Raw genomic sequence first — 141,800 nt, forward strand, 5'->3', positions numbered from 1 at the left:
TGCACCTTTCCATGGTTTCATCTTGTTTTTGTCCTTCATCTCTTTATCCTTTCTTCTATCCTTACTTCCATATTTCTTAGCTAATTTTACTCCTTTTTCTTTTGTGCCACTGCTAGAGAGTTCTATTCTTTCCCCTAGGGAAGAACAGAGCCCCCACCAAGAACTTCATGCCCCTGTGTGCCGGTGAGGTGGGTGCCGCCACCGGCCTTCCACGCCCTACACGCAGGTCATGCCGCCAGCAGACATCCCTGCCATCCTTGCTGGAGGAGGACGGCCTCCGCCACACGTTGTGGTTGCAGATGGAGGGGAAGCTCACAGGAGAGAAGAAAGGGAGGAGGGAGAGCAGAGAGAGGAAAAATTGTTTAGACCACATATGGGCCCCATGTGTCAGGAAGGTGGAAAGGGGGAACGGAAAAGAGGATCTGCTGCAGCAGATATGTCTCGAAAAATCTATAATTGTGAAAGAGTATTCCCGTATAAGCATATAAAGAGAAAAGAGGAAGATCAATATGCTCTAAGTTACCATGTTTACTGACCAACTTTTTGATGCTACTGAGAGCTTTAACAACCCATGCTTCAATGAGACCATTTAGATAGATTAAGAAAAAATAAATAAAACTAAAGGTTAATCTAGTTTCCACGTACGAGCATTCATCGCAGAATAAGATCATTTGGACAAACTCTTAAATTTGGAAACAAAGAAAGAGTTGGAACCAATTGTGATATTATTTGCTTGCAGGAACAAAAAGGGCTGATTTTACCCCCAATCCATCAAACTTTTCTATCCTCCGTATCTCAACCAGTTTGTTTTTCTCCCTTCTAATAGTGCCTCTGGTTGGTTCCATTATCATCTAGAATGGTTCAAACATTGATGGGGAATTATTCTCCCAAAATGATTATGCTCAGTATGTTCAATTCACTTCATTACTTTCCGGTGATTCTTGGATTCTTACTAGTATTTATGCTCCTTGTACACTACAAGAAACTATTTAATCTATAGTGGATTTTTGATGACGTTTACAGAAAACATCATAAATAGAGCAACGTCTATGATAATTTATGGATTTTTGTCACAGATTTGCAAATAGCCCGTATAGGCTCATATTTGAGCCCAGTTTCTGTGACGAACCTCTCGTAACCGTCATAGAGTGAAAGTAGAGTTCGGCACGAATTTGATATCGTGCTCAAACCACAATGATTAAAATCAAATCTGCTATATTATATTTTGTTTTCACAATCTAGATTTTTATTGCATGGGAAAAGCTCCACTTATATATATTCTCAAAAAAAAATCATTGTTGGTCAGCTTCAACATTCTCCTGGGCTTAGCCCACCTCCTCCCGCAGCGTGCGCCAGCGATTAAAAAAAAAAGGAAGTGGCCGTAGCCTCCCGCCGTACGTGTGCCTATGATTAAAAAAAATGATCCAGAAAAAAACAGCAGCGCGGGGTTAAAAAATGGGTTTCGAACAGGAGACCTTCCATTGAAGGGATACGAGCCTAACAACTGTGTTATACAACTTCATTTGTCTTAGAGTATAGCATTACGTTTTTTATACGTGCTGAGCTAAAATGAGAAAAAATGGACCACAAAATTCGGCCGCCGCCAGCCGCCCGCGCCACATCACCAGCTGCCCGCACCACGTCAGCAACCGCCGCCAACGCCACATCACCGGCTTGCCCACTGAAATTTGACCCAAAAAATATGTCACGGAGAGAGTTCGAACTTGGGACCTAGCAGTATAGCCTAGCGAGACTTACCACTGCACCACCTCTGCACTTGTGTTGATTGTTTGCCAGCAGCCATCTCATTAGCCATGTTAGCAGCCACATCATCATCATTATCCATATCACTAGCCATGTCAATCACCACGTCAACGTCCATGTCACTTATGGGTAAATATGTGGCAACCATCTGTGACGTTTATTTTCGTCATTAACATTGGGTTTGGGCTGGGCTACCCGGGTCTAAAGGTATTTTATGACGGTTAACAAATGTCATACATTGTGCTGATGTGTGATGATTACAAAGAAACGTCGATCGATTTAATCTGTGATGCTCAATACATGACGTTATCTGAAATTGTCATAGACAGTGCATTATGACGGTTTTTCAGCAACCTATGATAAATTTGTTCTGTCACAAATTAAATAGTTTCTTATAGTGGTACTGACAATGGGAGAATTCTATTTTGTGATTGGCTTAAGAACATTGACATGCCAGATGACATTGATTGGTTGCTTGTTGGTGATTTCAACATAATTCGGAAATTGGAGGATAGGAATAAGCCAGGAGCAAATATTCATAATATCTTGATCTTCAATCTTGGAACTTATTGAAATTCCTCTCAAAGGAAGATAGTACACTTGGTCAAATAAACAAGAATCCGCCCTTCTAGAAAGGTTGGACTAGTTCTTTTCATCTGTCTCTTGGTCTCTAAATTATCCAAATACTTTGGCTCATTCTCTTACAATGGAAACATCTGACCATGTCCCCTGTGCTATTATTGTCCAAATTTTAAAACTTTTAGATGGAACACCCCTAGTTCCTTTATGTTGTCCAAAATAGGTGGAATGTACCCACTAATCAAAATGATGCAGCCAAAGTTATTACTACCAAATTCCAAAACTTGAGGAGAGTCCTCAAGGTATGGAGATCAACAGTGTCTAATTTATCAACAGCCATCTCTAACATCAAGCGTATTAATGAATTCCTTGATATTCTAGAGGAGCTCAGAGATCTAGCCATCCATGAGTGGAATTTTCGAGAGCTGCTGAACCAACAACTAATCTCCCTACTACATCAACAGAAAATCTATAGGCAGTAGAGAGGTAAGATTAAAAGAGTAAAATTTGGAGATGGCAATACAAAGTTCTTTATTGCTAATGCAACCATCAAGTTCAATAAAAACTCCATCACCTCTATGGAGGATTCAGAAGGTATACAACATTTCTCACATGATAGTAAAGCTCAGTTACTCTAGAATTCTTACAAAGATAGATTAGGGACATTTGAGTTCAACAACATCATGTTTGATCTAAGTGACTTTATTGACGCATGAAGATCTTAGTAGCCTAGAGCTACCACTTACAAAAGAAGAAATTGACAATGTCATAAAATCTATGCCATCTGACAGATCTCCTGGTCCTGATGGCTTCAACACTGATTTCCTCAAGAGATGCTGACCCATAATCTATCATGATTTCTATAAGCTTATCTGGGATTTTTATGAGAATAGCATATGTACAAGAAGCATTAATGGTTGATATGTAACACTTATCCAAAAAAGTGTTCTCCAACTAATGTCTCTGATTTCAGGCCTATTTCTCTCCTTAATTGTTCAGTGAAAATTATCACTAAGCTCTTAGCAAACAGACTGCAACACAAGATCACAGAACTTGTACACCTCAATCAATATGGTTTTATCAAAACAAGGACCATTCAAGATTGTCTGGCTTGGTAATTCGAATACCTCAACCTATGCCACAAATCAAAGAAGGAATTCGTCATCCTGAAGCTTGACTTTGAAAAAGCTTTTGATAAGGTAGAACATGAGTTCATGATGCAGGTTATGAAACATAAAGGGTTTGGTGAAAGATGGCTATCCTGGATGAATGCAATCTTTAACTCTAGCTCATCATCAATACTCCTTAATGGTGTCCCTGGCAAGGTTTTTCATTGTAAAAGAGGAGTTAGACAAGGTGATCCCCTTTCCCCACTCCTCTTTATCCTAGTTGCTGATTTCTTACAAACCAAGGACTGCTCGATCTTCCTCTGCCCAACAATGCAAGCTCAGATTTCCCCATAGTTCAATATGCTGATGATACATTAATAGTCATGGAAGCTTGCCCATCTCAACTAAACATCCTCAAGATCTGTTGGAGGCTTTTGCAACCTCATCTGATCTTAAGGTGAATTTTGCTAAGTCTGTTATGGTGCCCATAAATGTTTTTGAAGCTAAAATAACTGAATTATCCGCAGTCTTGGGATGTGCCATTGGTTCTCTCCCCCTTCACATATCTTGGGCTACCTCTGGGTCTAACAAAGCCTTCTGTGCAAGAGTTTATACCTCTTGTCAAAAAGTGTGAAAATAGGCTTCTCATAACATCAAACTTGCCCTGTTAAGGAGGCAAACTCACCTTAGTAAACTCAATCTTCTCTACACTACCAACCTTCATGATGTGCACCATGAAATCGCATGCTATAGTTATTAAGCAATTGGATAAATATAGGAAACATTGACTTTGGAGAATCTCTGACATCAATAACAGAAAACCTGCAAAAGAAACATGGCATTTTGTATGTCTGCCAAAAGAAGGAGGTTTGGGAGTCATAGACCTGTCAGCCCACAATGATGCTTTTCTCATGAAAAATCTTCATAAATTCTATAACCATACCAACCTGCCATGGGTCCATTTAGTGTGGGATATTCAAATGGGAAATTGCCTGGGATAGTTAAAAAAAGGTTCTTTTTGGTGGAGAGATATTCTCAAATTACTTAACCAGTTCAAGGGGATAGCAGCCGTCCAACCAGGCAATGGTAAGACTACACTTCTTTGGAATGATCTTTGGGGACCTGCAGTTCTAAATCTCCAATACCCTGAGCTTTATTCTTATGCAAAGAACAAAAACATCACTCTGTTCATGGCTGCCACAACTGGTCAACCTCACAATCTTTTTCATCTGCCCCTATCAGTTCAAGCTCACCAACAGTATCAAATGCTTCTTCCAAATCTGCAACAAATCAGTTCAAATATATCCGCAGACAATTGGTCTTATATTTGGAGATATATCTGCAGACCTCTTGTTCCCTAAAAAAAATGAGGTGACGGTAATATGTAACCATAGAGGAATGGCAAAGAGGATTCGAGGATCAAAGAGAAATAGGAAGAAAGAAATAGTCCATGCAAAAACAAAAGAAAACGTGAAGGAGAAACTCAAATCAATTTGTTTATAAGTAATTGGCGATAGGCGTATTGACCCCGGCCTATTTCTAGTGGTTTGCAGCGACAGGCTTTTCCATCCAACGGCTCACGATGATGAATCCACAGCTCTAATTTATTCAGTGCACAAGTCGTCGCGTCCAACCTCGACATGATCGATCATCATCACCATCTCCTAAATAAGCAACGCCCGTCGTCACACGCACAAATCAACAAACCACTTCTTCCTCCTGATCCAAACCACGACAAGAACATCTAGCCGGTCGGTCGAGCTGCAAGCTGAGCAGCTCGCAGTATAGCAGCATCAGGCCATGGCGACCCCAAGGAAACTCATCACCGCGTCCCTCGCTGCAAAACAGGCTCTCGAATTTGACCCCGGCGAAGGCACGCTCCCGTGGGACGTCGTCGGGGAGAAGCTCGCCGAGCTCCTGCGCTTCCTTGCCTCCGCAGCCCAGGCGCTCGTGGCCGAGCTCCGGGAGCGCGCCGCGTCGCTCCTCGTCGCGCTGGCCTCGCTGGCGCGGGCCGCGCTCACCGTCGCGTTCCCTGCCGCGGCTGTCGTGGCGGTGGTGCTCGTCGGCTTGTGCGGGTGCTGCGCGGCGGCGGGGTGGCGGCGGCAGCGGAGAGGGCCAGACGGGGAGGAGGTCGAGGGCCCCGGCGGCGGCGACGGGCCGGTGGTGAGCTACCGCCGCGGCCGGTACAAGGGAGGGATCTTCAGCATGCACCCCAACAAGCCCATCGTGTGCTAGCAGAGGCAGAGCGCAGCATTTGTGAATGAATAGGGAAAATCATCGCCGTTTCTGACGCATACATAAGTGCTGTTGCATATACAGTTTGTCATATAATAAACCTCGAGGAAAACAGTGAATTTAGTCGTGTTTGTACAGGAGTTACGCGCTTTGGTTAGGGAAAAACATACGGCGTCTTTGAAAGAATGAATTCGCCTACGAGATTTGGCTGTTATGGACTTACTATGATTGGATATGATTCCGGACGCATCATCCAAACATGCAGTATAAGGTTAGTCTCATCGTGAAGTTTCATGACATTAAATTTAATGCCACATCAACAAAAATTAGTGATTTGGCTAGGTAATTAATAGAGGGAGTTTCATCAGATATTCACATGAGAGGGGAGTTTCATTCCCATGACAATCATTTGGCACAATTATCTAATTCTCAATTTAGGTAACTGTATAATAAAACTGTACACTGAGACTGACGAAAGTGAAGTGAAAATAAAAGGATCAAAAATAGAAATCAAAGAAACATTCCTAGCAAAAAAAAATCAAAGAAACATTCCGTGCAACCAAAAAAATCAAAGAAACAAAGTTGACACCGAACCAAGTACAATGGTTGTTGTCCTCTACTGACAATCTCATATATTTACACACAAAATTTTAAATTTTCCGCTGTACCTGCAATTATATACCGCTATAGCTATTTGAGGTAGATAGCGTTATTTGTGCTCATGTATAATTTAGCCGCTATAACTCACTATAGCCTCATTAACCTCTGTTATTAGTTGTTTTAGAATCCTATACTGCTAATCCCCTTATCCCGTTATTTAAAACATTGCTTACACATAATATTAAGACAACTTAATAAATAACCTATACAATAGTTGTCTTTTAAGTTGCCCTGTAATAACTTTATAATTACTTAATTTGTGTATAAAAAATTATAAGTTGCACAATCACAACTTGAAAATTATGTGATCTCCAAGGATGAAATCACGTTCATTGTGCCTGGTGCACTGGCACAGGTTTTCAAACATTTTTTTGCACTATCCTCGGTACTGAAATTCACCTCTTGTGCACTACCTAGAGGGGGCTCGTATCTAGCTTGTGGAAGCTAGTTAATTCGCACAACTTCAAAACCCATTAGACCCAAATTAAAATACGAATTCAACATTTTAATATACCAAATTCAACATTAGTTTAAAATCAGATCAATTAACATCTAAAAATTAAGTATTGTCAGTCAACATTTGTAAAAGACATATCACATTCAACATTTTTCAAAAAAGATTTTAACATTCTTGAAAGAACATATTCAATAGTTGTATAAATCTAAATCAATATTTTTTTATTCGCTCATGTGCTTCTTCCCTTGTGATGGTGGCGGCGCACAGCGAGTGTGCCATGCGCGGCAGTGGACGTGGCGGACATGGCGAGGCTGACAGGGGGCGCGGGGTCGACAGGAGCAGCATGGTTCTCTGGACTCAAGTTTCTCTTCCGATCTCGTAGTTTTAAAATTTAGCATATGAAGCCATTATTTCGTGAAACAACAATTTCCCTTTTCTCTCCTCCACGTAAAAAAAAACTATGTTATGTTAGACAGCCTATAAAACTGTTGACGTATACTGTTAGGCTTTGTTTAGTGGGTGGGGGTTCATTGGACAATTTCTAAGACTACTGATATGTAAACTAATTTTATTGATAAATGAAATCATACCTCTAGAGTTTCATATTATAGTTTTCATAGTCAAGCTAAACCATTAATTACGATGCACCGAATTGGACAAAAGTCAATTGAAAAAACTTTAATTTGTAGCTATCAACGAAAGATTCAATAAGTTTCATAGTTTGAAGTAAAAATCAATGTATACACAATTTTATCACGATGAAACCCATCTTTTAAATATTCTGTTATATCATTATACTTGTAATGTGTCTTAGTGATAATGAAACTCTTTGCTAGTACTAATTTGCGTCCACGACGCACGATGACGAATTCGCAGCACTAATTTTACTCGGTGCAAAAGTCATCGCGCCGAAACTCGGCATGATAATCTCCAAATAAATAATTAAACAAAACGCGTCGTGGCGCGCACAAACCAACCTCTTCTCTCTCCTTCAGAGGACCAAGAAGAACATTGCGCCGATCGAGCTACAAGTTGAGCAGCTAGCAGTAGAGCATCAGGCCACCATGGCAGCGCCAAGGAAGCTCATCGCCGCTTCGTCCCTCGTGGCGAAGCGGGCTCTCGGATTCGGCACCGGCGCAGGCGACGGCGAGCTGCCGTGGGACGTCATCGGGGAGAAGCTCGCCGAGCTCCTACGCTTCCTGGCCTCCGCGGCCCAGACGCTCGCGGCACAGCTCCGGGAGCATGCGGCGTCGCTCTTCGCCGCGCTTTCCTCGCTGGCGCGGGGCGCGCTCGCCGTCGCCCTCCCTGCCGCGGCGGTTGTGGTGGTGCTCCTCGTTGTGTGCTGGTGCTGCGTGGCGGCGGGCCGGCGGCGGCAGAGCGGGCCAGACGGGGAGGAGGTCGAAGGCCTCGGCAGCGGCGATGACGAGGACGACGACGGACCGGTGGTGATCTACCGCGGCGGGTGCAAGGGAGCGGGAGGGATCCTCCGCATGCACCCCAACAAGCCCTTCGTGTGCTAGCATTTGCGCATATGGTAGGGGAAATCGATCGCCAGTTTCTGATCTGACGCATATTATGGGTGCAATTGATACTGTATACAGTGTGTCTTGTAAGTTGCAATAAGGCTGGAGAGAAGCCGTGAATTATTCGTGCGCATAAAGATGGCAGTTTGTGCTGGGTTACGCGTTTAGTTTAACAGCGTCTTTTCTTTGGTTCGGGGGGAAAATACATGCATCCTGCCTTCCGGCATCTTGGAAGGAATGAATCCACGACTCTATCACCATATCTTCCTATGTAGAACTGGCAATTGGACATGGTAAGTCATATAGGATTTCGCACATAAACAGTCAGCAGACCAACATATCCGGTAATAACCAACGGGGAAAGCTATATTACACTCGATCATTTTTACTTCTCTCCACACTCGAATTTAGCTGCACAATCATTACATGCCACAACAGCTTCTTCTTGACCACAACACCACCTTCTTCAGCTCCGGCCAAATTAGAGTCCGGGGTTGCGTTCAGTGGGAGTTACCTGTGACCTGCGGGCCTAGAGAAATCCAGGGTGGCTCGCTGGTCGGCGGTGGAGGCGGAAGATATGATGGGGGAGCGGAAGCGGCGAGGGTGCCGCCGGAGCCGGAGCCGGGTGGTGGGAGACCCCCGGTGGGTGGTGGCGGCGGCGAGGGTACAGGATCCCAACGAGTTAGCGTCGGCCATGGTCGTGGGCGGCAGCAGAGGCGGCATTGCGCTGCCGAAGCCGGGAGGGGAGCCGACAGCTGCGGGGGAGCTCAGTCGGAATTGATGAAGATGATGCCGGGGAAGAAACCACGCAATGGAAGGAGGCGGCTTCTGCCCGCCGCCGGAGCCGGGTGGGGAGCCGATGGCGGCGGCGGCGAGCGGCGCATCGAGGGTGTCGGGCTGCCGTCGGGGCCTCGAGGTTCCGAGCGGTGAATGGATAAGGCAGTAGCTGTGACGAGGAGATAAGGAGATAGGGTAATCAATCGCTAACGTTGGTTTTTAATCAACGGATCCGAAATTTGAGTGTGACAGACTACACAAATACTCGCGCACGCGGTACACATCCCCTAACCAATAAGAGCAACTCCAAGAGTTTCCCAAAAAGTTTTTCCCCAAAACTATGTATTGGGGGCTCTTCCAAAAAGTTTTCCCCCAAAAATATATCAACCCATATCAAATCGCTAATAACTACCCCCAATATTTCAAAACAGGCCACATCATCGTAATTGGGTCCAGCCCGACGCCTCCCTGCTACTGCTGCCGCCGCTCGCCCCGCCGCCGCCGCAGAGCTTCCTGCCACGCGCGCATGCCAAATCTCGCGGGAAGTTTCTCTCGCGCACGGGAAGGGAGCGATTGGGGGAGGAAGGACGTCGCGCAAATATACGCGGTGACAGGCTCTGTTTTGGTGTCACGAATAGCTTGGGAAGTTTTGGAAGAACTGTTGGAGTTCTTTTTTTCCCTAAACAAGGTATTACGGGTAGGATACAGATTCTCTTGGAGTTGCTCAAACAAAACAAGTCCAAGTTCTCCCCAATTTCCATCCACTGCACGAATCTCTGGATAATCATAACCGCACAAAAGTGAAATAAAACAGAAATAATAATCACTCAGGAGATATTTAGCAATCCCATACTACAAATTCATTCAAACTTCTTGTACGAAATATTCTTGTTCCCATCCCCAAACGATCTGATCCTAAAGCACCTCGTGCACAGAATCGTGCTCCTCGAGTCTGTACCGTCGAGATTTGTGATTCACCATGCGGACCTCACCGCCGGCCTCGCCGCAACGCTCCACCTCGATACCGGTGAACACCATGAACCCTGTAACAGTAGCTCGCGCGCCTGAGCTCAAAGCGTCGAACGTCCTGGCGCGGCAGAACCTGGAACGGCCGAGGTGCACGAGGTAGGACGCCGACCTGCTCCACTCCGGCGGCACCGCGTCCGTCCAGACGCTGCGCTGCGCCGGCGGCGTCAGCATGAGGTCCGACACGCACAGGTAGTCGCGGCTGCTGTCGCCGTGGCATTAGTCGTCATAATCGCCGCAGCAGTCGTCGTCGCAGCAGGCGAAGCTGAACCAGAGGCCGTGGTCCGGGACATAGTGCGCGCCGCCGCTGAACGGCATCGCCCAGTCGCCGGCCTTGTGCCACTCGCCGCGCGCGACGTCGAAGGAGTGGTGTCCAGGCCGTTCACGGACGACGAGATCCAGATGTTGAGGCCGCCGCTGCGGTCGCCGACAACCGCGTACGAGTGGACGTGGGGTAGAGATCGGAGCATCATCTTGTAGCCTCTGTCGTGGACGTAGGGAGGTGCCGGCAGGGGGCGGCGGTACCACGTGACGTCGTGGGCGGGACGGGGGGGGGGGGGGGGGGGGGGGGGGGGGGGGGGGGGGGGAGGGACGTAGAGGTTGCCAGCCAACGGTGACGGCGACGGGGTGGCCGCCGAGGCTGCACAGAGTGCGGACACTACTGGAAAGCAAGTCGTTACGCTTTGGTACCGTTTGCGTAACCGGGATTGCTAATTCGGTACCAGATGGTCTTAGTATCGGTCGAAATAACCGGTTAGGAAGATCAATCGGTACTAAATTGGTCACCATGTCGCGCGTTGCCGAGGCCAATTTAGTACCGATTGATCTCCCCAACCGGTACTAATTTATTTTTTTTCTATTTTTTTTATTGTTTTCTTTATTCTATATTAGTATTTTGTATTTGTTTCCTTTACGTATACTAGTTCTAATATGCTAATATATATAAATTTGTATTTATATGTAATATTACATTTGAGATAATATTATATATATATAAAGACATACTGTGCATACACATATATGAAGAATATTACATTGCATCAGCTTTTCAAGTTCAACATTTCGAATCAACTATTCTGAACCCGAGTCTTGACAATGATGCAGATTTGATCCATCATTATGGAACTCCCCTGTTGGAGTTACTACCTCATTCAGAAGAAATCCACTGAGTTGTTCTTGAATTGACCTGAATTTTTTCGTATCGAAGAGTGCTTCCTTCATATCTCTCATCTGTGTCATTGGCAAAAGTTATTATATAGTAGATTAGTGAGTCTGCACAATTAGAACTAATTTATTGTTAAGAATTTTATCTACGTTCTCTAATTTTGTGGTCGGTCACACGCTTCGGACCTACAAACTTATGGATGAACTCACATATGTAGTATCCGCATAAATTATTCTCTGGATCCTGTCTCAAACACTATATATATTTGTTGTGTTTAAGGAGGTGTCACGAGATGTGGAAATTCAACACATATCGGGAATTCAGGCTTGAAATCAAGTTCCTCCTTGAATTCACCTGCGTGATGCCGACGGAAGCAAGCACATGCTTTGTTTAGAATGTCTATGAGGTTTTTTATTGATTTCTTTGTTTCCTCAAAGAGTCCATAACATAGACCGCGCTTTGATCAACCATGACAACAAGGAGTATTTAGTGGAGGTTGTACATATATGTATAGCCAAAGCTAGTTAGTCTTATATTTAACTGCTAGTTCGGAAAAAAAAAAGAGATGGAAAACACGCTCACTTGAAGTTGTATGGTAGAAGTATGTACTTCTTGTAATGTTGGTTGTCTAGGAACTTATATATGTTTTTCAACATCCGATTTGGTCTATCTTTTAGAGTTGACTCGTTTATAATATTCGGGTCCATAAAGCCTATGTCATAGTATCCTTTCTTTCGGCATATTTGAATCTCCATCCTACGTGATACAAAATCGAATAGAAGTTAAGATATCGCACAATGACTAGAGTGGGACTTTCGAAGTTAGAGCAAATTAAAAACTTATAGAACTCAGGAACTGATGAGTGACTTGTCAAGTGTGTCTTGATTGTAAAGTTTCCTCCAACAAGATATTTATAATGTCTTCCCCGTGAAATAATGTTGATCTCCAATCTAAACTTCGAGTATGAGTAAACCGTTGGCTGAAGCCTCCATGTACCATTAGTGCAATTTGTACATCTTTATTGGAAGACGGTTCACCAACTGCGGCCACATAAGCAGTTTCCCTAACTTATATATCCATTTAACAATCCCGGGGTGCTTTGGGATGTGATCCTACCCTTGAAGTTGAGCTAGGGTGAGATTTGTATCTTTGGCGAATTGAAGCAGATTCTGATCAAACTCCGAAAGCACCTGGAGCGGGGCAATCGATTAGTTGTATTGGGTTCCGAGCTGTGGGATACTTGACCCACTGTTCTTCTTCTTCTGAAAAGATTTTGTTATTTGTCAGTCGTAGTCAGATAGCGGTAGTTTCTCTGCCTTTTTCTCCATGCTTTTAATAATCTTATCAATTGGTTGATCTTTCTTCACGGGAGGCTTTGGTGCAAAGTGAGTTTTAACCTCAGCATCCACTACTGCGCGGAGTTCCGCATCAGTCATATCATAAGGTTTCATGGGCACCTCCTTGAATCCAATCAGGAATATTGTCATCTTGTTTTTCATCATCATCTTCCATCATAACTCCTCTTTTCCCATGTTTGGTCCAAATAAAATAGTTAGGTATGAATCCAGAACTGTATATGTCTTTCTGGATGAGTAATGCTTCTCATTGTTGCAATTTCTGTATGGACAACAAAGGAAACCGGACGGCGGTTTGTTAGATTCTGCCAGATCAAGAAAACCACGCAAGCCATTAATGTACTCCATAGAGTATTTATTTGCGTTGTATATCAATTGCCGATTCATCTACAAAGTATTACAAAACCAAAAATATTTTGATCGTCCATATAATTATACATGAAACATAACAAACATGATACAAATACCATTAAACTCAAATGTTGCTGAAAGTTTAGATAGAAATATACAAATTTAAATTCCAGATCCAAATAACATGATACACTATGACAAACTCAAATGTTGCTGAAAGTTTAAATAAAATACACAAATTTAAATTTCAGACCCAAATAACATGATACACTACAACAAACCATCCACTGAGTCCTATCTAGGAGGACTTTAAGCATCCTTGGACGACGAAGTTGAAGGTTTCGTTAACCCAGCCTCATCCTATGGTTTATTTGCGCCTCCTGCAACAGTAGTACTAAGTGGACCTAAAACATCCGGGACTAGTGGTGGAGCATAACGACCACCACAAAGAGATTCCTGACCCGCCATAACAGCATCTTCATGACATCTTTGTAAATAACGAAGCATTACTTTCTCCACGTGCTCATTTTCTTCTGCTTATCATGAGGGCACGGTTTTCCCCTTGCCGTGACAGGAACGACGATCGCCCCTACCATCACCACTACCTCCAGCAGCAGTAGCTATCTCTATGTACCACAAATTATTTAGCTCATATTTGCAAATGACTAAACTATGAATAAATTATATATTTTCCCCACAATTTACTTAGCTCAAACATAACATATAAATGAAAATTTTCTCAATTTTAGCTTATTTTAAAAATGACTAATTGCGTACCTCTATTTCATCTTATTATCTCTATGTACCACAATTTATCTCACTCATATTTACTATAATTTATTTAACTAATATTTGAAAAGTACTAAACTATGAAATTATTATTCTAACCTTATATCAATTTTTTTGACTAATACGAAACATAGCATCCAAAAAATTGTAGCTTATTCTAAAAATCACAAATATGAGTTCTAAATAACACATGCATATAAATGAAGAATTTCTCCATTGTACCTTATTCTAAAAATCACAAATTAGTCTAACTCTAAAGCATAAAACTTAGTATACTAACCATGTACCAATGGAGGATGAAGTTTCTAACTTTTAGAACACTAGAATGAGTGAAATCCTCACGAAATGGTCTTCAATCCGGCAGCACCTCTCCTATGACGCCATGGATAAGATGAAGCCCGAGCTGTGGTGAATGGCTCGGGCAGGAGGAAGAAAAGGGAGAATTTATAGGAAGGCTTCACCCGGTACTAAAGGTTGCACATTAGTACTGGGTGGAGGCCTGATGGCACATTAGTACCGGGTGGAGAGGCTCCACCTGGTACTAAAGGCCCGATGGTACATTAGTACCGGGTGGAGAGGCTCCACCCGATACTAATGGGCAGCCTTTAATACCGGTTGAAGTCCCCAACCAGTACTAAAGGGGTCAGGGGGCATATGAGGAACTAGCCGTTAAACTCGGTACTAATGCTCATATTAACTCGGTACTAATGCTCATATTAGTACAATGCTCATATTAGTACAAGATAAAAAACGAACTGGTACTAAGGGTTAGGACTAATGCTCGATTTTCCAGTAGTGAGATGTAAGGGTTGTAAAGAAGCGTGTGGCCTATCATGTCGGTGACGACCACCTTGTTCCGCGTGCCGCGGAGGAGCATGAAGTCCAGCTCGAACGACGGCGGGCTTGAACCTCGTCGCCGGCGGCAGGAGGTGGGCTTGCTCCAGCTCATCTAGGGCCGACGGATTGTGCACCCGTTGGTGCCCGCCTTTCTTGGCGAAGAAGAGGCGCGACGTGTCCCTGCGGCGCAGCAGGTAGTTGCGGCGCTTGGTGTCCTCCGTCACCGGGTACACGAACCGCCGGAGGCTCATGGCGATCCGCCGCCGTGACACTCTCCTGGGAGCTTGGGATCTGTGTGCTGCCGCCCCAGATGGGGAGCAGGCGAGCAGCCGGTTTCAGGATTGAGCCAGCGGGCCAAGTAAACTAAAATTCGGCCCGTCTTATGGCTGTGATGGCTCTTTTTGGGCTAGCTTGGGCCGCCTCGAATTCGGCCCGTCTTATGGCTTCGATGGCCCGTTTTGGGCTGGATTGGGCCGCCTCGAATTCGGCCGTCTTATGGCTGTGACGATGGCCCGTTTTTAGGCTGGCTTGGGCCGCCTCGAATTTTGTGACATGTTAAATGGCTAGAACAATTGACTGACAATGGATTGTTACCTCTAAAACTCCAAATCTGGGCAACCAATACCCCAACATGGATAATGCTACCCTATATCGTCCTTAATTACTCTTATAAATGTTTAGCCTGCGTGCAGGTGAGTGCACGTGTGTGTCCCAATGCCACCTCTCGGCCCGCCCATGACCACTTCAAATTTCTTCTTAATGTTTTCATATTACCACTTTTAGTCATAGAAGAAATATATTCGCTAAAGAAAATAAATCGGCCTTTGGTAGGAGCTTGTAGATTGGCATGTGCTTGAAACATCACAGGGTTCTCATGAGTTGCAACACAAATGCAAAGCTAGCCACGAGTAAATGCAAACGCTCGTCACAACCTGGACTTGAAAAACCATTGGCAAATTAAACCACAGCCCATAGGATGCGCGAATTTGCTAAATAATAGTCATCTAATTAAAGTTTCCTACTCCTCCGTCCCAAATTACTATTCATTTTGACTTTTCTAGATACATAACTTTAACTATGCATCTAGATATAGTACGTACGTACGTACCTATGCAGAGATATAGTACGTACGTACCTATTCCAGTGCAGGGAAAAACTACGATCACTATGACTCGGAATTCAAGCGACTTAAAATTTCAGATTACGAAAATTGAGTAACTATTCACTGCACTATTCAAAATTAGGTCACTATTCAAAATAGGAATATGAGCAGCGCTCGGGCACTCACCGCAAGTGGATGGAGCACCTCAGGATGAGCAAAAATGACGGCACTATTCGCTCACTATTCTGCACTATTGAGCAACTATTCGGGGTCGCTTTCAGCGACTATTCAGCAAATATGGTATGTGCGGGTGCGTGATTAGGTGTATGGCTTAATTATATAGATTCTCAGGATCTTTGCGGGTTGGTGAGACCAAAAATTCAGCCGATCGTGCTGCTATGCTTATATATATATATATGTGTGTGTGGGCGCGTGCGCATACCAAAAGCTATGTATAAAAAAGCCAAACTCCCTCAACATTTGCTCTGTGCAATACACTGCATCATGAGCCGGTTCCTTGCTCGGAGCAGGGTGTTTGTTTAGATTCCTATATTGGGCTTTTTTTATCTCCTTCGTAGGCTTCATTTGAGCCCATTTATGCTTTATGCTGCAAACTGGTAACTGAAACAAAAGTACTTCCTCCATCCCAAACTACTATTCGTTTTGCTTTTTCTAAATACATAATCTTTGGGATGGAGGGAGTACCTAGTTGGTTAGCTAGCTAGTTACTGACGCATTTAGAAAAAACATAAAACAAGAAAAAAGGTGATGGAAATGGACATGGGACTAGAGGTGTGTGTTTGGGCAGAAAATTAGTACAAGAGTTTGACTTTTAGTCTCAATCATTTGTTTGGCATGCGTTGGGATTAAGGGTAAAGTTCAGCAACGAATTCTTATTCAGCTGTTTTGTTGATAGGTTCGCCAGTGGAAAATTGTAATTTAAATCATGATGAACCAGTATTTGGTTGATAGGTTTTTAGCTGTGGGAAATTGCATTCTAACTTAAATTTCTCAACTCCATCCCACTAAAATTCCTATAACTATGAACAAATCAATAGAATTTAAATCTTCCACCTCTAAATTCCCTTTCCCTGCTACTAATAATTCACACCAACACACTTATTGGATTCTTTTCCAGTCTACGAACCTCTTCAACAAGAATGATTCAATGCCTTATTTTCCATGCCTAAGTGTGATTCAATGCCTTATTTTCCATGCCTAAGTGTGTCTATCAGTGATAAGTGGCCATTTAAGCATACAGTACCTGTTAACGACCATACATTGATCTAGTAGTAGCACTAGTACTAGTTTAGGACACTGGTACTTGAGTGCTGAAGCTAATAATAGAGGCCCAAATCATGAAGATCTCATAGACTTTTCTCGAATTCAAAGAACCGAACTGCTGAAAGGACCTAGCCGCACAAGCTAAACAATTAATTTTAAGCCATACGCGAGTACATTGTACTGAATAAAATTGGGCTTTTGATTCAGAAGGACAAAAGTTGACCTTATCTCTAAACCATACCAAGAAGTTGGAGGCCACATCATTTGGTTAGCTGAATGTTTTGTGTTAACCAAGCAGCCAAAAGAGTTTTAGCCCTTTTACATGATATAAAATTATCCTGCTAACCACACTTAGATCAACGTACACACACAAATGCACAGTACTGACGTAGTCACCATCTACTGAATATATATATATATATATATATATATATATATATATATATATATATATATACACACACCCTATATATATATCAAAGAAAAGAAGTACATTTCATTTTATCAAAATATGTGCAATCACGTTATTTCTGCTATAATATTTTAAGAAACAGAGGACAAAAACAAGGCTTCCACTGAAGAATCACAAAGAAAACCATAAGCTCTTGTAAAAAGAACACCTTACAGCATTACATGTAGTAGGACAGGTACAACTTGCTGCCTTAATTTCCCTGGTCAAAGCTTTGAACCAATGCAGAGCAAGGTTTCAGTTTCTCCAAACCTTTGGTAACTTCATGTCTTGATACCGAAGTTTGAGCACTTGATTGAGCCTCTTGTGATGTCAATCTCGATCAGGCTGTCCTCCTCGCTGATCTCCGACAAGATGTCGATGAAGTCTCTCTTGTCAAGCACTAAATCAGGAAAGGACTCGGCGAGGAGCTCCTTCTTGTATGCACATTGCTCAGCCTGCCCTGCTCCCACATAGTGCCCATCAACAAGGGAGATCTCAATGAGGCTCTCATCGTCATCGTCGATGTCGTCAGAGATTGAGCCCTCCTCACTGCACTCTTCATCGTTTGTCATGGACTCTGAAGAATCTGATAGGCTTCCCATCAAATCCTCTGGTGCATCCTCCGGCACCTCATCTTGTGGCACAATGCTCTTCTCCTGATGCACAGCCTCCTCCATTGAAGGGGGAGCCTTACCTTTGTGGGTGGTGGTTGCTTTGAGCAGGTGTCTGAGGTTGGAGAAGAGCAAGGAGATGCAGGTGGAGATGACAAGCACCAGCAATGCGAGCGAGGAAGATGCTGAGAAGGAAGAAGATGAAGAAGAAGAATACATACTGTAAAGGCTACATGAAATGAGTATGAGTGTGAGTTGTATGGCCATTCGGGAGCTGGGAGGCATCAAGAAATGCTTCACAAGGGCAGGAGCTTTAGTGGCACAAATGATGCAAATGCTAAAGGAGGACGAAGCCATGATGAGGCAGGCATGAAAGAGAAAGCAACCAAAGGTTGTGTGTTTCTCTATCAAATGGATTTTTTTGAATTGGCACAAAGAGGAGAAGCAGAGGAGGGGAGTAGGGGCTCACCAGTAGAATGCGTCTGCAGTGCCATTTTATCTGAAACTGATGGATGGGTGCAAAGGTAACTGCAGCAGTGAATGCATAGAAAAACTGAAACTTTTTGGTGAACTGTTACCAGTGCCCACCACCCCTGTCCTTTGCAGAACTATGTTATGAAGGTAACTGCTGTCTTTGCATCATGGTCAGAGTTGTTTAGTCCTGCATGACAGCAATATTTAAGGCGTGGTCCCTTGCAGTTTGCCTATGGGATGACAACATGCAAGGCAGAGTTTTGGGGCTCTGGTAAGCTTAGGAGTAAGAGGGTCCCATGTGCACTGGGTTAATTACAAGTTTACCACATGGGCCTCACATACTTATCTCTTTCACTCACTGTTCCTGTCACCCTTATCAAAAGCAGGGTTTTACTTTGTTCATGAAAGGTGAAGCTGTAATGAAATTTCTCCCCTTTCCCTGCAGTCTTTCCCCTTGCAATGGGAGGTGCTCCATGTTCATTCATGATTTGCTCCATCCTTCTTTTTCTGTGCAAAATATTTTTCCCAAAAATGATGAGCACTATAATTTGCTAATTTCTTACACTTTCATATTTTCATGCTGAGTGATTAACACAAAAGATTTTTGCCGACGGAGTTATATTTCCTGATTTCATGGTATGCTCATGTATAGACAAGAACATGTACATGCGTAGTATCATGCTATTCTCTAACAGTATTGGTCTTTGGGGTAACCAATCGGTGTATAGGATCAAATCTTCACAGAGCCCAATTGTAAACTTCGAATCCTATGATGACAAAAAAAAAAGAACTCTGCCCCTTCTCGAATTTCATGAGCCATTAATACTGGATGAGGCAATGGAACAAGTTTAGTAAATGCATCGATGTACCTGAGTCAAATAGATCTACTTTGGAATGCTCCTTCTCAATCACCTCAATGAAATCTTTAAAATATGAAGTCCCAGAAGTATTATATCTACAGTGTCAGAGCAGGGTAGCAAAGCAGCATATCAGACAAGTATGCAAGTTAAAATAGCCACCAATGGTACAAGCTTTGGATTAAGCATCCGGTAGTTTCCCCATGCCCAGGCTACTCTAAAAGCCTATTTGTTTTCTGATTAGATCTCTAAAAGATGGTGTGTTACCGGGATAGGCGTACAGGTAGGTATAGTATAATAAGGCAAATGACAAATGCCAATCTGTTATTATGCGATTATACATAAAAAGGTAAAATGTAGCCTTTACACACTTTGAACAACATATGCTACTAACTAGTATTTTGTAATGCCTCCAGAATTTTGGTTCTTTTCTGTTCTGCACTACAGAACAGTAGATCTGCTACTAAATATTAATTTCAAAATTTCCTTTATTACATTTGATTTGAGTAGCAGAGGACTAGTAAAATTGAAATGTCAAACAACCTAGAGAAAGTACTGCGTATGACTACAAGTCCACTTATTCGTCTACCAATCAGCTCTTGGCTTCTTGCTCATAAACAGAATGGTGTGACTGACGTATAGAATTGTGGACTGATGTTTGTATTGTTTAATGCTATATCTGCCCAGAAACTAATTGTTCTGCTAACTGTAATGATACATGAGAAGTTTTTTTAGTTCTTTTATGTACCACTGAAAAACTGACAGACGAATATATCTTCTGAATCTCTTATGCACACACATAATATAGACACGGAATTGCAATTAACTGTACATAGTCAGTTAAAACCAACTGTGGCAGTAGTGCTGTGTTATCACAAATAGCTTTCTATCAACTTGCACCAACTGATTTATTTTCAGCGTTGGTGACAATGGTTAGCTGGGAGCATGATGCATCAAAAGCCAACAACCATGAAAGTAAGGTCACACAAGCTCTCATGATGACTGAACCTTCTGCAGAAAACAAAAAGGCATTCTTCCTCCTCCTCTCACTAATGCTTGGCCTTCTGTACAAATAGAAAGGGACATCTCGAAGAGGCACCTATCATTTCGCGGTCCAAGAGCTCGAGCAAAAGGCGCTGAGCCACAAATCTCGATGAATAAGTCAATCATTCCCACAGTGCACAAGCACACTAGGCAAAATCTCACTGTCTAGCTGCTGATCCTATCTTGTTGTTTCCATATCTGTGGGTCCTTCTTTTAGCAATGTGTGGGTCCTGAAATGAATATGCTTTTCAGGCACATTCTTGAAGTGACATCTTAATGTGCTTCTAGACTTGACTCATCTTTGTTTATTAGTGACTTGTTTCATCCTACTAGCTCCATTTATGCGGTATAGTTTTGATTCATCCCTCCTATCTTAGGGACAACCTTTTCTGCACTCAAATCAGATTGTTCATATTCTCACTCAAGCATCATGAGGGTTACTTGACTGATAGTAGAAATGAATGCAAAAGCACTTGTACATCAACTAAACATATCCCTCCAGAGCGACTCTAGATCTGTGGAGGGATGTTATAATGATTAGATTTTAGGCCTCCCTTTTTTGAACAATTGGAAAAAATTCCCTGATTTCTCGCTGTATTTGAAGAAGTCCCTTAGATTAGAAATGGTGGTTTACATTTTAAAGTTTTGAAAATTTGGAATAAACAAAGCTTGAGGAACATCTGGAGGGTGGCAAACTGGGATACCTAAGTATTTTGAACATAGAAGGAGAAAAGCCACTCCGTAGAAATCACAAGAGTTTTAGTTTTTCTAACAGGAGAAAGCACAACTTTGTGACCTTTTAGGCCACTGCCACTCAGTAGAAACAGTGTGCTATGAATTTCAGTATTTTGCGGATGGCCTTTTAGAGTTTTAGGCCGACCTGAACAACTTTGTTTCTAAAACTTTTTTCAGTTGAACTCAGCTTGCTTAGCTTAACTTTTTCAGCTGCTCTGAAAATTATTGACCTGATGTCGTTTTGATGCGGAAACAGATTTGGGGTCACATTCCAAAGCTATAGTAGATTAGTACTGCATGCTTTTGCAAAAGAAGTGCACGAGTTCTGATAATTTATTTCATTAGCTTTTTTTCCTTTGAAAGCTAGTCAGTGTGGTTGCTGGAAGAATAATTAATTCAAGGCAGCTTGTCTTACTTTCATCTTTCCTTTAAAGATGAGACTTTAGCTATAATCAACATCACATGACATAAAAGTGAGCACTTCAATACAAACTATATATTCATATTTTCATCTAAGAATGAGGGATCATGGTCTAGCTACTTCTAAATTACCTATTATCCAAGAGTAGACACCACAATATTTTGAAAGATCTTATTTATTTTCAGGACTCAGATGTTCAGTAACAAAATATATTTTTGGAAAACGGTAGTGCTCCACTCCAGAATTATTAGTGTATTTAAAGTAACATTATTCTAAAACTAATACCTGTGCAATAAAATTATAGAAATTTTATTTAATGAGCAATGGATTCTTTTTAACTTGGGCTAGTTTCTCACTTTTTTTATATACAGCACCACATTGGGCCATGCTAGGGAGCGAGTTTGAATTATAGGGAATAATTGAGAAGCTACACTAACCACTGGCTAGGTAATGATAATCTTCCCTTTCCAAGGACATGAATGATCATGTTTAGTACACAAGTGCCAATTACAAGATGAATATTTTAATGCTTTAAAAGTACACTATATCACGTGCAAATCCCTCACTCTGCAAATTTTCTTCGTCTCATGCATTTGTATACGTGCAATTTATACAGCCTAGAACTAGGTGTAAGAAACAAAAAAAAACCTCAACTCACTTCTAGGTGTACTAACATGTTGGTACGTATTCATATTACTGATGCGACAATCCCATTCCTTCTACTTAAGCTCCAATTGTGTAGGGGACTACATGTACCTGGGTCTTGTTCTTCGTGAGCTTGCTATTCAAGGTAGCCAGCAACCAAAGCTTAGGTCTCTTATCTTTCTTCTCATAGGCATATACTATATATATGTTCTCAAGAAAGATACATACTGCAAGTGCAAGGGACCAGGCAAGGGCATGGTACTATGAACCTTAAAGAATCTTACCTTTCTGTCATTTGACTGTCGAAATTATGTTCCCAAAGTGAGTCATGTAGTGTTGTGCTTCTATGTCCCCATCCTAAGAGGCAGTGCCTTCTTTTTGTTGAGTTCTTGATGCAATTGCCTAGGTGATTTCTAGCTCTAGTTTACTGAACCAAGTGTTGGTACGGAAACCTATCTAACCACACTTGTTAATAACAAAAAAAGAGAGTGGATTCGCAAGGGTCTATTGCAGTTACTAACATAGGTCTATGGAGAAGCAATTGGTGGCAGCTAATCATGTCCTTGTGGAATTCATGTAACAAATATTACTATAAGCATTCTCATTATTGAAAAAATATTATAAAACATGTTTTTATGTGAAAGAATATTACCATTTGCCGTTTCGTCTCCTAATATGCAACAGTAGTGTATGTTCAATCGATCAAACAAGAGCAGAGTAGTATGGAGAACCAATAACGTTAGGCGTATCATTTTGTTTGAACCAAAAAACTGCGGGGTCAAATTAAAAAGCTGTGGATATATATTACAGAATGTATGCATTTACAAGCAAATGTAAAAGAATAAAGAAAGAGCAGAAGGATGAGGATACAAATATACAATTAGGTGTACGATTTGACAACTACTCCCTCCGTTCCAAATTGCAGGTCGTTTTGACTTTTCTAGGTTCATACACATTATTATGAACCTAGACATACAGATGCATAATAATATCTATAAATCTAAAAATACTAAAATGACTTATAATTTGGAACGGAGGGAGTAGGATTTATTTCTCACCTTTTGTTTGCACAAATCAAACCGATTCCGCAGAACTTCAATTCTAGTTAACCAAAGTATTGCCCTATTGGGCAATTAAAAACGTATCCAATTTTTGCCACCAGACCTATCATGTGTGACGACATTACTAACGCTGCTCTTGCGATTGGCTCGCTGCTCTTGCGATTGGCTAGAGAGAGAATCCTAGTCAGATGTTTACCGAGCTCATCCGTGATCCATCGAACAGAGGTTTGCACATATATGAGCACCAATATTGGCAATCGTCTTGGTGATCCTTGATGGGCCTGTGTTTGTTTCCCGCCCGGCCAGCAGCAAAACACAGGCCCATTTTAACTTCACGGGAGGAGCCGAAAGCGACTCCGTGGCAGCTTCAGTTTGCCAGCTGGGTGGCTGTGTTTACTGTTGCTCATTGCGATGCTGGCACAAACTGCAAACTGGCGGCTGCAAATCGCTGCTGTGGAACCTAGATCAATGATCGATCAGGTTGCGCGGTAGGCATGTCGGCAGGCTTGCAAAGGTGTGTCGGCAGGCTTGCAAAGGTGACATGACAAGGAGCCAACAGCAGAGAGGCTCGTGTATGTCTAAAACTAAAACCATAGAGGATCGGAGGTGAACGGAAACAGAAGTGGATGATTATTACGGTGAAGAATTCATTGTCCTGCCTTGTGAGATCCACTTCTTCCTCTGGGCGTGGCCTTGGCAGTATACCAATTGTGTGCCCCTTTTTCCCTTTCTTTGCATCCATTCGACGGTTTAGAAATAATTTGTTGGAATTACCAAAGCCGGATTTTGTTGAGGAGTCGAAATTTCTGTAATTTGGTGATTTAAAAGTTAAAAGGAGAAATAGAAAGTTTGAAATAAAAAACAAGGGGAGTAAAAGCTATAAGCACCAAGATTTTGTTGAGAGGGTGAACAGAAGAAATAATCCTCTTTTTTCAGGAAAGAAAAACAAGAGCCAGCTTTTCAAAAAAGAAAAACAAGATTCCCGCCGTGCTGGGCGCAATGCGGCCCGAACTCGGACCCGGCCCATATACGTCTCGCCTCCTCCCCTCCCTCCTCTTCTCTCTCTCCACGACAGCGCGCGGTCGGCTCGGCCATCCCCCTCTCTCGACAGACTCGACAGCTCGAGATCCCCGCGCCCTGCCTGCCATGACGGTCGGCCTCGCGCTCCTCCTCGACCTCACCTCCCGCCTGCCCCGCGCCGGGGCATCCGCCGCCTCCCACTCCCACGCGGGGCTCTCCGCCGCCGCCGTCGCCGCGACCGCCGCCGCCGCCTTCTCCTCCACCGGGGTGCCCCTCTCCGCGCGCCACCTCTTCGGGTTCGTCTCACCCTCTCGCCCTCTCGCCCCCTCCTCGGTCTACTCGGTCTACCCGTGCTAGCGCTTCTCGCGCTGCAAGCCTCGGCTTCCCCCGGCGCTTGCTTGGCTTGCCCGCGCCCGGCCACCCGGTGCCGCGGTCGAGGTGTTCGACGCGTTGCGTAGCAGGCTGTGGCTAGGGATTTGGTTCGCGTCTTTGAGGTGTAGGCAGCGAGCTAGGTTCCGGTGGTGCGGGGTTTGGTCGCCGCTCGTTAATTGGCCTCTCGGTCTGATCGTGGAAGCATCAGGAAATCAAAAGGATTAGATTTTTCTTAGATAATTAGATCATAATGGGCAGGATGATTAGCAAGGCTGAATTTTGATTACATGCGACACTTATCCTCAGTGGGAAAATAGTCTATGTAGTCTGATGATGTCTAGACGTTTAATTGTGCTTACTTGCGCTTAAATTTATTGTCCTGACACTAGTTAATTTGCATTCTTGCTTCAGTTTTCCTGGGATTACTGTTGCTCATTGCGATGCTGGCACAACTGCTGGATGGAACGAAGCTCCTGAACTTATTAACGATCTGAATAACAAGATTCGCGACTCCATCCAACGTGCAAGAACAGACTACTTCCAATACCCAACGAAGGAATACCCCTCGGAGCTGAAACCGCTCTTCTCTGCGTTTGGGTTGAAGAATTTCACCATCACAACCCTGAGGTCCTTCCTATTGTATTATTTGCCACTCGTGCCTAAACCTCACACTGATTCTGATGATGAGGACGACGATCTGCTTGAAGAAGCTCCCAGAGAGCCTGTGGATCTGGTTACTCCCTTCTACAATTCAGTGAAGCAAATCATGCGTGAGGCAAGTTCTTTTACTTTTCGTATTAACTCATAGACACATTCTATGAAGTGACACCAGCTCTCTGTGCATATCAGTCTTTAACAAACAGGCTACTTTGCATCTCGAATAGCAAGCACTATTACATCTTAAATAGTGAGTTTCTGCAAAGATTCTATAGTCAAACTGGGTGATCAGACACTCTCATGGTCGAGTGATTGATTAGTTAGTACGTTCTTCATTACCTTGATATAACTGAGCTTTGGTTGTTTTAATTCTTTTTTCTTGCTACACTTTGTAAGAACATTATTGTGACGTTAACTTCATCTTGACTGCCTTCAAAATAAGTAATAATCCCATCCTCTGTATATGTCAACTATAACTTTGTTCCTATAGTAACAAGGCCAAGCAAGTTGGGCTTCCTGGGATTATCATGAAAAACTTAGGTTTGCTTTGTACTAGAAGCCCAAACAATCTACCACGAGGAGGGAGGTTTATGCACATATAACCTGACGCCTGAGTTGTATTGAAGAAGCTTAAGATTGGCCAAAGGGCCTTTTCGGTTTTTTTCATATTTAAAGTATGAAGTTATTTATATACTCTTGTTCTTTTACATTTCAGACTTCTATTGTAACTACCAGACGAGTATTGGAAAGGATTGTAGTTCGTCATGTTTCACAAAGAACAGCATGGAAACTTCTCAAAGGTAATATGCTTCTTTAATTTTCTCAGCTCTTCCAACTTGTCATCTGATGATGTCTCTTGATATTTCTAAGTACTATACTATGCATCGGGGTATTGTGGGTGCTCTGTTTGACGACACATGCATTGTATTATATTACCATGTGGCAAGCTTTTAACATGTGTTACTCAAGAAATCTGTGACTATGAATCTGTCGAACAACTATATTTATCCCAACAGGTTGGATCAGATGCACACTTTGTAGTACTTTTTTTCCAGTTTTTAAGTTCCTTAACCATCTGTCACTCCGAATTGGTTTTCAACTGGCATGGTTTCTGGTGATGATGTGCTATAGAGGCATTTCATGTCTTAATTGTGTAACTTAATGAACTTAGCTCAATGTGCGAACTTTTCAGCTGAATTGGTTCTTACAAGCTGTGTGATGCTGATATTTATAATTTAAATGTCAGAAGACTGCTCCCCAATTTCACATTGTTTGTCTGTAATCATCATGTCCACAGACCAAGGACCTTCAGATTAAAAGAAAATATATCTTTTAATAACCATACATGCCTCTATAAATTTAGGAACCAGATTTTAACCACATTTATATATATCATTGATTGAAGTAGGTGTAGCAAGTGGTTTTTAGGTTTAGATATTTTGACTGGACAGATATTGTGAAACTGGAATTATTGTTACAAATTCGAAAATTCCTTCAGTTCTCAGCTAATGTATATTGGTAGAATCTGATGGCTTAGCCAAGTACAAGAAGAAATATCATAATCAAGATTAAAATGAGATACATATGTACGCTCCACTAGAAGACGAAATGCAACCCGAGCAACCAAGCTTAGTGAAATTGTCAAACAAACCTACTGTACTATATTTCTGTTAGACTTGCCCGAGCTTGTATTTTTGCAAGCTTACGTGTATCTCCAGATGTACAATATATATGCTAGCTACAATTTGTTTTAATGATCACATGACAAGCTTTCAGACATCATATGATGATGCTAAAATGTATGTCGCAATTTCTCAATACATTAATCTTGCACTTCATTTGTTTATTTTTATGTATTGTTATCACTTTATTATCAACTACTCTTTCTTGATGCATTTTCATGCAATTGCCTTTCAATAGATGCTTCTAAATCAGCAAAGAGGAAAGCTGCAAGGGGTATGTCGACTCCAGAGTACACATTCTGTGTTGCCAGAACAACTTTCCGAGGTCAGTTAGCTTTTCTCTTCTGTAGGGTCCGATTTGCTTGCTGTGGTGTTTTCCTTTGTATAGGGATCGCTCACAATTTTCTTGTTTGAACAGCACATGCACTGGGAGTATCTGCTGCTTGGGTCGTGCAATCCTTAATTGAGGTGTACAGATGTTTCATCCGTAAGCCTAGTGAGGATGACGAACTGCCTAGTAACGGTGATGAACAGTTTGATGATACGGATAAATTCAGATTGTTTGGGAGGAAGATTTATGGCATTACCATCAAAAGTTGTTTCTCTTTGGTTTTGGCTTCAATTGGAGCAGGGATTGGTGCCCTCTTGCATCCAGTACATGGACAATGGTTTGGTGAGTTATTTCCTAGCTCTCTTGAGTGCAAGTACTAAGATGCTTGAAGCACTCATTTCCTCACAGAAATATATATCTTTAATGTCCACGTAGAACATCAGCTAACTGTATCCTTGTATGTCTTGCAGGTTGTGCCTTGGGAGACGTGGCAGGTCCTGTTATTGCTATAATTGTTTTCGAGAGGATGCAGCTACCTCTGTAAGAAACTGGATTTTCGACAGTTTTCGCACCCTGTGCAAGTCTTCGCCAGTCTGCTCTGTTTCGAGATGTCTGATCTAACTTGAAAGCTCACAGTTGATGAATAATAGCTATCACCTATGTGCTCATAGTTTAGTAACTTTTCTCAATACGCCTTTGGGCTTTGTGAGATCTGAACATGTACTTGCTAAATTTTGTACTCAGATTTTGGAAGAGATGAAACTTGGATGAGCATTTTTTGTTAATTGATTTTGGCAACAAGTCAATCGCTGTTTTTGCCATGTAACGTGTTCTGGTTTTTGCTGGTACATTCAAATTGTTACATACCACATTTCTCAAATTTAATACTAAGGCCTAAGGATGTACAAAGTTGTCAATCCCTTGACCAAAACCTTGAGAAAAAGTAGCCAAATTTTGAAGAGGGTTAGTTTAAACCTCAAACCAAACAAAGTAAACACATCTAGAATTACCGAAACCTGTTCCAACAAGTAGAATGAAGGATACATTGGCTGACAGATCGATTATATATGTGAAAAAAGTACATCAGCTGAGCAAGTTCCAAACAAGCGAGTCAACATGTATCTGCTGAACCTGGGGAACACCTACCAACTAGTTGAGTTCCCATGGCGATAAACAATGGCCAGACAGCGTGGTTCACAGTTGGATAACTCAACCAGGGTCAACCATCTTACGTGAAAGGGTAGAAGTTGGAGAACAGTAGACTACCTAGAAGAATGTACGCAATGAAATAAACACAGATCAAGTAGCCCCATCTTTTGGAGGAGCAGTTTGGGGAAGCCAAAATGTGAGCAGCAGCCCAGTAAATAGGGGGACTAGCAGACAGAAACCGTGTTGACACCTTCATCAAAGGAACAGAAGTTGTTATTTAAGCAAGGGAATCATAAGTACCTCCAGACAAGCTTGCTTTAATGAGGAAAAGCACGTACTGACCTGGACGTGCATAACAAAGAACGCGGTGGATGTCATGAAGGCCAGATGCAGAACGAATGGAAGAAGTAATATGGAGCCCTCATCCTGAATCTCTTTATTAGCTAACATAGTGTCATGGAACATTGCAGAAGCTGTCCCGGTGGCAACTGATTTTCTCTGTTTAACCTTAGAGTTTCCTGGCAACAAAATATTATACAGTTAGCTATGAAGGCTTATGCCTATTTATTGTTCCATAAAATTCTATCTGTAGGTCACTCTATCCTCAATACAAAATTATTTTTAAATGTCATTTCAAGAAAAAAATATTTGTTAGGTCAGTTCAAAAAGGCTTGACATCAAGATAATTCAAAAAAATTGTTGATGAGCAATAATTTCTCAAAATAAAGCAAACCGAAAATTGTTGAGATTGTAATAGTACCATGTGCTTTGTTAGTGAATCCAGTAGAATGTTCACTCCTCAACACTGCCGTATCATCTGATCCTTTACATGACTCAACTGACCTTTCCTCAAGAGCAGTGATAATCTGCCTGTGAATGCTAGTTGTTCGGAAAAGTTGGTGAAGCATTTTTGTGTAATGGATAATTGAGTAAACTGCAAGCGACAGTACTGGTGAGGCCAAAAGAAAGTTTGGCAGCTGCTTCACTTGGAAGTATCTCAAGAAACCAACACCCCTAAAATGAAACCGAAAGTAACTTATAAGGAGCAGTTAAGCATGCTAAGAGAGAGGAACAGAATATGTTGACTTAAGAAAACTCACACAATATCTACATCCTTGAAAAATGGTGAATAGAGTATTTCAATAAAATTCTAAGTAACACAAATGCGGAAAGATTTTCCCTAGTCGTCTAGTACCCATGTTCATTTCAGAATGTGTTCTACCACATGATTCAGCAGAAGCAAGGGGCTATGACAAAAGTACACTGGTGTACATCACATCTACAATAACAATTGGTGCAACAGAACATAGGGTGAACAGTGAAGGAACAAGCAAGTCAAATCCATGAAAGATGGACATGTATTGTGTTTGTACAAAAGAAATCTTCAATCAAAATATGCATGGAGCCCTGTATAGGCATATAATCATACAGTGATGCAAGACTACCCTAGACAAATTACAGAGGTAAGCAAGAATGACGAAGAGGATGCTAGCTTTGACAATCATTATGCTAATACCAATTCACTACTTTAAGATAGAAACAATTACCAGTAATGGCTTTGAATGAAGCCATACAAAAGTGGAACTTTCGCTTTGCACCATGGCCTCAATTCCTCATAGCTCCCGTGTACACATATGTTCAGATATCCATATGCTTGAAAAGCAAAGAATGGTAGCAATATGAAAATGGAGCGCAAAGCTGCAGCCACAAGGGCCCATACAGCCAACTGGCCAAAATGAAAAAAATGAAAATTGATTAGATGAGCATGTCTTTGCTGATTGCATCTTATGGAAGCAAAAGATAAGTAAATGCAATATCATATGTCATTTAATCTTTCCATGCTAAGTATTTCTATTACAATAACAACAGAAGTGGAACGTACCAAGGGCCTTTTCTTTTGAACAGCAGCATCATATGCTTGTAGCAAGGCCTGAAAACAGAAATAACCAGCATTAAGTGCTCCATTTGACCTAGCTGAACCAGAGAGAGCGAGCATTATCACTGCAACAGTATTAGCACCCGAAAATAAGTAGAACAGTCCTCCAAGAGAAAACAGCGCATAAAGACTTTCTGAATACCTGCCAAAACAACAATTTATGTTGCTGTTACGATATGCCCAGCAATGAATTTCTTTGCTAGTAGTGTTGCAAGGGGAAAGAATATTACAATGACGAGTAAAACACAGAAGCAGGGTTGAAACAAAACAGAACGGATGCTCGGTAAGCTGCTTTCCGGTCCTTCAAGATCAACATAGACAATCTGCACCAACAAGAATAGGTAGTCGCCTTAGTAATGCAGCAATATGCTCAAAAAGTGTTGATTTAACTTCCAGACCTTTTATGACCATATCATCAGACAGGATCGAATAGAGCAAAACTGTGAACTCTAGCAACTAGAGATAGATTGTCCTATACTTGAAATGACTGCACTATATAAAAAAAATTTGTGCACGGAGTTTGCATTACAATTACCAAAATTACATTGTAAAACAAGTAAGCATCAAAGATTAGCAGACTATCTCATGAAGCAATCAAAGAACCTGTTCGCTCAGAAACTCTTAATCGGCATGATTGCAACAATGTACAGGAAACACAGCTATTGCGTTCCTATGTGCAATGCTATCAATCATAGTCATATCAAGAACCTAGCAGAACCTTATATATCACTTGAGATGTCCCAATTTAGGCGTGCAGGTGACGAGACAGTACATGAAGCGCGTAGAAACACCCAAAATCTATGAGCACATGAACAGAGAAGCAGTAAAGTTCACCAAACGTCAATCACCTGTAGAAGTAGGCCGCGGCGGCGACGAACGCGACGTTGTTGAGGACATAGCCGGATAGCACGAGCACGGCCCTGTACCCCAGCACGGGCACCAGCGGCGCGAACACTGCACGGGAGAAGGACCAATCACCAAACCCAGATCAGATCAAGCGCGCACATGGACATCCGAACGAAGACGAGGCAAGGAAGTGCGGCGAGGAGAGGCTTACGGGATCGGGCGAGGAGCGCGATGGAGGCGGGGAGGAGCGGGAGGAAGGCGAAGGATTGCTCGTACTCGTACCCGCACTCGGCGGGGAGGGCGAAGTGGACGCCGTCCCAGACGGCCAGCGACGAGATGGCGGCGGAGAGATTCGTCGACGGGGAGGAGGAGGGGGCGGAGGGGGAAGAGGAGAGGCAGGGCGGGTGGAGCGTGGCGGAGGTGTCGTAGGGGCGGAAGAGGAGGCGGGCGAGGAGGGAGAGGGAGAGGACCAGCACGCGGGAGGCCGCGGCGAGCCGCACGACGCCGTCGACCGGCGTCGCCATGGGATGGGCGGCGGAGCGATCTGTGGGCTGCGTCGAAAAGGCGGTCTGCGTTCAGGAGTGGGGCAGCAGAGTGGTGGAACGGGTTTTGACATTTCCTTCCTGGCCCGGCCCAGCCCACGCTACGCGCACCACACACAGCCAGGCCGGAAATGTCAAAACCCAGTGCAGTGTGGTAGTGTGGGCTCGTGCTTCATCCCACCAAATCCCCCGTGTCTTGGGTCTGATTCCCCATCGAACTCAGGCATTGAAACTGGCATTCTAAATATTGGTGGCCAATCCGCGAATTCCAAATCAACTGTGAGAGGTGAAAACGGCTTCGGCTGAAAGCAAAGTCTGTGCATGTTCTCACGCTGCCACTAAATGTACGTTCCGTCAACGCGTCGTACACAGAATCACCGGAAAAGTACTCTTCACTGTCATCTTGTCCCTCTACATCTTGAGCTTGGTGTTCCTCATTCTGTGCCTGCATAGAATCTATGCCTTCAACAAACTCACCTACTGCTGTAACTGTGCCGTTCTTTGCCGTACGGTATCCTGCATTTTCTCTCTTTGCAGTTGTTCCAGCACTTTCCTCTTCTTTATTACTTAGTTCAACATAGTCTGGTATTTGAGCTTTTCGTTCTGAGGATTATCTTGCTACGGTGCTTTCGCCTTCGCTACGGCTGTCTCGGCCTGTGCTCTTGTCTGGACGTTGGATGTGGATTGTGCCTCTCTAAACATCTTTAGCAGTCTAGCTTCGATTCGCATAAGAGCCGCCAAGTCTTTAGCTTCGATTCGCATAAGAGCCGCCAAGTCTTTATCTTCCATTCTAGCATCAGTCAGGTCGACTTGAAACTGCCCGTCAGCGATGTCTTCGGCCTCAACTTCATCTTCACTTTGTCTTCGTCCCTGCCTGGAAGTTGGCACGATGTCTAGGGGGTTTGCTGCTGCCGATGGTCATCAGCAACATTCTGTGGGTTGGTAGATTTTGCTTTCTTGTTCGGTGCCATTGCGGTTATAGGAACGAAGCACGGTGGGCACCAAAACTATTGGGTAGGAAACCGTCCCCGAAGAGGGGCCAACAAGTTTACAAAATGTAGAGAATAAGAAAGACAAGTAATTAAGAATGATTTCGGGGGAGCTTAAGAAATCTCCCCCTCCGTCTGAATTTGTCCGTTTGCATTTCCCTCGGTCCCATTTTATAGGACCGTAATCTTTACACTTTACAACACATCTCCCCCTTTTAACTTTGTGCGAAGCATATTCGAGGGTATTACGGTAACATTACACCACTTTAGTCACACTCTTTTATAACTCTTCACTTTACACCTAAGCTCGAGTGGGCCATCTAACCGAAGGTACATTCGTCACTTCGCTCTTCGTTGGAATCGCAAACGGTCTCTTGATACACTGCCGCCGACCGACGACTTCACTTCCTACGGGTCGTCCCCGTTCACACGTCCTTCTCATACGCGAAGTCTCTTTGGCGCCTCGCCGAGATGCTGTCCTAGCATGTGCGGTCCCACTTCACGACCTCGTCATTCGGAAAGCGAAGTCACCTTATCGCGCCAACTCTCCATTCCTGCAAGGTGAGATCACAACACTTCACTACATTACGTTAGCCGCTCATAGAATCCTAAAATGAGGGAGGGATACCAAACGGAATCCTTTTCCCAACAACGAGCTCCCCCGGCCTCATCATCCAAAAATCGCCGCCAGGCTGTCCCGATTACCCATCCTCAACAGAGCACCGTCAGGTTGCATAAATTGCACCGGCGGGCCTTGATCATCCGCACCAACACCAAAGGGGCAAGCATCGTCGAGCTGCCAGCGCGCAAAGAGCTCCCACAAGTCACCGGCTGCTACGACAATCAACATTCGCCAACGACCAATCAAGAGGAGAAAAGGTCCGAAAGCTGCTGCGCTCTCCATTAACGTCGGCTAAAAGAAGCACCGTCAGGCTATGGCTGTCGAGCTATACTCACCAGAAGAAATCACTGCTCTTGAAGGTGAGAAATTTCACCGATCTCTCCGTGCCATCGGTTTGGTCGTCGCGATACGAACTAAAAGTGCAATCTCGCTCCATCCCATATCCAATCTACTTTCTTCCCCTTATGTTATGCATGAGCTCTACGATTTGATCTAGTTAGTGGATACAAGTCATAAATGTTGGCTTGGTCCCTATTATGGATACAAATTGAGGCCGTGCGCGTTTATTTTATCATCTAGGCTCAGTTCTCTCCATGACAAATTGAGTCTAGGAAAATTGTGTCATACTCATCGCATTTGCATAAGTGATTTAGCATGAGCTCTATGGTTTGGTGTAGTTAGCGGATACAAGTCATAAATGATGGTTCGGTCCCTACGATGATACGAACTGAGGCCGTGCATATTTCCATCATCATTCATGTCAGATGCAAATAGAGGCCGTGCATACCGTAACGCTGCCCGGATCATGTACTGGCCGTGATTGTGCACCAATGCCGTCTCATACCCGCATAGCACTGGATGCAAAATTCCATCAACTCCATTTTCGCCTGATAATTTCATGCGCATGTCATGCCTATAGCTGTTCGGCGAAATAAATATATAAAGTGACATGCATCGGTTATGCTCCGAGTATGCCGCCACAAAAAAAGGGTGTTGAGTATACAAATAGATGCCCTCTCCAAAACGCATTACGTGCACATATGTAAAAGAAATGAGTTAAAAGATATAGCCTTGTTTGATATCATACAACGCGCGTCAACTAAAACATGTATCACACCGGGTCACAAAAATATTTATGCTGGTGGCTAAAAAGTTCTATGTTGGCGGGCAGAGCACGCACCCGCCAACAACTTTGAGCCATCACAAATGGCGGTATGTGCTGGCGGGTGCTCGCCCGCCAGCATAGAGGCTTTCTATGCTGGCGGATGGTTATGCCACCTGTTAAGAAATATTTATCTTCCCACTCTATATATTATTTCTCGTAATTTATTTATAATTTCTATTTTCCGCCAGTTTTTAGCTGCCAAATTTAAATATGTATCTCCAACCACATAACAACGAACTTAAATAATAGATAATTCATATTATTAAAAATTGCATAATTCACATTATTCAACAAACTTGAATAATAAATAATTCACATAATTCAACAATTGGAATAGAGCTATTCATCCATCTACGAAAACGTGTGCATTCATCCGCCGCCAACACGCCATTTTGATCAAAGAATTCTCCATCCTTATGACAAATCTCCCGTTGGATGAACATCGCCATGTCCCTACAAATGTTGACGACACCTATGTCTTCGAGCGCCGCATCGCGAGTGTCGATCCTAAGCATCTGCAGGTATATAGTAAATGAAGATTAGGATGTATTATCATTAGGAAGTTAGCACATGGCAGTATATAAGAGACTTATATCTTCGGGGTTCGTCCGGTACCTCCCATTGTTTCTGAGGAACTCGCACACGTAATATCCATATAGCACAGAGGGAGGTTGCTTGTGGCACTGCAATCAAATAGAAAAATGATGAGTTATTATAAATGTCAAGTCTACATTATATGAAAAAAAATCAAGTTTTTATGTTATTATCCATCTATGTGTTATTATTTTCATCACTTTCTTCCTGTTTTCAAGGCATTCCCCACCTTTCAGTACATAAAGCCTGTGCGCACTTTGAGGATATAAAGATAAGAGTTAGTAATGCACCTTAGGTGCATTGAATCTCAACATGCATTTAAGTACCGCCAAGGGATGTCTTACTTTTGTACAATGCATAGGAATTCCTTGTAACTATCTTTGGTAAATCTGGCTGAGTCGAGGATCATTGCAAATCCAAGCTTAGGGTAAATACAGATGCAAATCCTCTAACCCACATACATACGGTCCTTTGCTACCTTCTTGAGCGTCTCGAAATTCTCTAACCCTTTAGCACTTCCTACCAACACTTCCGATTCAATGTGACGCAACATGTCCTCTATATCAACATCACGTTTCACGTCCACCTATGGTTCCACACGCACATCTGTTTGATCACCATTTTGATCTCCACGGTCGTAATCATCATCCATCATAACATGATCATTGTCGTTTGCATCATCGCCACCCACTTCATCACAGCTAGTATTGATGTCTGTGTTGTTGGAAGTTCCTCTTGCCTCTCCATGGTGGGATCAAATTGTGTACCCATCCACAAAATCTCGCTTTATCAAATATCTCTTGATGACATTAGTATCATCCCATACAATTCTGTTGCTCCAGTCAAAACACGGACAATATATTTGCTTCATCTTGCAAATGCGAGCATGCTTCTTCGCAGTCTCCATAAACTTCGCTACCTCTGACATGAAAGTAGGCGAATGTCTCAGTATGCCATACGTCCATGCTTTTTGATCCATCTTTAACAACCTATGAATTATTCCATAAACTAAATCAATGAGCTATTCCATAACTTAAATTGAATTATGGATGTATTAACTAATAAGTAGCAAGAAATTTAATAAAAAATAATTCTATATTATCCTAAATGAAACTCAATTAAACAATTCTATATTACCCTAAAGCTAATGAAGTTAGAAATGATGGATAGAAGTTGAAAAAGAAGGTTAGAATGGCATAAACTCACCTTATGTAGCCACCTCCTCTAGAGAAATCAAAAGCAAAACCTTTCCCCTTAGATTTGGTGTTTTTGGAGCTTTTCCCGAGCAGTTAAACCTAGGATGTAACAATTCATAAGAAGAATGAAAAAAAATCAAACTCAATTATATATTAATTCAATCAACTTCATTAATTGAAACTATAGATGTAATAATTAATAAGTAGGGAAAATATAATAAAAATCAATTCTATATTACCCTAAATGAGAATCAATTGAACCATGTATGTAATAATTAATAAGAAGAAGGGAAAAATCAAACTCAATTATATATTAAGATAATCAACTTCATTAATTCAAACTATGGATTTAATAATTAATAAGAAGGAAAAATCTAATCAAACTCAATTCTATATTACATTAAAATGACAAACATAGCAGTGTAATGGTTATAATATGACTATAGAATTTTATTCAAAAAATAATCCATTTCTAGTTTTTTTCTCTCTTCCCTCCTCTCTCTATCCTAGTTCTAGATCTAGATCTAGATGACAAGCTAATGAAGCTAGATACGATGGATAGAAGTTCAAAAAGAAGGTTGGAATGGCACAAACTCACCTTATATAGCCACCTCCTCCAAGGAAATCAAGAGCAAAACCTTCTCCCTTAGATTTGGTGTTTTTGAAGCTTTTCCCGAGCTCCTCTCAGGCAAGCTCCAAATGGAAGGTTGTCTGGCATTTATGGTGGGCTCAGTGTTGGCGGGCAACATAAGCCAACTGCTAGCACAGATCACCCCATCTGTACTCGCGGTGGGCTTAGATCGACCACCAGCACAGTGGCCTCTGTGCTGGTGGCCCACTAGCACAGATGGGGCGATCTGTGCTGGCAGGTGTTTGCATCGCCCACCAGTGGTGGCCATTGTGCTGGCGGGTGGTCCCCCACCGGCCCGAGGAAGCTTTGTGCTGGCGGGTGCCAATCACGCCCACCAGCATGCTAATTTGCCTGTGCCAGCACAAAATCGTTCCTGGTGTAGTGTCGTATGAATATTGACACATCCATATATGCACAAACTGTTGTAGGCTAAAACACTAAAGAAAGGTGCGCCAAGCACCTAAACAATCTGAAAAATGTCATGGCTCAAATAGACTCCTTGCCTCACGTGAGAAAATTCCTTTTAGTACTGCCTCCGTTCCAAATTCTAGATCGTTTTGACTTTTCTAAATTCATAGATATTATTATGCATCTAGATATACACAATATCTAGGTGCATAGCAAAACTATGCATCTAAAAAAGTCAAAATGACCTACAATTCGGAATGGAGGGAGTAGCCTATAGGCTGCATATGTGTGACCACTAAATTGGTACATAATCGCAGTAGCCTACCCCAAATCTACACTATGCATACATACATGATAATTGTGCCAATGTGAAAGCAGATGCTAAAATAAACATAATTTGGTCGAGTCGTATGCAATCCTCGCCCTAAACACATGCCGTATTAACAACTCATCAGGCACATGCATAGGCGTAAGTTATGTCATCATATCTAAGATACATGCACAAAGTCATCGACCGGCAAGGCATCTGCATCGACGACGAGATCGAAGACTTCTCTTATTTTTGTTTAGATCTTTGTAATAGATAGCCACGTGCTGTAATTTTCCTTTTTTATTAATGTTGGAATTCTTAATTAGGGGTTTTCTCTACGGAGATGTAATTAACATAATTTTTATGCGTATGTAAGAATTATGGAAGTATGGACTCGCAATACTTATTTATTTTATTTATCCCATTTAAATTAAGTAAAATTATACTTGTCTTTGCTGACGCAAAGGCGGGCCGTTCCGGTCACCCATTTCCCCACCTTCAGTGGCTTTCGCATTTTTAATCCCAAGGGTCATGGAGGTGTAGCAATAGGCGTTGTATGGCGTGATGAATAAAGTCTTCTCTTGGTTAACCACCGTGAAGGCGATCTGGTGGTAGTTTGTGTAGCAGTTTAGGAATTAGAGGACGGTGCACTCACCTGTGGAGTGCACAAACTGATCAATGTGAGGGGGCTAGAAGGGGTCCTTAGAGCGGTACTTGTTGAGATTCGTGTAATCGATACACATTCCTAGTGACCTTTCTAATAAAACCAGCAGCTAACAACCTCTAGTAAATTCTATCCTAATGGCCTCCTTGCGATCCTGAGTGAAGCGGTGAAGCATTTGCTTGACCGGTCTTGTGTTAGGATTCAGTTCCAAGGAATGCTCAGCCTCCTTCCTTGGGACATTGGGCATATCGGATGGTTTACATGCGAATATGTCAAAGTTTGTGTGGGGACCACCCCTCGGGCGTCCCCACAGCAATACAGTGACGTTTCCTGGATCAGAATTTGGCACCAGCGTTAATCGGAATGATTATCAAAGTAAGAAGGGAGAAAATAGAAAGGATTATGACAGCGTCATCATCACCTTTAAGGAGTAGTCGAGCAGCAAACAGTGTGCAGCGGAAAGACGAATGCTGGCTCCCTAGAAGACTTGGCAAAACAAGCAAGATTGAGTACTCCTGCTAAAAGTACTCATCAAGTATCTTAACGTAAAAAAGTTAGTGACATGTAAGAGAGATCAAGGATGGCTAGAATTGTATGCAGAAAATTATTTGTATGCAAAGTGTAACACCATTTTGAGCTTCAAAAGGGAAAGTTGTTAATATAATTATGTTGTTGTGGCCCTGGAGGGGAAAACAAGCCTCCCCTACAAGTTCCCGTCTTCTAAGGCAGCGATCGTCAAGATCCTGCTTATCTCAAAGGTACGAGCATTGCCCTTTATACCCTACTCTTATGAAGAAAGGTGTGACTAATCAAAGAGAGCTTTAACCATGTGAGTTCATGACCGAGAACCTCAGCTATTCAAATAGATTAATTAACTATGCAAAGCTCGTACACTTTACCCATGCGATCGGGTAGCCCATACCAAGACCTTTGATGGTACTACCCTACGAGACCCATACCCATCGGCGTCCATCTCTAGACGACATCCTCTACCTTTATCCATGGACAACATTGGGGCCTAAGCAGGGGCCATTCAACGTCCACTCAGGGACAAACCCGGGAAAGATGCATCATATCATGATATAAAAACAGGTCCTCCGGACCTCAACCAATGACCCGTGTCGGCCAGACCTGGGACTATGTGAAGGTCCTGCTCCAGTACATCCGTTGCCCATTGTGGCCCCTTGGGATGGTTTACTAGATTCTGTAGTGGGGTGTGAATCAAGTCCTCACATAAATAGGCACTCCCGAAGGTTGTACCTTTTTAGCTCGTATGGTTGTACTTATACACTGGAAAGGCTTTCTCAATGAACCAGTCCTTAAATAACCGAGGTAACGTGGGATAGGGGCCCCTTGCAAGGTTACCCGACTTGATGAGGACATCACCATCCACGATACATCCACGCCGACACAAGTACTAGTTTTTGGTCCTATTACTCGCGCCCGTGCTCGTCAACTTAATCATCAAGTAAGTTCACTCTTGAGTTCCTATCCATCATATGTAAACCATGGAGACACATGCACTCTTGTTTTGGTTAGGAACCAGGGAGAAGACCGAAAGGGAAAAGGATTCGTGCAGGCTAGATCCGGACTGCAAAACAGCACCAACTTATGATGGTCACCACGGTCGCATATGGACTCGGATTGGGGTGTTCAAGTACTTCATGGAATCCTTCTGAAGTATATTTTCATATGGATTTAGACTCAAGTCTATATCTGTTCTAAGTCAGCCACAATGACCAAATTACTACCGAGAGGTTTTCTATCCAAAGGTGCTGCATCGCCTTATTTTGGCCCAATGGGCCGTGTATCAAGTCGGGTCCATTAGGGATGCGTCCTAGGGTTGGAGCACGACCCCAACACCCTGGTGGTCATCCTTCCACCTTCATATACCCCTTAGCCGCCACCAAGAACAGTTGGGTTTTGTTTAGATTAAGTTTAGCTTTTGCTATTTGTTTGTAAGCGCGTGTGCTGGATCAGCCGCCCGTCTTCTTGTCTTCAGAATCCCACCATTATTGAGATTGAGTTTGAAACCTTCATCTACATCTAGTAAATTCAGTACTTGTTATACTTGTTCTTGCTAGTTCTTCAATTGCTTGTAGGACGAGTGCCCTAGTGGTCGGGTGACGCGCTCCACAACATCACGACAACCATTGGAGGTGGTGTATCGGTTGCTAAGGTGCAGCATCCTTGGAAGGCTGTAGTCGGGCCGTGAATGTCGTCTCCATCCACCAATCGAGTTATCCCACACCCTCTCATCGAAAGATCGAGAATCAACCCTAGCGGGTTCATATCACGACTTACCTCACGTCCTCCTCAGTTGGTTGCTAATCAAGTTTTTATAGCTATTTCCTTTATCACAACTCACACATGAAGTTTTATATTTAAAACAAGAAATACATACATACATACATATATATATATATATATGAGATCTATTAGGCCTTGGATACAAGGCTATTCCTAGGGTTTTAAACAAGGAGGGGGAGTGAGAGCTTCCTTTTTGGGAACATGCCTAACCTTATGTTTTAAAAAACTTATGAAACATGCAATACCATATTTTAATTCTTGGTTAATTTTAGTATTATAAATTATGGAATTAAAGCATGATCAAGGGGTTGGTGTTAAGACTTGCCTTGCTTGTCGAGCGGCGAAACTGAATCCTTAACGGATGCCTATTTCCGAGGTAGAACACGGGCTTCTCGGAGGGAGAGCTTAAGTTACTATTAAACAAGGAGAAAAACATGCAATCAATCATCAAAAAATAGTAATCCAAAGCTCAACAGAAGGAGCTTATGAAGAATGGTGAAGGGGGTTGAATTATGGGTTAGGATTCGAGCGGCTTTTCCCTAAGTTTCTAGTGACTTCCTATATTTCATGTGACGTTCCTTATATTTTATGCAAATTTCTAAGTGTAGGCTCAAGGGTTGAGGGATAGTTTAGTGGTGGATCCTTGGCTATGAGGTTTGGTCATGTGCTAAGTGTTTTTAGGGATTATTTGGGATTTTAGTATAATTTATATTATAAAGAGAAAGGAATTTATATGGGTTTGTCAAGCAGTTCCTAAGTTTTGGGGGTTTAGGATATGAGTTTGGGAAGGTGAGCTCATGAATGTGTCTATAATATATTCTAGTATTTTTAGGAATTTATTGGATATTTTTGGGGTGAAGAAATGCAAAAGGGGAAATTTGGGGTACACTTATAGGGTTTTTCTATTGGCTGAAAATAGTTTTATTTAGTTTAATACCTTAATGAGGTGCAAAAGGATATTTGATGGCTATAATAGGTTTACGGGTTTGTCTAGTATTTTTGAGAATTTTTTGTAGAATTTTTGGATAAAATAAATGGGTGGAAGAACATTTGATGTGCATTTAGCCAGGTGTACCTAGCATTTTTAGTGTGGGTGTGATTCTGGTGGGCTGGTCAATGAGGTCAGTGGGTGGCGTCAGCGGGGTGTGCGCGCGTAGTACTGTGTTGTGGTCCGGCGCATGGACTCGTGGGCCAGAGTTGGGACGTGAGGGTGGTCCATTGGACCAGGTGTTTAGGGTGCGGGGTAGTTGGTGGGGTGGTGATGTGCCGGAGGGGTTTGCCGGGCTGTGCGGCTGCTGTGTGGGACCTGTGCTGATGTGGCGGTCATGTAGGTGCCACGCGGGCACCACGTGCATGCGCCGCTTGGGTTGAACGCCGCGCATGGTGGCCAAGCAGGGGAGCCCCTACGCCAGCGAGTGTGGGCTGGGGTTATGTAACACCCCATCCTCCAAAGCCGCATCACCCAGCCCTTTTAAGGGGCGGGCACGCGTACACATAGCACCCTGCTTACACTTTCGTCCTCGCTTTGTGTAAAAGGGTTAACCCGAAGGTGCTATGGCTGGTGTTGACAAAGGCTTATAAGTTGGCTCCACCCTTGCTCAACTAGCAAGGTGGTACTAAACATACCTATGCTCATGGGCCACACTGAGCTAACCAAATTAGGCCGGATGTCATAAGTTAGGGGCAAGAGCTAGGGTTTTGAGCTCAGGAGACCATAGCGAAGTGGATGGGGTAGGTCTTGGGGGTGGGAAAGGGATTGTGGTGGCCGGCGGAGTTCGCCATAGTGGCGGCGGCGGGTCGGGTGTTTTAGGCATCTTGTGCAAAGGCCTTGGCATAGGGTTTTGAGGCTCGGGATGGATCTAGGGGTGTCGTGCGAGTGCGTGTGTGTGTGTCCTGCAGGGTCAGTTGGCTGCTGACGGCGAGTGGCGGTGCCTCGGGTCGGCATGGTGCCTGTGGTTTCGGGGAAGGAGAAGGACTGGAGAGGTGTCGAGAGGGTCATGGAGGCGGCGTGGAAGCTCACCAGAGGCTCGGCTTGGACGGTGAACCTTCACCGGCAGCGGGCAGGCAAGGGGGTGAGCGGCGGCGGTGGGCGTGCGCGGAGCAGCCGTTTGAGCGGTGTTGCGGCGCTGAGAGAGTGGCTATGAGCTGGTTTTATGCCTCGACTTCGACCCGACCTGGTCTTTTTGGACACAGTGGCAGTTGGGAGGTGGCAAGCTCGATCCTAAGCCAACGGTGGAGTGGAGAGGTGGTGGTGCGGGCTTAGGAGGTGCCCGGGAGGGGCTATTTATACCTCGAGGGGGTCCTAGCAGGGGAGCTCGAGCTCTTGGATAAGCTCGGGGGCGAACGGATGAGCTCACCGGCCACTAATGGCGGCGGTGCTCTGCGCACAGGCATGGCGCCCTGACATGTGTGCAGAGGGGTAAGGGGAGAGGTTCCGGGTGAGGGTGAGGCCGCGTGGCGGTGTTGTGGAGTGAGGTGGCTACAGTGCACGGCCCAAGGTGGCAGGATGTGGTCAGGGGAAAGGGATCAAGGCGACGGCGGTCGCAGCGCTGGCACAGCATTATGCGTGCGAGTGCAAGCAGGCTAGGGCCGAGAGGGAGAGGGGAAGGATCTTGATAGGGGAAGTGGGGAGGGATAAGGTGCGACAGTGCAGCGCGCGTGGGTTGGGACAGAGAGACGACTGGGGGAGGTCGATCCGACCGGTGGCTGGCACGGCATGCAAGAGGGGATGGACGACCGCGGCATGGAAAAGAAAGGGGGGGAGTAGGAAGGCAACGACGTCGGGCGAGTGGGTTGGGCCGGCTAGGCCGAGTGGCCTGCTAGGCCTGCGTGTGCGAAGGGAGAGGGGGCAGACGGGCCGAGCTGGCTGGGCCAAAGGGGAGGAGGGTGAAGTGGCGGCCCATTGATAAATAATAGGGTTTTATCTTTTGTTTGAAGAGGATTTTGATATGGTTTGAATTCAAGTTCAAATTTGAGAAAGGTTTATGAGCTTTGGATCTTTCCTAATATGTAGAGCACTTATATGCACAATCATGTGATGTTCATACATAGTTGGGTATATTCTAAGAAATTTTAAATATGAAGGGGAAAAAGAGGATTAATGTTAAGTTTATTTTAGAAAATTTTAAAAGGTCCTTATTTTTAAAGGTTTTAAATGTTTTAAATTTTTGGATGTTACAGTTTGCATAAAGGAAGGAGGTGAATGCATCTTCCTATTTGGAGGTTAGCCCTACTCCCATAAAGGTCGTCTTGGATGGATCATTTAGTCCGAGGCTGACCATCTTACTTCCTGGTCGGGTTTCAGGGTTGGCGTACTCAGCTTCTGCTTGGGGATCTTCAATTCTTTTGCCGGCACATTCTTAGCATCTGCGAGGATGAGTGCCATGTTGGCCAACTGCTAGAGGGTGGCAGCTAGCTAGATCTCTTCATTGTCGCGGTTAGATGATGTCTTCACATCGCTCCGCGTGAAGAGGACGCCTTTGGGGAGTGACATCTTCAGGTAGGTGTGGTTCATGATCGTCATGAACTTAGCGAGCGCTGCCTGCCAAAGATGGCATGATAGGATGTCTCTGTCTTGACATGCCTGATTTGCAAACCAAGGCAATCTTTTCCCAAAAAATCCTTCATTTCAAATTCATTCTTCAAAACAATCCATCATTTTAGTGATTCTTAGAGGCGTATAAATTAAGTTTAGATCAGCAACATATACGGCTATTGTCACAAGGTCAGATCTGAATCTTCTTGTGAATATGCACAAACAAATAGAACCATTCTTGTACCCTTCTTTCATCAAATACTCACTGAGACGATTGCACATATTTGTCCATTTTTTTTAATCCATAGTGATTTATTCAATTTGATTAAATATTATTCTTGAGAACCTGCTTCTAGCAGTTTAAAACCTTCTAGGAGTTTCACACTGAAATAATTCTCGCTTATAAATTTCACGAATTGATAAAACTTTAGAGAGTACTTTAAGAGAAAAACTACAACTAATCTATGTTTGATGTCCATAGGTAGCATCAACAAATTGAACACCATAATTTCCTCTACCACAACCATATCCACATTCACGACCATGACTGCAACCATGACCATGCCTATGTCCACAACCACTATATTGAGGTATTTACTTCAGGGATGTATTTCAACTACTTGGACGTGTCTCATGATTTTTCATCAAAAGCTCGATATTTTGTACCGCTAGACACAAACAAGAAATGAGTTTACAACATTTCTTGAATCATTTCTTCCACTAGCACATTTGAATCATGGAATGTTGTGAATGTTTGTTTTGTGTAGCATTTCTTCAGCTATTACTTTTTCTCCACGTAGTAATATAATGAAGTAATCGGAAAAAGTCTACATAACCCCCAACGTATCAAAGATCGAATATATCACTTCCTCAACTACAAAACCAGATTTTAAACCCCTTCACCTTTACAAAACCATTTGAAACATTCCTAAGGTGGTTTTCAATGGTGTTTTTGCCACGCTAGCATGATGAGCTGAACCGAGACGATGACGTGGAGCGGCTGACATATGGGCCCACTTGTAGTTTCCATCATTTGGTGATAGATTGTTGTTGCTGGATTTGGAAAACAGACTTTTGCTCCTCGCCTCGCATGCTTCGATTCAATGACTCGATGTATCGGTGGGTGCCGCCGGTGAAGCAGTGAGACAGCCACCGGAGGGAGAGGGAAGAGCAGGAGGAAGGAGCGGGCACGGGCTGCGCGAGGGAGAGCCGGAGTGAGCAACCGGCCGGACGTGGAAGCGAGCGCGGGGCAGAGGCCACACCTTCATCGCGCTCCCTGAGCCGAGCTCGCGCGGCGTCCACCGCTGCTGGGGCGAGGCGAGCCAGCCCTGCAGCGTCGATGCTCCGCCTCGCAGCCGTGGGCGCCGTTCTCTGCGCATCCTGCTCCGTCCGTGGCAAAACCAAACCACCTGATCTGGGATGAGCGGCGTTCAGATGGGCCTCAGCACCAAGCCGTTGACGCAGATGGTTTTCTCCACCGGCTGCTCCTTGGTGGCCAGGTAGTCCAGCAGCGTCTTGTTTCCTTTTTCTAACATTCATAGGACTACAGAGTTTTGAGAAAATTTGTGGAATCTCAAATATTCGTATTATAGAAAAGTTTGCACAAGGTAAAGGAATCATCTTTCATCTTTTTGAAAAGTGGTGGGGACCAAACTTTTGATTTTAGAAAAGTTTGAAGGGTTATCCTTTAAGACTGAATGCAGAGCCTCTCCATTTGGCTTTGAAGTAAATCTGAAATAAGAAAAGGAAAACTCAGAACTCATTTATTTCCACCCCCACCTCCCTTATCTCCCGCGCTCTCGTTCCCACCATCGCCTCCCCCATGGCTGCCGTTGGCATCACCTCCCCGCCGGCGCCGTCCGCCTTCGCGCCCGCCACATCTTCCTGCTCCCACTCCTCGCACTCCATCCCCCGCCTCCGCATCCGCTGCCTCCCCACCCGATTCGCGGCTCCGGCGTCGTTCCGCGCGCGGTGCGCCGCCGCTGCAGATGGCGGGGTCGCGGCCTCAGAGGGCGCCGCCGCGGTGGCGGAGGTGGCGGAGGACCCCAACGCGGGAACCGACGTCGCCGGGGGCGCCGCAACCTCCACGCGGCCGCCCTACTCGCTCATCTCCTCGGACAATGTGCAGAAGGCGATGCGTGGCCTCGGTGCGCTTCTTCTTTCTTGGTCCCCATGGCACATTCCTTCTCTTAGGTCGTTGGTTCCTGCTCAACAGTGTCTTCTGAAATATGAAGTGGGTGAAACGGAAGCAGCTTATAAACTTGCCAATTTCAGGGTACTTTTGAGTTTTTATGCATTGGCTAGCACAGTTACAATGTTTTGCTGCAATGAAAATTGTCACTGAAATCTCAATGAGGAGAGGGGGGAAAAAGGGAAAGTTCAATGTGACGTTTACTTGTAATTGCATTACATTGGCTAAAAGGTACGGTTGATGTATGAATGTTGCTACTTGTTGTATATAACAATGTAATTTAACTCCCTTTCTCAATATTTGTATGTGTAGCTTCAATACCTTGCTTCTAATCAGGAGCTGTTTGTCCTGATAAATGATGATAAACTGCCCAATATAAGCTGCCGAAGTATCCATGACCAGGATGCTGGAACTGGTTTTCATGGATGTTGCTTGATAATATACATTGTCGGTTGCAAAGCTGTATTTATTGAAACATATTTTTCCAATACTTGCAGCAATTACAGATGCTGATCACTATGGGAGGCTTGGAATCACAAGACTCGCTTCTACTGATGAGGTAAACTGAAACTTCCCACAATAGCATGGATCCTTTTAAAGTTCCCATGACTCTAGCAACCTCTTGAGATGGACCCTTGAGTTGACTTAACCCAGGTAAACAAGGAGGTTAAACAACCTCCATATTGCCGTCTCCTTGGCTTATCCCCAAGATAGCATATATCTACATCGACATTAGCAAAGTACGCAGTACATGCAAAGATTGTGGAAAACTTCGCCATTCACCAAGTATACACAGTACTGAACAATAGCCATGACTTGCTCCATTGCAGACAACTTCCTACTTGCATCGATCAACTATGCTAAAGTTGGATAGTAGTCTAGCCACTCTATGGTCTTATGTTATCAATGACTATGTTTTGGAATACAGGTAGTAGAGTACACTAGCCCTAATAATGAAGGATCTGTGCTGTACAAACTTTTAGTTGTATTGTGGATATTTGGTGTTTTGGACCCACTGAAAACATTCAATGCTATTAATACTAATAATCAAGCAGACAAACACCCCTTGTAAGAGTAAGCAGTTATCTCCAAAGAGACCAAATTCTATACTATGAGATGCAGTTAGCTCTGTAGCCTTTTAAAACAACCAAACATGTGGCATAAACTGAACTTGTATGGCCGTCGAGTGCATCATGTTTCATTCAAATAGCTCCAGAGAGACCAGAAATCCAGAATCTCAGTGTGGAGATTAGATTTAAAGGCAGTCTTGTATCTTTTATCCGTGCAGGAGCTTCTCAAGTTTACTTTTACTGTGTGATTTACTATCAAGTTCAATTTAATGTTTTAGTGACTTCCTTGATTTATCACTAGTTGGTAGCAACTTTCAGCTGAGCACTATGATCCTTGAATAACTGGATTCAATCTCTCAGGTAAAAGCGGCCTATGAGAAAAGATGTGAAGAACTAAATAGTAAAGAACTGGAAGAAGAGGAGCTCAACAAGGAACATGACCTCCTAAAGGTTCTGATCCTAAACTAGGAACCAGACTGCCTCACTTCACCTGTTCCATTTTCCAGTACTTCAATCATATCTGCACATCTGTAGGAATCATTTACCATACTATCAACTGAGGAAGAGAGAAGATTGTATGATTGGAGCTTGTCCAGAAGTGGGCAACCTGAGCGATATGTCTGGCCTTTTCAAGTAGATCCCCTGGAGATGGCACCAGATCCTCCAAAGGTTTGCAACATCTCAGAGAAAACTGAGCTCTATTTTTTTATAAGGATGACTTGTCATTTTAAAATTTTGACAATACTAACTGAACGGCATTCTCCAATATGATCAGTATGAATTGTTAATTCTAAAAGTTTTACAAATGAAGCTGTTAATAGCACCTTGTGAAGAAACAGCAAAGGATGGATTTAGTAGAGCTTACAAATCCGAACCTGAGTACAAAATACCTCAACCATATTACGTAGATGAAAAGAAGAATTTTCTGTTTTCAGATCAAAATATGGGGAATTGGATAACTGGCCCTCCAAATAATTGGTTGTGAGGGTGACATGTAGGTCCCATAATTTAATGATAGTGAGACAGCTAAAGACAATGTTCAAAGTGCAAAATATCATTCAAGTCCCTGCTTGGAAAACATTTCTTTTTAACTACTACAAAAAGGTTAAATCCATGTGAATTTTGCTCTTTATTGTGCATAACATGATCCGGGTTGTTGCGTATTGATGGAACAGGAACCTGAAGACGAGTTCCCAACAACGCTTGTTGGCTACTTCTTCCTGGCGTGGTTCATACTTTCTGTTGCCTTCTCGGTGACCCTCAACAGATGAGCACTAGATACCTCCCCAAAGAAGATAAAGTGTAACCCAATACTGTATTGCTTCACTATGAATAATGTTGTACATGACAGGCACATGGTAATTAGCTGAAGCACATAGCTGCACCTCCTGAAGGTGAAACACTCCCAAATTACCACCGATATTGTTTCCGACTAAAGCGATGCTGTTAAATGTCTTGAAGAAACAAGCTCTGGAGGACGTGCGATGAAAATCACTCCAACACAAACTCCTTTTTTAGAAAAAGACCCGGATAAATTGCTGGCATGTATTAATATAAGAAGATATATTAATAAGGTGAGCTTACAAGCGCAAGACCACAAAACTCTCAAGGGTGAAGAAAATTATATTAGTGAGAGGTTAAAGATGTGGGTCTGTTTGATTCACCTTATTCAGCCGGCTTATCGGTCACCAAATAGTATTTTTTTCTCACAACAAATCAACCGTTTCAGCTTTTCAGCCGGGCTTATAAGCTGAAGCGAACAGGCCCACGAATGCAATGAGCAAATTTCCCAGCATTTCCTTCAATCCTCTGCGCGTCGAATTCGAATCCCGACGAGTGGGCCCACCGTCAGAGCCCTGTGTGGTGCCACCTGGCACCCGCGTCGCCGTTCCAGCCTCCTCCTTCCAAGTCGAGTCCAGGTCCAGTCCAGCCCAGTCCAACAGCCGACGCTCAACAGCGCGGAAGGAAGAAACGCAGCAGGAGAGCAAAACCCTAGCACGGTCGCTTGCATCCATGGCGCTGCCCATCTCCGGCGCCGGAGAGGCCCGCGCGCTCCTCGCCCCGTCCGCGTACTCGATCCGCCCGCCGCTCCGCCGCGGCGCCGCCGCCAAGGTCTGGGCTCCGGCTCCCCGTCCCCCCCTGTTCATCCTAGAACCCTAGCATTTACTTCAATCCTGCGCAGTAGAGATGGAGTTAGCCCGAATGCATGGCGCCTGGTTGGCCTGGGAGACCGGGATTTTTTTCGGGATCCGCGGCGCTGCTCTTACGCTCTTGGTTTTGTGTGTGCCACCCGGTGGGTGGCGTTGCCTTGGGTCTGAGTGCGGTGGTGTCAGCAGAGGTAGCGGGTTTTTGTGTTGATTGGTTGGCTAATACTAGGATAGATGTTAATAACTGCCAGGGGTGATTGAAATGGAGGGGTTGTTGGAGAAATCATCTGAATTCAGAGAGGGGAGGATGTGTTCTGCTGGAAGAAGGGGAGTAGTGTGCTAGTTGAATGCAGGATTAAGGGGTCCAGACTGGTGTGAGGAAGGCCCAAGGAATCCCTTGCATTTCTGGATAACCCTTAGGATTAGCTATATATTTGGGAGCTATGATTTTCCTAGCTTCAAAGTTATGTTGGTGTGTTTGGCAGAGCTCCCAGAGCAGCTTCTAGGCTGAATCCAGGAGGAGCTCTTCCAAACAGATTCTGTGCTGATTGATTCCGTGAAGTGATTATGTGAAATGAACTAAGGGGCAGGGGCTGGGAGCTGAGAAAAATAGCTTCTCCTGATTCACTTTTTGCACAGAAACTATTTATCCATAAAGTTTATCATAGAGAATCACTTTCAGCCGCAGAATCACTCCTTTTGGAGAATCAGAATTAGGTGGAGCCCTACCAAACAGGCCATTAGTTAGGCTGCGTCCTGCAACAACATTCCTGGGGCAAAAGAGTTTGCTGCAGTTGTATCATTGTGTTATTTTGATTTGGTTCTTGTTCTGGCACTCTGATGTTGTTCCTGGATTCTATATATCTGAATTCAGAACATAAGGTACCCATTTGTGGGAGTCGCCTCAAATATATCATTCTGGAGTTACTGATTGTATCGTTGCATGTTGTCCTACCATAAATAGGTGCCCTGTATTTGATTTTCTGGTGAAAGGATTTTCCCTTCATGTTGTCTTGTGCTACCTTATATGGACACCTTTTGTGTCCCATTTGATAGTGCTCTGCTCGAAATCATAGTTAAGCGCTTTGTCTCCTTTCTTATTGGTCTCTTTTAATTACGTTCAGTTTTTTGCTGCCTGTCATAACACATTGGAAAATACAACTTCAATCCATCAAAGTGTAGGCTTGAATGTAAATCGGCAGTGGTTTGGCATCTCTATTTGACGTGGGTTTGCTGTGCTAGTGAAGTTGGTATGTTTGTTGGTATTCCTAGTAGTCTCAACATTGCTTAACAAAACCAGACAGTCTGATTGCCAGATAAGCTTGCTTGGTATCTTTCTCTTTTCTAGTTTGTTTTTTTCCCTTTGCTTTGTACCATTTCCTGTGTCATGTGTTTTTGCATACTGTGTAAGTATTAGTACTAGTGTTTTGGTAGGATGAGCATGAAAGCATGCCATTTCCAGCTACTACAGTACTTGCCACTTGCCAGAGCACACAAGGAGGTCCCAGACTGCCTGGTTCCTTCTCTTTTTCATTGTACATCAGTACTTGGTGGTAGATCTGGAAAGTACGAGTCTGGTTGGAAATGTAGCTAGAAAATAGAAATGAAGAAAGTTAATACTGTGTATCAAGATCTTTTCAATTTCTTTAATATAAATCTCAACCAGAGGTCATTTTTCTGTCCTGAAACGAGATGGCGCATAACAGTAGGCTGGCCTTGTCAGTAGGAGTTAAGAGAGTTCCTGAGGTTATCTTTGACCAAATTTGGGGGCTTCACTCCATCAAATGTGGTTTCTATCAACCTTTCTGTCATGTTATTATTTCTCTATTAGATTAGGTCTTTGTTCATTCTTTTTTCATATTCTTTTTCTGCCCTGAGATAGCAGGAGTTAAGAGAGTTTCTGAGGCTATCTTTGACAAAATTGAGGGTATTCTTGCTCTATTAGATTAGGTCTGTTAATTTTTTTTCATATGCACATTTCATTGCTTTGCTCACTTAACTATGCAACTACTCATATGAATAACTAAACTAGTGTACTGTTGTGGTACTGCAATGTGCTTCTCGAATGTTCACATTGATTATACTGGAATTCTTACCATTATAATTATGTCATTCTGCAGGCTCACTTTTGTACTTTTCCTCATGGAGCATCTAGCAGTCATATGCTTACAAATAGCCGGCTAATCATTGAACGTCAAAGCTGTTCACATAGTTCCACCCAGACCTATGCTCTTTCAAGGAAGGATTTTTCTCCTATAACTCAAGAGGTGGAAGGCTTCCTTCACAATGTTGTTAACATGGGATTTCTTGACCGTCTGAAATTAGCGTGGAAGATAATCTTTCCTGCGCCAACCATAAAGGAGAACTCCAATGCAAACATTGCAAAACAGAGGCTTAAGATGATCCTGTTCTCAGACAGGTGTGAAGTCAGTGACGAAGCAAAGAAAAAGATTGTGGAGAATGTCATTGAGGCACTATCTGAGTTTGTTGAGATAGAATCACGGGATAACGTCCAAGTGGATATCTCAACTGATGCTGGCCTTGGCACAGTGTACTCCGTAACCGTTCCTGTGCGCCGTGTGAAGCCAGAGTACCAGGAATCAGAAGAGCAGTACAGAGGGAAAATTGTTGGCGTCGACTTCAAGGACACTGGAGAAACGTCTGGTAGTGTCGATGTGACATTTGACTTCTTTGTACCCAATGAGAACTACTGATTCCTTGTGCTGCTATTGGAGTGTGCTCCTCGCAATGTTTCATTTGTTCGTTGCATTTGTGAACCCTTTGGGTAGAAAGCTAGAATGTTTGTTCTCTAGAGTGATGTAAATATCTAGGATCCCTGTTCGCTCCACATTTCTTGTAACTTGATTCTGGAATTATGTCGTAGACCTGAGGTGCCATGTTCTTTGAAAAACAAAATTCTTTTTTTGTTTATTAGAAGATAACGTCCAGTTGCTCTGTCTTTGCCAACTTACCTGAACCTGATCCTGGAATCACTTGATATCCAATTTATGGGCTAAATTGCCGTGAATTTCTTTCATGTTTCAAAATGATGGATTCGATAGGATTGCATGACTATCAGAATACTAAGGTCTGGTACTCCAGCAAAGCAACAGGTGCATTCATGCCATCGTACATTTAGGCTTTGATCTTCCAATATTATTCGCTTGCAAATAAGCGGCTGATTTGGGCATTCAAATTATCAGAAAATATTTGCATATCATTTTCATAAGAAATGGCTGATTTGGGCATTCAAATTCCAGCTACTTGCAGCCAAAGAACCACTGCTATCTGAAAAAAAAAACTGCCGACAGCACTATTGAAAGAAAACAGTATTTGGCAATCACTTCAGAGATTCAGTCTGACCGCCAGAAGCTTGGTATGCAGGATCAAGCCAGTTCGACTCGGACGCTATTACTAGAACATGGTGCATAACAAAAAAAGAAATACAGAAGTCGACTGCACAATCACAGTTTCCCGCAAATAAACCCGGATGTATTGGACCACACATGCAGCAGACCGTGTTGGTTACCGGTGTATATCTCATTCCTGTCCTCGTCATAGAACAGCGCTGTAACATCCTTGAGGGCTTCTGGAGCAGTTCTGCCTCAAATACATTTGCAATCATTTACGCGAGGGGCGACGCTGAGGGCAGGATCGTTGGTGGCAATCTTTGCGATGCACTTGCCGGTCGTAATCTCACTCATGTTGATGGACCCAATTGGAGTAACTGCAGATGGAACTTCTGTCAGGGTAATTTCCCACAAATAGTTCTACAAACCAGAGAAGTTCTTCCATGGTATGCTCAACTTTCACTAGTAATATTGATACACATATATAATGTGGTACAATATACCAGCCTCAGCAAGATTTAATGCCAGAACCACGTAGCATTTTTACACATCAGTGTACTAGTACAGCAATCCAGTTAAAAAAAGTCGCACTTGGAAGAGGAAAGCAGTTCCGTTTACATAAATAAATGATGCAAACAATTTATCGAGGAAATGATGGGTTTGAGTACAGACCTGTGCCATCGTCTGCCACTGCCTCGGATTTGCAGTATGAGATAATCCGATCCTGATCATTAGTAATGTAAATATTGTTTGTGCTGAAATCGTCATGCCAAAGCAGATGATCTTCAAATGAAGTCACAAACTCCCCGCGTAAATTCCATACAGCTACCATTCTATTCCGGAATGTCAAGAAAAGATTTCTCTCGTGCAGAAAAGTGAATTCTGAAGGGATCACAAACTTGGTGGCACTCACTTCAATTAGCTCAGAGTTCCAAACCTTCACAACACAAAGAACATCAATTATTAGGCTCACAAGAAGTAGGGGCTACTCTAGAAAAAAAAAATACCATTAACTGAATTATGCCGTGCATCAGGTATCTGAAGGTTCTCGCCCTCTTGCTTGACCAGGAGCTTCTCATTGAACTGTTCAATGAAATCAATTTTCTTGTTGGGGTGCAACAAGTGCTTAAAAGATTTAAGTGGCTTTCCATCTTCAATCGATAATATCTTCAATGAGACATAACTTGGCATTCTATCAGATATCAAGAGCATGGATCCCAGACTGAAATAAGAAATTAAAGAAGGCATCAATTAGGCCCCTGGAATACTGTAAGATGCAAACCTGATCTTTATCTCCTGCACGTTCTCATCTGGTATTGAATACAGAAAGGAGTAGTTTGCCAAGTTAAAGACCTTATAGATGATGCATATAAAAGGATGGCCATTAGATCAATATGGTTGTGAAAAAAAAATTGACTGTTTAAGAAGGCATACCCATCCTGTGCTGAATATATGAGTACTTTTCCATTTACATTGTCAAACTCCAAAAATCCTGGCCACTTCAGAGATTCGGACTCAAAAATAGGAAACCCAGCATCTAACTGATTCCTTCTAATATACCTGCAAGAATATTGAAAATGCCAAACATCTATCAATTCAGCCCAAGAACTTTGGCAAATTGCATTGTCAAACAAGTCAATTTAAAAGCACCTGCACAGCTTATACATGGAACTAAGAAAAAACAGTAAATTACATTAAACATAATAGTTACATATAGCATCATTCGGAGAAAATTTTGGAGCATATGTTCTTACTCGATCGGGGTTGTTCTGCACTTCAATGTGCTGAAATTGTCAGATGCATAAAGTGATACAGTAATAAGCGAATCATTGCTCTTGTTGCAGAACAAGCTCCGAATCACATCATCTGGGCTTAAATTCAAGAAGGCTATGCGCTTGGTTGTTACTGCAGACACAAAAATACAAAGGCAGAGGGCAAATGACACCCACAAATTTTAGCAGATATTCAGATTGTGCCATGTACGATACAGATATCATCTTCAGAACACCTACCTCGGTCAAAAGCCGCACAAAGTCCAGAATGAGAAAGAGTAAATATAATATCCTTTGCTGCTAAGATTTCAATAATTTTGCATCTTTTTTTAAGATACTTCATCACAGATGGGGTGAGTGCTGCAGCCACGTAGGTACCAAATTCTTGCTGCAGCAGACGAGGAACTGTAATGTGAATGCTAAATACATTGAAACGGTTTGTGCCCAAAGGAACAATTAATCTGGGTTCTCTATTCATTCAGAAAACATACACTGGCTCAGTAATGTTACATACATGAAAAGTTCGTACACTGCATCAGAACATTGAACAGGCCCACAGGAGATAATGCTATATCAGCAACAACATACCCTAGCGCAAACGAAAAAATAGCGCCGCCGGCCACAACCCTAGCACCGCCGCGCCACAAGAACATCAGCGAACGCGGTGGCGGAAGCGGGATAATGAGGAGGTCTGGTTATCCGTGTGACCGTGTACGTGGAGCTGCATGCTGCGGAACCGCTCGGGCGCCATGGCCGGGGGGCGGGTCAGGTCGGTGATGACTGATGAACGATGAAGATCGTGAGGCGGATCGTGGCTTTGTCGAGATAGAAATATAGAATCATTTGTAACAAACCAGTTTTGTTTCTCACAGCTCTCCTGTGTCTTCTCAGAAAAAAAAATATAGAATCATTCACGGGACGGGATGTATAGCGTCCAGGCACAAATACTTCAACTAAGGGCAAGTACATTGGTATTGTCTAATAGCCGGTCCCATGCATTAACACGTAATCTTGAGATAATTTAATAAACACATGTTGTCTCATAGTAATTCTATTTCCTTAATTTGTACACATAAAAATAGAAATACTATAAGTTGCATAGCAACCACAACTCATACAATGGTGAAGTAGGCGTCTCGTACTTCTAAAATTATGCTTATGAGGTGGTTGTTTTGCGAAACAGCGACCTCATTCTCTCTCCTTGTTCTCTCTCCTCCACATCCACAATAATACTACGTGGCACTACATGAGACGACCTATAAGACAACTGACGTATAGCAATGTACTTCTCTAACACTGGCCAATGAGCCTACGACCCCTGAATCTGCGTGAGTTTGTTCGCCAAGTTAGCTGCCTAAATGTTTTGCTTTTGCACGCTGGCTGCCATGGTGCCAGGTTCTTTGGAAAAGCAAAATCATGTTTGTACTATTTGTATTCTCGCAAAAAAAAAATGTTTGCACTATTTGTCTATGAGGATTCATTGTCATGTTGCTGTGTCTTCGGCTCTTCGCCAACTGTACTAAGATCTGCCATTTCCCATGCATAATGACGTGCTTTGCTCACACTCACACCGGCTGAGGTTTCACAAATCTCAACATTGTTTAGGTTCTTTCGTAAAAAAAAAAAGAACAAAAACATTTAGGTTCCATACTGAACCTGATTCATGGGGGCTAAAATTGTGGCAAATTTGTTTCATGTTTCAGAGCTGCCGTGGCCGAGGATTTGCTTGAGTTTCAGAATGCTCAGGTCAGTAAGACATGGATTAATCGATGATGATAAAAAGGTGGGCTTCACACAGGATCATCTGGCAACTTACAGGCAAGGGACCACAGCCATCAGGAATTGTAAAAGCGTGACGGCAACAATATATTACAGAACACATCATTTCACCAACCACTACTATTACATTTGATCTTAGAACTTCAGACCTCTACTGTCTCACAGCCAGAAACTTGGGTAGGCCGCAGGCAGTATCCAGCTAAGTTTGATTCAGAGGCTAATTTCTATGTTACCAGAAGAACAAGAACATGGTAAAGGCCATGACGATACAAAATAATATTTACAAGAACACTTTGCGTTCTCATGGTTGCTCAAGGAAACACATCCTATTGGCAAATACAAAAGCTAGGTGAGCCCCAGCCCCAGGGCCAGAGATTATACAGAATGCAGTAAAACTAATCAAAAGGGCGGAACTATGTGCATGTTACTATCTAGTTAGACCACACATGGACAAGGCCTTGGCTGTTGCCAGTGTAGATCTCATTCCTGTCCTCATCATAGAACAGCGCTGTGACATCCTCCAGAGCTTCTGGAACTGTGCTCCAGACAGAGGACTGCTTCTTGCTACTGTTTCTGCTAGGGGTGACATTGAGGGCAGGGTCACCGGCAGCAATCTTGGCAATGCACTTGCCTGTCATAATCTCGCTCATGTTGATAGATCCAATTGGAGTAACTGCAGATGCCACGTGTGTCAGGATAACTCTCGCAAATAGTTCTACAGAACTAAAGGAACTGAAGGAGATTCTATAGTATGTTCCACATATATTATATATGATATGGTAATGGTGGCCAGCATCAATATTTCTACCAGATTTATAATGTTAAAACAATCCGTCATATTTATATATCAGTGTAGTAGCACATAGGCCCGTAAGAAAAACCACTAGTGAGATGAAGCGATTATATATGGAACCTATTAATTTTTGAATCAATAAGTGTTTGAGTACTATACCTGTACCATCCTCCGCCACCGCCTCTGATTTGCAATAAGAGATAATTAGATCCTGGTCGCTAGTGATGTAAATATTGTTGGTGCTACAATCATGATGCCAAAGCAAATGATCTTCAAATGAAGTCACAAGCTCTCCCCGAAAGTTCCATACAGCAATTGTTCTGTTTCGGAATGTCAAGAAGAGATTGTTCTCGTAAAGAAAAATGAATGCTGAAGGGGTCATAAATTTGGAGACACCGACTTCAATTAGCTCGGAAGTCCGCACCTTTGAAACACAAAGACGATCTAATCATTAGTCCTTCATGAAATAAGAGATAAGCTAAAAAAGATTAAAATAACTCTCATGAGTATGACACACATCAAGTATCTGGAAGTTTTCATCCTCTTGCTTGACAAGGAGCTTCTCATTGAACTGCTCAATGAAATCAATTTTCTTGTTGCGGTGCAACAAGTGCTTAAAAAATTTCAGTGGCTTTCCATCTTCAATTGATAATATCTTCAATGGAACATAACTTGGTGTCCTATCATATATCAAGAGCATGATTCCTGGACTGAAGTAGATAAAAAAAACCACAAGTCATCATTTGTCCTTCAGAATACAGGATTATAGACAAAACTAAAGGAAAGAGAGCACAAACCTGATCTTTATCTCTTGCACATTTTCATCTGGTATTGAATATAGAAAGGAGTAGTTCTTCAAGTCAAAGACCTTATAGATACTTCAGATAAAACGATGACATTTAGAACATTTTTTATGAAAAACACCACTCAAAATGCAATTAACAGTTTAAGAAGGCCTACCCATCCTGTGCTGAATATGTGAGTACTTTTCCATTTACATCATCAAACTCCACAAATCCAGGCCACTTCAGAGATTCTGATTCAAACAGAGGAAACCCGGCATCTAATTGATTCCTTCTAATATACCTGAAACAACATTAGAGTTCAAAAACTGTATATTAGTCAAGCCCAAGAACTATCATAAGTTGCATTTTGTCAATAAAATCAATGAAAAAACACTTGAATAGATCATATGCAGGACTAAAAGAACTGTAAATGTAAAAAGCACATATTCATAGAGTGCTTCTTGAAAAGTCACATAGCATCACATGGAAACTTAAGAGAAATTTCCGAGCATATGTTCTTACTCAATTGGGGTTGTTCTGCACTTCAATGTACTGAAATTGTCAGATGCATAAACTGACACAGTAATAAGTGAATCATTGTTCTTGTTGTAGAACAAGCTCCGAATCACTTCATCTGGGCTTAAATTCAAGAAGGCTATGCGCTTGTTTGTTACTGATGACACAAAAAAAAATACAAAAGCAGAGATCAGATGACGGTGATACCCATATTTTTATCAAATTGTGTCACATACATGTCTCATCTTTAGAACACCTACCTCGGTTGAAAGCAGCACAAAGACCGGAATGAGCCAGCGCAAATATGATATCCTTTGCAGCAACAATCTCAATGATTTTGGATCGTCTTCTAAGAAATTGCAGCTTCACAAATAGGTGAGCATTGGCATCATATGTATCAAACTCTTCCTGCACCAGGCAAAAGGATTATAGTGTCAATGTAATAAAATGGTTCGTGCCGGTACATAACTCAGAACATATTACAGGCTCTGTAACTCTACACATTGAAAAGTTTGAGCATTATCGTATCAAAACATTGCACAAATTCACATTCCACACCCACAAAACCTAGCAGATATATCAGTAGACATATCAGCAACAATACAGCCATTTTGGCCCTTCTACTAAGCCATATTGAACAACAATACAAACAATGAATGAGGACCCAGCACTGAGGTACCTCTATTAAACAGAAATGGCATGTTTTAATCAGATTTGTGTATCAAAGAACCACAATAACCATATAAATTTCTCGAATGGTCCGGAGGAAGACAGGGAATGAAGGAGAGAGGTAGATAGCCTAAAGAAATAATAAATTCAAAATTATACATCCCAGTCCACTGATTAATCCAAATGCTCAATACCGAATCATGCTACCCCCCCCCCCCCCGATTAAGGAAGCAAGACAGACCTAAAGATGCAATCCTACTCATTTTTAATATCTGCGGCTCGAAGTTGGAACATATTTTTAAAAAGGAAAAAAAGAAGCAAAGGTATACAGCAAAAAAGAGTGTAATGTACATACTTGAAATGTTGCAAGTCATTTCACACACTCCATTTTATAACAAAGCTCCAGTTCTAATCTAGAACCATGAGCTCCCTGTGATAAAAATACATGAAGCGCAATCCCCAAGGCCCAAATTCTGGACGATGATGGTTACTATTCAATTCCATCAGTTCACAGCCTCAACCCCAGAGTTGCAGATGCCAATCAAAGAAAGCATATAAGAATCATGCTCAAACTAAGGTATCTACAGCACAACCCATGACAAAATCAGCAGTTAAATCCTGCGCACACAAGAAATAACCCTTAAGAGGCAGCATCCCATTTCCCTCAAAGAGTGACCTTTTACAACGGAATCCCCAAGATCAAATCTTTATTTTTCCCTCTCAAGGACAGAGTTTCCCGCCTAGCACATTCAGAGCACGCAAGAAATACAGTCCTAAGTAAGAGTACCCAACTAATTTCGCCCAATGCACCAACAAAGAAAACATAAAATAATCATATGTTCAAACTAATGCATCTAGAGCATCACACATGCGAAAACTAATAGTTGATGCTTCAACACTCAAGAATAACCCTAAAAGGCATCTCATTTGTCTCAAAGACGGACACTTTGCAAGAACTCAACAACTGGGAATCTGCAAGACCAAATCTTTTTTACAACAAAAATGCATAATGTGCATACTATAAATGTTCATTGAAAGCCATTTCACATTTTCCATTTTACACCAAGGCACTAGATCGAATTACCGAACCCAAGAGATCTCTCTGATTGAATAGCCAGAAGCGCAATCACAATGGCCCTGATTCTGAACATCTGAGCAATGACAATACTATTCAATTCCAGCAGCTGATAGCCCCAACCCCAGCAATGGTGCTGGCGCAAGGGCCCATAAAGGAATCATACAGGAATGATATGTCCAAACTAATGCATCTAGGCCATCACAGATGTGAAAGCCAACAGTTGAGGCTCTGGCACTGAAAACATAACCCTAAAATGCTTCTCATTTGCCTCAAAGGTGGGCCTTTCACTGGAACTCAACGATTGCGGAGTCCCCAAGACCAAATCTTTCTCCTCTTAAGAACCAAAATTTCCCACCTTGCACAAATGCAACCCGCGAGAACGAGATTTCATGCCAAACAACCATGATTTTTCCACCAATTGGATCCCGTGCACGGCCGGAGCCAGCCAAAACCCAAGGTTTGCTGGCACTGATAGCACACGGCGGTGCCCAGGCCCACAGCAACAGGCCTCCCCAACCCAAAGGGCAGTGAGTAGCGGACACAGCGGCGAAGGTGTGCACTTGGAGCCGCATGTTCCGGAAACGCTCTCTCTGATTGAATAACCTGAAGGGCAATCCCAATCGCCCCAATTCTAAACGATGATGATTACAATTCAATTCCAGCAGCTGGCATCCCCAAACTACAGCAATGGTGCCGGTGCAAGGGCCTATAAAGAAGACATAAAGGAATGATATGTTCAAGCCGATGCATCTTGACCATCACACATGTGAAAACCAACAGTTGAGGCTTCCACACTCAGACATAACCCTAAAATGCATCTCATTTGCCTCAAAGGCGGGCCTTTTCGCTGGAACTCAACGACTGGGGGATCCCCCACCAAGACCAAATCTTTCTCCTCTCAAGAACAAAAATTTCCAGCCTTGCACAATTGGAACCGGCGAGAACTAAATTCCATGCCAAACTACCCACGAATTTCCTCCAATTGGACCCCGCGCGCGGCCGACGCCGGCCAAAACCCTAGGTTCGCCGGCGCCCTGGCCAACAGCCACAGGCCTCCCCGACCCAAAGGGCAATGAGTAACGGACGCGGCGGCGGCGGAGGAGGCAGAAAATACCTGGAGCCGCATGTTCCGGAAGCGCTCGGGCACGGCGGCCGCGGGCCCGCCGCCGCGCGCGGCGAGCTGGCGTCCCCCGATCTCGCGGCGCTGCAGCTTGGCGGCGGAGTTGAGGGCGGGCGCGTCGAGGCGGCGCTTCCGGCCGCCCGCGCCGGCCCCGGCGCCGCCGCCGTCCGCGGCGTCGCCGCCGCCGCCCCGCCGGCGCGCCGTGACGCGGAGGCGCACCCGCAGCTGCCGCTTGGGCCCGTCCATCCCCGCCGACCCGCGCCGCGCCCTCCTTTTCTAGACCCAACCTCCCCGCGCTAGATCCGCAGAGGAGGAGCCCGCCCCCGAGGAGGAAGGAAGGGAGGCAGCTAGGGTTTGGGAGGGGGAGGGAGCCCGGGTCGAGCCGCGGGGGTGGGAGGAATAGGAGACGAGAGGGGAAAGCGGGGGGTTGTGCTCTGGAAGGGAGAGGTGGGGAAGGGGGTTCCCTGCTCGCGCTCGCGTGTGCACTCTGCTGGTGGCTGGGCCGGTGGGCCCTCTGTGCCGCTGTAATTGGGATGGTCCCACGGGCCAGCGAGACGGCGGCTCTGCAATGAATGGCGTCGTCAAGCTTTTGATGAACTGCTGTACTGAAAGTGAACCATCGCAGCGGGCCAGCGACACGGCCCAGCAAAAGAGAACTTATGCAGCCGACCAGCCGTAGCACCGGCACGAGTTGATGGAACACGAGTACTCGACACAAAAATGCATTAAGATTTTTTTTGCGATTTTTATAGTTTATTAGAGTATCTAATACTAAATTGGGTTGTAGATGTGCAAAGGGTCTGATTGGTTGGTCGCATATCCCCCGACCAGGCTTCGTAGACGCATGGGAGGATGATTGGTTACCTTTGTAGACGCCGGAGCTAGACTTCATAGGTGCAAAAAGGAAGCTAGAGCCAAGCTCGTCAGCGGGCGTTTCCCGCGGGCCTAGCTCATGCGATGTTGGCGAGTGCGACGGGGCTAAGAGTGCAGTGAGAGAAAAACAAATTAGCAAATGTCTGGACGTGGGTAACCAATCAAAGTCTCCACCCGTCTTGTCTGTATTGGTGGAGCCAAGCAAACAAAAGCCAGTTGCGTGCGGCGGGCTAGCTAGCACAGGCCTGCATGGGTGATGCGAGCCAGGCTACCGAGATACGAAAACCAATCACGCCCAAAATTGCATTGAAGTGGTGATGAGAAATTCTCAAAGTATTTTCTAACATAGGATTCATACCCTTAAATCATCTTAAAATATGTATTTAAACCTTGGCTTGTACATGGAGAAATAAGAAAAAAAATGTCAATAGAGATAGATTAAACTAGTTGAAATAGTTTGAAGAGTAAATGAGTCAATGTTGTCCGGGAGGAAGTAAATTCCTTGGTGTAGTTAATGGACTTCTTTTATGGTATAGGTATACATATACTACTTTAAATGGTGAAAATTCTACATTTAAATGGTGAAAGTTCAACTGCGTGATGTAAATCTATATAACTTTTTATATGTTGGTGGGTCCAAATAAGTTTGACTAACTAGAATCTAAAACAATATAGATTTTGAGTCGAACGAAGAGTAGTTGTTGTGAATAAACATTACTTGCATAAACCGTATCCCTCTGTCCCCGAGAACGACTTAAATTCTGTTTCCTCGAAATTAAAAGATTCTTTTTTTTTTCAAAAATAAGTTTCAAAGATGTAGAGTGAGAGCATTAAAAAAGAACATATAAACTCCTATCGATCTAGAAACTTCACGAGTCACAACACTTGGGGGTTGCCCAACAATTACGTGATGCACTAAACACTCCCAACAGACTCTTATAGCAAAGAAAATTACAAAAGCGCAAAACAATTATTTATAATGATTAAAAGGCATATGAAAGCTACATGATGGCTAACCATGTTGGGCGAAAATGTCCATGTAGTTCACTTTTTTTGGCTAAAGAACGGAGATCATAAAACATCTACACTCCATTCGGTAGAGATGGTTGTGGCTGTGTTGTAGCTCCAGCCAGCCGTGTAGCTAACTGCACCTTGCAGCACCTAAAAAATGACGGGAAAGATGACATCAGAAGAAATGGTGCCAATGCTTAAGTATAGGAAACTACTAAATTAGGATTTAAACTACTGGAAAAAAAAGTGTGGTTGGTCCTGCAGCCGAGCGGTTGGACTGCAACTGTTTTCGCCCTGCAGCCGAACAGTTGGGCTGCAGCTACAGCCGCCGAAGAAGTATAAAGCGAACATGCCGCTATAGTTTAGGTGAACACTAGGAATGAGAGAGATGGCACAAAGTTAAAAGAGCGAGGACGTACATTATGTTAGGGTTTTCCAAAATTTACATGAAAAAGCTACCTACTAGTAACTTTATAGATACAAAATTGTTGCCTTCTTTTATAAAGTTCTATGGGTTATGGAGTCATTCACCTAGGGTTAAAGATGCGTATAGGCTTTGCTTTTATTCGAGTGCTGCTCTTTTTTAAGACTGGCTTGGACACAGATCAAATAACTCCTATGAAACATAAGGAAATTTGGATACTTCGCTCCTATGTAAAAAAAAAAAGAACTTACCGTGTGGCCTTCGGTGAAAAAAAGGTTTCATTTATCATGGGCCGGTCAACACTATGCAAACCATAATGAAAATGAATTTAAGTTTTACGCAGAAACTTTATATTTCATCAATGAGCATGGCACGGTACGGAATCCTGCAATGTAACTCAAAACAGAAAATAAGAAAAAGCTGGAACAAACTAAAAAGGGATTCATTTATCATGGGCCGGTCAACACTATGCAAACCATAATGAAAATGAATTTAAGTTTTACGCAGAAACTTTATATTTCATCAATTAGCACGCAGCAACTTCATCTTGCCCGCTGTTAGTTTAAAACATGGCACGGTACAGAATCCTGCAATGTAAAACAGAAAATGAGAAAAAGATGGAACAAAACTAAAAATATGGAAAGATAGGGGCATTCCAAGAATTGAACTCGGAACCTCTAGCACCCTAAGCGAGAATCATAAAAGGAACTATATTTTTGTTGTTTAACGAGCTTCATGTTGTTTAACGAGCTTTAGCATTTCAATTTGTGAACCGTGACAACGTTTTATACAGGGCAGAGTAGTCAGGTTGGTAATGGGAATAAACTAGACTGGCAAATCAGTGAACTTTTGTATTGTAATTCATATGGTTACGTCATTCATGTGTTGTCCTGTTTTTTATACATTCATTGTCAAGATATTCCATAGGCTAAAAGTCACTACTTTAATCTTATAGTTTAGATACATTACACTAGAGGTATACAAGAACAAATACATTTTACATGCTGAATCTTCTATGTCCAAAATGAAAATAAGCTTACGAGAGATCACATTTTACTCCCTTTGCCGACTTTGAAATTCGAGGTACCATCGCTGTTCCACCTGAATTTATTTATTAACAATGCAGTAATTTTTTATACATTAAAAATGGCAACGAATTTGGTGACATTTTGGTGCCATTGCTAATAGGAAGAAGTCCATTTTTGACCATCGAACTATCGCCTCAGTTTGGTTTTGATCATCGAACCACAAAACTAGGAATCTTTGGTCACTCAACTCTTAAAACCGTTCATATTTGGCCATCGGACGGTTTTGGTGGGTAGTTTTGCTAACATGGACGCCACATGACGGTGGGATCCACTTGTCAGCCCTCCTCTCTCTTTCTTTTCTCCTCTCCTTCTCCTATCTCTTTCTTCTCTCCTATCTCCTCGGCCGACAGCTGGCGGCCCCCGCGCCGGCCGCCCCTGCACAAGCCTCCACTGCGCCGGCCTAACCTACGCCGGGCGCCGCTGGAGTCCCCCACACGAAGACAGAACTGCTGCTCGCCGCCGTCGACGAGCTTCGCTAAGCCAATTCAGCCGCTTCGGTCAACACCAGCAAGAACGCACACCACCACGAGGACGCTGTCGCCGAGCCGCACACATACCGCCCGTTCTCATCGCTTGTCGTCCACCGGAGCGTCGCCGCCCCATGGATCCCGACCCAGCCGCCGTCACAGCCACCGTCTTCGATTCCGGCCATCCCGGTGAGCGCCTCCACACGAAGCCCTCCACCTCCTCTATCTCCCGCGCCACCCATCTGAACCCCCAATGTGCCAGACCGTCAGCGATTGAACGCCTGGCCGCTTCCACACCACAGGCAGGCACTCTACCACTGCTCACCAAGGCCTGCCTCTCCCCTTCCTGCACCGCTGCTCGCCAGGGTCCGTGCCATCGCTCGTTGGCAGCTACGCAAGTGGTGCGGTGACTGCGCAGGGGGGTGGACGTTGCCGTCGCCGCCGGGTTTGGTGCGAGCTGGAATCGGCCAGGGCAAGGGAGACACGGGGGATGGCGGCGGCTGGCGCAGGGGAGGCGCAGGGACGGGAGGTGCAGGGGCGGCTGGAGGCGCGGGGGATGGCTGGTGCAGGAGAGAAAAGAGGGAGAGGAGAGGAGAGGAGAAAGAGAGATATGAGGGCTGGCAAGTGGGCCTGCTACCATGTGGCATCTACGTCAGCAAAACTACCCACCAAAATCGCTCGATAGCCAAATATGAACGGTTTTAAAAGTTGTGTGGCCAAAGATTCCTGATTTTGCGGTTCTATAGTCAAAACCAACTAAGGCGATGGTTGGATTTCCAATAACCCAAACTACACTATGCTCTCTTCTCTGCAACGGACGGCTGAGATCATCTCTCACGGAGCCACAGCTTCAATTCGTCTCCCTCCTCTCCTCTGACCTCCCCTCTCCCCTCCCCTCCCATGGAGCCTGACGCCGCCCAAAACCCTAACCCTAGCCCCGTCCCGCCGCCCATCTCCGCCTACTACCAGACGCGCGCGGAGCACCACGCCGTCGTCTCCAGCGACTGGCTCGCGCACGCCGCCGCCGCCGCGGCCGCCTCCCCCGGCGCCGATGCGGCGGCGGCGGCGGATGCGGCCGCCGCTCCTCCCCCCTCCCCCGGGGGCGCCGGAGGCGTGATCGAGGAGTTCAACTTCTGGCGCCGCAAGCCCGAGGCCGCGGAGGCGGTGGCCGCCATCATGGCGCTGGCCGCCGTCATCCGCTCTAGCAGGGCCACCACCATGATGGAGCTCGAGATCGAGCTCAAGAAGGCCTCCGACAAGCTCAAGGTCGATAGCGCAGCCGATTCACCTGCTCCATGTTTCCCGACTGCTGCGCTAGTGTATATTTGCAGTGATGGGCATTATTCCCCCAACGGGTCTTGGCCTTCTTGGAACTATGTGTGCCAGTGTGTGTCCATGTTAAGCAAAGATAGTGAATCGAAATTCTGCTTGCATAAAAGTGGTTGACACCCTAATTAGCACATTTGGCCCTACTTTTTCCGTTTCACAATCTCACCTTAATTACCATGCTCTGAATCTGAATAATTCAACTGACCTTTTGACGACAGTCTGGAAAAGCTAAATGTTCGATGTTCATAAATCATAGTCATTTTAATGTGCAAATCCATCAGTCATGCTTCATGCACTTTGTCCTTTTTATTGTGCCTTTATACTCGCTAGTTACCTGAGCCCCAGGACGGGTAAGTGCGCCTCTGTCAAGTCATTTTACTGGTTTCAAGTTTGACTCGCGTGCAAATCCATGCCTCCACTGTGATGTCACCACTTATTTTCTGCATGGTCTTCCTTTGTTAATCTTTTTGGGCAGTATATTTATCATAATTCTAGGAGTTTCGATTTATCCATGTGGATGGCGTATCGTGTACTGCTCCTAGTTGTTTTATTTATTCAGTTTTTTTGTTATAGCTTTCATTGTCTTCTTTTTACTATGGGTATTAACATTAAAAGCTCCTATGTGTTTCAGTCCTGGGATGCTACTTCCATTTCTCTGTCTGCTGCATGTGATTTGTTCATGCGGTTTGTAACGAGAACCTCACATCTGGAGCATGAGAAGTTTGATGCAGCAAAATCACGCCTAATTGAGCGTGGAGAGAAATTTGGAGAGATATCTTTAAAGGTTATCAGCCAATCCAGAACTTACATTCTAGTTTATATAGTCAAATTTATGCCCTTTTTTTCTGATGCTTTGGTGTGATGCGTTTTCAGGCTCGCAAGACAATTGCAATGCTCAGCCAGGATTTCATTTATGATGGATGCACTATGCTTGTACATGGGTACTCCAGAGTAGTGCTGGAAGTTCTAAAGCTAGCTGCATCAAACCGCAAGCTCTTCCGGGTACTATGCACAGGTACAGTGATCTAGTTGCAAGATGTGATTTTCGAACACAAATAAAATGATGATAGGAATGAAATACACATTGCATGAAAGTGCAATATGATTTGTTATAGTGAATGGTGATGGTGGGAAATAGTGTATTCTTGCACGGAGGTGCACTATGATAGGTTCAAACTTATTTCCTTAGGCAGTTAGGCTTATTCCGATTCTGATCATTATATGGTACTTTTTTGTTGCATGAAATGCAGTTGTCATGCGTAGTGCTCTGCAATTTAATGGCAAATCGCAGTAGGCATTGTTTCAGTATTTGCTTCCCTCATGTCCTTATAACAATTACATGTAGGCACCAGTCAAACTGAATTCATATATAAGGGGAGAGGACGGGTCCTTTATATTGCGACTGTTAAGAAACACATGTCTCATCCATAATCAGTTTTGAATTGCTATGGTTATTTACTTGTTTTGATGATCTGGGCTACTGGTGCTCTTGCTTCTGGGAGCAACAGTAAGCAGCCAAGCATCCATCTATTACTCCATTAGTGCAAAGCACAGGTTGCAAACTCTTGTAATTTCTAATGTCTGTTTGTTATTTTATTTGACTTCAGAGGGCAGGCCAGACAGAACTGGTTTAAGAATGTCAAATGCACTTGCAGCATTAGGCATCCCTGTCAAGGTGCTAATTGATTCAGCTGTTGCTTATTCCATGGATGAAGTTGACATGGTATTTGTTGGTGCTGATGGGGTTGTTGAGAGTGGAGGAATAATCAACATGATGGGCACTTATCAGATAGCTCTTGTGGCTCATAGTATGAACAAACCTGTTTATGTGGCTGCAGAAAGTTACAAGGTACTGTTTGCTATAATAATGTACTACTTTGGTCATCTTGTTGATTCGCATGCACTCCATTACTATCATTTTTCGGATATGATTAAATCGATACTGGGATGCAACATGTCTTCCAGAATACAAGATATGGATTCTTTTAAAGGATGCTTTATAGCAGTAGAGCTTAGTTCAGTTTCTGGCCTGCTACATACTCCCTCCGTCCTAAAAAGAATGATGTTTTGGCATTCAAAATTTGTCCCAAAAAGAATGACGTTCTAGGATTTAAATCTTATGCATGTATAATTTGGCGTGTTGATCTCGTGCATGCATGATTAAATGGAAACATATTTTCTCCATTTTCTATATGCAAACTGAACTAAGGGTACATGCTTCTTTTTCACTCACCCCTAATTTGTCTGAAAAATCCTAGGAAGTCATTCTTTTTGGGACGGAGGGAATATTTCGTTCATGCTGAAACACTACTGATGACTACTTGAGTCATTAGTTCCATAATGCACAGAAAGTTTATGTATATTTTGGGTGCATTTTTAATTGGCATCCCAATATTATGTTGCTGCATGGGACCGGCTTCTGATGGTGTTGCCTATCTTTGCCACTTTTCCAGTTTGCTCGTCTATATCCCTTGGACCAAAAGGACATGACTCCAGCTCACCGGCCAATAGATTTTGGAGTCCCAGTACCCACTGGCGTGGAAGTTGAGACATCAGCAAGAGACTACACTCCTCCACAATACCTCACGCTTCTCCTGACTGATCTTGGTGTTCTTACACCATCTGTTGTGAGCGATGAGCTCATCCAATTGTACCTATGATCATTGATGTAAAAACTGTCAGCTCAGATGAGGTGTTACTGCTGTTGAATCCCAGGGGTTTTCCAATCAGTTTTGACTACATGATGTATCGCCTTTATGGTACTGATGTGATGTTTCAGAAACTCTGAGAACAGTTGTGCCAGAGAAGATAACAATTTTGTCAGAAATGCTTTGTATAGTTAGGACATAGCAGTAATTATGGTGGTAATTCGGTAGTCAGTTTGACGTCTTGCATTTTCCTCGCCAGTGCTATGTATTCGAATTAGTTTAAACTGACCTTCCGAATCCTGATTTTCCTGATAAAATTATCTTCCATTTTTTATATAAAGTTGTTTGCAATATACTACCCCTCTGTTTCAAATTATAGTCGTTTTGGCTTTCTTAGTTCATAGATTTTGCTATGAATTTAGATATAGAGTATATCCATAGTAAAAATTATAAATCTAGGAAAGTTCAAAAAGATTTATAATTTGGAGTGGAGAGTACTTGTTAATACAACCTGCATCCATATATTGTGCTGACCAACAGAATGTTGCAACCTGTCTAATCTCTAAAGCATCGAAGATACCCATTCCAAATAAGGGAAGCTGCTTCAATGGAAATTGGATTGCTTAGTTTTGCATTTTAGTTTGATTTAGTGATACAACATGCAGTAAGAATGGTATATATCACTATGCTTGACAATATTCAACATTATGGACAGTTGCACAAAAGTAGCTTTAATAGAATATATCTTTATAGAGGAATATATGCATCCATTTCACTGTTCAATATACTTGTATGCGTACTGGAAACATAATTTACATAAGAACAGAGGGAGTCAAATGTTGGTAGCATAAACTGTTTATCACTACAAGAAAACAAAATCTATTAAACGGCATCATGGCAAATAAAGTACATTCAGAATGAAGAACAGGGCTTGATGCAGCATGCTGAGTTGCCAAATCGTCATTGATTGGCTGTACATCTATCATTTGGCCACGCGGCACTTTACATTAAGATAACAATGCCTGTCCAAGATACAACATATGCACATTTCCATTGGGGCAGCCTAGACTGCCATTGTGGTTGTACAAGGGACCTGCACTAATCCAAGCATCTCTGGCAGTGAGAATGCAAACAGCGAACCAGCGATTCATAAGAGCAGGCAAGGCGTGCTGTAGGCTGCACATGCGGAGAGTTTTTCAGTCCTTGACATCAGTGACACCCTCGGATGATATCTGAAACCTTGCTTCAGCTTCAGCTAGACAGGGAGAGCTTACTACTTTACAGATCCGCTCCTCCCCTCTCCCCTTGCGAAGAAAGAGCCTGATTTCGCAACATTGACATGTTTCAGACACCGAGGCACTGAACAGAAGCAGCAGTATAAACTATAGAGACATCAGGTTACTCAGAGTAGCGCACCTAGTCGTGGAAGCATGAGCCATGATGTTCCCTCCAATGGGTTTGATTTGTGGCCCAGCAAACATTGCAGCACCATCCACTTGAGCCACTACTTGGTTAGTGATTACCACTGCCACTCCAAACTAGAGCCAGCCATAAAAAAAGGTGAGTATACCAAATAGGCATGAGACCAATCTGTTGGTGCTACGCTTGATTGGCAAATTGAGCAGTATGCAGCAAAGAGAAGTAGAAGTATGTTCCATATTTTGGTTGCAATAATTTTCCATAAAACTTCAGTTGTAGTAATATTTGCAAGACCAAATGTATGAAATTCAATAGAACTAATATTTTCAATTGCCATCAGTGATCAAAGTAAAAGCTGATTACCTCATCTGCTAACTTCTGAAGGCTCCTAAGAAACTTAGCCAGGTGCATCTGTCTTGCTGATAGCTCTCCTCTACCAGAGAAATCAGTTCTGTATAGGGCTGTGGCACTATCCACAACCATAAGAGCAAACCTGCAGAAATAGAGCTTCAATTTAGCAATACTGGGGATGAGAAGCATGTGCTAGGCAAAAGGTCAATGGAGTTCTAATGTTTGAATTTGTCAAATATTTAAGATGTCAGAATCTAAATGGCTTTATGACAGGAGCTAGAAACCTGGCACATGCCTTGTTATTTGCTACACAAGCATTGTCATAAAAAATGATTTCTCATTGGGCCACACCACTAGGATCCTCCTATTTAAAGCAAATGTAAACAAATATGGTCTGACCTGCAAGATACCAGTTTCACTAGTACACAGGTTTTGCCCAATGAAAAACCCATGTATCTATTTCATTGCCTGTTCATGAAGGTTAAAAGGCTGTAGTAAGAGAAAAGGGCATTTGATATACTGACTAAAATTATCAGCAAAGCACATATGAACCAGTGCACATTACAATAGCATGCATTGCCGAATTCCAATTTGCCAACTCCTTGAAGGTAATGTGGATCATGAATCACAACTAATACCCTTTTCTTCTGCTCCACGGGGACAATAAATGAAGCTTCTTAATATCTTACTTATCGGTAGCAAACTATGCAACCGTAAACATATTGAACATCATCCTTATATTAGTATTATCAAACCTCCAAAAGATGAAGTGAAATCAAAGGTAAAATGTTTTTAGCAAGTTTAGTTTGCTACTATCACTAGACATGTATACCAAAAGTTCTATATAAATAGATAAACTCACCTGGTCTCCACCATCATGGAAGCTGCCTCCAGCAAAAGTCTTGATTGATGATCAGTGTTATATGCTCTGGCATAAGCCACATTCTCCAGTACATCAGCACCATTCAAGCCAAACCTGGAAACAAAATAAATTTGTTTAACAGTTCGAGTCTAAATAGCAGTGAAGCAAATAATATTTCAATTGCCATATCACCTGTCTGCTATCTGGAGAAGTCTTTGTGGCCTGAACTTGCCCTCTGCATCAATATACAAAGCTTTTCCTTCACCACCACCTTGATCCAGTGGGAGCTGCATAAATCACTACCACATTTGTAAAACTAAAAAAAAATTATGCAATAACTGCAAGAGCAGACTAATATATTTTCAAACAGCAGTAAACAGTAGGTGCTTTATCAACATACAAACAGAGACATATTGGAGCATGTTATTCTAGAAATCATTCCTGTATTAGTTGTGGTGATTTGTTATCTTAGAATTGGTATTTCAGCGCAATACCTGACATGTGACACAGAGAGTGTGGGACAGCTGAGTCTTCCCAGAGCGAAATTCACCATAGATCTCTGTGATAGACCCAGTTTCTATTCCTCCTGTTGAAATTGAAAACATAACTACACAGTTGTTATTGCTTATCATATACCACAATTATGGCAGTAAGGCATTTAAAAAATAATGATAGCCAGACAGCCAGCAGTACATTACCATCCAAAATTTGATCAAGCTCTCTTGATCCAGTTGTAATCTGGATGATCTCAAGCCTCAGCGCATGAAGTTGGCTAGCACTAGTAAATCCTAGTGGAACCAACTTGGAAGCTGCCAGTGTTTGTGAACATTTTGTGAACATTTATGGTTCGCATAGGAAATTTATTTTTATACAAAAAGAAATGTAATAATGTGCTCTATAACAGAAGCAAACAATTACTTGCCCGCTTCAATTATCTTGTCGACTTTGGCTTCACTAATCCCTTTAATTTGCAAAAGATCTTTCCTCGGAGAGTAAGCTACAGATTCCACGGTGCAGAGACCAGCATCTTTGAGCTTTTTCACATCAAGTGCAGCTATTCCAGAAGTCTGCGCAGGAAATTTTACAAGAATCATATAACGGTTCAGCTACACCGGACTATTTTTTTTTCCTACGAGAAGATCCCCCATTCCCATTGAGATAACATTAACAGATTACATCCAGTTCAATAGCCTACTGAAGGCATTATGCAAAGAAGGATAGTGCACCCAACTGTCACAATGTCACTTTTCTCTCGGAAGTAGCAAAGTAGTAGTACAGTCTAACAGTAGAATTGCAGCTAATGTAGATAAAGAAATCAATGATAGGAGTTAGGAGGTGAAAATATTTTGCAGCTTCTGTTGCTGATACGCATCTTAACACATACTGAATTGCAATGCTGAAAAAATGAAGTCTTAGAAAGTAGTTTTCAGAACATATGGACCTCTTTTTGCCAAGGTGCAATGCAATTATGACATTTGTTTGATCATAACAGTTCAATAATGTAGTACATGTACCTAATTTCTGCATTCAACTCATACACAAGGCAAAACAATATCCGTAGCCTTTCAGGTTCGAAAGAACTGACACATGGGGTCATTCAATGCTATCTGTGGTGAAGAATTAAACCAGCATAAAGCATATACTCGTTGTTGCTACGCTGCATATTGACTCTGAATCAGTGAAAAAAATTTGAAGAACTCCAACTCGGCAATTGCAGGCCAACTTGAGAAGAGGCCCAAGAAATTAGGATTTGGCAGCCGCAACACGAAAATCAGAGGGGAGAAACCTTCATTCCCTTGGCATTTTGTAAAAAATTTCCGAGCAGAAAACAAACAAGAACATGGGGATTGGGAGGCCCCAAGAACTCCCCTAGAAATTCCCCAAATTGGGCTAAACCACCTCGGCGCACCCCTCCCAACGGACCAAATCGTCGATGAAACCCTCGAATTCGTGCGGTTTCAGGGGCGCGAAAGCATGAAGAACCTAGGGTTTCGCCCCCCAAGGATCCACCAGGTACACCAACTAAGAAACGGTGGAAACATCCTAGAAACGTGGTTCTTGGAGGGATCGAACCAAGAGCTGGGCGATGGTGCGGCGGAGGAAGTCATACCTGTAGCTGCTCGATGGGCAAGGGACCGTGATCCACCGCCTCCTCCTCCGCCGGCGCCGCCGCAGCGGCCTTCTGATGCGCCGCGGACGACGACATGGGCCCACTCGCAGCGACTGGAAGGGACTGAAGGTGGTTTGGTTGGTTTTGGGTTCAAAGAGGGCTCGAAGGCGGCAAAAATTATATATAGGGCTTCCGCTCCCGCTTCCTTCTCTCGGAAGACAGGACACAGGGTGCAACTTGATTATAAAAAAGGGTAAAATTGCATAAACAATCCTAGGCCTTGTTAAGTTGAGGGTCGAATTTGACTTTGACCTTGTTTAGTTTCCAATTTGGGAGTGCTAAAGTTGGGATTTTACTATAAATGCGCAACTGTAGCATTTCGTTTGTATTTGTAAATTATTGTCCAAACATTGACTAATTAGGCTCAAAAGATTCGTCTCGCAAAGTACAACAAAACTGTGCAATTAGTTTTTGATTTTGTCTACATTTAGTACTTCATGCATGTACCGCAAGTTTGATGTGATGGGCAACCTTCTTTTTGCATAGTGCCAAAGTTGGAATTTTGGAGGGAACTAAACAAGGCCTTTGTACAGTATTTGGGCCACCTTTTTGGACTTTTGAACTAAACGGCCTACCAAACTTTGGTCCAAAATCGGCCTTTAGGATGTCCCGATTTCAGCCCAAACTTCGCAACCTTATCCAGCGGCACAGCACCGGCCGCACTCCCAACCCTAGCACCGTCCGCAGTCACTCTCCCTCCCCCCCCCCGCCGCTCTCCCCCTCCCCGCCGCTCCCCCCTCCCCCGCGTCGCTCGCCCTCTCCCCCGCCGGTGTCCTCTCCCCCGCCGCTCTCCCCCTCGCCCGCGCCGCTCGCCCTCTTCCCCGCCGGTGTCCTCTCCCCCGCCGCTCCCCCCTCACCCGCGCCGCTCGCCTCTCCCCCACCGCTCTCGTCTCCCCGCCGCTCTCCCCCTCCCCTGCCGCTCTAGGAATCCCCCGCCCCGCTGGCCCTCTCCCCCGCCGCTCTCCCTCTCCCCCGCCTAGATCTGTCCCCCTCAGCCACTGTCCCTCTCCCCCACCGCTCCTATCGTCGCCTCCGCTCCAATCGACCTTTCCACCACCAGATCCAGGACCTACTCGGTCCGCTGCACGGTGTTCGGTACCGGGTGCACCGTTGTTGACCCCGTCGGCGGTGATGGACGACTTCAACGACGAAGGGGACGGCGCGGAGTTCAACGCCGGCGGATCCAGACTCCCCGCGGGCTTCACCGTTGGCGGATCCGGCAACCCCGCGGCCTTCAACGCCGACGGATACGGAGATGGCTCTTCGGGGTTGGACTTCGGCAACATCCCCGTCTACGACGCCGGCCACCGCACGAGGAACTTGTTCTCCCTGGCGCCGCCGGGCTCAGGAACCGGTGCGTACAACCCCTTCACCTCCGCGCCGCATTAGAGCTCGTCGTCCACCTTGCCCACCCAAGCCAGCTGGGTATGTCCGGCCTCAACCTCAATGCAACCTCCGGTTGGCCGCACATCAACGACTACGAAGGGATCCTTCGCTCCGATGACCAAGTGGGAGGAGGCGCCAGCAGCCGGGGCGGCCCTCCCGGCCGAGAGCCTTCCGGCAGCGGTGGCTAGGTCGCGGCTCCCTTGCCTCGTCAGCAGCGTCCTATGGCCAGGGTCTGCGGTTCCTGGCGTCGTGGCGCAGCTCAAGCACAGGACACCGACAACAATCCGGTACTTGTTCCCACTCCCTCTCTTTACTTCCATGATCTGGATATGTGGGTACGCGTACATTTTTCCCTGGTGTGCATGAAATGTATTGCTTAGTCATGGTTACTGTCAATAGGAGTTCATGCATTGCTTGTTCAATTACATTATGCACAGAATGAGCCAAGCAGAGCCAAGTGGACCAAAGAGGATACCCAGGTGTTTTGTGAGCTTTACTACCAGCAAATTGAGTTGGGTAACTGCAAGAATGGCAACATGAGCAAGTGGGGCTGGAAAGATGTTCAGGAAAAGTTCCTAGCAGCGACTGGCAAGTTCCGGAATAGTGAGCAGTTTGGTTACAAGTACAGGCAGTTGAAGTTGCTTTGGTAGTTCATCCAAAATCTGCGGACAAAGTGCACAGGCTTGGGGCACAGAGAAGATGGCTCTGTGATTGCTAGTGATAAGTGGTGGCAGACCAATTGCAAGGTTAGTGATATGTGAACACCTCATATGTACTCGTTTCCTTTCTGTCCTAGCTATTGAATGTCTGTGTGTTGTTATTTGCAATGCAGGGGCACGCTGACTGGTATGATCTGAAGGATGGATGGCCAGAATACATTGACGAACTGGACCGCATGTTCTGTGGAGTAGCAGTGACTAGAGATACCTCCTTTGTTCCTGGGGTCAGCCGGCAGATCAACTTCATCAGCAGCGGCGAAGAAGATGATGCTGATGCTGACTGTGGCACCCCTCGGAGCTGTGCGACCCCAGTCAGCAGTGGGAGCAAGAGGAGCTCCAGCAGCATCCGCAGCACAGCTACAAGCCCCAGCAAGAAGAACAAGGGCGGTGCTGTTCGGAACATGAACATCAACATGACAAGGTTCAACTCCAGTTACGATCATAGGACATCAGTGATCCAAAGGGCCTTAGAGGATAAGATGAAGGAGGTTGAAGATCTGAAGGACAAGAAGAAGCAGCGACGGGATGCTAGGAAACAAGAACAGAAACTAGTTACAGATTCAGCGACAGAGCTTGGAGTGCACCTGATGGAAGGACAACTCTGGAATGGTGTCGTCAAGATCTTCATGCATGATGACCTACGCAATATCTTCCTGTGCACACCTGTTGAAGCAAGGCTGTCAATGATCAAGCAATATGCCTCTACGGTGTAAAACCAGACCCTATGTCTTTTGTGTGTGCTTGTCATGTCTTTTGTGTGCTTGTCATGACTTGTAGTTGAATTAAGTTGTGTTGGTATTGTTTATGTTGTGATGATGAACATATGATGAACTATGTTGGCAAGTGCTATATTAACAGCATGGTTGTTCAATTTAGAGCAGTTTGGTTATTATTTGTTAAAGTTATTGCCTCTGTCTTCGAACACGTGATGTTTCACTGAAGGTAGCAGCATTTACTACTGTGGCTACCAATTGAATTCTACTAACTGTTGCTGTGTTTTTTTGGAATGCGCAGGATGTTGATGCTCATTTTGGTGCCCAAGTTGAAGCTTCAGTGGACGAGGAGGACGAGGAGAACCAGGAGGATGACGAGGACCAGGACGACGAGGAGAAGTTGCTGGACGAGTGGTGGGAACTATTCTGGACATTGGTGGTAGAAGACGATGATGAAGCACCATTTATCTATGGTACATATGGATATGCTATTCATATGGACAAGTATTGCAATAGAGGACCGTTTAGGAATCCACCATTGACTGGGGAGCAATGGGTAGTTAACAAGCTTGCCAATGAATCATCCTGCTGCACCATGTTTAGGATGACCCCACACATGTTTTATAGGCTGCATGATTTGTTGAAATCTGTGTATGGACTGACAGCATCAAATAAATCTAGCACTATTGAGGCTCTAGGAATGTTCCTTTGGATATGTGGGGCACCACAATCTGTTAGGCAAGCAGAGGACAGATTTGAGAGATCACTAGCCACTGTGCATAGCCTATTCTACAAAGTCCTCAATTTTATGGTAGACCTATCCGCCGACATCATTATACCTAGGGACCCAGAGTTTAGAACAATGCATCCTAGGCTACAAAACAATCGGTTCTACCCTGAATTCAAGGGTTGCATAGGAGCAATAGATGGCACTCACATTCCTGTTGTTGTGCCAAGTGCAAAGTTTATGCAGCACATGTGTAGGAAGGGCAAGACAACCCAGAATGTCATGGCCGCTTGTGACTTGGATATGATCTTCACTTTTGTGCTTGCTAAGTGGCCTGGTTCAGTGCATGACATGAGGGTGTTTGACGATGCAATGACAACTTACAGTGACAAGTTCCCAAAGCCACCTAGAGGTACACACAACTGTTTGTAGGTCATTAGTGTTTTCTAATGCAACCATTGTAAACTTACAGGTACTTACTGCTGGTGTAGAGAAATACTACTTGGTGGACTCGAGGTATGCAAACCGCACCGGCTTCCTGGCTCCTTACCGGCAGACCAAGTATCACATCCAAGACTTTCAAAACGCGCCCGAACCACAAGGTATGAAGGAGATATTCAACTTTGCACATTCATCTCTTAGAAATGTGATCCAAAGGGCGTTTGGAGTGTTGAAAATGAAGTGGCGCATATTGTTGGACATCCCGGCCTATCCACCAGAAACACAAACACGGATTATATGTGCATGCATGGCGTTGCACAACTTCATTAGGATTAATGGTGACTTTGATAGTCACTTTGGTATAGTGGACAGCAACATTAACTATGTGCCTGTTGAAGGCACTCAGGATCAGCCGGAAACAGTGCCTGCGCCGGAGAGTGCGGACATGGCAAGCATGAATGCATTCCGAGACATGCTTGCTGAACATTTGTTTGCTAGGTCTTGAATAATTTGTGTTTGAGGACATGTAATTGTTTATGTACTTTGTGATTAGGTGTAACAATTTTCGGTGTTGTGAATCTGTAATAATTTGCGGTGCACTTGAGAATATTTTCCTTGAAGTTTTGTTGTTGAAATAGCAATGAATTGTGTTGTCATTTGGCCTGGTTCAGTGCATTTTTTGGAGGACAACATGCATGTGAATTGCTGGTATAATGATGAAATAATGCATGGTATAATGATGAAACAGTGTATTGCAAAGTTTAGGGACAACCAATTTTGGACCTCCAGAATTTGGCTGAGGGCCAAATTTCGGCTGCACAGTAACTCCCAAGTTGGGAGGTCCCAACTTGGGCAACTAAACATGGCCCTATGTTCAAAGTTTGACATTGCCTCATAAGCCACCTACTTAATTTTGTTGCAAATAGCCAGCTAGTGTGTGCAAATTTAATTGAAGCTACTCGAGTTTTCGCCAAGATAGAGCCACTACAAGCCGCGGTAGCATAGTCAAACTTTTCCAAATGCTTTTCATTTACTATTTTTGTTTAATTATTCTTGTACAAATAGTGAAACTCAGTGTGACATTAGTCTCTCACTAGCATTTCCTTTTTGAAATCTCAAAAAAAAAGTCCAGATTATACTCTAGAAGTATCTAATTTCGGTAAAGATCACATTGGCAGCTCGCTATTTTTTTTAAAAACATATTAAATCGGTTCTGTTTGCGCACACTAGGTGGGTATTTGCAAAAAGATTAAGGAGGTGGTGGGTATTTGTAACAAGATGACTTCTGAGGGGGCAACCTGAAATGGTTTACCGGGGGTGTTTATGTACATTTTTATACTCCCTTCGTTTCAAATTACATGTTGTTTTGGCTCTTCCGGATGCATAATTTTTGCTATGCATCTAAATATACATTATGCCTAGATACAAAGCAATATCTATCAATGTAGAAAAGCCAAAACAATACACAATTTGAAATGGAGGAAGTATTATTTAATGATAGAAGATAAAAAATCCACCATGGCTTTTTAAAGAGAAAAGGAATATTGGCTCCACATATTTACAACGTTAGAATTATAATTATGAAAGTTACTTCCCTTTCCAAATCTAGGCCATTTTAGTTTTACCATGAATTAAACTTTTTAAACTTTAACCAAATTTATTAAAAAAAGTAAAAAAACCCAACATACTCCCTCAATTCCCATTTATAAGGCGTGATATGACTAGGTACCGTTATTGGAATTCACTTAAGAGAATCTTTAAATATTTTATTGGAATTCACCCCTAAGAGGATCTTTAAATATTTTATTGGAATTCACTCCTAAGAGAATGTTTTTTAGAAACCCAGTTAAATTTATAAATTTTAACTTAAGACAAAACTTAATTAACCTGTACATTTTGGAACAAACAGAGTACATGACCTAAATAACTACTAAAATTGTCTCGTAACCAATTTTTTTACATGTGCATGCTATTAACACCTCCCTCTCCGATGTTTATTTTTCATGACCCTTTTTTTTTTACAAATATCAGTAATTCCAAAAGCTATCTCTTAGTTCGACAATAGTTTAGATACAATGTTTTGCAACAATTGGTTTTACATTCCAAACTTCACATAAGCCTTCCACTTTTGTTTATGAGTAGATTAGGTTGAAAATAATCTTAGTATATGCTTGAATAACTTTATAAGTTTTTTCATGAATTGTTGCACGAGATTCTTCTATGTTGGATTAGTAACTTTTTGAAAAAAAATCATGATTAAACAATATAAGGGTACGGAGTTCACTTAGTTTGAGAGCATTAGTTTATTTTAATTGTGCCCTTTTTTATTTCTAGTCATTCGGCCACGGTGAAAAAGTAGTTAGTCACAATTGAACTTAACTTAGTGGTAAACAACTGAGAGATCAATATGTTTTATTACATATAACTGAGTGAACCAATGACATTGAAGAGAAACATTAATTTTCTATTAAGTAAGTATCCTATACTTGATCGAGGACAAGCAAGCTTAAAGCATGAGAAGATTGTCGGTGCTCATTAATGACATGTAATCAAGTACCCGTTTCATTGGAATCAAGTACCCTGTTGGAAAATCATTAGAAATATGACATAAATAGTTCCCTTTTCAACTTAATTTGGGTACAGACTTTGGACAATGCATGGAGTCTACATGAGGAAGAGGAGCACCATTAGAGACCAAAATGTGGTGGGCTGATGGGCCTAGTCTACTTCTGCACCAAGACACATCCATATTGGATGAACTTTGATTCTTGGAAGCTTGGGGATGAAGGGTTTAGTGTTTCGGCAAGTCTAATTCAAGGGAAGCTCAAGATTGGAATGTCAAAGTTCTATAGTAGCGGGAGATCCTGCATAGGCCATATCTCCCACGTATGAACTCCAACTAGGGTGAATGTGATGTCTATATTTGTCAACTTAAAAAGTCCTACAACTTATGTATAGAAGCCTTAGGCATTTGAGGTTAGTAAGACCCCCAAAACCCTTGGGACAATCAGCCTAGTATCCATTACTTTTGGAGACTATATATATGATCCCCTCGGCTACAACCACAGATCATGCTACTAGAAATTGAAAAAAAAAAACAAAGGGACCAACATACCATAGGAAGCAGAGGGTTGCCGCAAGGCTTCACATTTGTGTCAAGGAGATGGCTTAGACAAGACCCGAGCCATCATGGCCTCCAAGTGTGACTAAGCCATGGTGGAAATCAAGAGCCAAGTAGGAGATCACTGTGGTATGTACTCAGACATGATGATCTAATATATTATTGCTTTAGTCACTGTCATCATATCTTTCAAAATTGTTAGCGATTCTTTACCTCCTTTTATGCTTTCTATTGTCATGGATGTGCCCATTCTAATTTCATGCATAGTTTTCTTATGTAATCATGGAGATTAGATCTAGCTCGTCGATCCTTCATGACAACAAGACACGCATAATGATATCTCTAGTGAGCCTATGTGGTCGTGACATTGGAACCTCTTGCACAGGACAACTATATAGTGATAGGATTTGGGTCTAGTAGAGTATTAAGTAATCAGGGAGTATAACAGAGGGTAGTAGGTAGTTTAAAGATGCTTTGGATGATGCATGTACTTCCTCATAGGCTAGAAATATAATGAGAAGGCATTTGGTTCTTATGTTCTCTCTTGTATTTACGTGGTTGTGTTCTATTCATGCCCACAATGTTTATCTTATGTTGAATTTAGTGTTATATGCAACTTATGCTTTATATGGTAGGATTAGATTCATTTAGTTATATAGAAAATCTTAGTGAGTTTGGTTCTGATCCTTTAACTCAATAAAACTTTAGAGAATACTAAGGGAAAAGCTACAATGTCACCACTCACTCGCATTTACAAAACATGTGCACAAGAGGCATCAATATCCTCCATATTCATGTCATTCTACTCGTTGAGATTTGCCTCTGGCTCGACCTAAGGTATCATCGCTTCCTCCATTTCATGGTTTGCAGTGACAGGCCCTCCAGATGTGTTGGTCATTCAGATCATTATGAGACAAGGGTGGTGAAGAATGCAACAAGGGTGAATCATGCAGAGGGAATTGTGACAAAATGGGAGGTAATAAATGAAGTGAGAAGGGTGAAGCATGTTGCAAGGTAGAGAATTATAAGAAAAAAAAACTGTGAATGGATGGCCCATTCATAAAAGAGCCTACAGCTATATTAAAAAACCAATCCATTTTACTAAACATCCTTGTCCCAATATTTTCTCATCTTGTAGCAGACGTTATTTGCAGGAATCAATGGTAATGTAACATTTTTTATACAATTTTCATGTGCTATAAAATCGACTTTGGAATAGTAGAATTGCAAATCTGTTACAGGTGAGGCCTACATGCCCAACATGAATTTCAGCCCTAATGAGTAACTAAGGTAGATCTGCATATTATTTAAAGTATTGTAAGCATGAATTACAAACTAAGTTCAAGCTATAACTTCACTAAAATATTCTAATAAATTTACAATAAATCTAAAAACAAAATGATCAAGTTAATGCAACCTTATTTTTGAAAAGTTTCGAATATGAGAAAAAATGAGTTGTTTGACTAACACTTAAGCACAAGTTCTTAATTAATCTTTGAGATTAACATAATTTTTAAAATTTTTAGTTATTTTTGACTGATTAGTCGATTGCTATACCTTTGTCTGACTATCTACAATTTTTTTATGTTTTGTACTAGAATATCATGTACTTAAGTATTCATAAGACAATGACTATATTTAGCTGTGCTTGTTTTAATGTAGCTCAGGGTGTATTATTGCTATTTTACTTGTTTAAGCACTCTATGCTTATGCTTCTTTTCACCATGATATAGTTGAACTGTGGACCTATGGAATGTTTTAATAAATGGTACAAGTGTGATCATGTGGTTGTTGATTTTTGTTCAATATTTAAAGAAATATTCGTGACTAAAATTGTTCGAACCTGACTTGTGTCATATTTGATACGCATTTATTTGTATTCATAACTGACATCTGTATTTATATCTGACATGATCTGTGTCCAACTTCCACTCCAAAAAGAAAATGTGAAATCTAATACATGGTCAGCGACATCTATATATTCATATCTTATTGGAATTCACCCAAAGACGATGTATGATAAATCAAGAGATATGACATGGTATTATGTTTATTTTTTCAGCAAGACACATGGTATTTTGTTCACATATACTAAAGAAAAAATTATGGTTGGAACATGGAACTTATAAAGCTATTTAACTCTTTCTGGGATGAAATATTGCTTCAAACAATATCCAAGAAAGAAGCCAATAAAATATGAATTGCAAATGAGAAGTATAGTGTCTTAATACACATTTAGGCTTCGCTATCACTCCGACCTAAAATGGTTGTGTTGGCTATGGCATTCTTCACCAGCTAATGTGAATTTAATAGGCCATTGTATTGCAATGGTACCTTGTACGTGTTACTTCAATTCTATTGGTTGGTTTAGTAGGAGCATGCTCACAAAAGAAATAATTAGAAACAAAACTTTTAACTGGAGCAGGTAAGTTAACTCAACTTTGAGAACATATATAGTAGCATTAGCATACATTCTCTCTTTAAGAAGGTATGACATAACTAACAATTATAATGAAAACTGAAAACTGACACACTACTGATGCTTTGTTCAACACAAACTTTGTTCTGCATCATAACCAAATGAGGATACAAGTTCTCTTTTGCACTTGAGATAAATTAGTCACCTATTTCTCCAACACGAGATACACGCCAAAACCTCCATGGTGCCACGGCAATTAGATCCTGTTAATCACAATGCAAATGTTCAGAACAATGAAATCCTTAGAGATACGACGTGGTGGAATAACTTGCTATATATATGGTTGGTCAACTTGGATCTACAGATGGATGGGGAAAGGGGAAAAATTACTTCTCTTGAGTCCAGACATGCAAATTTCGGATGTAATAAATGAAGCAGACAAGCTCAATGTAGGAACTCTAACTAAGAAAGTTCTGGAGGTTTTATGTGGAATAAAATAGTACATTGCATCTAGTTGTTTTTATTGTGTCAAATATCTGTATCATGCTTGAATACTATTAATACTAATACAGAAACAACTCTATTCGGATTTAAACATCAAAGCATATGTTTCCTACAACTACGTGCATGTTAACTTGAGCAAGCTGACAGTACTATTTGCAGATTTTGTGAAATGAAACATCCGCAACAAAATCTGATGTTACTAGCAAAAAAATTACCTTCATCCGCAACAAAAGGCATATGAAATAGTGGATGATAATAACATTGTTTGCGTAAAAAATTAACTCAGAAACCAGTGAATGATAATTTCAGGAATAATTCTGCGCTTTGGGGCAAAACCAAGAGTGGTGCATCAAGCAAGCTGATAAAGGCAAAGAGACAGATGGTTCGTCAAATGAGGCTTGATGGATAGTGCATGGCGTCGGCTAATCTATCAGGAGATATGGTATGATGAAAGAAACCTTACTTCTTCCTGCAAAATACTTGGGAATTTTATCTTGCAAAAATAAAAATAGCTTAGCTCCTCAATGATATTGATGAATTCCTACCAAAGCCATACGTTGATATCTTTGAAAACCTTATTCATATGCTACTTATTTTTGCATTGAGCTCTGTCAAACTGTTTGTGACCCTTGAAAAGTTCTAGTCATGCTTTCATGATCAAGGTCACGTACACCCCACATATACTCATGCTAACTTCTACACTGGAAGTTACGTAAAAACATGCCTTCCATCCACACAAAAATATTCCATTCCTTTAACATGACTCTTTATATTCATTATGCAAAAGGGTATGGGCTATGCAAAAAGAAAAAAGAAAAAAGAAAAAGAAAAGATATCAATGCTCAAAAGCATAAAAAAAAAGAAAGAGAAGAAAAAAAAAGAAAGGTAGCCCATATCCCAAAAGGAAAGTAAAAGAGAGAGTTATGCAAAAAAGGAATTCAAATAAATTCCACCAAGAAATTCCACACAAATGCACATCTTGATTTGATTGTATGACTTGTTTCTTTCCTTGGTTCCGGTTTTTGATTTTGCGAAATATGCAATACAAGTCTGCTTATTTTTCATCCCCTGTCCTGAGCTCAAAAAAAACCTTATTAGAAATAGGGGGAAAAGAGGTAGCCCAATGCATTGGTAAAGAACCATACATATTGAGCGATCTGAGAGAATCATTTGAGGAGCACGGTTATATTTTGGTTTAAAAATCCTTAAAAAACCCAAGCTATTTGAGCAGGAGAAGTAAAGTTGGTTTGATTCATGAACTTAGTCGACATTCCACTCCACCCTTATGTGGATGAGGAAGGAACAAAAGGCAGCAGCTTTGGTATTTATTTCACGCAAGTGCGGATGACGGTGCCAGCAGCTGCTTGCATACTTGCTATTGCTTGACACACGGTTGGAGTTGTGGCATAGAAATCAGTGGTGCTTGGATGGCAAGTAGTGTGGTGTACAACCTTAAAGCGGCAGTGAGTCACGTTGGTGTAACAAAACAGTATATGGGCTGGAAGATTGATATGTTTATAGAGGCTTCTTATTATCTTTCCACATAGTCACCGACGTCAAAGTAAAATGAGAAAGGATAACAAGCCAATAGTGATTGGATTTACTTGAGTAGAAGCTCGAAGAAACATCAAGCAACAACAGAAAAGTCAAAGTATCGAGCCCATAGAGTAATAAAACAGATTGTATCGGCTAGAAGATTCAGACCGTTGGACTTACAAAAGTTCGAAGCATAACATTCATACTCCGAATTGGGGGCATATGTTGGCCAGCAAAATAAGGTAATCTGAAGTAAGGGAAGATAATCAGCCACTAGCATACGTCTGCGGGAGTCACAGGCAACAAGAGGAACCAAGCCAATGATTTTGTTTGTATGACGTACGGAGGCCTGCAAGTAGACGTACGGAGTTGCATGGATACATGCGGAGACGGGTGCTGCGTGCGTCATGAGGATTATTTGCATGCGTACAGATGTTAGACTGCATGCAAGGTAATTAAAGAAAGGACGATGGCTGGATTGATTAATTAAGATGGAAAGGGCAGTACTCGCATGCGAAGGCCGGAGAAAGCTTTATTAGCAAGGATTCTACATAAGGAAAATTAGAATGCATGTATCTTAATATTTCCTTTTAGGGAAGTCTTGTACGAGTCATTATCCTAGCTGATTAGCAGTCATTAATCCACGGTATAAATATGTAACCCCTAGCCATTGTAAAGGATTATCTATCAATCAATCAATACAACCTTTCGATGCCATGCCGTCAAAATCCTAGGAGTAAGAGTAGAGTAATTTCGACGAGTTCCTTCCTGCGCGCACAGCTGTATTGGCTTTGATCTTAGGCGAGCTTGTAAGTACCGTCACCCGATCATTACGACCTCTAACTTTCTAAGTTAAGTCTTATATTTTGATATTCGGTTGTGTGGCTAGTTATCAAATTATCTTATTGCAGGTAGAACTTTCTAGGCTTTGTCCAATATTTTGCTTGTCTTCGACGGTTGCTCACAGTTATCGAGTTGTTTGGTTTTATTAAGTTGCATCGTATCGATCTCTTAGTTTTATCAAGCTCTCACAATTATCGAACGGTTTAGATCTGGTTAGGTTGTTTTCATCAGCTCCCTTGTCCTGTTTAAATGTTCACAGTTATCTGATTGTATCGGTTGGTAGATCTTGCATGCTTTTATTGCTTTATATATGCTAGGTTCGATAGATCTTTACTCCTGCCCCTCGTATTGCTAACCGTCAAGCCATTGATGTCAGTACGTTACTGTCGAGAACCGATGCATCGGCTGGGTATCATCCAGATCTCAGGGAAGCATGACGATGTCATTAACCCGATAGGGGTGCATATGAGGCTTTGTTGCCGTGAGCTTGTCTGATTAGGTTAATGGGCCGAAATTAATGCACTCTCACCGTGTTACCATGTCTAAGTTCAATTACATGGTCATAACATTGATTCGATTTTGTTAGCCTAATTAGTTCGTAAGCGGTAGGCAAGAGGTCCTTACTGCTATGTTCTAATCTTTTAGATTAATAGATTGATGTCAATGCCCTCTCATTTATGTTACCTTGTCTAAGTTCAATTACACTTATCAAGATATTGACTAGATCTGTTAATCTATTTGATGTGCGTATGGTTAGCAAGGGCTCCTCTCATGGCTATTATTTTACAATACTTTATATTAACCCGTTGGCTCATATAGCCGATGACACATGCCATTAATACTTTTTTATTTATACCACATGACTATATTGAATATCTCTCTATCGTGGTGTTTATTCTAAGAACATCTACCCATGAGTTCGAAAGGCTTCGCCGCCGATCGACTCAGGAATTTAATATTTACCTTGTCAATTTTCATGTCAAATTGATTGGCACGCCTTGCACCACTCGTGAGCCGATTTGGAGCCTGCACTGGAGTTAAGCAGATCTCCCAGATCCTCCGTGTTGTTCAACGCAGAAGCCTGCATTCCATATTTTGCGTCAACACGCTCTTGGCACGTCCAGTGGGACCCATTCATAAAATCTAAAGGCAATCAAGCTGCAGCATGGGGGCATATCAAAGTATAACATTAACGCTGAAAGCCGATTCGGATGAAGCCTGGTGTGGAGAAGCATAGGCCAGATAAGAGGAAATCAGGAGAATCGCTTTTATGAGACACGAAAGGATGGATTTCAGAGGAGAGTTGCTCAAGTGCAGAGGCTAAGAGCTTGTTTGGTTCCCATCTCCTGAAAGTTTTAGGAGCTTTCAGAAGGCTGCTAGAACCTCCTAAAAATATGTTTGGTTCCACCTCCTAAAATTGACTAAAAGCGATAAATACACTGCCAAAAAGACTTCTTTACCCCTCCTTCTACCACTTGACGAGTCCACCTCCCGGCGCCATCTCCACTGCCTCCTCCCCCACCACTTCCTCTGCTTACCCCACGCCACCGCCTCCGTCGCCGCCTTGGCCGCCTCCCCTTCCTCCTTTGGCGGCAAGCGGGCCGCCCCACCCATTCCTAGCACCGACGATGCGGTCCTCCCGTGGGAGAGGGACGACGAGGTAGAGGAAGGACCACCGCGGCCGGCCCCGCGGCGGCTGGCAGCGCGGAGGGTGAGAAGGAGCACTGTCGTGATCCGTGGCTCTCAGATCCGCGGCGGCGGGGATGGGGGTGGCAGGGATCTAGCGCCAGAGCGCGTCTCCCCCTCTACCCCCCGTTGATCCGGCGAGCCAAGGAGGAGGGTGCCTCCGCCTCGGCCCCGAGCTCGGTGCCGCCGTAGGCCTCCTCCTCCTCCTCGAGCTCGGTGTTGTCGTCGCCGCAGGCCTCCCCCTCCTCGAGCTCGGTGTCGATGACCACGCCGGGACCACACCTCGCCGACGACGGCGTTGATCTCTGGCGACCCCCGTTGTTCATCAGGAAGATGCAGTTCAGTGGCGGTGGGGCACGGGCGGCGGCGGGGCCGGCGGATCCGGCGGTGGAGCACGGGCGCCGGCAGCCATGTCGCGAGGGAGCTCCGGTGGCGGAGCACGATCGGCGGCCCCGTTCCCCCGCCACTCCCTGCCACCCGTGCTCCGCCGCGGGGTTGGAAAGCGTGCAGTCGGGAGGGGCAGTGGGAGTCCAGATGGACTCTAGGAGCTTTTAGGAGGGGGTTCACCTCCTAAAACTTTTGGCCCCTCCTAAAATTTTTAGGAGCTTTTAGGAGGTGGTGTTTAGTTCTTTAGTCATATTCTATCCAGATTTTAGCTCCTAAAAATTTTAGGAGGGTTAACCAAACAGGACCTAATTGTTGTTTGGCTCAGCCAATGGCAGTTGGGGCCTTGGGGGACAGCTGAGTAGTTTCCTTTAATTGATAAGATTCTGCTGGGGTGCTCTACACGCTTTTGGCCATGAAGGAGTTGGTGACCTTTATAAATTAGTGTTGCCTTGCACTACAATAAATCAACTCATCAACCGATTGGTCACTAGTGCTGGAGTTGAGCCGATAGGAAGGCATAAATGAACTCATCCTAGGTTCCCACAATTGCTTCGTTGCTTATCCATGTACTTCCCCTTCGACAACGATGCGGACACGACGTCGAGCATGGCCACGGAGATGGTGATGAAGCTGGGCATCACGGACCACGAGTGACTCACGTCGTGTCGCCGAGATGATCGACAGCGAAGTCGGCGTGCTGTTGCCGCATTGGAGGCTGAATCCCGGCATGGATGACAACGGCCTCTTTCTCTCTCCTTCACATCATCAAAAATCCTACGCAGCATTGTATAAAACGACTCTGGAGCCGAACTAATGACCGATGTTTTTGGGTTATCGGTTAAATCGGTTCTTGTTGGTCAATTATGCCCAGCGCTAACATGGTCAGGTTCCTCATTTGTGTGATTAGGGGAGCAGCGGCGATTCCAGCGGCCACAAATCTCATCCGTGGCTCGGTGGTCTGTTTTGCGGTTTGACTCTACTCCCCAGCCCGGGCCGCCCCCAACCCCAAATTGACCAAACCCCCCGAAAAACCCAAACCCCACCCCAAGAGCCCAAAGCCAGCGGCCAGCCAGCCGAAGGGGGAAGGGGATGCAGCAACCGATGCCCATGCAGCCGCAGCCGCCGGCGATGACCCCGGCCGCCGGAATCACCACCGAGCAGATCCAAAAGGTGCCTCCTTTCGCCACCCCTTTCCCCCCAATACCCGTTTCTTGGTGTGCGGGTTCGTTCGCGCGCCCTCTTCGTGTCGGGGTTTCTTGGGGAGCATTTTCGGGTCAAAGATTGGATGCTTTTGGGGGCCTTAATCGGATGGGTTTAGTTCTGTATGCGCTCGGATCGATTAATGGTGATTTGGATTGGTGGATTAGGAAAGACGCTGTTTTTTTTTAAAAGGAAGATTTATTGGTGGATTTGACTGGCTTGTCTGAAGCAGGCTGACTTCTTTTAACCGATTGGGTATTAGTGTTATGATCTTGCGGTCGAACATGAATCCAGATGTTTGGTTCATAATATATTTGCCTTATTATGCTTGCGGCTAACCTAGGTTTACCACAGAAAGAAGTGGACCATGGGTCTGTTCTCATAATAGGAGCTGATCTCATAATAGGAGCTATTATTAAAGCAGGGATTGGCAACTTCTGAATATAGCATTATTTTGATAATAATGGGATTTGCATCCTTACTTCGAGCACAGCCTCATGTCATATTGCTTCCAACAGAACCTGACTTTGTTTTCCATATGTGCTCTACGGCGTTGACCTCATATTTGCCTTTCTTAAGCATTTAGTTCCCACACATTGGTATTATAATTTCTTGGTGTTATGATGGAAAATTCCATGGTGCATCAGCTCCATGTAGAGAATCAATGACAGTGTTGTGGATTATATGTTCCAATTTTATTTTGACAGGTTTAACTGAAGTTTAATAAGTAATAGTAGAGATATGAGTTTATGATTGACCTACCTTCCACCTGTAATTAGCAGTAATTCATTTCTGGGAAGTCCCAATATGACTTCCTTTTCGGAAATCTCATGGTTGAGGGTTATCATTCTTATTTTCAGTCTTCATATTGGGCTTCAGTTAAAAAAGGAAAACTGCCAGCGTTGTTAAATTTGGACCTGATCTGTTTCAACCACCATAGCAATGGTCCTGTCTTTATGTAGCCCACAGGACCAAGCATTTGTCCTTCAAGAACATTGTCATACCCTTGAACCCAACTTATCTTTAACACTTTACACCTACCATCAAGCTATATGTTTCTTGTTCTCTTATTATTTGGGGATTCAATTGTTTCATAAATATACTCTGATGGTTTACAGTGTCCATGTGTTCTCACAGAACTGCCTTGTCTATCATATTGCAATGTCACAGTTAACGCGTTATCCTTTTTCGGGAATAACTGGCCCTTTTAACGATTTTGTGTATGGTCTGTTGCAAATTTCCAGCCTTCCTTATTGATCCTGTTTCTTTCTGCAGTATCTGGATGAGAATAAGCAGCTTATTTTGGCTATATTGGAAAATCAGAACCTGGGAAAGTTGGCAGAATGTGCCCAGTATGTAACTTGTTCAATCTTGCTCTCTTGTTTTTCTATTTGATATGATCGTTCATTGAACTAAACGATGATGTTTCCTGTTTAGTTGCTTATCCTCGCGTTAATTGAACTATGTTATAAGCATGCATTCTTTTTATTGTTACCTTTCTCTGATGTCTGTTGATTCTAAACATTTCTTGTTACTAATATGTTATACGATAACGGGCTAGTAATAGCGTATGTTGTAACTTTGTTATGTCATGTAATGGAAAATGAGCAACTAAAAACTCAAAACTGCAGCGATGTATGTTACATTTTTAGCCAGGAATATCTCATATCAACTATTGTTTTATTTGGTACCCTTGCTGGCTACTTTTTTGGTTGCCAAAAACTAGCTGTCTGGCAACCTTGCATGATTCCACAAGAATTTCGTTGCGCATGTGGGCAAGCCAAATTGGCTCTCCCACATGGGTAAGGTATGCTAGCTTTTTCTTTTGGGGAAATGGGTATGCTAGCTTGTGCTGTCCCATCTAAGACAACCTCCTGCCTAATTGACAATATGCTGAATTTATGATCCCTTCCTAATCGATGTCCTCCCTGCTGGATCGATCAACTCAAGGTACGAACCAGGTCCTTCATATTCGGATTGAGCTCCCCTGCTAAATCAATTTCTTTCCCTCCCGGATGGTGCCTGGCCATGGAAATCATGAAAATCAAAGGCTGGTAGCTCGAATTGAATTCTGGCTATGTGAATCGACCCCTTCCCCTCTGGTGACGTGCCTGGCATGGCTGTTGTATTTGCCTGGAGTTGGATCTGTCTGAATTTAGATGTATGGGACTGGGACAAAGGGGATGGGGGAGCTGACATAGCTAATGAACCAAAATCCACACCCTTTCCTTTCCTTGTTCAGCCAGGCTGTGAAATTCTTGCTGGCTAGCCTCAGTTGGGAAATAAACCATGGATACCCTATGTCCCTCCTATGGTGTATCTATCCTTATCGATGAAAAGTAGGAGACACTTACTGCTCATGATTACAAATAGAAAAAAAAATAGCACACACCTTGGAAGAAAAAGCATAGCTCGCACCTTCCTGTTCTAGATGTAGAAGATGAGTTCTGACCAGTGCTATCCACTGATCACAAATACAATGTTGTAGGTCCAGCCATGTGGTGGGGACGATAATGTCTCCAGTTCCACTTTTCCCTCCGCTACCCCTGCATGAGAGATTACATCAAGGATTATACAAAAATCATTACACATAAAAGAACTTATAAGCTCATTATAATGAATTTTAGCAGCACCATGTATCCCCTATAATGTCACTGCTTTCATTAATAAAACAGTCAGCGCTCCTCTTGGCATTCTTTTGTGAAAGATGAGTTATTACCTGCGCCTTTTTTGAAGCGAGGCTCTTCACATGTTCATTGCTAATAATAGAAATAAGAATATCCTAGTTTTCTACATTGCACGAATATGTTCTCAAAGCAACTACCATATATGCAAAGAGACCAAAAATATAGAACATGAACTTGTATGCTGGCAAAGGAAGGCTATTATTGTATACTACTCCCTCTGTCCCAAATTATAGGTCGTTTTGACTTTTTAAGATTCATAGATTTTTCTATGCACTTAGATATACTCTATGTCTAGATGCATAGCAAAAACTATGAATCTAGAAAAGCCAAAACAACCTACAATTTGGGACGGAGGGAGTACGAGTAATATGACCATATAGGATTGTAGGATGCATAATTGACTAATATTCTGTTGTCATAAACTCAAGATGATGCAGTTATATTACCTGACAAGAATGATTTTATCAATTTGTGGTATTGCTTTTTCTGAAAAAATCCTAACGAATGCCCCATTATATTTTACACTTGAAAATCTTGATTTTTTTAATGTAAAGCCTTTGTTATATTCTATAGATATTATTAATATGAATGATTGACAGAACATATGTGCTATGGAGTATTATTGTGTGATACAGCATATCATTCATTATGCATTCCATAACGCATCTAGATGGGTTGCCACATGACAATATTTCGTTTTAGCTGTACCAAAGTAGCAAGGCATGTACTGAAACCATAAAAACATTCAACTTCTTACTAGCAGCACTCTTTTGTACCTAGGTTGCCTCCTGGTGTGGGTTGATGTTTTGCTTAATGTGATGTGGTCTAAACTTTGTCATCTATGTGCTTGTTTTTGTGAGCTTTTGTTGGCTGGTGGTTAGTAGAGTTGTGTTGTAGACTTGCTGAGAACCATAAGTTCTCAAAGAGGCATGACACAAAACCTATATATAAAGACCATGTTTATTTAAGCTGGTATGCCAAGGGGATCTCTTTTGCTTTCTACGGAAAAAAAAAAGCCAGACCAAGCCCTTGGCTGAAACACTAAAAGCATCACACATATTCTGCAGAGCATACGCAATGCTGCTATTGAGAACCTATATATATATATATATATATATATATATATATATATATATATATATATATATATATATAATATACCCTCCATGGTCGTATGATGTTTCCATCTCTGACATCTCTTTTTGGTAGTTTGCACAATAATTTTCAACTTTCCAAATCAGCCTTCACAAATAAAATTGAAGTCTCACCAAATCACCCTTCACAAATAAATAGTCACACAAGGACACTGCAATAGAATAAATGCAAATTCTATGATTTATGTTAAGCAGAGGATTATTTCCTTTGCATACGTGCTTTTAACTAACATCGTCTTCAGCATGTGTAATTCTGCCAGCAAAATAGCGATGCACACAGTTTGCTGTAACTAAAATCTAATCTGCAAACACATACATTTTGAATAAATCAAGTTCATGTAATTATTTTGAATAAATCAAGTTCATGTAATTATTTTGAATAAATCAAGTTCATGTAATTATTTTGAATAAATCAAGTTCATGTAATTATTTTGAATAAATCAAGTTCATGTAATTATTAATACAGTATTGCTCCTCTTTGACTGTCTAGGCGTTTTGCACTGCCAATTACCATATTTCTGTGAGCATATCTTGTACAATCTCTAATGTGGCATCATTGCTACTAGCATGCATGCCTTCCCTGTATCATGTATGCCATATAGACAGAATTATTAGCACAATGTCTAATCACATTGCAATTTTGTTTTCAGTTTCCTGGAGGTAATTACTTTTCATCTTGCAATAGTTGTGCCATTGGTAGCGTTATCTTATTAGCTGTGGCAAAGCATGTGTGAGAGTTTTTCTAATCTACTTTCTGTTATATACATTTAGTATGTAAATGCATCTAACAAGTTCTCACTCAAGCACTTTCTTGTTATGTAAATATGACTACAACTGTACTGAAATGGATGCTGTTTAATAGTAAATTTATTTTCCACGAAACTTTCAGGTATCAAACACAGCTTCAGAAGAATCTCTTGTATCTTGCTGCAATCGCAGATGCCCAGCCACAGACTGCTGTAAGCCGCCCTCAGGTTTGTCTTTTACCAGACCTAGCTGTGCACATATCCTTTGTGCTCTTTACTCTCATGCCAATTTTTGCAAACAGATGGCGCCACCTGGTGCATCACCTGGGGTAGGGCAATACATGTCACAGGTTCCTATGTTCCCTCCGAGGACACCTTTGACACCACAGCAGATGCAGGAGCAGCAACTGCAGCAGCAGCAGGCCCAGTTGCTAAATTTCAGTGGCCAAATGGTTGGGAGGCCTGGCATGGTCAATGGCATGCCTCAGGGCCTGCAGGTTCATCAAACTCAGACACCAGCAGCAGTGAGCAAGCTAGATGCTGGTGGCGCCGCCTCGGAGCCTTCTGGAACTGAGAGCCACAGGAGCACTGGTGGAGATAATGATGGTGGGAGCGACTAGGCTTTGAAGTCCTACAAAACTTACGAGCTAGCGTTCTAGGCCGCGAAATATGCATGTATACTACCGATGAACGAAGAGAGGATCATTCCTGTGCCCTTCAATGATAAGTGGCCGCGATCTTCGCATGGATGATGATCAGTAGTTGTCACGTTTTCCCTCTGTTGTCAGTCTGTAGAACAGACGTAGATTGTTGTGACCCTTATTTGCTTGCTGTTATCACGCTGTACTGTCGTAGGCTGGTAGCTATCTGCCAGAATATTGTCTTCAGGAGCTGGGTTCAGTTACGAGTTGTTATAAAACTTTCATCTCTTCAGGTAGTTGAATTCAGTTACGAATTATGTTAGACGAAAGTTGATCTGCAAAACAGAAACTGCCCGAGTTCCCCTTGTGCTGTGAATCTGTGATCTAGAGTCTCAAAGTTTCCTAGAGTTTGAAATTTACCTGCATTTCTTTAATCATGCCTCTTGATTGAGTCATTATTTTCCTGTTCTGTTCTCTAAGGCCTGCCTGAAGCGATTATTACTGAACAGAATATCAACTAGGAAGCCTACATACTTGGGACTTGTATGCACTCCCGTGTTCCAAAATGTATATTAGCATCTATATAATACTAAATAATGTATTATCAAGACATTACGGCGGTGGACTAGCAGAAATGTCCGTGCGTTACTACGAGTTCTTAGCAGAAATGTTCGTACGTTGCTATGGGTTCTTACTTGCTCTCACGTTATTATTAGCTTGTTCCTAATATGTTGGCTTCGCTTCACAATACGTTGACTTCACTTCATAATACGTTGGTGTGTTGTTCCTAGTAGTCCTCTCTTTACAAGTATAGTAGTAGAAGATATTTGTGGGTGGTTTGATGCCATCTACTTATTACATGGGATCCACACATGGAACTTGTGCGTTCCGATGGAAGCGAGGGTAGGCACAGCTCTGAGTCACTTACCGCTGTTTCCCATTGCCGCGGTAGAAGGTGACCTATGATGGGAGCGGTGTCAAGATGTATGATGACGATGATGGCGCAACCGTTGCTGGGCTCCGTAAATAGAAACAAAGGTAAGGATGGGAATGATTAAGTTTGAAGGCTGTATTTTTTTAATACAAACTTTTGCATACGATCTCGGATGAATACAAACTTTATATCAAAATTGTAGAGCTTGATGAGATCTTAAACTTTGTAATTGACAGCTTTTTCATTCGAGATCGTTTAGTAGTCCAAAAATGTGTTATAAGTTCATAGAAGAAACAGATTTGCCATAGTAGAATACAAGAGAAGTGACTATGTAAAAATAAAAGGACAGAGTTAGGTAGGTAAAGGAAAGAAAAAACTTTAGATCAAAGACTGGAGCACAACTCGTTTCAGACAAAGATGCAAGTATTAAATCTAAGAGTAATGCTAGGCTAAAAAAGAGCAAGGTTGAGCGCCTGACGAATCTGCACAGAAAAAAGCAGAGCAGGTTGAATGCTAGTATGCAATGCACCATAGACTTCAAGAGTCAGCGAATATAAAAGGCTAGTCTATCATCAACAAAGATAGATATATCCATATATATAACACTTAGGAATATATAGTAGGGATTGAAAAAATCGTACCATTCAAAGTTCCGTTCACCTTGTATATATGTTTAGCCTAGTCTTTGTGTAGGATAAGCTCAAGATCTAATCAAATATGATCAACACAGTAAAGCAAGCCCAACACCACAGAAGTGCATATCAGTTATACCGATACGATTAATGTTTTTGTTAGAATTAATCATCCTAAGCATTATCAGTCCTAATTCCCCCTATAGCCGCGGTAAGTATTAAGTTTCACGGAACCAAGCCCAGCTAGAATGTACATCAAGTATGACTTCAGAAGAAGGTCTGGTCACAAGATTACAAACCTCATACTCTCTGATATTATACTTAAACAAAATAGATAAGCTTAACTAGTTTGAATAGTTAGCAGGAAATTGATCCTTGTAAAAAAATAAACAGTTCAGAGAGAAATTTAAGAAGCTAGCCAGATAGGTTGCACAAGTCAAAATCTGTTAGGGCCTCTAACCTCTATTGGATGAAACCTGAAAAGTTGTCTTCGAAGCATATACAAATTCTTTGAAATGGCTCAGCACTTATTCTAGCAGAGAAGGCAACAGCATAGAAATATGGTAACAAAGGCAATGGCATAAGGCCTGTTTGGAGTCGCTTATTTCCCGCTTATTGGTGAAAATAAGCGATAAACCCACCCAAACGCCTCGCTTATTCCCCGCTTGTCACGTAAGCCGCTTAGTGGAAAATCTGGAATTGAACTAGCAGGCCGCTTATCTCGTACGCGGCTCTGGGTACGCTTCTGGGGCAAGCGGACCGTTTTTCCGCAGTACCCTCGGCCACCGACGCCACCGAGCCTCCCGCAACCGCCGCCACACCCGTCCGCTCCAGATCCCGCCGCCGCCGCCGCCGCCGCTCGGGTCGCTTCCAGATCACCACCGCCGGGCTCGGCCCCCGCCGCCGGACGCCCCTGCCGCCTGGGCTCGGGCCCCGCCTCCGGTCGCGCCGCCCGGGCTCGGATCCCGCCGCCGGCCGCCCGTGCCGCCCTTGCTTGGCCCCCGCCGCCGGCCGCTCGTGCTGCGCTCGGCCCCCAACGCCGGCCGCCCGTGCCGCCTGCGCTAGGCCCCCGCGGCCGGCCGCCCGTGCTGCGCTAGGCTCCGCCGCCGGCAGCCCGGCCCGCCTGCGCTGGGCCCCCGCTGCCGGCCGCCTGTGCTGCGTTGGTCCCTGCCGCCGGCCGCCCGTGAGGCGCCTGTCGCCAGGACTGAAGTGTTGAGGGATGTCCAGCTCCAGCTCATGGAGATGAGAACGCCGCCGTGAGCAGCGTGGTGAGCGGCCACACGGCGCGCCTCGCCCGCCCCTTCTCCGGAGACCCGGGCGGCGCACGCTCGTAGGCGCGGAGGCAGCGGAAGAGGAGGAGCAGGGCGAGGTACGAGCCGACGACGAAGAGGACGGAGGCGGGGTCGCCCCTGGCGCTGTAGATGGCGAGGCCGGAGTTGAGCGTGAGGAAGCCGAAGCCGGCCATGGTGACCCAGGTCGGCGCGAGGTTGCGATTTTCCGCCATGGCAGCGCAGAGGTGCTTTATGCGTGTGGTTTGGGGGCAGCAGACTAGTGGAAAATGGCCAAATGGGAGAGGGAAATCCCAAGTCGCCGGTCGGGTCAAGTGGATCACCTCGCCGTTTCGTGATTCGTTGTTGTACCCATGATGGATGTTTCCATACTAGACCGATCTATCGTATGAATTTATTGTAATGTAATTTCTATTTAACAAACTCCAAAGGTATTAGAATTATTGTCTTCTCCTCAGATTCACAATAAAAATGAGCTATTATCAGCCTTAGGGGCATTCAGGTCAATTTACCAACCAGGACAGACAATCGACACAAAATAATCAGGATTGCCAAACACCCTGCTTATTCAGACAGCAGATTCTCCAGGCAGCAGGCTTACCAGATAAGCTTGCTTGCCAGATAAGCGAGTTCCAGAAAAGCGTATACAAACAGGCAAGCGAGTTCCAGAAAAGCGTATACAAACAGGCCCATAGACTGAAAGAATGATTTATCAGCTTGAAGTGACATTTCATCGAACACTTAAAGTGCAAGCATTAGAAGGATAGAGCATCAAGCACAGCAAATCACCTTGGGTGTCTCGAGAATGACCAGATTGACAGGCAGCAAAATTGCCTCGTCGTGGTGAGTGTGGCTGTTTCGATAGGTGGCAAGCACAGAGCAGCAAACACAGGCAACAGCGTCCTGCTGCCTTGCTGGCACTGATGCCTTAGCGAGCTTCATGGCGGTGTAGCGGATATCCTCAGGTGTGGCGAGCGTGGCCGGATCGATGTGGGGCAGACGACCGCCGACGCCTGGGCGGGCCTTCCATCACTGCCGTCGATGGCCGCGCCGGCAATGGAGGAGATTTAGGCTGGCCACCCGGCGACGACCTGCTCCCCATGCGCCTTGTTTGCAAAGCTCTCGTCCAGGGTGAGGTGCGACGAGTGGGAGAGGGAGCGCCTATCCTGCCACGACAACGCTGCCAGCTGCTTCAGCTCCCGGTAGCATCAAGAAGAACTTGACCGGCGAGGATGCCATGGCCGCCCTCACACCACACGTCCGCCGGATCCACGTCACGCCGCCCGGATCCGGACGTTGGCGATGGCTCGGCTCGAGCACAGGTCTGCAAAGAGTGGATTGGGAGGTCGACCAGGACATTCACGGTCGCTGCCGGTGGCTGGATTGCGCGCTGCGTACCACCACCGCCGGCCAGATCGCGCGTTGCCCACCTTCGCCTCCGGCCAAATCGCGCGTTGCCCACCTCCGTCGCCGCTCCTTGGGGCCACACGTGGGTGCATATGGCTCCTCTGTGGATCCGTCTTCCGCAGCGGCGGCGGCGGTGTCGCTGGCACAGCAGAGTCGTCCTATCGCTCTGGCATGGAGGGAAGGCCAGGCAGGGTTCGCGCCTGTCAGGGTTTGCGACGGCGTTGGGTGTCCGGAGGAGGCTCGGTGTGGCGGCGGATGGGGGACGGGGGGAGGTGCGGCCGTGGGGAGGAGGCGAGGCGCTCAACCAGCCAACCTTATCTCCTCCCTCCCTCTCTCTTCTCTCCCACCTCTCCTCTCTCTCCCGACCCTATCTCCTCTCTCTCCTCTCTCCCACCTCTCCGATGCGCCCCCGCGGAGGAGCCCCGGCGGCTGGTGCGGCCACCTCGGCCCAAGCCCGACGGCGGAGGCAGCAGACGCGGCGGTTACCTCGACCCCGGTGGCAGAGGCAGCCGGCAGCAGGCGTAGCGGCCACCCCGGCCCCGACCTCGGCGGTGTCCGGCGTCCGGCGCGGGTGGCCCTGACTCCGGCGTCGAGGCCGGTCGGCGCGGGCGCCTCCACCTACACAATTGTGGAGTAAAGTTTGGGGACCTTTTTGTAAAATCGTCAAGACATATTCCAAGGACTGCGGATTGATTACGAAAAAGTTAAGGAATTTTTTTTGCAAAACAACCACGATGGTAGGGAGAAACAACCACACTTTAATATTAGGTATAGATTTAACTATCCTAATTTAACACTGAAGATATTGGTGTACTTTTCTAGCTATAAACTTGGATAAAAGTAAGAGCAGTTTGACTTAGAATAAAACTGAAATGGCATGCCATTTCAAGAATGGGTACCAAACTAACTTACTAGAATTTTGTTGATTCAAAACTACAGAGAGTTTTCCGCTCTAGTATTTGATACTTATCATTTTGAAGAAGCTTTTCGATGTCCTACTAGCACACCGGAGCAAAGCTGCTGATGGAACCCTATTATGGGGGAGGATGGGGAAGCCATGTGCTAAATTAGTGAAATTGCTATGGAAAATTGAGGTCGTTTTCGTCAGACCAGGCAGCACACATGTTTCTATACGTCGTACATGGGTCGGACAGATACAGCCGTACGTGTATAGTTATTCTTCAGAGATTTGTGCCATGTACTCATAATAATTATTGGTGAAATATAATGCATATAAATAATGAGCTTTGGATGTTGCAGTGCTAGTAAAGGGAAAGCCGCTGTCTCAATGGCTCTATTGCTGTTTGGTAAAGAGAGGTCAGAATATATACACCGTACCCTCGTTTGTATTTCGGGCATAGGAGGTATCCGGAACACATATAGGTCCACTAGCCAATGTCTAGAATACGTTCTGAACTGATACTTAGTTTATTCGCCTCGCCCGGTGCTATTGGAATACGTTCTGAACTGAAGCTTCCAGTGGGATCGCAGGTTGAGGTTGCAGCGTGGCTTTTGCCGTTTGCCTTGGTTTAAAAAAAAACTGTCATGCTTCTGAGATGTTGGAATCCTTTGACATCGGTGAACCCATTCAAATTATGTTTCTGCCTTTCGTGTTGTATGTTAAGTGTGAACTAAAGGAATTGGCCTCACTGCTTAACGAAAACCGAATGGAGAAAACAGTTTCATGGTTTTTTTACCCCATACTTAGCACATTTAAGTAAATATCACTTCAAAGTACCAACCCAGTGATAAGAAGTTCCCGTCAGTGGAGGCAATGCAGTAGAACCTCTGTTCATGCATGTATGAAATGTCTATTTGGATACTATTCTGTTTACATTCTTTGTCAGTATTTTATTATTATGCTGGGGAATGAATGTAGCAGTTTAGAAACAAATAAGTCAGTTTCCACAAAATAGTGATATAACTTATTCATTACCCGATTACACCAGAACTAAGATGCAGTGTTGTGGTAACAACTTGTTCACTGAAACTAAATGCAGCCAAGATGGTTTATTAGAACACAACGCACCCCCCACCACCACTTTCTGGCTATGCTTTGGGTGAGCTTACTTACAAATTTTCGGTAATCTTTGTCACATTCTCTCGACACCAAGCGTTAAAGATAGTAGTATCTGTCAGTTGGACATTAACATGTGTACCATGTGCCAAGTTGCAATAAAATTGGGAGGGAAACCATACTGTTAGGTTTGGAACCTGTCAGTCTAGTAGGAGTTATTACTGTTTCGATCTCAGCATAAGTCGAGAGAGACCTTGTTCTTGTTCTCCATGGCTTCATTAGTTTTTTGTCGGTAAATGAGTTCATGTATACTTGTATGCATATTAACATGCATGGGTGGTATCAGGAACACTTGTTTGCCGAGAAAGACATCCTGCAGCAGTAGTTCAGCGAAAAACATTGAGCAATGTGTTATGATCTTCGGTTGTCGCACCATAGCTAAGGTGGTACTAGCTTATGCGCTGCCATTTTCATGCTTCCGTCGTTTGGACAAACTGTAATATTCTTCAGAGTTTCTTGCTCCTGGAGTCCTGGTGCAAGATGCAAAATCGGGTCCTATTCTGAATAATTAAATATTTTTTCCTTCGGAATCGCAGCCACTCTACCGTAGAAGTTCATGAAAAGCCTTTATTTGAATAGATATATTTTACTATACATGCTTTGCACCCCCCTGAATAATTGATCAATATCAAACAAGCATATTTTGCTTCTATGATTTTTTATGTAGGAGTGAAAAGAAATAAAAAAATAATTCAGTTTCCACAAAATACAATGATGTAACTTACTCATTAATGATTACATCAGAAGATGCAGGTGCTGTGATAAGTGAGAAATGCAGTCAAGATGGTTTATGAGAACAGCACACCCCATCACCTCACAACTTTCTAGCTATTATGCTTGTTAATCTTTCTATAACTTTATCACATTCTCTCAACACTATGGTTAAAGATAGTTGTGTCAATCAGTTGGACATTAAATTTTGTACCATGTGCCAAGTTACAAAAATTTGGGAAGAAAACTGTACTGTTAGGTTTGGGTAGTTTTGTTCATTCAACTGGTAAAATATAAGGACCGAGGTCGCTTTGGAACCTCAATCTAGTAGTAGCTATCATCATTTGGATCTCACTGCAGAAGTCGAGAGAAGCGTTGTTCTCCGGGCTTCATTGTTTTTTTTGAATAAATGCGTTCATGTATGCTTGTACGCATATCGACATGGGAGGTATCAGGAACACTTGTTTGTCGAGAAAGACATCTGCAGCGAAAGCATTGGGCCAACATGCTATGATCTTGGGTGGTTGCAGGGTAGCTAAGGTGGTACCTTCTTTGTACTAGCTTATGCCCTGCCATCGTCATGGTTTCCGTCGTTTCAATAGGCTGTAATATTCTTGAATGTTTCTTGTTCCTGGTGCAAGGTGCAAAATCTAATCCGATTTTGAATTAAAGATTTTTCCAATAGATTTCCAGCCTCTCTATCATAAAAAGTTCTAGAAAAAACCTTGATTTGAGTAGAGGATTTGTCTATTATGAATTTGCATCTCTAGGTAATACATTGACAATATAAAAAACAACTTTGCTTCAATTCCATGGTTTTTGCATGTAGGAGCAATAAAAAAGGAGTGCCATGGTTCTATCGTGATTATCAAAAACATCGAAAAACAAGATTGATGAAGTCTTTTAAAATTATTCTGACATTCTTCATACTTTGCTTGTCCTTCCAGTTAGGCTTAAGGTGACTTTGATGCTTTAAGAAACAAGGACTAAATATCCTGAGCAACATCTGCCAAATTCATGTGAAAATATTTCTTCAAAACAGAGAATGGGTATTAGGCTTCCCGTCTATCATATATTTGATAACTGTAACACTAGTTCTATAACGATATATTCATAAGTGAAACAAATTATTTTGGTACGAGTTGCTGCATTTCGTTATAAAAAATTATTATTGCAAACTGAAATGACCCATCTGAAAGAAGCAATCGTTAACAATTTTCTGCTTCCTATTATAGGTCAACATGTAGCATGTCCTAAGATTAGTCTTGAGTAAAACAGACGCTCACCTATAAGGAACGAATGCTGCTTGGGGCTTAGTTTTTTCTTTCGTCTTTTTCTGCAAAACTGTAATTTGAACTCCATTATGAAAGTGGGTTGGCCAACTGATCTTGACGAACTTAAAGTAGCATTTTAGGTTGCCAGATCTTCTTTTTTCTAAGATTGCTCTCTGCAGCTATTATTCCCGGGCAGTTTGTGAACTGAGTATAGTTCCAAGGATAAATTCTGAAGCAGAGCTGAAGTCAAATAGAATCGAGATTAACAATATTTTCGTGCATAAGAGATGGATGGAGCTGTAGTGACTAGTGCTGCAGGACTTGCCCTTACTCATCGGTTCACACTGCTTCACAAACAGAGTGGATAGTCTTCGTGTTGAAACTTCTGAAGAGAACCATGAGCGGCATGTGCCACTAGACAGTGAAGAGAACCATGTGCTATTAGAATGGCACAACCTTTTAGCTAGAATAGTTCAAGTTAACCTTAACGAAGGGACATATGTTTTTATCTTGTCTTTACATAAAAATGGAATCTTTACTACGAAATCTATGAGCATCTCATCATTTTCGGAGTTAGAGTTACACAAAAAATATGGCATATGAGATTACATTGAAAATTAAGATTTTCATGTGGTATTTAAAGAAAGGGGCTATTCTAACAAAAGACTAGGAGGAATTGGAACGGAGATGGATAATGTGAGGAATCGATTAATCATTTTTCCCTCTATTGTTGGTATGCCAAATTTCTATAGCGTGTGATACATATAGTATGTGATATTTCTTCACTAAGAATCATGAATGACACATTCTCTTCATGTCTCGAAATGAGGTTGTTTTTGACAAATGTCGACAAAAACTTTTTTGCAGGTACTGTTCAGGGGCACGTATTGGCTCCGATCTTAGGCTAAGTTGTAGCAAAGTGAGAACGATAGTCTTTTAGTTGTGAATTAGTTTTGAGTCATCTTTGTGTCTTTTTTTCAAGCTTGTTGGTATAACCAGTGCTACTACTTGTAATAATAGTAGGCTGATCCTCTTCTTTGAGAAGGTTGAAACCGAAGTATTTATCCATTGTCTTAAAAAAGATGAAATTGCTTCAGAGAATCTGATAACGAAATTTGGCTTTCTATACATAGATGGAGATAAATATGAAGCTCTTAGACTTGTTATGCTTATGATAAATAGTTTCTATCATATGCAGTAGAGACCAACCTTGCTAGCAGTGGTGCATAGTGGGGAGAACTGAGAAGCTTCTGTTGTCGTTGGTCTGACTTGCAGAGCTGGGAGGTGTTGGGAATACGCAGCTCAAGAAATAAATATAATTGGACTCCTGAGGAAGCTCCCGCTATACCACTAAAGTTTCTTTAATCATGCATTACTCTAAAATTTTAGTTCGAAGGATTGGAATGGCGATCAGAGGGGTTTGACCGAGAGCTTTTAAAGTTTACTCTGAGAACAAGGTATATCCCAATTACCACCCCAAGACACCACGCTTTTGATCATCAAAGATGAAGTCAACTTGTGACAAGCTCACCTGAGGAACGATTAGAAATGCTAGCTAAGTGAAAGCCTAGCAAAGCCTAGCAAAACGAGCTTGCACAAATGAAGATTAAGCTTAACCACTATTAAAACCCATCTTAACTAAGCATGCTGAGATTAATTAACAGGGATTAATAAGGATTATAGCAAGTAAAACTACTGAACAAGTAGCTCAACCAGGGAACAGCATTAACTAACCAGCCGGAATAATTAAAACCTTAAAACCATACCTCGTTGGACCTGCAGGCCTGCTGGGCTGACCTCGTATAATTAATTGCACTTGTCAATGTAAGATGGTTAATTTATAATAGTATACAGTCACCTTGTGTTATCTGTGTGTATTCCTGTTCTTTTTGAGTTTCATCCATGATCACTCGTGATAATCTTAAACATACCTGTGTTAATAGCGGAACTCCGTGACAAATTGGACATTTACACAGTTATACATATAGCGTCCTAATCCCTGTAAACTAAAAAATGCAGATGATGGCAGTTTTTTTTACACATTTTCTTACGAGTACATACTATACAACAACAGAGTACAATTCCAGCATCTTTTGGACAAGAAGTTTATCTGATGGAAATTGGTTACCCGATCTTCCATCAGGTATGGAATACTCTCAATTTGGTGGAGTAGCTATACTTTATGATAAGTAAGATCCAAACACCGCAATTGAAGCACCACTTCTCCTCTATTTATCAACCATGCGCTACTCGGTTGACCTCGCCACAAGCAAGAGCAAGGAAGAATGAAAAAATTGCAGAAAACCTTGAATTAAGCACATGAAATTGGAGTGTCACAAACCGATGTATGGCGACTGTGCAATGAGAAATTGAATCTAAGCAAAACCCAAGCATCTTGAGCGGTAGCTATTAAGTTTATATAGCAAAGAGGAGGTGGCTAAGGGGGAGGATGACCTAGGGCACCCTTGGTGTGTTCTCCTCCTGGTGAGGGCGCACAACAACTTGGGCCTGGGTCCTAAGCAAAATTACAAGGCCTGAGGCTCGATAAAAGATCGCGCAACACCTAGGCTAATTTTGTCCATCCACTTGTGATGGAGATAGACATTCAGGTACACTCATGGAGGATCCAACCAACCACTAATGGGTCGGCCTGACTTAATAACGAAGATAGAAGATAGGCTCCCCACGTGCAGTTGTCATCCGATTAGATCTCATCTATAGTAATCGACTAGGGGACTTGCCATGTAACCCCACCCCTTGGAGTATATAAGGGGAGGCAAGGTAACTCTAGGAGGACATTGGATCCCATCATCGCCATCCATGCACGACTTATCCACAATTCAAACCCTAAACCACCCGAGTGCAGGGCGCAATACAATCTCCAAACATGACATAGAGTATTACGCTATACTGACGGCCCGAACCTATATATAAATATCCGTGTCTTGTGTCCCTGTGTTACCGTCAAGTTCATGATTTTTCGATCGCCTCAGCCTACAAATCAACCATTTGGGTACCCCAAGTTGGACTGCCAGACTAGAAATTCGACAACTTCTACTATCCCAGTTGACTTGAAGGAATTTTAACCTAAGACTGGTGCCATTGGAAAGTGTGTTCTCTCACCTTTCCATGCATATATAGACCGTCGAAATCGGACTCCGTATGTGATGTGGACGCCAATTTTAGATAACGGAGATGAATGAAAATTACGATATTTGCTTTCTCTTGAAGCATCACACCGTTCACTTAGCGCATCATACGTTTTCAGTGCATAGACAATCTTATGTCGTACACTCGTATAGCCAGTTAACAATAAGAGCTATTGCCATGTATCAACAGTCAGTGGCCACAATTGAAATGTTTGACATATTTTTATCATCTTCGAATCGAGGATGGCACCACTGGTTAGCTGGGCAGTGTACTTAGTCAGATCGCAAAGTTTTAGCTACATTCACAGTTGTGTACATGCCAAGCATAGGCCATGTATTTGCAGTTGGTGCTTGATCAAACTAGGAGTTACGTGCAAAGATGCACTTGGTTGCGATTATATTCCCTTATTTTGAGATGTATACAAGACTATTGAGATGTGGTATTTGGAGAGGTTCCTCTATAAACTCACTGCAACTTGCTAAATACTCATGTACCTGCTGGGGAGTCTTGTACACCGTCATACGCATAGCACAGGGTTGGGAGGTGTTGAGAACATACAGAGATGACATGTGTGGGTTGGTAATTAAGTTGTGTGATATACTTGTTTCACATGGAAAAAATTAATTACATAGCCCGAGAAACAAATGAATTCATTATTCTTAAAGAAAACACGTCCTTTCCCTGGCTCTGGAATAGGGATGGCCCAAGCACCGAAAACATGGGATATCATTGCAGAGAAATGAATGCTATGAACAAAAGTCTTGGGGACGAGCACAGACGTGAATTTGCAACAATGAAGAATGCAACCTTTCAGATCTTCAGTGTTAACTTGATAACTACTTCTGCGCTACTCTGTTAGCGTGCAAGTCCACCATGGATCGACAATAACATATCTCAATCTGGCAAAGCAGAAAAATGGAATACTATCATGCATGTTCACAAAAACAGGTCCACCCGTGAAGCAAATTAACTTCTAATAGGTGCTGCACTTCAAATTCTGGTACCAACTCCAAAAATCTGAATTATTGAAGGGCACTGCGAGAAGCATTGTGCCTTTACAATGGAAATCTGTTCCACTACGTGTTGAAATAAAACTCACTGGATGATTGTACCCTGTTTAGTCTTTCGTACAAGAAATATATGTATGATACATTGTCAGTGATTTGACAGAAAAATATCTTGGAGAATGTTGCAACAAATAATGTAGGTTCAAGTTAGCGGTGCAACCTTTCTACAAGGCAAAACTCTTCATATACTTTTATAAAAACAAAGGCACCCCTTGAAGTTGAATGTGTACAGGAAAAAGTCTAAATAACCCCCTGAGATGGTTTGGTACAGTGGTTTTGCTATATTGGCACATTGAGGTGGACTGACATGTGGGACCCATCAGTAAGTGGGCAGGTGCTCCTCCTCGTTGTCTTCAACCGCATCAGTGACTTATTACTAAAAAAAAAAACCCCGCATCAGTGACTTTAAGGAGCTCACCTGCTGCTCCCTTGTGTCCCACCGCTTCCACGAGCTCCACCCCCTCCATTCACTCCATCATCATTCATGTCAAGCTTTTTCACAGATAACAATGACTCTCATGAAGTCCTCCACACGCAGACACGCTTGGCCAGATCCTCTCCACAGACAGACAGCACACCGCGAGCTGTGCAAAGCGGGTGGAGTGGCGCGGCACACACATTGTAATATTCCAAAAATTTATAATTTTTATTTAAGTGAAATTTTGCAAAAAATTAAAACTTTTTGTTTGAATTGTGTGCTCATTTGAAAATGTTAGCTAATTCTCTCCTCATCCTCAAATTCCATTTAAACTTTGTGTGGATTGAGTTGGATCGTTTTGGATTTCATTTGGATTTCATGTTTGAGTGTTTGTTTGAATTTTGAATTCAATTCAAAATTCAAACTAAATCTCTAGCTAAAAAAAACCAAAACCAAAACCTAAACAAACTAACCTAACCTAACCTAACCGCCGGCCCGTTAACCCTCCTAACCCAACCGGCCCGCCTTCAGTCGAGCCCAGCCCAACCGGTTGCCTGGCCACACGTCGGCCCAGCTCGCCCGCGCCTCGCCCTAGCCCAGCAGGCCGCCGCCCACACCGCGCTGCTCAGCAGCCAACCCAGCGGGCCGTTGCTCAGCCCAGCCACGCGCGCTCATTCGCTCGCCTGAGACCGCCTTCACCCCCACCGACCAGCCGGCCCCGCCTGTCAGCTCGCTTTGCCCTATTCATCATCTTCCTCGTGCCGTACCGCACGCGCCCGGCGCGTGCGCCCTCGGGCGGATGGGGATGCCGCGCTGGCATGCACTAACCAGCTGGGGGAGCGCCCGTGACCCTTCCAGGAGCTTCCGCCGAAGGAGAAAGACCACCGTACACTCGCCCCCGCCCCTCCAACCCTAGCTTCAACCGCCGGATATGCGCCATGCCGCCCCGCGGCACGGACGTCGGAGATGGACGGCCGACGCCAGCCTTGCCCCTCTATCGCATTGCCGTACCCATAAATAGGACCCGACGCCCTCCTGCTAGCCATCCCAAGCCACCAGGCTACGCCCGAAGCCACTGCCGTCTAACCGAGAGTAGGAGGAGAAAGGAAGGAGAAGGAGGAGAGGGAGGAGTAGAAGAGGGCTGTGGGGAAGGAGAGAAGGGAAAGAGGAAGGGAAGAAGGGAGGCTGCCCGGGAGCTCGAAGCCGCCGCTGCCCGAGCGCCGCTGCCCGTGAAGTCGGAGCCGCCTAAGCGCCGCTGCCCATGAAGCCGGAGTCGCCTGAGCGCCGCCGCCTGTTCGCCGCCGCCTTCGCCTTAGCCTCCGTGAGCTTACCTTCCCCTTCTTCCTCTTTCTTCCCTAGCCGTAGCCATAACGTAGACCACCGCCGCTGCCTAGCTCGCCACCGGCCACCAGGGCCGTGTGCTGCCGCACTGTGCTGTGGCTGGGGGCAACCCCGTAACCGTGTGCACACACTCGCCTGCACTGCGCGCCTACGGGTGCAAGGCCGGGGGATGAGTGCCGGCTGCACGCCACGCGTGTTCGCCTGCCCGCTTGTGCCGTTCGCCACTGCGCTCTAGCCTCGCACCGTGCCGCGACGTCGTGGGTGTGGTCACCGTGCACCATCAGCCACCTGTGCTTGCCCACGCTGCGCCATGCCGTGTTGTGACGCACCGCCAGCGTGGCCCACGTGACTACCACGCAGGCACCACATGGTGAGGCCACGCAGGTCGCATGCCACATGGCACTGGCGTGTCAAGCCCGGGCCCATCTGTGGGGCCCACTGACAAGCTGACCCGTGGGGGCCACTATCTCGGTGAGGCCCACCGTTGGCTGTGTCAACACTGATGTCAGCAGGACATGTGGCACGCCCTTGTGCTGCCACGTGGCCCAATTGGTTGCTGACACGTGTCCCCATTTTTAATAAATGTTTTCTAAAATTGTTAAATAATTAAATAAATTCTTTAATCTTAAAAAAATCATAACTAATTCATTAACTCCGAAAAATAAGAAACCAGTTGCATTAAACTCGTAAAATCAAGCACGTGCTGTTTGTAGCTAGTTTGGTGTTATTTGGATCTTCTAAATTTAGCTTTCTTGGAGTTTTTGCCTATATGTAATCCATTTAATTTACGTTTCATCGTATCTCATTCTGTTCATACCCGAGCTATGACCAGGAAGACCCTCAAGACCCTGACTACGCCGAGGAGGATCCAATCGACTACGGATAAAGTGTCATGTCACTCCCAATCATATAGATCCTATGCATGCTTAGTTTCTAGCATTTTATTTATATTATTGATGATGATGAATTGCATAGCCAATGTTTTTAGCCATGCCTTGATAATTTTTTATCCTGTTATCCTTGTTTACCTACCTTTGTGGGACTAGATACAGACCCCTAGCTAGTCCACCGCTCATATATCCATATACATGCTTTTGAGTTATGGATGGGCTTTTGCCATGGATTTGGTGATGGGATTCCTTGAACACTCTCACGTGTGTTTTGGGTGAGTGTGATTCCTTGATGTGCTTTGGCGGGAGCGAGCCATGGATGGTACTAAGGAGTGCCTTACTGGGAGAGAGCTTTCCGGACTCTCTCTGTACCCCGTATCTATGGCGGGTACCTTGTTTGTTACTGAGGAGCAGGTGGCGTACTTTTATGTTGCAGATGCTTTGGCACATACTTGTTGGTAGAGTGCTCGCTCTCAGTCGCTTAAGGACTGAGTCAGTTTACCACCAGTCACAATAGCTACTTTCGTACTTACCGCTCGCTTATGTTATGGGCGGGGTTCGGTCCGAGACTAGTAGTGGATAGTGCTCTGCCTGTAGGCGGATTGGAGGATCGTGTAAGGAGTTCGAGGTATTGGCCTGCTCTAACCAGACTGCACCCCGGCGTGGGTAGGTTTCACAGCTTTGAGGTCCTCACTGGTGACAGCGTGCCCTACAGTTGAGGATGGTTCCAGACTCGAGGAAATAGGAGAGAACTATCCACTTACTAGGGCTCCGGCTGTTAAGTGGGGTTTGGACGGATTGCTACCGTTCAGGCTCCATCTGTGTGGGTATAGTTGTACAACCTCTGTAGAGTGTACAAAGCTATAGCTATAGTCCGTGTCCACTGGTTATGGACAGTACTGTTGACTACCGCTACTTCTGACTAGACTTCTCTTGTGCTTCTACCTTCCCCTTTTTGAGATAGGCCGGTGTTTGCCGTTGAGATCTGAGGGGAGGGAGCTCTCACATCACCTAGTGTGTTTGGGTGCTGGACCCTTGGGTGAAGGTTCCGTTGATTTGTGCCGACTTCCTTGATTGAAGTGTTGACCTCGGAGATGATGTTGCTTGGCTGCTTCCTTGATTGCTGCTACTGCTGCTGCATAAACCCCTACAGCCATATATAGGTTTTACTCATGCATATAGTATAATTCCCCCGCTTCCTTGGCTTGCTACTTTTGGAAGTTGACATGACCTACCCACTTCTCGGGTAGATGGTGATTTTTGAGGGTTAGAGCCTGACTACGACTTCGACAACACCGGTTGGGAAGACTAGGGACCATTCTTCGCTCGAGTCACCTCTGGAGATGAAGTGCACCATAGCTTATGTTTCCGCTGCGTAGATATTTTACCTTTCTTGATTCAGTCCTGATGGACTTATACTGGCATGAACCATAGAGATGTACTTGTTACTCATGTTATCTATGAGATTTGTACTCTGTTGCTCTTTCTATTTCTGTGTTGGTATGTATTTGTACTATCTAAAATAGGGATTCGCATGTGATAGCCTTCCTGGGACTATCACCGAGGTGTGCAGGCTTGAATTCTCAGAAATAGAAATTTGGATCCGTTTCACGTAGGCCGAACCGTAACCGGAGGTGGGGAGGTGAGAAGGAAGAACATGTTTGTACGAAGAAAGACAGGTAGGGCCACATATGATAGGTGTGGCCCGCAGATGACACATGCGCTAATAAAGTCATCAATTTCACCCCTTATTGCGGGCCCCACATGTCAGTTTGTCCATGTCAGCATGCTCAGCTTGCCAGCGTGGCAAAACCGTTATGCAAAACCACCTCAGGTGGTCATTTGGATGGTTATGTAATGGTGAGGGGGGGGGGGGGGTGTTAAAATACCTGGTTTTGTAGTTGAGGGGGTCAAGTAATCCAGCTGCAGTAGGTGAGGGTGTAATTTAGACTTTTCCCTTTGTGTATATGAAAATTTTCTTTTTGGAGTGTTAAAAATGATGAAATCGTTTACGAATTTGATTTGTTGGCAGTCATAATTATGAAGCAGTAGTATTCTTATTGTATGTACATCTGATGCAGTCGCCACCATCCCTATATTTCGAAATGAAGCCATGTAACCGAGGCAATTTTGGTGATGTGTCCCTGACTGTGGTCTGTATTCTGTACAGATCATGTAGTGTTAGTGCATTTGTGGCGGCATAAATAATGTAGGCATGGGAGGTATTGGGAATACCCAAATCTCGGCAGCTGCTGCCATGGACGTGTATGGGACTAGGGAACCTTTCTGTCCGGAGCATGAACAGCGATAACACACGTCACGCACAGATGCTGGGGACATCGAGGTTGCTAGATGCAGCGCGAGACGGTACGGTGGAACGACATCATGCGTGGTGCGGCTGAGACCTCACACCCAGCAGGTTGTTCACAATCTTGCTAGCTTGTTCAAATCTATGTTTATTGTGGGAATAATAATTACATAGCCTGCGGACCAACGAGTTCGTCACTCTTAAAGCGAACTGTGAACACATAAATCTGTTGCATTCCTCTGGAGTAGGGAAGGCTGAAGCACCGAGGACATGGTAGATGATTGCAGAGATAGAAATGGAAGCTATAAACAAAATCCTTGGAGATGAGCACGGAGGAGAATTTGCAATAACGAAGAATGTAACATTTCAGATCTTCAGCGTTAACATGAATACATGATAACTACTGTGGTAATGTAATCTGTTGGCAACTTAGCGTGGTATGTAGACTCACAATGGCAAATGGATCAACATCATCATCGTTCAATCTGGCCAAACAGAAATGCCTATTCAGATGAAGCAAAGAGAGTAACTGGTGCTGCACTTCAAATCCTTGCATCAACTGCCAAATGAAGGGTACTAGGAGAAGCAATGTGTGCCTTCACAATGCAAATCCCATCCACCATGTGTCGAGGCAGGGGTTAAAATAAAACTCACTGGACTGTTGCCTCCAACTTAGTCTTTCGTACAAGAATTATATATAGGGATATACTTTAAGAGATTTGACAGGCTCAAGTAAGTTGGTCGTCATAGTTAAGTAGCAGCCAGTCTTCTTAGGGGGTGTTTAGGAGGAGGGGACTAAACTTTAGCCCTGTCACATCGGATGTTCGGATACTAATTAGGAGGACTAAACATAAACTAATTACAAAACTAATTGCAGAACCCCTAGGCTAAATCGCGAGACGAATCTATTAAGCCTAATTAATCCATCATTAGTGAATGGTTACTGTAGCACCATATTGTCAAATCATGGACTAATTAGGCTTAATAGATTCGTCTCGCGATTTAGCCTAGGGGTTGTGTAATTAGTTTTGTAATTAGTCTAGATTTAATACTCCTAATTAGTGTCCAAACATTTGATGTGACGGGAGCTAAAATTTAGCCCCCTCCTCCAAAACACCCCCTTATATATACTTCAGATGTAGTTGCCATATCGTCCTTCAGAAGCCATTTTGGTGATGTGTCTCTGACTCTCTGTAGCGAGCATAGCATGCCATTATTAGTGTATTATTGGTGCCATGCACGTAGACTTGGGAGGTATTGGGAATATGCAAATCTCAATAGCTGATATCTCTTGGAGCCGTCCAGGGATTTATTGGGAATACGTAGGGACCGGCAGGACCGGACCTCCGAGGCTGCCGTGAATACAGTTGGGATTGGGGAACCACCAGTCCGGAGCATGAACGATGTGACAACCTTACACTGAACATGGCCTTGTCAAGCCATTTGTTCATAATTTTAGTGATTCAATGGTTGGAGGTATGACCTAGAGGCAATCATAGAGATGGTGATATTTTATTTGTATCCATAATTTGTATATTGTGTTCATTGAATATCCATTAAAGGCTACTTGAATTGATTTGCAATTATGTGAATTGTATGTGAAACTCTTTGCTTATATGGTTATTCTAAAGTTGTCCCTAGTCGGAGTTCATGTGAGGACACACATGAATATTAGACTAGCACATGTATTAGTTGATGAATATGTGTAACGACCAAGATTTAGATCAGCCGAGCTTAATCATAAGACAAGCTCCTAATCTGGTTGACTCAGTCTTCTTGAGCTATATCGGCTAAAGTCCGGTTTTCAGCCCAACCTAACGCCTTAGGGAGGGTTTATCTTTGGAAAGTTGAGCAGGACGCCAAGAAATTCCTTTATGGAAGTTGGAGAACGAAGTCTCAACTACAACTTTATTAGTTGGAACTTAATCCATTTCGTCTCCGAAGGCTCCCAAATCTGCAGTTTTAATCAGCCCCGACCCCTGAAACCCAATGAACCGCAGTTTTTCTCTAAGTCCCGAAACCAGTGTTCTTCTGAACTTTGGAGCTTTGGATCCCCAAATCCACTGCGTTTTTGGACTCGGTCCAATTACAAGAGTTGGGCCTTGGCCTGAGTTCTACAACTTTTGTTAAGGAAGTAGAAGTGGTGCTGTTCGGTTGTTGGGAGAGCCAGAGACTGGAAGGTGGACCCAGTAGAAGGATTCCATGGACCTATCGGGCCAAGCGCGCTAGAGCGAGCGTGCACCCTGTCTCAGAGCCCCGCCGCCGTGTGGTAGGACCTCCCCGACGAGCGCCCCCTCGCCCAGTCGCCGGCCGCGACAAGATGGATCAGCGCACCTCCTTTCCAATCACGCGCAGAAGCGCCTTGCAGCCCTTTTCCGCCCCGTCTCATCTCACCCGAAATCTCGCCAGCCGTGCCAGGCGCCCTGCCGCCGCTGCGACCGAAGATTGGCTGCTGCCGCGCCAGTCCGCCTCGCCTCCCGTGCACATCTCCTCACCAGGATCCCCGACCACGCGCCCCAACGCCTTTCGGCTTTTCCGTCACCCCTCAGTCGCGTTGCCCACGCGCGCACCCCACGACGATACCGCCTTCGCCAACCACTCCTTTCCCCCGCCTCGCCAGTAGCGTGCCACGGCAAAGCCGCTGGTTCTGAGCCTGCTAGCGTCGCTGCTCGCCCGGTCACCTTGCCTGCAGTACCCCTTTCCCTCCTTCCTGCCACACGCTAGCCGAGTCGCCGCACCCAATCCATCGCTTGACGCGACTAGACCCACGCTCGCCCTCACCAATCCTTTCCCCCTGGCAAAACTGCGCCTGCATAAGCTCTATCTTCAGTGTCCAATGACCGCAGACCCTATCCCCGGAGCTCCGCTTCGCCGGCCAATAGAGGCATCGACCAATCGCTGCCACGGCAGAGCACTCCATTCTCTTCGACCTTATCCTCGCACTGCCTGAGCTCCTTCTCTTCCGCGCAGCTATAAAAGGGAGTACCGGAGCCTCTACCGAAGTTCCCTTCGCAATTGCTGCCCTTGCCGCACCTTCCTCTGTTTTGTGCTCTCGCGCTGCCGCATAAGCTCTGTGAGAAACTCCCCCTCTCCGCTCAACACCCGCCTTTCCAAACCCACCAGCCGCTGGCTTCCTACGCGCTGAGCTAGAGCTCGCTTGTTTCCACAAGAAGCACTGCCGCCGCTAGAGCACCGTCGGACCTCGCCGCCGCCCAAGCCTTAGAGCCTTTCATCGTTCCGCCCGAGCTTGTTCCTTCCCGACCTTAAGACTTCGTCAGTAGGTCCAAAGGTAAGCTGCTGACCCCTCTCCATTTTGCCCGACCCCTTTCTGTTTCGCCCAACCCTGTTTCCGTCTCGCTGACCCTGTCTGTTCGCCCGACCTTTGTCCGCCTCGCCCGAGGGCTCGGCTGTATCTTTTTCTTTTGACCAGGAGTATCTGTGTAAAATTTCGGGGACTTCTCTGTGTTAAGTCTGAGGATCCCGGTACAGTTATTCCTTAGGTCTGAGGGTTAGAGCATAAGTTTTTCCCGACCCAACTCTTTTATCTTGTTTTCTATCAACAGAAGCTTGGGATTCCACACCTTCCTGTAGTTTTGCTACAAGTTTCTGAGCTAAAGCTTGCAAGTGTTGTTGGAATAACCGTCTAAGTGTTTTAACACCTGCATTGCATTTTGTGTAGAGCTAAACCTCGCCGACGGCACATACGAGCTGCACCCGGTGCCAGAAGACGGAGCGGTAGCCGAGCTGCCGACCGCAGGAGCTGAAGCAGAGCACCTAGAAGATCAGTTTGCCTCCGTCCCGATTGAAGGCAAGCCCCGGAGCATAACCCAATCTTTCTAAACTTGCGCATGCCTTCATTTGTATGTATGTGCATTTACGTTATAGGAGTTGCTTGAAACCATAGATGCATGACTCAGTTTCGTTGATCTGAACACTAGCATGATAAGTCCGAGTAGTTGCAGTGCTTAACAGGACTCGGTAAAAGTCGAGTGATTCCCTATCACTCACAATTTATAGGAGTTGCTTGTTCTCCTTCTGGTTACAACTATAAGGACGGTGGACGGGGCAGGGCTTTGGGAACTATTTTGGTGGTCGGTGGATTGCCCTGTCTGTCTACTTGAATTTGAACTAAGGTCGAGATGTGATAGTGTTTGTGATCAAGTGTTTGAAAGTACTAATCTCATACCTAGTATGGGATGGGGAAGCCTAGTACCTGATTGAACCAGGATGTGAGCGGTTCGATCTACTGTCTCTGGAACAGAGTTTCCCTTACAGTCGCATGTGGTGACAAGTGTGGTCACAGAATGACAGAGGTTGGGTCTATGGAGCCTGGTACCAAGAGAAGTGGGCCCAACACGGGTCAGGGGATTGAGGGGGACGGCCGACAAGGGAAGCGACCCTCTATGGTGCGCGGATGTCATGAGATTAGGTTCACCATGCATGGTTAAGAAATTCGAATTGATTCGTCTGCCTCTCACAGTTTGAGACTGCTTGATCGCTATACTACACTGAGTAAAGATGGAACTTGATGATGATATGGAACTTGATGCTTGTTCTATACATTGTTTGGAAACTATGTTTGCTTAACATGAGTTGCAAATATAGACTGGTTAATGAACTTAGAATCGGAGCTAAAATATTGAAAGTAAGGACCCACAGTAGTCGCTTTTGGCAAAACAAACCCCTCAGCCAAAGAGCCTTGCATGTCTAGAAGTTGGTGGAGTAGTTTTCCCACCGGTCGGTTAAGTCTTGTTGAGCTTAGCAGCTCAGCCTTGCTTGTGGCATCTCTTTCAGGTGATGTTGAAGCTTCTGAGTGTGCTGTTGTTGGCACTTGGCCTCCCCAGCTTCCTCCTGGGTGGACGGTTGGGTGGGATCCCTCCTTGGACGGCGAGAAGAGGGATCATTGATGTCCTGATCGGCCTCATCAGGGACATCCGACCCGGCGCTAGCTTCCGCTGTTCTATTTTATCTTTTCCGCTGCTCATAAGCCTTGTAAAACTCTGATTTTCGAACCAGTGTTGTAATAAATTGTTGAACTTGTTTAACTTTGGATGATCTATTGTATTCTCATGAACCACTCACCTTCATGTGAGCTATGCTAACTCGGTCCTGTATAGTATTTTATCGGATGAAATCCGATGGATTGCCGAGTTAACTTGATTAAAGCATATGATCCCGTGTTAGGCGACTTAAGTGTGCTTTAGCCATGTTAATCCGAGCGGTTCCGCCACACTATGTTTCACAAGTCATGTACATGAAGATGTTAAACTAATAATGTAGGCACATGTGGAGACATGTGCTAGGACTGACCGAACACGAGAAGTAGTTCTCTCTTTACACAACATGTACGCTTTGTCCTTAGACCTGAGATTGTCGCATGTACTCAAGATGTGGCTTGACTTACTTAGGGGCTATCAAACGCTACACCGTGATAGGATAGTTAAAAAGGTAGCTTTCGGGTTTGTCAAGAAGCATGCTGTGAGACATGGTCAATCAAGATGGGATTTGCCCCTCTCTGATTGAGAGTGATATCTCTGGGCCCCTCGAGTGATCGGATCTGAAAATGCATGGCCATGCTACGTACGGTTAAGAGTTAACCTACAAAGGGATTCCGAATCACAGGATCGAGAAAGAGCGGTCAGCTTGAAGCTAGACCAAATATCGTGAGGCAAAGGGAATAGCATGTATATAATGTTGTGATGGTTCGTCTGATATGATCTTTGTGTGCGTATAGGAGTTGGCACGTCTTGCTAGAGGCCGCTACCAACTATTGGACCGAGTAGGAGTACTCGGGCCATGTCTATACGAATCCAAACCCATAGGGTCACACACTTAAGGGGCTGGAAGCCCAATTCAGATGTGATCTGAGTTGGATTAGGTTTAGAACTACTAATGGGTCTTGGACCCAGAGGCCCGTTAGGAACCTCTATAAATAGAGGGTGGGGGCGCCCTAGGGTTTACACCTTTTGGCTGAAACACATCTGCCGCGCCTCCCATGCCCTTGCCCTGTTGCAACTTACGGACCTAGCAGTCCAGCTTGTGACGCTTCCTCCTTGTACGTGTGGATACCTTGGAGGTGTTGCACCTGTAGCACTTGGACGAGCTGCCGACGAGCCACGACGAGCCGCAGCACGAGGACGATCTCGCTGTACGTGGACGAGCTGCTGAGGAGCTTCTGGACGTCGACGTGATCGACTACGTGTTCAACTATGTTGATCGACTTCGCTGCATCGACGCGAATCTACATCTTCTGCACCAGTGCGTCGATCCATATACGGCAGTTTTCCTGGTCGTCGATCCATATACGGCAGTTTTCCTGGTTTACGCGGTAGAAAATTTTGATTTGCGCTAGCGTAGCCTACCTCGTATCCCAACATCAAGGACAACATAATCATTGGGGCTAACTAACAAAGTGTTGAGAACATATTTTGAAGGTATTCTAGATCCTAAGGAAGCAACCACAATCAAAGCCATGCAATAAACTGAAGAAAATCCAGAAAACCGGCACCATCGGATGTTCTAATGGCCCCAGAATAGCTTCGGATGAATTTGTCGGATAAGATCAGGCAAAGTCAGCCATCGGATGATCCGATGGTCACCTTTTTAGTAGCGTCGGATGAATTCTGAGGATAGACTTGGAAGATGGAGAAAATTCAATAGCACCAGATGATCCGATGGTAGGCCAAGGGGAGGCGTCGGACAAAGCATATTTTCTTTGATTCGTGACAGAAGGTTTTGGGCAAAAAACCCTTAAGCATTGGATGATCTGACGGTACCACCGGATGAATCGTCGGATGAATTTTGGATGTGTCAGTGAAAAAGTTAGGCGTGGGAAGTTGCACCGGATGTTTCGATGCAGGCCAGAAATAGACTATTGGAACATCCGATGGTATACTTTTTAACTAGCTGTTAGAGCAGCGGCTCTTTCAGCCTTTGGGGCTATTTATACCCCCACCACTCGTCCATTTGGAGTTGCTGGAGTGTCCAGGGATGTATTTAAGATCAAGACTCATCAAGAACACATCGATGCCACTAAAAGTGCTTAAGTGATACATCAAAGGCTTAGCACAAGCTTAGGAGAGTGATTAGTGCTAGGATAGGTCTAGAGAGGAGTGAGTGTAAGGTGTGCCAACCTTGTGATCAGGTTCTGGAGTGAACCGCTGCTGTACAAGAGGTGTGCCAGCGCCTTGGAGCCTTTGTGGCTCGCCGGCAAGTCTTCGACCCTCCAGCTTAGTATGGAGCGGCGTCGACGACCTTGTGCGGGGGACGTGGAGACCCCTTTCCTTCGTGAAGAAGCTCCTTAGTGGAAATGGTATCAAGGTGACCGAGGAACTTAGCGTGTGCCTTTGTGGCAAGTCAAGGGGTGCCTTGGGAGAGACTTGTGACTGGGAAGCAATACTCTTGTGTGAGTGCTTCAACAACGTGGACTAGTGGTGGCTTAGTTCCTACCGATACCACGGGATAAATCATCGTATCAAAAGTTTGCTTTCTCTCATCCCCTCCTTACGTTTCCGCATTTCATACTTGCAACTTCTGTGACTTTACTTTCCTAGAATAGTATCTTGATAGGATTGGCTATAGGTTGCAAAACTTATTTTAGGATGAGGGTTTCACACTAGATCAACCATAGTTTGCACATCTCTATAGCATGATCTAGTTTATATTTTGATGCAGAAGTGGAAGCCATAGGTTAAGTTACGAGGAGCACCAATTCCTTTCACACCCTCTAGCGGAGATGCTGCGGACATGATTTTGGAGTAGAGGTCTGTGGCGGAGGCGGCAGTGACGTTGCTGGAGGCAACGCGAGAAGGTGAACCATTATGCCTTCCGAGTAGTGCACCAACGTCCAGGGCTTTTTCCATTGCCATATGCTAATTGATGCAACACAAAAAAGCATATAACATTCGTGCTACGGCAAGAGGTCGAACAAATATCTAGTGACTTCTATGAGAATCGCGCTTTTGTTACCCACGCTAGTTGGAAAAAATAGAAATTATTTGTCTTAGTGCCAAAAAAAATCTCTATGTTAATATATGCTATATACTGAAGTATACAAATATTCATATGTGTTGTTATGTACTTTTCTTTTGAAACTATTGTCTATGTAAAATGTTACTCTAGCCCTTTAGCGCCCAAGTTGAATTCTGAGTGATATAGTGCTCAACACCTAGTCAGCCATTAGATAGGCCCAAATACGGTAAAATCCGTATGCGGATTGTGGGCTAGGAGGGTAGGTAAAATTGTGCCTAATCGACAGTTAGAGGAACACTACTACTTGCCCCCCTATGGTGAAATCCTAGATCCACGCCCCTGCACAGATATAGGGCTTTCTAGCATAATCCACCAGAATAGTTGGAATTTAAGGCTGCTATTTATGGCTTCCGATTTAAGGCTTTCTAACATAATCCACCAAAAAATGACCATTATTGAACTTTTTTGTAGCAAGCCATGTATTTGCAGTACGTATTTGTTCAAACTAGGGGCTATAAAAATATACTTTGGCTGCGACTGTATTCTCTTCTTTTGAGGAATATATAAGACCACTGAGATGTGTTGTTGGGACAGGTCTATAGTTCTGCCCAGTCACATGCATAGCATAGGGCTGGGAGGCATCGGCACATATGACATACACGGGCAGGTAAGTTGTGTGATGTACTTTGTTTGACATGAAACAACTAATTACATAGCCTGCGAAACTAATGACTTTTCACTCTTAAAGGGAACACATCTCTCCCATGAATCTGGAATGCCAAAGGCCCAAGCACAGATCACGAGGGAGACAAGTGCCGAGAAATGGAAGCTATGAACACAAAAGCCTTGGGGGGAGGACGGAGTAGAACTTGCAAAGATTAAGATTGGGACCTTTGGATCTTCAATATTTACATGATAACTACTAGTGTGGCATGGTGACTCAATCCCGGATTAGGCTACTATGTTATCATGGTAAGTGTAAGAAAAATGCACCCCCAGGCCCCCTATCTAGGCCATTGAGTGACAATGTAACCATTCAGACAAATGTGTTTAAAAATGAACATTTATAAGGTTTGATAGGTTCCTTGGATGCAATACAAATAAAGCTATCGAAACCGGGACAAAAAGTGGAATGAATCGGACTTCTCCTATGCATATTTATATTTCTTTTGACCAAATGGAATGTATTTATGGATAACATTGTGGAGCATTTGAGAGGATATCAACATATTCCAAGATCATCAAAATCAGAGTTCGGGGTTGAAAGTTAACCTTAAAATACGAAGTGTAGAAAAGTGGTCAACCGGATAATCTGATGGTACTGTTAGAGCTTTGAAAGTTGCACAAATAATTTCATATTCTGGTTTGATTAAATGGCATGAATTTTTTGGGTAATGCTGTATAACATTTAGGACTTCATTACAAGATTTTCATATAGTCTAAGATCATTAAATTAGGATTTAGGAGTAAAAGGTTATGATAAAAATATGAAATGTAGAAAAGTGACTACCAGAAAAACCGATGGGCTGTTGGATCTTTCAAAGTAATATCCTATGCTTACTAAAATATACTCAAAGGAAGAACTAACAGGGGTGTCAGGTGATCCGATGGCATGGTTTTTGAACCCTGTCAGAGAAATGGACTTCCAACAGCTAGTCTATCTAAAGAGGTTCACATGATAATCCGATGCCTACCAAAAAGTGACCATGTGTTTTTATTAGCTCTTGGACAAAAGGATAATTTAGTTGCTTGGGTTATTTATACCTCCACTATTCACCCATTTGGAGTTGTTGGAGTGTGCTTAAATACAAAAGAGACCTTGCTACATTGAAGATACATCGAGCAACAAAATGCTCTAAGTTAACCATTCAAAGTGATTAGCATAAGTTTAGAGAGTGATTAGTACTATATTAGGCCTAGAGAGTGAGAAAGTAAGGTGTTCCTGCCTTGTGCTGGGTTCTTGGAGTGAACCAACCTTGTAAACTTGCTGCGCCGACACCTTGGGGGCCTTGGTGGCTCAATAGCAAGTCATCAACCCTGATCTGGAGTTGGTGTGGAGCAGTGACGACCATGTGCTGGAAGCGAGGAGTCCCTTCCTTCATGGAGAAGATCCACAGTGGAAATGACGTCAAGGTGATCAGAAGAGTGAATGTGGTGAACCTTGCCTTAGGTGTCCATCTTCTCCTCCATATTGGAGAGAGTTTTTTGATGAGTCCAAGATCTTAACCAGGAGAGATTTTGTGACTATGAGCATATCCCTAGTGGGACTCCAATGTAATCTAGAAGTGGTATTTGCTTATAGATACTATGGGATAAATTGGCATGGCAAGTTTGCATCATCTTTACCCTACTCCTTTATGTTTCCTAATTTTGTAATTGCAACTTGAGTGTCATTACTTTCTTACAACAGTTTTGTTAAAATTGATTCTAGGCTGCAAAACTCTTTGTAGGTGGGAGGTTCCACACTAGATCAATCTTAGATGTATATGTAGATAGCATGATCTATTTTATTTTTATACAAATAATGGAAGCTATATATTTAATTTTTTAAATTTGCCTAATTCAGCCCTTAATAAATCCACCCTTGATTCGCAACATGATCTCTCAACCTGTACATGTTAACAAAAATCTGCCTGGTGATGAGGTAATTGGTGCTGTCCTTCAAATCCTGGCATCAACTGCCGAAATCAGATTTAATGTAGTGTAGTGGGAGAAGCAGTGTGCTTTGACAATGGAAATCGGTACCACCGTCTGTTGAGGTAGGGGTTTAAATAAAACTCTTTGCGCGGTGGTATCCAATTCTGTCCTTCATAGAAAAAAATAATTACATAGAGGGGTGCATATGTGATTTGACAGAAAAATCGCTTCCAGAATATTGCACCAACTGAAACGGGCTCATAATTATGGAGCAGTCAGTCTTCTTATTAATTTATTATATATAATTCTGATGTAGTTGCTATATCATCCTTCAGATATTGTGAAACCAAGCCATGTAATGTATCTGAAGGCATTTTGTTGATGTTTCTCTGGCTTAGCGAGCATAGTATGCGGAGTCCATTGTTAGCGGCATGCATATAGACTTGAGAGGTATTAGGAATACAAAAATCCCGACACCTGGTGCACTTGGAGCTCTGCAATGATGCGCTGGTAATATGCAGAGTCCAACAGGACCAGATCACTGAGGTTACCGTGAACACGGTTGGTATTGGGGAGCCAGTCAGTCCTCAGGACGAATAGTGCGACCACCTCATGCGAAGATGCTGGGGACATGATTTTGGATTAGAGTTGTCATGGAGGCGCTGTGAGGCGGTGCAACATCGTTAGTGGTGCAGCCAGGACCAGAGTTCGAGCAAGTTAGATGTTCACAATCTTGCTAGCTGGTTCAAATCTAAGTATTAAGATCATCTATTTATTCTGTGCAGAAGCAAAATCATCTTACTAAAATGAAAGATGGATTGATGGTGATCTTATTTTCGAGCTCGTATTTAGCAGAACAGCACAGACCAGCATTTTTAGTGCTAATCTCAGTTATAATCCGACAATGCGAGGGGCACTATATGAAAATAATAGCCTAGCTTATTCACGAGACCTCAAATTATAAATTTAATAGTTTGGATTCATGTATTCATGAGTTATTATGATTCTTGATGGGAAACCGGCTAGTTACTGGCCAAAAATTAATTTAGTGTTTGTGTGTGACCAATAGAAATTTTTGACCAATATAATGGTAAAAAACTGTTCAAGCTGTTGTCGAGACAGCCATGAACAAGTTGAATTGGAAATTCTGTTAAATTCAAATAGTGTAGCATGATTTCCATTCATTATTGGATCATTACATTATATGGTTATAAAATGCGCATTTGGCGGTTCAAACTTATATACAGAAAACCATATGCCATTTACTGAATGATTTTGATGAAATAAACATAGAGCATTATTTTATTGATTTTAAGCATTTAATTTGTAGGCGTTAAAGATAGAGAGGAAAGCTGTCTTCAACATCTGATAAATACATTGTTGCCTAACATCCTTCGGATATTGCAAGAGTACCGCTGGAATAAAAGACAAGCACTTCGTGGATTCGAAGCCATTTCCGTAATGTGTATGTAGGCATGGGAGGTACTGGGAACATGCAGACCTGTAGGAAGATACCACGTCGGACATTTTTAAAATCCAAAGAAACTGCAAGTCTATCTCGCACAACAGCTCAATCTTGAGTGACGCACAGCTATTATAGGAAAATGTGTAGCTTCTTCGAACCAAGCAGAGATGCAACCCATGCCTATATGCTTATCAGTGCAGAAAGATTGGAGGATTTTTCTCATAGCATGCAGACAACTAACAAAAATAATATATATCCTCATATTGAGCATATATAGATATGCCCGGGTGTTCTGCAAGTTTCCAACATTTGTTAGTGTTCGAGGTCAAAATTAGCAGATCTGGACAATCACGTCTCTGAACCGGTCTCCCAATCGGTTAGGCCGGTTTGATCAAAGTGCTCAAAATACAAAATGGACTTTACCCTAACATATCTAAAACGCATGCCCTAGATAGACTGCCGAATCTGCCAGGAAACCACAACTAGAAACGAAGTTAAACTCCAATCCAACCTCTAGTCCTCTAATCTCCCACAGGCAAAACCTCCAAAAACACTTAATTACAGGGGAAGAGATGGATCCCACTCTTACCCAAGGCTTCCCCATGAAAATCCGCAAGGGGAGGTCGGGGAAACACCGATCTAGCATATCTCCTTGATCCTCCCTTCCTCGTGAATCTATCTTGCTCCTTTTCTTCTTGATCCTTGCTGTAGTGGAGAAGATCTAGAGGGGGAGAAGGGGCAATAGAGGGAGGAGGAGGCATAACGGGGGAGGGGTTTTGTGAGGAGGGGGAAGGGGGCGGCGCTAGGGGCGGCTAGAAAAGGGGTGGGGGTTAGGGGCGGCTAGAAAAGGGGTGGGGGTAAGGGTTACGTGGCTCCTCTATTTTTCTTGATTCATCTCATCCCTTCATTTTTTGGTTGTATAAAACTTCATGATGTTAAATCCGAATACTACATGTGAGTAGTCAAACGGATTGCTTTCGAAGAGATCTATGCATCCGCGATCACCGATTTTCTATATCAACTGTGGATTAAAAAGTCAACTTTTGTTCCCTCTTTAAAACACCCTGTCAACATTTACCCCCTTTACGCTTTCTAACACAGAAGGCTTATTTTGCTCAAAAGCACAATCTATTAGTTCATAGACAACCAATCATAAAAATAATGAATTCAAATATTTGATGAACTATACACCATTAATGACACTTCAATTTCTGGGTCGTTACAATTATGGAGAAGTGAGTGCTCTTATTCTTATATATACTTTTGACGTGCTGCCTTAACTCTCAAGACGATATTGCCAAACGAAACCCTATATATCAAGCCATTTTGTTGTGTCTCTGGCTCCGTAGAGGGCATATGTGGTCAGTGCATTTTGGCGGCATGCATGTAGACTTGGGAGGTACGTGGTTAGTGTATTATGGCGATATCCATGTAGACTTGGGAGGTATTGGGAATATGCAAATCTTAGTAGCTAGTGGCGCGGGGTGTGCATGGCATGGCAGGAGGAGTGGTCGATCGATCCTGTCAGGAGAATAGCTGATGAGGCGATGGGGAGCGGGCGGCGGAATATGATGCGCCTTCCTAGCTTCTGTTCCCACAAAGAGAACACGATCTAGTTGGGGCGTTGGGGCTCGGGACTCACAGGTTGTAAAGAACAACGCTTGCACGGGAAGGGAGCTAGCAAGCCATAGCAAGGAACGTGCGGCGGTGTACTACATCGATCTGCACTGGCTGCCAAGTACTGCACTACTACCAACTGGCTGACTAGCTGAGCAACGTCGACAACGAACATGGACTGATTGTGTTTAGTAGTTCAGTCAATGGACGGATGATGAACAATCAAACGTTTGAGGACGAGTAAATCTCTTAATATTTTCCCTGTAAATATTAGTGAGGAGATCATGTGTGCCATCATACAAATGGGCCATTAATTGCCTTTGTAATTTACGTACACAAAAAAAATGCTATGAATGTGTTTATTTGTTTTATCATAATCATATCATAACAAGTTACAAGCAATACAATAGTACGAAACCAAGAAGCAAAAATTATTTTCCATCAGTGTAGGCAGTGGTGGAGCTTGGATGAAAATTTAGAGGGGTCCATACATAGTTTAGGGAGTCCAGAGGTGGCCATTTGATCAAGCTTTATTTGCAAAATGCACGTAAAATACTATCAACACTAGAGATTACACAAATGCAGGGGACTGCGGCCTAGCATCACTAGAGATTGCACCAAGCTCCGCCCCTGAGTGTAGGCAATATCATACAAGATGATCAGCCCTTGAGCAGAAAATTAACATCGGAGTTGGTTACCTAAAATATAATGCGCAGTCTTTCGAAAACAAGGAAAAGAAATATAACTGCTCGTACAAGTTTGCTGAAAATTTAAAGTGTTTGTCTTCGTACAATTTGTTCTGTTTGTATGTTCTTATTAATCAATTTTGCGAGTGGATAACAACATAAATAAAATGAGATCAGTATATTTGAAGTAAAATGCATTTAGGAAATATGCTGTCTAGTACAAGTTAGGTGGGTTTATTTACAATTATAAATTCCTTCAAAATCAGACCACATGGTAGAAATATAAATATAAGCCTGGAACTTTTTTCACTCCTAACTGGTAGTAGCTACCATGTAGCAGTTGCAGTAGTGAGAGGCCCCTTTCTCCATGGTTTCACTATTATCTGGTAAAGATTTTTGTGTATGCTTGTGAACATGTCAACAGGAGGAATTATACTTTAATATGTAAACATTAAGAAAATCAAAATGGTGCATAAATTTTGTGAACTGATACTTAGAATGTACTTTAGTGCGCTACAATTTCTAGCCGTTTGTGTCCTGACAATGGGTATGCACGAACAGACATGACCCTTTTACGAATGAAAGTCCTGTAAGAATTCTGGACCAATCGCTGTATCCATTGAAGGGATATAGTCAATGAACACTTCCCGAGCAAGTTTGCTGACAAATCTTTACGAACTTTTGAAGCAGCCTTTTAGTTTGCCAAGTTCTTTTTTGACATTGATAGGTGTCATGCATGTAAAATTCCAGTCTTCTTGTTGATAAGTGGCCGCACTCTTCACACCATCATTGTCACATTTGATTGCTTTGTTTTCCACAGTGCACTGCTGCTCGTAGCTATACGGCACACAACCAATATGTTCTTCGGGATCTGGATAACTGGATTCATTTATGAATTATGATAGGCAAAATATTGTTTTGGTGAGTTGGAAATGGTTTGAGTTACCGTAACACTGTGGTCAGGACTCTCATTTCTTTCTGAACTTAAGGCATCAGTATTTACAAATTTTTACGCATTACACTGTACTTGACAGTCGTGGTACTCCCTCCGTTTCAAATTGCAGGTCGTTTTGGTTTTCTAGGTTCATATAGATATTATTACACTATATCTAAGTGCATAACAAAAAATATACACTAAAAAATCAAAATGACCTACAATTTGGAACGGAGGGACTACATGCTTTTTTCAATCTTTTTTCAATCTGTATGCGGAGGGCGTGGGACGGATCGCCAGTGGTGGACCTGCTCCCATCTCTTACCTAAACCCCAGCTTCTCCCCTTCTCCCCGCCGCTGCCGCCTCAGTGATTCCGCCGTCTCAGCCCAGGCGGCGCGGTCCGGCCAAGGTGGGGGACGGTCGGCGCTGGTGCTGGGGCGGGCACAGCAGTCCAGACTCAGCGCCCTACGGATCTAGCGCGGGCCGCTGCGGCGCTAGCAGCGCGGTCCGGCCGTGGTAGGGAGCGGCCGCCAGGCCAGGCCACATGGGCGCCTCCCAGCTGGCCATGGGGCAACGGCTCCAGCGCGTCTAGCAGCCCCGGCCAGCGCGATCCTGATCTGGCGGACCTCGCCGATCTCCACGGCGCCCATGCAGCACTTTGCTCCATCAAACTCAGCGCAGTCGTAACACCTGCTTAGTTGGGGACAATACTACAGGCTGGAGCTGCAAGGACATGGGAGATAAGCACGGACGAGCATTTGCAATAATGAAGAATGTAACATTTCTTATCTTCATCGTTAACGTGATAACTACTGTGCTACATACTATTTTTGTGACTTAGCATGGTAAGCTCAATATGGATCAACATAATCATCTCTCAATCTGGCCAAACGGAAAAATGGAATACTTCCATGTTCAGAAATACATGCCTATCCAGATGAAACAAAGAGAGTAATTGGCTCTGTACTTCAAATCCTGGCATCAACCGCCAAAATATGATTTAATAATGAAGTGCACTGGGAGAAGCAACGTGCTTTCACGATGAAAATCCGATCCACCATGTGCTGAGGCAGGAGTTAAAATAAAACTCACTGGGCGAGTTTATCGGCCAGTTCAATCTTGTGTACTTGATGTAGTTGCCATACCATCCTTTGGACATTGCTTCAAGAATACTGCGTCACATAATTGGGGACCAAGTGATAAATATTGTGCAGCAGCCAGTCTTCTTATATGCACTGCTGATGTAGTTGCCATATCATCCTTTGGATATTGTGAAACGAACCCATGTTTCTGAAGCCATTTCGGTGATGTGTCTCTGACTCTCTGTATCGAGCATAGTATGCAGTTAGTTCATTTTTGGCGGCATGAATATAGACTTGGGAGGCATTGGGAATATGCAAATCTCGGCACGTTTGGCACCAGTAGCCCTCTAGGGATGTACTGGGAATACGCAGGGACCGACAGGGCCGAGCCACTGATTCTGCTATGAACGCAGTTGGTATTGGGGAACCAGTGAGTTCGGAGCATGAACATCGAGACGGCCTGACGCAAACAAGCTGTGGACATGATTTTGGATTAGATGTCATGCTCGACGAAGTGTCGGTGACGTTTCTGGAGTCTGGAGACAATGCGAGACAGTGCAACATCATGCGTGGTACGGCTGAGACCTGAGATCCAGCAAGGATGATAGGGTGCTAGCTCTTTTCACAATCTTGCTAGCTGGTTCAAATCTTTTATTTATGATGTGGGCAGCTATTTGAAACATATATTCAATGTAGTTGTCAATGTAGGGGTGTTTGGATACCCCTTGCTTAACTTTAGCAGCTAAAGTTTAGTAACTTTTAGCTGCTAAACTGCCAAACACCCTTGCTAAAACTTGCTAAAGTTGAGTTGCTAAAGTTTAGCACTTTAGCAAGTTTTTGGTTGCTAAAACTTGCTAAAAGGTGGGCTAAACAACCTATACCCCTCATTTATTACTTGTCTCCCCCCTCCTACGCACCTTCTCTCTCCCCCATCCCCATCCGCACCCGCACCAGACGCAGCCCCATCCCCATCCGCCTCCGCACGCATCCGTCGCCGCCGCTCTACGCATCGCCGCCATCGGCTCCTCCAGGCCATCCCCACCGCTGGTATGAGGGGGAGGCAGGAGCGAAGCGATCGGGGGAGGCAGGGGCTGGCGCATCGGGCGGGCGGAGGCAGAGGGCGCTGGCGTGGGCCGATGCGGGTGGTGACAGTCGACAGGTGTCGTTGTCAAGATCAGCGGATCAGGACTTAGACTAGTAAATTTCTTTTATGCGCGTGAGCCTCAGATGGTTGCGCGGGAGACACGGGTTTAGACTGGTTCGGGCAAGGGAAGCCCTACGTCCAGTATCGAGGATGCTCGTGTTGCCCACGCAGGGGTTCTGTAGTAGGGGGTTACAGATTGGCGAGAGAGGGACAGGTCCCAAGTCTCCTCTGTTTCGGTGCCCTCTTCCCCAGCGGTCGTGTACAATGGTGTACTAGAGAAGAGGCCAGTATGTTGGTCTGGGGATCTTGATTGATCGATCCCCATCTCTGGCTCCAGGTTCCTCCTTTTATATCGCAAGGGGCCGGCCGGAGTTACAATTGGGACCGGGTGAAAGGTAAAGAGTAAGATGGTAAAAAATCAGGCGAGGAGGAGGAGGGAGAGCCAAGGCGCCCGACGTTCTGCCGACCCTAAACGCGTGCCGCCGTGCATGCCGGGATGGGTGGTCGTCAGACGCCAAGTGTCGCTATTCCCCGTAGGTAGCTTCTTCGATGTTCGTAGGTACCAGGTTAGATCATGATGAGGTGGTTTTGTCGCCACCCCGCCGTCTGTTAGGGAGGACGGTGGATACCGACGCTCCGGCGATGGCTTGTGGAGAGGGGGAGCTTCACACCTGTGCTGCCGTTGCGCGGGGCCCGAGGGCGTGCGGGACCCGAGGATGAGGCCGCTCCCTCCTTTGCTCCGGTCGCCGCAGGTCATGAGTACCCTGCGACGAACAGGGGCCGGCCGTCGGTACTGTAGCTCGCACAGGACGGTCGTGCGCGGTACTTGCGCCGGGTTGCGTGGGGGGCGCGGTCGCCCTGCGCTCTGCCAACTCTGCGGCGCATTGATGGTGAGGCCGACGGGGGGTCCCACAGGATTTGTCTTGTTTATGCGGATCGTATCCGAGGGGGATTCTGACCCCGTGGTCCTCAGCGCGCCCGACTCCTTCGCTCGGGGTCGGGCGAGGCGGAACTCTCGTGGTACAGGGTCGGGCGCTCCCGACCCTGGGGCTACGGTCGGGCGGGGCGGAAGCCTTGCGGAGGGAGGTCGGGCGCTCCCGATCCTGACGCCTGGGTCGGGCAAGACGGAGAATTGATCGCACTTTTTGGTGGGCCTGGGCCTTCATGTTTGTTTCTTTAAGCGGCGTATTGGGGGGTCGTTAATATTTCCCCCCAACAGTAGCCCCCGAGCCTGTGGTGGAGCAGGAGTGCTCCTCCGGAGGCTCCTTTCGCTGTTTTGCCGTCGGTTCCTGTGTCATGGCGCGCGTGTTTTATCTTCGCCATGCTCGAGAGAACCTGTCAGTTGGTGACCACACGTGTGGCAGTTTTTTTTTTGCGAGGCTAGCCCCCGAGTTCCTGCTCGTTGCAGGAAACCGATCGGGAGGCCAGGTCGACTTTTTGATCGTTGCCCCTCAAGCGTCCGTTCGCTAGGACGGAGGGGTTGAGCCGGGCCACGTTATCCACGTAGGACGAACCGGGGTGCTCGTTTGAGCTGCAAACGGGTAAGTTCGAGTGGAGTCCCGGTCCCCGTTTGGGGGGGGGGGTCGGCTCGGGCCAAGCTGGTGGCGTACTCCAATTTCCCGTCAGTCAGTTCATATAGTTCTCGGATCCGTTCGATCGGATCTGAGGGCTCGTTGCCTTTCCCCGTGGAAAAACCATGAACTTTATACTGAGCGGGACTCGAACGTGAGGTTGGGGCGCCCTTGGTGTTTGCTCGCCTGGGTGTTGGCCGCTAGCGGGCCCGTCCCTTCTCACCCCTTGCTCGGGGATGTCCTGGGGCAACTGTCGAACCCGTGTTGGGCCAGCCTTCGAACCCCTGGACCGTATTGGGCCGTAGGGGCGTTTTCAGCCCCGTATCCCTTTCTTACCTCCCTGTGGGCCTTGGACCGAAGCAGAGCGGTTGATGTGCCAGGGCCGATCGTGGGGAGCGTCGTGGGCACGAAGCCCGGGGAGTGGAGTTATGGAAGCGCCGTCCCGCGGATCGAGGAAGATAGGATGTTTCTCCGCGGCCGATCGTGCGCGCGATTTTCGAAAGGAAACGGGCGTGGCAGGGGCGTACCTGGCGCCGCATTTATGGCGACCGGGGCGTTGATTTGGCTTCCCCGGTACTCTTCCTATAAAAGCAGAAGCACGCCGCGCCGGTTCCTCTCCTTTCGCGCTCAAGCCTTCTTGCCTTCCTAGCTCACCTGCGCTCGCCTTGCTCGCCTCGTTCCCGTTGCCTCTCGCCGCGCGTCTCGTCTTCGCCTCCGTCGGTCCTCTTCCTCCTTCGGCAATGGCCTCCTGGGGAGTCTCCCACTTCACCGCCAACCGCGCGGAGGGCCTGGTGCGAAAAGGGCTCCTCTGTGAGAGGACGGCGGCGGAGGAGTGGAGGCTGCCGGGGACGGAGCAGGTTCCGTCGCCGCCCGCCGGCTACGTTGTCTCCTTCGCCCACTTCCACGAGCGGGGATTCGCCTCCCCTCCAAGCCGTTTCTTCCGCGGGCTCCTCCACTACTACGGGCTCGAGCTCCAGCACCTCAATCCCAATGGGATCCAGCACATCGCGGCATTTGTCGCGCTGTGTGAGGGATTCCTGTGGATTGAACCCCACTTCGAGCTGTGGAAGTACTTCTTCACGGTGAGCCTGTACCAGAAGGCAGGGAAGGCCGGGAGCCAGCAGCGGTCGCCTCCGGTGCCGATTGGGTGCGCCGGGATCCATCTCCGTCATACTCGCTCCAAGGAGTATATGACGGTGAAGACCTCGGTGTCCCACAAGGGGTGGCACAATCAGTGGTTCTACGTGAAGAACTACCCGATCTCCCCCCTGCCGACGTTCACCGGTCGCACCATCGACGCGGCGCCCGACGTGTGGGCGTACGGGCCGGTGGAGAAGGAGAAGAGGAAGATCTCCGACCTGCTGCAGGCCATCGGGCAGTTGAAGCGGGAGGGGCTCACCGGCGCCGGGGTCATCGGCGCGTACCACGCCCGGCGGGTGGCGCCGCTGATGCTCCGGGTGCGGCCGCTCGGCGTCATGTCCCTCGACATGCCGACCGAGGGCACCGTCATGGCGACAGGCGCGCTCGCCGCCTCCGAGATCCAGCAACGGCTCAGGGAGGCGCTGGAGGACAAGGACGTTGACTACCCGATCCCCGGGCATCCACCTATGTGCCCGGAACCGGGCTTCGTAGACCTGGTAGGATGTTTGGGTCATCGTTTTCTCTCTCCTGCCGTCGCATTGTTTTGTTGTTCTGATGTGGATCCTCCCTTTCGCTTCGCAGGGCATGCTGACCCGGGGCGCGGACTCCCTCCCGCCGGTGCCGGAGGATGCCGCACGGAGGGCTCGCAACCGTCTCCAGGCGGAGAAGGACAAACGCCGCAAAGACAAGGAGACGGAGAAGCGGCGGAAGAAGGCCGCCAAGGAGTTCCAACGGCGGCGGAGAGGGGCGGTCGTGTCCGATGACGACGACGACGATGACGAAGAAGACGAAGAAGAAGAAGAAGAAGAGGAAGAGGAGGAGGAGGAGGAAGTAGAGCTGTTTGCCCCCCATTCGGGGGCTTTGGTGATTCGTGACGCCCCCCTGCAGACGGCTGCAGGGGGTGCGGCGGCGGGAGCGTCCGCCCGGGATCCGGCTCCCCCGGGTCCTGGGGCTGTGCCCCAGGGGTCTGCGCAGCGCGTGTTCCAGGAGCCGGCGCGGACCGCTCCTCAGGGGTCAGCGCAGCGCGCACCTCAGGAGCCGGTGCGGATTGCTCCCCAGGGGGCAGCGCAGGACGTTCCCCGGGGGTCGGCGCAGGACCTTCCCCAGGAGGGGGCGCGGGACGCTTCCCTGGGGCCGGCGAGGGATGCCGCCCCGGTGTCGACACGGAGTGCCCCTTCGGGGCCTCCAGAGACCGCCCCCGGCGCCGCCTTGGGTCCGGCGCGGGGCGCTCCCCAGGAGTCCGTTCGGGGGGCTCCTTGGGGGTCCGCGGGGGCTGCCTCCTCCGCCGCGCCCGGAGGTGGAGGGCAGCGGGGTGGCGACAAGCGGCCCCTGCCAGATGCCCCGGGGTCGGCGTCCGGCTCTGAGTCGAAATGCACGCGCCGTCCCTGCGCTTCGAGGGCGTACGTTGACTCTTCCCATGCGTCATCCTTCCTTTCCCTTTCCTTTTGTTTCCGTTGACGCCTGATTGTCGACGTACAGTGCTTCTCCCCGCGGCGTCTCCCTGCGGCTGGCGCCCAAGAAGATGCTGCGGGCGTCGTCCTCCTCTGGGGGGCGGGCCACGACCCCGCCAGCGGCGATTGGCGGGGTTCCTGGTGTGGCCACGGGTTCCCCGGCGGAGGTGGCCGCTGCGGAGCCGGTTGTCGGGACGGTGGCGGAGTTAGCCGCAGGAGGGGGAGCGGACCCCACTCTGCCTGTGGCCCCACCGGTCGCCCCTCTGGTCCGGGCCGTGATCCCCCCGGGCCCTCAGGCCGGGGAGGTAATCGACCTTGATGCCGACGAGGCGGAGGAGGCGGAGACGACGGAGGGCAAGGCGGATGCCCCCGTTGCCATGGCGGGGTCGGAGGCGGAGGGGGCGCTCGCTCCCGAGGACGTGGCGGCGACAGAGGCAGCGGTGCCGGAGACCGGGGTCTCCGTCCCGGTCACCCCTGCGGGGGTGACTCTGGCGGCCGAGGCGGAGGTGCCCACAGGGGTGCCGCTAGCGGCTGCGGTGGCGACGGGTGCGCGGGCGCCGGAGTCGTCGGCGGATCCAGGGGTCTCCGGCGTCGTGATGTCATCATCGTCGGCGACGTCAGAGTCGACCCTTGTTCCGCCCTTGGCTTCCTCCGTCCCTGGGGCGTGGAGAGGGCCCGTCCTCCGCTGGACATCCCGCGACGATCCGCCGAGGCGCCTTTACGCACTGGATGACGCCGCCGAGTGGCATCGGTGGCAGGCGGTGCATGGCGGCGTCGCCCAGGCTCAGGCGGCTCTGACCTCGGCGTTGGGAGCTTTGGCCAACACCGTGGTCCCTGGCAACCAGGTATGTTGTTTCTGCCGCTCGGCGGTGAGTCTCTCCTCTTTCTCTTTACTTTTTTGCTTTACCGTCATGCTGCTTTGCAGGCTCTCCAGGAGGGCAGCCTGGAGAAATCCGACTTCCTCCGGCGGCAGCGGAACCTCTGGGAGCACTACAACACCGAGAGGGAGCGCTCCAGGAATCTGACCCTGCAGCTCGGCGCCGCCCATGGGGCCGTTGGCGACCTGGAGGGTCGTGAGCAAGTGGCGCTGGAGGGGGCGCGGCGTGCCGAGGCCAAGCTCCAGGCCGTCGTGGAGAAGGCCCGTCTCGACCTCCAGGAGTTCCAGGCTGCCATGGACAGGGCCCGCCGTGATGCCGAGGGGCTAAGAGCCGCGGCTACTGAGCGGGCCCGCCGAGACGCCGAGGAGCTGGCGCGGCTGAGGGGGGAGAATGGAGCCCTTCGCACGGAACGCGACCAATTCCGTTTGCAGGTGCACGGGCTCCAGTCCGCCTTGTCCCGCAGCGTCGACCGGGAGCGCGAGCTGAAGGCCCAGGCTGACGGTGAGGCTCTTTCTGCTCCTGTATTTTTGTGTCGTTGGTGTTTCGCTTCCTTTAACTTGGTGAGATTACTTGATCGGCTCCTGCAGAGGACCTCGCCAGGTTGCGGGTTTTGCTCGACAAGGAGCGCGGCGAGCATGGCGCCCTGCGGGATGCGGTTTGCGTCATCTGCGAGGACTTCGGCGTTGCTCCGGAGGAGGGGTCGAGCTCGCTGCCGGCCCGTGTCCTCGAAGTGCGCCGTCGCCGCCGCGAGATTGCCGTGGATGCACTTCACCTTGGTGTGCGGCACGCCTTCGGGGTCTTCGGCTCTCACTATGCCGACATTAATTTTGTCGGGTTGAGTGAGGGATACTGCATCGGCTACACCGACGCCGAGCTGGACGAGATCGACTCCGCGGTGACCGCGCCGGCGGAGGCCCTCGCGAAGCTCCTGGAGGATGAAGCCGTCCCCCCCGCCGATCCTGAAGCCGCTCCTACTGGTCCCGAGGCCGCCGCCGCCGCCGACCCTGAAGCCGCCGCTGGCCCCGAAGCCGCCGCTGACCCCGAAGCCGCCGCTCCTGCCGACCCTGGAACCACTGCTCCAGTCGACCCTCCTGTTAATTAGCTGTACCGGGCTTGTGCCCAAAAAAGTTTGTACTTAAGTCAGTCGCTTTGAACTCGTTTGTGCTGGCCATACGGGCCTGTTCTTGTGACTTTTTAGCTTGCGCTAAGGAAACCGTTTCCCTTTGTTATTCCTTTGGTTTTTGAAAGCGTTTGGATGCGCTGCCGGGCGCGTCAGTAAGTTTTTGATGGGCGAAGGTACCGTAGCCGCTGGGGCGTAGGCTTTTTCGCAGTCCGATCGCAACTTGGCTGAGTACCGTTCACGCATCCTTATCTTTTTGCGTCCAAAGGTTTTCGAAAGGGAGTGTCCGGTTCTTTGAAAGAAGAAAAATGTTTTCTTTTTAGCGGTGCCCAGCGGCTGGGGTCGGGACCCCTGATAGCCCCCGAGGGGTGTGCGATCCTGGAGCCAGGCCAGGGTCGGATACCCCTGAAAAAGAAAAGGCTGAAGATCAAAACTGGTAGCCCCCGAGGGGTATGCGACCTTGGAACGAGGCCAGGGTCGGATGCCCCTGAGCTTTAAATGAAAGGACCTGAGCCAAGGTGGCTCGGGGTTTCTTCTTAGCAGAAGAAACAAAACTGGTAGCCCCCGAGGGGTATGCGACCTTGGAACGAGGCCAGGGTCGGATGCCCCTGAGCTTAAACGAAAACGAGGGCAAAGCCATGCATAACTTATAAACGAGAGCTATGGGTAGAAGCGCCTTAGCTGTTCTATGTTCCAGGCGTTGCTGAAGATTTGCCCGTTGGGAGTTGCCAGCTTGTAGGTGCCTGGCCGTAGCACCTGTGCGATGATGAATGGGCCTTCCCATGGGGAGTCAACTTGTGCCGACCCTTGTTGTCTTGGACGAGGCGGAGCACTAGATCTCCGACGTTGAAGGCGCGGCCTTGTATCCTGCGGCTGTGGTAACGCCGTAGGTCCTGCTGGTACTTAGCTGAGTGTGGCAGGGCTACATCTCGCGCCTCGTCGAGTTGGTCCTGTGCGTCCTCGAGCGACGCCTGGTTTCCCTGTTTGTCGTATGCTTTGACCCTTGGTGACCCGTACTCCAGGTCGGTGGGCAAGATGGCCTCGGACCCGTAAACCATGAAGAACGGGGTGAATCCTGTCGCCCGGCTGGGGGTCGTCCTCAGGCTCCAGAGGACTGCTGGGAGCTCCGCAACCCATCGTCCGCCGAACTTTTTAAGACGGTCGAAGATCCGTGGCTTGAGACCCTGAAGTATCATGCCGTTGGCTCGTTCGACTTGCCCGTTCGTGCGGGGGTGCACCACTGCCGCCCAATCCACTCGGATGTGGTGGTCGTCGCAGAACTGGAGGAATCTCTTTCCGGTGAACTGCGTACCGTTGTCGGTTATGATGGAGTTCGGGATCCCGAAGCGGTGGATGATGTCAGTGAAGAACTGCACCGCCTGTTCGGACCTGATTTGCGCCACAGGCCTTGCTTCGATCCATTTGGAGAACTTGTCGACAGCGATGAGCAGGTGGGTGAAACCCCCGGGCGCCCTTTTGAAGGGTCCGACGAGATCCAGCCCCCAGACCGCGAACGGCCACGTGATGGGGATGGTTTGTAACGCCTGCGCGGGCAGGTGGGTTTGGCAGGCAAAGAATTGGCATCCTTCGCAAGTGCGGACTACCTGGGTAGCATCCGCGACCGCGGTTGGCCAGTAGAAACCTTGTCGGAAGGCATTGCCCACAAGCGTCCTTGGCACAGCGTGGTGACCGCAAGCCCCGGCGTGGATGTCCTGGATCAGCGCCTTTCCCTGTTCGATCGGGATGCAGCGCTGGAGGATCCCAGTGTGGCTTCGCTTGTAAAGCTCCTGGCCGATGATGGCGAAGGATTTCGCACGGCGCGTGATCCTGCGGGCTTCGGTCTTGTCGGTCGGGAGCGCGTCGTGGATAAGGTAGTCGAGGTACGGGGCTCTCCAATCGGTCGGGGGGTCGGCCCCCGCCGCGGGGCCCGCCTCGATTTCCATAACCACGTGGTCGGAAGGCTTGGCTTCCGGGGCCCGGTCGGGTGGGGCAGCGTTGGTTCCCTTGGGATCGGTGCTTGGGTCCAGGACAGGTGGCGTGCTGCCGACCTCCCCTGGCTCGGATCCCGCCCCCAAGGCTGGGCATGCCCCGCCGACCCCTGCTAGCTCCGGGTAACGGATCGAAGGCTTCAGCTGGTCGCTAACGAAGGCGCCGTCGGGGACGGGCATCCGGCCGGACGCCGCCTTTGCGAGCTCGTCGGCGGCTTCATTGAAGCGCCTAGCGACGTGGTTGAGCTCCAACCCGTCGAACTTGTCCTCGAGCTTACGCACCTCGTTGCAGTAGGCGGCCATTTTCGGGTCATGGCAGCTCCATTCCTTCATGACTTGTTCGACGACCAACTGGGAATCGCCTCGGACGTCTAGTCGACGAATGCCCAGCTCGATGGCGATGCGGAGCCCGTTGAGCAGGGCTTCATACTCAGTGACATTGTTGGATGCAGGAAAATGGAGGCGGATCATGTACCTGATGCGCACGCCCAGCGGAGAGACGAAGACGAGGCCTGCTCCGGCGCGGGCCCTCATCAGCGACCCGTCGAAGTACATCGTCCAGTACTCCTGCTCCTCTGTTGCCGCCGGAGTTTGTACTTCTGTCCATTCGGCCACGAAATCGGCAAGTACCTGGGACTTAATGGTGGTGCGGGGGACGTAGGTGATGCCCTGATCCATAAGCTCAAGCGCCCACTTCGCGATCCTTCCTGTTGCATTTGGGTTCCGGATTACTTCACCAAGCGGGAATGAAGAGACGACCGTTACCGGGTGGGAGGTGAAGTAGTGACGCAGCTTCCTCTTCGTGATGAGGATGGCGTAGACGAGCTTCTGGATCTGCGGGTATCGTGACTTGGACTCGGACAATACTTCGCTGATGAAGTACACCGGGCGTTGCACCTTAAGAGCGTGCCCCTCCTCCTCCCGCTCCACCACTAGGGCCGCGCTGACCACCTGGGTGGCTACCGCGACGTATAATAGAAGGGTCTCGCCGTCGGCCGGTGGAACTAGGATTGGGGCCTTCGTCAGGAGGTCCTTGAGCCGGTCAAGCGCCTCCTGTGCCTCGCTGGTCCACTCGAAGCGGTCGGATTTTTTCAGGAGCCGATAGAGGGGAAGTCCTCGCTCGCCAAGGCGCGAGATGAAGCGGCTTAGGGATGCTAAGCATCCCATGACACGCTGTACTCCCTTTATGTTCCGGATCGGCCCTATGTCGTTGATGGCCGCTATCTTCTCCGGATTCGCCTCGATACCGCGCACGGAGACGATGAAGCCTAGCAGCATGCCCCTTGGGACCCCGAACACGCATTTTTCAGGGTTAAGCTTGATGCGCTTATCCCTTAGCCTTTCGAAGGCTAGCTCCAGGTCGGGAACGAGCTGATCGCCCTTCCTGGATTTGACAATGATGTCGTCGACGTAGGCCTCAACGGTCCGCCCGATGAGGTCTCCGAAGCATTTAAGCATACATCGTTGGAAGGTAGCCCCCGCGTTTTTGAGGCCGAACGGCATCTTAACATAGCAGTAGGGGCCAAAGGGGGTGATGAAGGAGGTGGCGAGCTGGTCGGCCTCTTTCATCGCAATCTGGTGGTAGCCGGAGTATGCGTCGAGGAAACTGAGGGTCTCGCACCCGGCGGTTGAGTCAACTATTTGATCTATACGTGGCAAAGGAAACGGATCCTTCGGGCACGCTTTGTTGAGTCTGGTATAGTCGACACACATCCTCCATTTCCCATTCTTTTTCGGTACAAGAACAGGATTAGCCAACCACTCGGGGTGGTGTACTTCCTTGATGAACCCAGCCGTCAGGAGTTTCTGGAGCTCTTCGCCAATGGCCTTGCGCCTTTCTTCGTCGAAATGGCGCAAGCCTTGCTTCACTGGCTTAGAGCCGGCCCTGATGTTCAAGGAATGCTCGGCGACTTCTCTCGGGATGCCTGGCATGTTCGAGGGCTTCCACGCAAAGATGTCGCTGTTTGCGCGGAGGAAGCCGACGAGCGCGCTTTCCTATTTGGGGGATAGGGCTGCGCTGATCCGCACCACCCCTCCACTGGAAGAACCGGGATCGAGAGGGACTTCTTTGATACCTTCGGTGGGCTCAAAGGAGGTCCCTGACTGCTTGGGGTCGGGCTGGTCCTCGACCGTCTCCTCAAGCTGGGCCACCATGTCGCCCGAGACGGTGATAGCCGCGGCGTACTCGCAGCACTCGACGTCGCACTCGTACGCCTTCTGGAAGGTCGTGCCGACGGTGATGACCCCGTTGGGTCCCGGCAGCTTGAGCTTGAGGTAGGTGTAGTTGGGGATTGCCATGAACTTCGCGTAGCATGGGCGGCCCAAGATGGCGTGGTAGGTTCCGCGAAACCCCACTACTTCAAAGGTGAGAACCTCCTTCCTGTAGTTGGAAGGGGTCCCAAACGTGACGGGCAGGTCGATCTGCCCAAGAGGCGTTGCCTGCTTCCCTGGCACGATGCCATGGAAGGGAGCCTTGCTAGGACGGAGACGGGAGCGGTCGATCCCCATGGCGTCGAGGGTCTCGGCGTAGAGGAGGTTGAGGCCGCTGCCCCCATCCATGAGTACCTTGGTGAGATGCGTCGTGCCGACGATGGGGTCGACGACGAGAGGATAGCGCCCTGGGTGCCGGACGCGTCCAGGGTGGTCGGACCTGTCGAAGGTGATGGCCGGCGCGGACCAATCGAGGAAGGCCGGAGTTGCAGGCTTGGCCGCGTAGACCTCCCGACGCTCCAGCTTCTGCTGGCGCTTGGTGTCATATGCCGCGGAGCCCCCGAAGATCATGAAGCAGCCATCCACTTTAGGGAAGCCGTCCTCCTTCTCCTCGTCGCCTTTCTTTTCCTCGTCGGGCTTCCGCTTCCGGTCGCCCTTCACCGGATTGCCCACGAAGAATCTCTTCATGAGGTTGCAGTCTTTGTAGGCGTGCTTGACGGGGAACTCGTGGTTCGGGCACGGTCCCTCGAGCAGCTTGTCGAAGAAGCCGGGGGCGCCTTCGGGGGGCGGCTTCCCTCGCTTGCGTTCGACCGCGGCCACAAGGGGGGCCTCGCGTCGTTGCTTGCCCTTCTTCTTCTGCTGCCGGCGGTTGGAGGTGCCTTCGTCGATGTCCTCCTCCCGCTTCGCCTTGCCTTTGGAACGATCAAAGATCGCTCCGACAGCCTCTTCGCCAGAGGCATAGCTAGTGGCGATGTTGAGGAGCTCTTCCGTGGTTCGCGGGCCTCGGCACCCTAGCTCGTGGACGAGGGGGCGGCAAGAGGTCCCCGCTAGGAAGGCTCCTATGATGTCAGCGTCGGCGACGTTGAATAGCTCGATGCGCTTTCTGGAGAAGCGCCGGATGTAATCCCGGAGGGACTCGTCCGCCCCCTAGCGGCAGCTCCGGAGATCCCAGGAGTTGCCAGGGCGTGTGTACGTCCCTTGGAAGTTTCCTACGAAAACCTCCTTCAAGTCGTTCCAGTTGCGAATGCGTCCTGAAGGGATGTGTTCTAGCCAGGCTCTCGTGGAGTCTGCCAGAAACAGGGGTAAGTTGCGGA

The 141,800-nt window shown here is 45.2% G+C and overlaps 10 protein-coding genes across 12 annotated transcripts; 5 read left to right on the forward strand and 5 right to left on the reverse strand.

The window, feature by feature from the left end:
- Positions 1 to 17,569: 17,569 nt before the first annotated feature.
- Positions 17,570 to 18,663, reverse strand: LOC117847641 (uncharacterized). The gene has a single exon (XM_034728882.2). It carries the CDS (start codon positions 18,430 to 18,432, stop codon positions 17,746 to 17,748), a length of 687 nt encoding a protein of 228 aa, XP_034584773.1. The 5' UTR covers positions 18,433 to 18,663; the 3' UTR covers positions 17,570 to 17,745.
- A 5,730-nt stretch (positions 18,664 to 24,393) lies between these two features.
- On the forward strand, positions 24,394 to 28,195 carry LOC117849874 (uncharacterized). The gene is made up of 6 exons (XM_034731595.2): positions 24,394 to 24,628; positions 25,116 to 25,479; positions 26,077 to 26,161; positions 27,282 to 27,368; positions 27,462 to 27,716; positions 27,845 to 28,195. The coding sequence occupies exons 1-6, from the start codon at positions 24,459 to 24,461 to the stop codon at positions 27,916 to 27,918; spliced, it is 1,035 nt and encodes a 344-aa protein (XP_034587486.1). The 5' UTR covers positions 24,394 to 24,458; the 3' UTR covers positions 27,919 to 28,195.
- A 213-nt stretch (positions 28,196 to 28,408) lies between these two features.
- Positions 28,409 to 31,883, reverse strand: LOC117849873 (uncharacterized). Its single transcript, XM_034731594.2, has 8 exons — positions 31,517 to 31,883; positions 31,308 to 31,413; positions 30,690 to 30,782; positions 30,406 to 30,601; positions 30,071 to 30,249; positions 29,284 to 29,537; positions 28,866 to 29,041; positions 28,409 to 28,773 (listed from the first exon to the last, which is right to left on the reverse strand). The coding sequence occupies exons 1-8, from the start codon at positions 31,827 to 31,829 to the stop codon at positions 28,603 to 28,605; spliced, it is 1,488 nt and encodes a 495-aa protein (XP_034587485.1). The 5' UTR covers positions 31,830 to 31,883; the 3' UTR covers positions 28,409 to 28,602.
- Positions 31,884 to 46,004: 14,121 nt separating this feature from the next.
- Positions 46,005 to 48,969, forward strand: LOC117848688 (NAD(P)H-quinone oxidoreductase subunit U, chloroplastic). Its single transcript, XM_034730198.1, has 5 exons — positions 46,005 to 46,418; positions 46,960 to 47,021; positions 47,893 to 47,982; positions 48,067 to 48,201; positions 48,708 to 48,969. Exons 1-5 carry the CDS (start codon positions 46,094 to 46,096, stop codon positions 48,801 to 48,803), a joined length of 708 nt encoding a protein of 235 aa, XP_034586089.1. The 5' UTR covers positions 46,005 to 46,093; the 3' UTR covers positions 48,804 to 48,969.
- Positions 48,970 to 49,305: 336 nt separating this feature from the next.
- Positions 49,306 to 52,646, forward strand: LOC117848687 (uncharacterized). Its single transcript, XM_034730196.2, has 2 exons — positions 49,306 to 49,644; positions 51,800 to 52,646. Exons 1-2 carry the CDS (start codon positions 49,309 to 49,311, stop codon positions 52,391 to 52,393), a joined length of 930 nt encoding a protein of 309 aa, XP_034586087.2. The 5' UTR covers positions 49,306 to 49,308; the 3' UTR covers positions 52,394 to 52,646.
- Positions 52,647 to 53,235: 589 nt separating this feature from the next.
- Positions 53,236 to 56,495, reverse strand: LOC117849342 (uncharacterized). Its single transcript, XM_072292893.1, has 7 exons — positions 55,042 to 56,495; positions 54,784 to 54,934; positions 54,464 to 54,589; positions 54,312 to 54,392; positions 54,044 to 54,251; positions 53,702 to 53,951; positions 53,236 to 53,421 (listed from the first exon to the last, which is right to left on the reverse strand). Exons 1-7 carry the CDS (start codon positions 55,277 to 55,279, stop codon positions 53,285 to 53,287), a joined length of 1,191 nt encoding a protein of 396 aa, XP_072148994.1. The 5' UTR covers positions 55,280 to 56,495; the 3' UTR covers positions 53,236 to 53,284.
- A 334-nt stretch (positions 56,496 to 56,829) lies between these two features.
- LOC117850010 (uncharacterized) lies at positions 56,830 to 61,979 on the reverse strand. 2 transcript variants are annotated; one of them, XM_034731779.2, is made up of 8 exons: positions 61,536 to 61,972; positions 58,935 to 59,082; positions 58,681 to 58,831; positions 58,334 to 58,459; positions 58,171 to 58,251; positions 57,891 to 58,083; positions 57,533 to 57,797; positions 56,830 to 57,253 (listed from the first exon to the last, which is right to left on the reverse strand). In XM_034731779.2, exons 1-8 carry the CDS (start codon positions 61,785 to 61,787, stop codon positions 57,012 to 57,014), a joined length of 1,458 nt encoding a protein of 485 aa, XP_034587670.1. In that variant the 5' UTR covers positions 61,788 to 61,972; the 3' UTR covers positions 56,830 to 57,011. The 2 variants fall into 2 exon arrangements, with proteins under 2 accessions (XP_034587670.1, XP_034587671.1); XM_034731780.2 differs by lacking the exon at positions 56,830 to 57,253 and having other exon boundaries at positions 57,630 to 57,817; positions 61,536 to 61,979.
- A 4,237-nt stretch (positions 61,980 to 66,216) lies between these two features.
- LOC117850635 (uncharacterized) lies at positions 66,217 to 69,560 on the forward strand. The gene is made up of 5 exons (XM_034732492.2): positions 66,217 to 66,670; positions 67,365 to 67,517; positions 67,607 to 67,748; positions 68,341 to 68,582; positions 69,187 to 69,560. Exons 1-5 carry the CDS (start codon positions 66,305 to 66,307, stop codon positions 69,391 to 69,393), a joined length of 1,110 nt encoding a protein of 369 aa, XP_034588383.1. The 5' UTR covers positions 66,217 to 66,304; the 3' UTR covers positions 69,394 to 69,560.
- A 632-nt stretch (positions 69,561 to 70,192) lies between these two features.
- On the reverse strand, positions 70,193 to 74,283 carry LOC117850636 (DNA repair protein RAD51 homolog B). 2 transcript variants are annotated; one of them, XM_034732494.2, is made up of 9 exons: positions 74,124 to 74,283; positions 72,936 to 73,080; positions 72,712 to 72,822; positions 72,508 to 72,599; positions 72,206 to 72,300; positions 72,014 to 72,127; positions 71,164 to 71,293; positions 70,798 to 70,919; positions 70,193 to 70,701 (listed from the first exon to the last, which is right to left on the reverse strand). In XM_034732494.2, the coding sequence occupies exons 1-9, from the start codon at positions 74,217 to 74,219 to the stop codon at positions 70,578 to 70,580; spliced, it is 1,029 nt and encodes a 342-aa protein (XP_034588385.1). In that variant the 5' UTR covers positions 74,220 to 74,283; the 3' UTR covers positions 70,193 to 70,577. The 2 variants fall into 2 exon arrangements, with proteins under 2 accessions (XP_034588385.1, XP_034588384.1); XM_034732493.2 differs by having other exon boundaries at positions 72,508 to 72,620.
- Positions 74,284 to 89,636: 15,353 nt separating this feature from the next.
- On the forward strand, positions 89,637 to 95,469 carry LOC117850666 (GRF1-interacting factor 3). Its single transcript, XM_034732526.2, has 4 exons — positions 89,637 to 89,835; positions 91,141 to 91,217; positions 94,596 to 94,680; positions 94,755 to 95,469. The coding sequence occupies exons 1-4, from the start codon at positions 89,755 to 89,757 to the stop codon at positions 95,070 to 95,072; spliced, it is 561 nt and encodes a 186-aa protein (XP_034588417.1). The 5' UTR covers positions 89,637 to 89,754; the 3' UTR covers positions 95,073 to 95,469.
- Positions 95,470 to 141,800: the final 46,331 nt, after the last annotated feature.

The sequence above is a fragment of the Setaria viridis genome, chromosome 3 (assembly GCF_005286985.2).
Source record: "Setaria viridis chromosome 3, Setaria_viridis_v4.0, whole genome shotgun sequence".
Lineage (NCBI taxonomy): Eukaryota > Viridiplantae > Streptophyta > Magnoliopsida > Poales > Poaceae > Setaria > Setaria viridis.

Coding starts and splice junctions, on each gene's coding strand:
- LOC117847641 (XM_034728882.2), bottom strand. CDS start 18,432: ATGGCTTCGTCCTCCTTTAGCATTTGCATCATTTGTGCCACTAAAGCT.
- LOC117849874 (XM_034731595.2), top strand. CDS start 24,459: ATGACGGTCGGCCTCGCGCTCCTCCTCGACCTCACCTCCCGCCTGCCC. Junction 24,629..25,115: donor TCCGCGCGCCACCTCTTCGG/GTTCGTCTCACC, acceptor TTCTTGCTTCAG/TTTTCCTGGGATTACTGTTG. Junction 26,162..27,281: donor AGCATGGAAACTTCTCAAAG/GTAATATGCTTC, acceptor GCCTTTCAATAG/ATGCTTCTAAATCAGCAAAG.
- LOC117849873 (XM_034731594.2), bottom strand. CDS start 31,829: ATGGCGACGCCGGTCGACGGCGTCGTGCGGCTCGCCGCGGCCTCCCGC. Junction 31,414..31,516: donor CGCGCTCCTCGCCCGATCCC/GTAAGCCTCTCC, acceptor TCTCCCGTGCAG/TGTTCGCGCCGCTGGTGCCC. Junction 30,602..30,689: donor TCTGTGTTTTACTCGTCATT/GTAATATTCTTT, acceptor TTGTTTTGGCAG/GTATTCAGAAAGTCTTTATG.
- LOC117848688 (XM_034730198.1), top strand. CDS start 46,094: ATGGCTGCCGTTGGCATCACCTCCCCGCCGGCGCCGTCCGCCTTCGCG. Junction 46,419..46,959: donor GAAGGCGATGCGTGGCCTCG/GTGCGCTTCTTC, acceptor CAATACTTGCAG/CAATTACAGATGCTGATCAC. Junction 47,022..47,892: donor GACTCGCTTCTACTGATGAG/GTAAACTGAAAC, acceptor TCAATCTCTCAG/GTAAAAGCGGCCTATGAGAA.
- LOC117848687 (XM_034730196.2), top strand. CDS start 49,309: ATGAGCAAATTTCCCAGCATTTCCTTCAATCCTCTGCGCGTCGAATTC. Junction 49,645..51,799: donor GCCGCGGCGCCGCCGCCAAG/GTCTGGGCTCCG, acceptor GTCATTCTGCAG/GCTCACTTTTGTACTTTTCC.
- LOC117849342 (XM_072292893.1), bottom strand. CDS start 55,279: ATGAATAGAGAACCCAGATTAATTGTTCCTTTGGGCACAAACCGTTTC. Junction 54,590..54,783: donor TGCAGAACAACCCCGATCGA/GTAAGAACATAT, acceptor ATATTCTTGCAG/GTATATTAGAAGGAATCAGT. Junction 53,422..53,701: donor AGTGGCAGACGATGGCACAG/GTCTGTACTCAA, acceptor TTACCCTGACAG/AAGTTCCATCTGCAGTTACT.
- LOC117850010 (XM_034731779.2), bottom strand. CDS start 61,787: ATGGACGGGCCCAAGCGGCAGCTGCGGGTGCGCCTCCGCGTCACGGCG. Junction 58,832..58,934: donor TTGTGCTGCTTTCAACCGAG/GTAGGTGTTCTA, acceptor TTGTGTCATCAG/TAACAAACAAGCGCATAGCC. Junction 58,252..58,333: donor ACATATTCAGCACAGGATGG/GTAGGCCTTCTT, acceptor TTTTATCTGAAG/TATCTATAAGGTCTTTGACT.
- LOC117850635 (XM_034732492.2), top strand. CDS start 66,305: ATGGAGCCTGACGCCGCCCAAAACCCTAACCCTAGCCCCGTCCCGCCG. Junction 66,671..67,364: donor AGGCCTCCGACAAGCTCAAG/GTCGATAGCGCA, acceptor TATGTGTTTCAG/TCCTGGGATGCTACTTCCAT. Junction 67,518..67,606: donor TTGGAGAGATATCTTTAAAG/GTTATCAGCCAA, acceptor ATGCGTTTTCAG/GCTCGCAAGACAATTGCAAT.
- LOC117850636 (XM_034732493.2), bottom strand. CDS start 74,219: ATGTCGTCGTCCGCGGCGCATCAGAAGGCCGCTGCGGCGGCGCCGGCG. Junction 72,621..72,711: donor GCTTGATCAAATTTTGGATG/GTAATGTACTGC, acceptor ACAACTGTGTAG/TTATGTTTTCAATTTCAACA. Junction 70,702..70,797: donor GCTCATGCTTCCACGACTAG/GTGCGCTACTCT, acceptor TTGCGAAATCAG/GCTCTTTCTTCGCAAGGGGA.
- LOC117850666 (XM_034732526.2), top strand. CDS start 89,755: ATGCAGCAACCGATGCCCATGCAGCCGCAGCCGCCGGCGATGACCCCG. Junction 91,218..94,595: donor AAGTTGGCAGAATGTGCCCA/GTATGTAACTTG, acceptor CGAAACTTTCAG/GTATCAAACACAGCTTCAGA. Junction 94,681..94,754: donor CTGCTGTAAGCCGCCCTCAG/GTTTGTCTTTTA, acceptor TTTTGCAAACAG/ATGGCGCCACCTGGTGCATC.